Source organism: Dermacentor albipictus, chromosome 1, assembly GCF_038994185.2.
Source record: "Dermacentor albipictus isolate Rhodes 1998 colony chromosome 1, USDA_Dalb.pri_finalv2, whole genome shotgun sequence".
Taxonomy (NCBI): domain Eukaryota; kingdom Metazoa; phylum Arthropoda; class Arachnida; order Ixodida; family Ixodidae; genus Dermacentor; species Dermacentor albipictus.
Genome location: NC_091821.1, coordinates 27,650,953 through 27,795,131, shown reverse-complemented (window position 1 = coordinate 27,795,131; position 144,179 = coordinate 27,650,953). Strand labels below are relative to the sequence as shown.

Sequence of the window (144,179 nt, the reverse complement as noted above, 5' to 3'; positions counted from 1 at the left end):
TTATCCGGTAGAACGTTCCCTTCACCACACGTGAAACTAAACCGTGCAGGTGCAGCCACGCTTTTTGTACCCTACCCAGTATCCCGACAAATGACCTTTCTGTGGAGGACACCCAGACCTCTACCATTCTACGTGGCAATGCCCCGAACCACCCGGCCTTCCTACAATACCCAACGCCTCCCGATCTCTGTGGGAAGCCGCTCTTTCCAGCACAGCCTTGGACGACCAGGGATACCTGATTGACCGGGCCAGCCGGATAGCAGCAGCAAATGGGGCTCTGGATTGAAGGTCCCACCATCTGGGACTTCATTACCAAATAACAAATAAAGTTTTCTACTACTACTACTACGAGCTAGACTTTGAAACGCTTGCCTCACGTGTTGCCTCACGGCGGGGACACAGTTTTTCAATGCAGTCTCAAACTACGTGTCAACATAAACATTAAACCATGACAGTATCGCAGATGGAATATTGTTGTTGCCTTTGTTTTGTTAAAGGGCGTGGCAAAGGGCGCGTGTGGAGCGGTGTTGTTGAGAAAATGAGAAAACCAGCAGATTGCCCAAAGCAACGGCAATATACAAGCGACGAAGCTACGACTCAAAAAAGCCTGAAAAGAGCACTAAAACGTAAAAAACTCGTGGTTTCGCCCGAGAGGCGAAGCATCGATTGCGATAGCCAATTAGTATAGACATCTATACGAAGTAAGGATAGTAGTTTTATCGGCCGTGGAAACTGGTAAACATTCGCTTACTCACTGAATTAACAAGCATGGTGTCAGCGCGCACAAGCAAGCATGCATACACATCACACTCTACGAGCGCGGACGCTCGCTGTCAAATGCTGGTTCGAAAAGGAGAACAAAAGTCCTGCGCTGCGTCAAATGCTGCTTCCGGTCCCGTATCGCGTTCGGACGTAGCAGCCCCATTTTCGTTGAGGAATATTTTTCTTAAAACGGCACTTCCTATACAGGGTGTCCCAGCTAACTTTAACCAGAGTTTAAAAATATGCGAATGCAGCGTAGCTGGACAGAATCAGGGTAATGTTGTTTGCCGTCGTTTGGAAATACTTAAATATTTTTTTATATTCTGCCTAATTAGATCATTAGTGTTACTTAAATAAGCAACTTCTCAAAAAATCGTGAGCCATTCCACTCTCTGAAGGTGGTTGAACAGGGAAGCTGTTTAGCAAACGATACGGAGGTCACACATAATTTTGAACAAAGGTACGAACTAATTTATTGTCTTGATGGGTGGTCATTGTGACGAAAGGTACGCACACTGATTTATTGTCTCAGTGTCATCGCAGCTAATTCACGTAAAGTGAATAACCATTAATCTTACGGGAATATGAGCCATTGCATTTTTTTGCTTGCTTACGGAGCTATGAGCCATTCCTCACGGGGGTGTGAACCATTGCTCACGGGGGTATGAGCCATTGCTCACGGGAGTATGAGCCATTGATGATGACAGTTAACTATATGCTGTTCTGTATGTGGTATGCGGGGTTAGAAAGAATTTAAGCCCTGTTCGCTTCACTTTGCTGAGTGCTCGTAACCTAGCTCTGCCTTACGGGGCTATGAGCCATTGCATTTTCTTTTTGCTTGCTTACGGGGGCATGAATGCCTACGGGGGTATGAGCCATTGATGATAATAGTTTTTGTTCAGAGAGAGTTAAAATGCACGGAACCCTAGCCATATGCAGCTCATTTACTGTAATATTATAATTAGATTAAAAGTGGCAATGAGAAAATTGTAGTGTAACGTGAAAAACTGCCGATACAGCTTTCTGTTGCTGAATACGTGCTGCATAAAAGTGTTTTTCCGAGCGTTAAAAAATCCCGCGAATACACGCAAGGTGCCTCGAGCGGCCAGTCGCGCGGCAATTTTGCGTGTATTCGCGAGCTGCTCTCACGCTCGGAAAAACAATTTTATGTAGCAAGTATTGAGCAACAGAAAGCTGTATCGGCAGTTTTTCATGTTGCTTAACGATTTATTCATTGAAACTTCTCATCTAATTATATTATTTGGCAAGTAGCTTAATTAAGCCTAATTACCTGATTAGGCGTAATTAAAAAAATAATATGAGTATCACAAAGCGACGGCAAACAACATTATCTTGGTTCTGCCCAGCTACGTGCATTAGCATATTTTTAAACTCTGGCTAAAGTTAACTGGGACACACCGTATATCGGTTAAGACGCTAGTATTCCCGAAAATACTCAACATAAGTTCTTCATGTAAACAAGGTTCAAAATAACAAAAGACACCGGAGTGCACAAATTTTTTTAGCATCACAACCTACTGTCGCCGGGTGAGAACGGTGGATGACGGGGCGTAATTAGACAAAAAATAAAGAAAGGTTCGTGTACCGTGCTTTGGATGCCCATTAAAGAACCCTAGGCGCCCAGAGATCAATTCGTAGCCGCCCGTTATGCAATGTCTCTCATATATCCCGGTCGTTTGTTTCTCTGCGGCATTAAACCTCATAATATACACCAAAGTTAGGTAAATCTCTACTCGTGAACCTTTATTTTTTTTTTGTCTTGTCCAATTTAAAAACTGGTTAAGCGCTGTCTTGGTCTAAGTTGTGACTTTATGTCTTAGTAAAAAAAAAACGCGAAAAAAAGGAAAAAACATAAAAGAAACGTAATGAATTTATGTGCTGGATTGACTTGCTAGACCCTCGATGTGGCATGGCGCCTACAATGAGCGCCTGACGCCAGTATATAGCATATACAACACTCGCTCCAGCTGTACTACCATTGAGATGCACGCACAACAGCACTCGGCAACTGCCCCCGTTGCGCGTTGTGGCCGCCTGATAAGGCGGCACCGCGAGCTTCGATCGCAGGCCCATCGTGCAGCCAGTTGCTTGCAGGAGGGGGGGGGGGGGGGTTAGACGCCGGAGATGCGCAAATACGCTTATCGTGGCATGCTCGCCCCTTTCGCGTCCACGTTTACCGCGTCGGCGCGTTGAGGCTCGCGCGTCGTGACGCGTTAAATGGGAAGATCGCGGGCGCGGCCCAGAAGCAGTGCGCGCCGCGCGGGCTCGGTAATTTCGTCATGGACGCGTCACGCCACAATGCCTGGATGGGGCATCCCAGCAAACCTTTATCGTTTTTGCGCATATATATGGGCCCATTCAATCGCTTCTACTGGCGCACTGCGGCAACTCTTTTGCACGCAGACACGAAAGCGAGAACGTGGCGGCTAATTTTATTCGAAGCGCCACGAAACTTTTAACGAGGGCAAGACAGCGTCGAGGCGAGCGTTGCGGTCGGCCAGTTGATCCGCGATGCGTTTGTTTTTTAAAGACGCGCGCCCACGAAGCGTGCAGTAAGCTGCCGTTTGATTGATGACCACTTGACAGGCCTCCCGCGACACTTCTCGGGCTTTATCTTGGGCGCAAGCGCGCCGCTTTAATCGCTTTCGAAATAACAAACGGTCCATTTATAATACGTTTTCCTTTCTATTTCTAGTTCCATACTTAAGCACGCCTCTTTCTTTTTCGTTTTGTCACTGAGCGTTTTGCTGATTGGCAGGCTAGCCAAGATACGCTCAGAAAAGCGGCTGTCGTCTTGGGTCTCACGTGCGTTTTGTTCACATCGCCCCTCGCTCTTTCTTCGCTCTGCGACCACCTGCCCCGTAGAGCCCTGATGGACCTTCGGCGCCCCGACTCAACACTTCAGCGCGTTTTCATTGACTGGGATAATTTCGAACACTGCTTTTGATTCTCGCCTCCTCTGCGTCGCTTCCTTTTAACAGCGGCTCGTTGCACGCCGCAACATCCGCGTTCGAAGAACCGATTCATATCCCGTCGCGAACTTGAACGTCTCCCACCCGTGCGCGCTTTAATACTCCCTCGGGGGGTTTCGAAATCAACAGGCGGCGGCGCCAGGTGGGGGGAGAGGGGGGTGCGCTCCACACCGCCGAGAGACACAGCACGCGAACCGCGCCGAAGAAAGGGATGCCGAGGCGAGCCTGATGAAATAAAGACTCCACGCGTCCGTGCACTGTAAGCCCAGCCTCCCCCATGCGAAAGCCAATACAACAATAATAATGGTAGTAGTAGCAATAATGAAAGCGATAATAAAGAAGTGTGATAGAGGGGGGGAAGGAGGAGGAACAGGAGAGTTTGAAAGGCGCGGAGAAACCGACCTCGTCGTGGGTGACGTCAGCCACCAGCCAACCAGGAGGCCCGCCCCCGTTGCCTACGTCGCGCCGTCGGGCCGCGAGTGGCGGCGCTTTGGCGAGAGGGCGGCCCGCTCCGAGGACCGCCGCGGGACCATTGTTGGCGGGACTTTCCCACGCGCCAAAACACGTGCAGCGGCAGCAGCAGCAAGAGCAGAAGCCACGAGCGAGGGAGCAAACCTCCCCCTCCGCGCCGCGCTCCCCCTCTCAGGCTGCCCCGTCTGTCGCACCGCCGTCCTTCCTCGGTCGCCTGTTTTGACTAGGCTCGCGCGGTGCGGCGGTGGACCTTGGCGCGCGCGCGCTCGAGACTGACTGCGCGGGGCTGCGGTGCCTCTTCCCGCGAGCGGCCGCGCCAAATTCGCAGCAGGGTCGACGAGAAGCGCGGGGCCTCAGTGCGGTCATCCTCGACCCCCGGCCGGCCCCGCCGCCGACACCCGATGGCCTCGCGGGGGTGGAAAAAGCGGTCCCCGCGGTGGACGCGGATCTCGTTCACGCCGAGAGGCGCGAGGTGCCAGGAATGAAGCCTATCTAGGGCACTTCTTCGGGCAGCACCGAATGAGGAGGAAGAGAGTTGGCGCAGCCATATTTGGAACCGCGATTTGAAATTAATTTAGAAAAAAGAAAAAGAAGTATCGGCTAGGTCTTGAGTCCTGAAATAAAATACTTGGCGATGTACGGCAGCGGATGGGTGTTGGGTACATCGCAGTAACGTACAGTCAACAGCAAAAGTTTACGTGTTGCGGTTTCCCCTTCAAATGTGAATTCCTGCACTGTTAAGGCATGACACTTCGTGTTTAATGACTGACTGTGTAGTTGGCGAAGGCTATTACATGCTAGAACATTTAATTCGAGGCTGTGTGACCACGCTTCGCGAAATTAAGCTTCTCGGCAGATCCCGCGTCCCGTAAACTTTTGCGGTTGACTGTACATGTACGGGATTTTGTACAGTGGACACACTTATGAACCACGCTGTTTACCAATTCGTAAGATCACTAATCTCACTGCGGTTATCGTCATTATCTATTTCGTATACAATTCATGCAGTTTTTAGCGAACATCGCCACGACCAGCGGCGGGGACGTCATCCGTGGCATTTTAATTCAGACCGGGTACTATACAGAGCAAAAATGCTTGCAGAAATGCGTGACACGTGCGTTCGCTTGCCCACGCCACCGGAGCGCCTAAAACGTGGTAGATCGCCTGCGCTATCCAGGGGCGTCGCACTAAACTCACACAGCGGACCCACGCCGTCGTCTGTCTCTATCGCCGAGCGTTGCTTGTTGGTGAGATGAAGTCGGAAGGTTGAATGAAACGAATTGGTTTAGTTTTTATATTCACAACTCGCAAATGACTCCATGGATGTAGGAATTGAAACTCCGCGCCGGAGCACTTTACATGTCTGATTACACCGCATGTCTGAGAAAACACCACAGTACCAAAGATGTCCGCTTTTAGAGCAGTCGTTTTCCCCATGTAACTAGACAAGGGAATTTGATAATCCTGTCTCGGACAATCATAATGGTCGAACTGTTCGCAAAATCCCACCCACGAGGCCGCACCATTCCGCCGGACTCCGCATCCAATGTTGCGTGATGGATGGATGGATGGAAGGTAGGAGCGTCCTCTTTGAAATGGGGTGATGGCAGTTGCCACCATGCTCAGCTTCTTATTTTGCCTTTTATTTTTGGTTACCTGTGTTACGTGTTATTAAAATTCGCGATTTTCTTTAAATACGTCTTCCTACCCTTTTAACCTTATGTCACCTCTCTGCTTTTGAGCCACCAATCCTCCAATCGCCTTTTGCTAATTTCCACCGCATAATTATTTACATGACTATTGTTATCTCTGAATCTTAGGGCCTCAGCAAGCGTGACTGTGGCCGCATCGACATCCTGATTGATACCATCACATTTTAGTATGAGGTGTTCCATCGTTTCAACATATTTACCATACGCAGTACATGCGTCTTCTTCGTTAAATTTCTTTTTATAGCTCCGCGTTCTAAGACATCCTGACCTAACCTCAAAGAGTAGGGCACTGCCTTTTGAGTTATCATAAAACGCTTCGTTCCTGATCTGCTGTTTCCAGTGTCGATATAGTTCCACACTATGCTTCTTTTCCATTGAATTTATCCAATTTTTACCTTCCGCGTTTTTAACTTGTCGTTTAATGCTCTTTCTTCGGCCTCGTGTCTGGCATACTTACTGGTTAGCTTCCTAGTTCTTTTCCGCCATTGTGAGTCAACGCTTTTTCTGTATAGGTATTTAAATACCTTAGCTGCCCACCCGTTATCGTCCAGTTTCCTCAGTCGTTTTTCCCACTGGTTCGCACCTGAACTTATAACTGCCCATATAAAGCATGAGGATCTATCCATCTTTCCTCTTTTCCTGCTACTCCTCCTCTCCCCTATGACGCTGCGCCGTGCTCCCTGATGGGCTGCAGAAATCTAAGCGTCTCCTTCCTCCTTAATAATCACCATATATGAGGATCGCGCCCACCGAAAATCTAGATGTCCTGCGCCTAATGAGTGGTCTTACGTCTCAAGACGGCAATGGACATTCGTTGGGTACTTCCCACGAAGCGTATGGATGTTATGAGCGTCCCCTTTGGAACGGGGCGGTGGCTTGCGCCACCAAGCTCTTGCTACTATGCTGCCTAATATCCTACCTAGGTTAACCAACGAAAAAAAAAAAAAACGAAGCGCACACTTGACCAGCGCCCTCCTAGGCGACGATGGTGTCCGGCGCTGGCTATTGACGGGTCAACAAAGAAAATCTAGAAAATCCTACTAGAAACAGAAAGGTAAAGAAAAAAAAATCCTACGCGGGGGCGATCACCCCCGCGTAGGACGCCATCACGCGGCAATAGGAAATCTGAAGTTGAAGCTGTTTCCGCGGGAGTCGTCGACGCTGGCTCCTTGCATCAATGCACCAATAGTGGGCTCTGCGTGACAGTCAGATTGTAGCGATTTGAAAAGCCTGGCCCTGACGGTCGTTGCCGCTTCCCCAGAATGCGGCGGTCGCTGTCATCCCGAAGGGAGCTTCTTTGTTGGCCCGTCAATAGCCAGCGCGGGGCACCGTCGTCGCCTAGGCGGGCGCTGGTCAAGTGTGCGCTTCGTGGGAAGTACCCAAAGAGTGTCCATTGCCTCTTGAGACGTAAGACCACTCATTAGGCGCAGGACATCTAGATTTTCGGTGCGCGCGATCCTCATGCTTTAGGGCAGTTATAAATTCAGGCGAGAACCAGTGGGGATATTTAGAGCGTTTAGGTCTGTACTGGAGAATGTATTTGCGTGTATTGCTCGAAACAGGCCCTGTAAACTGATATACTCAGTCATAAACATTTGCTTTGTCTGTAACCAATGACCAATCGGTGGTGGACAAGAACTCATATAAATTAATATAATCATCACCTTTGAAAGCCAAGCAAGAGTGTTTATTTGTGGCACTGGAGGAGTTCTGCCTCAGGGCTGATACAGAGGCAGTTATATTTAGTGACGGATGAAACTGATCGCTACGCACAAGGGAAATGTCAGAATGAGAGACATCTACAACTTCAGCATTTCAGAGGCAAAGGTCTAAGATCACGTTATGCTGCTAAAGGGAACAGCTGGCCAGAAAGTCCAACAGGCTGCATTTGTTCTCTATCCAATGATTGCAACGAGGATATCTAAGCGAACTCCAATCAATTCCAGGTGTATTAAAATTATCAAGAATGATTACTGTGAGCTTTCTATGGGAATATATTACCCTTTCAAAAGAAGAGCTGACCTCATGAAACAAGATAGGGTAATATTCAAGGGTACATAGAAAGATCAATTTTTCACAACGTGCTAGAGTGACTTCTAGCCAAAGCGACTCCCGTATACTGTAATAAAGTGCTAACTTGGGCCAGATGGTACATGCCTAGATAAAAAAAAAGAAGAAAAACGAGTAACAGCGCAAAGAACGGGACGTGCAAACTGGGACAGACGAAGCGTTGACTATCAACCAATATTTTATTGCGCACACAGCAATATATACAGGAGCTTGAATAGGCAAGAGGTGGGAGACGGGAATACACCAAAGTAGGAATACGTCTTCGGGAACGTAGCCACAAAGGTGAACTCAACCAAATGGTGCCGTTGCCATCATCCACGTGCAAAATTCGTGAGTTACTTGGTGAGGAACGATATTGAAGGCACACTCAGGCACATATCGCCTTCCTTGTCGATGCGAAGTGCCTCGTATGTCTCATGTGCACGCTGGTCACTGTAGCACCTTAGTATTTTGCATTGATTAAATAATGCACGACAACCACAACGGGAGCTTTGCGCGGCTAGGTGGTGTTGTGCCTGGCGATCCCTTGGTGGAGGATTGGTGGAAGAAAAGTAGGGAAACGATAAAGAACGGAGACGTACAAAAGCACAGTTCGCAATAGGGGATCAGAAAATTTGGTTGTGGGAGTTCATCGTGTTTTCTTTTTCTCTTTTTCATTTTTTTCTTCTTTAACCTAGGTAGGACATTAGGCAGTATAATAGCAAGAGCTTGATGGCGCAACCCACCGCCCCGTTCCAAAGGGGACGCTCATAACATTCATCACCATCATTATCACCCTTGAACAAAGCATGTTTAACCGGCAGACGTGCAGCTGCAGGGGCGTAGCCAGGGGGGGGGGGGCTTATGGGGCTTCAGCCCCCCCCCCCCCCGAAATTTTTTCGTGCTGTCTATGCACCGCCGACCAAAGCAACCTACGGCGCTGAAAATCATTCTGGATTTTGTCTAGAATGTCTTTTTCACGCTCGAAAAGACATTTCACCGCGAACATTGCCAACTCAGGCTGGATTTCGCGCCAAGGCCCATGTACCGGAAGTCACATAATTAATGAACATCGCGGTTATCGGCTCTTGTGTGCGCAATGGATGCCCAAGATTTTGGACCGCCACCAGAAGGCGGAGGAGTTCGGCGCTGCCTTGACTCATCTGATCCCGTAACGCAATGAGGGTGACGACTTCTTGTCTGCAATTGTGATTGGGGACGAATCATGGTGCCACTACTACGAGCCTGAAACACGATGGCAAAACTTACAGTGGAAACATTCGGATTCACCGTGCCCATAGAAAGCAAAGGCCGTCATTTCCGCCGGGAAGGTGTTGTTGACTTTTTTTTCGATCGTCAGGGACCGCCATTACTGATAGAATTTGCTAAATCTTGAGAGGCTATCACTTGTTTCCGACATTGTGAAACGCCGGAACGGCTGCGTGTCGCAATCAAGAATAAACGACGTGGAAAATTGACGAAGGAGGTCATCTTGCTCCTCGACAATGGCCGTCCCCACGTCGCTGATAGGGTTAATACAAAACTGGCAAAGTTCAAGTGGGAAACGCTGCAGCATCCGCCATACAGCTCACACCTGTCACCTTGCGACTTCCACATAATGGCCCAACCGAAAAAACAGCTAAAGGGAACCAGATTCGTGTCGGACGATGACGCTGAACGAGTCGGTTGCAGACTTTTTGAAGCAGCAACCCAAGAGATTTTGTGAGACGGGAATCACGCGACTCGTTAGTCAATGGGACAATTGTCTAAATGCTCATGGAGACTACGTTTAAATGAAGTACCCCGCGTGTCATATATTCGCATTGGCTCACTTTCATTTGACTCGCCCTCGTTTATTTTGCAAAACTCCTGCTTTTTATACGTGCTCTCTGTTGCGACTATAATTTCGGTGCAATTACTCACGATACTCGACCGGTGACAGCTAATCCTACGTAATACATTGGAAAAATGACAACGTCATTGATATTTTTCACTGGTCGTTGCATATGTACAAGAATATAAACACGCGGTTCTTGCACGACAGTTTCGTTACCATTTTTGTCCTCAACTTGTTCACTTCATTGCCTTTTAACTTTTCATATCAGCTACATGCGCTCCCTTGCTGGTTTCTAACTGGTATAGTTCTAAAGTTCGTGTGATATTTTCTTTACTTATTAAATAGACAAAAAACATGAAAGCATTGATATAAGTTATCTTGGGCACAATTTTGGGCACATACGAGTATATTCTTTTATGAAAAAACAAATATTTTACTTTTTTTGACATTGCGTAGCGTTCAAGAATGCGTTTGCAGCATCTTTGGCAATGGCAGCGCAATTATTCGTGTATTTGATCCCTTGACAAATTGTTTAAGAGGAAGCTTTAGCTCGGGCCCAACTCCGACGCGGCCTATTCAAATAAATGAAAAACGCAGAAACGCTTGTCTTAGATAACCCCTGGATCGCTTTTAATTAAATTTGTTGCATTTGAGAAAGTTAAATTCTAGTGTCTCTTGGAAGCGGAATATCGATTTAGTGCCGGAATCTTGTTTAAAATATGTTGAAAAAATCGAAAGTTCGAAAAAAAATAGAAGCACGATGTTTACAAACTAACAGCTCTGCATCAAGAACAGATATCGCGGCTCTGTAAACGGCATATATTATAACTGTCAAAGCGGATAAACTCGGCGCGTAAATTTGTATCTTGCGCACCTCATTGCTTCCGCCGATGAAAAGACTCTTCAAGTCAGCAGACGCTCCGGAGGTATGAAGTACGACGCCCTTTTGAAAAGGCCGCATGACAACGATTTTGTTTGCTTCCGTGATTGGCTCGTGTAGTAACAACTCTGCGCGGTTCATGTGTCATTGTTGCCAACTGCTGTTCTTTTAAGTTCTGTTCTACTAGAGTAACTTTTATTTTACACTTTCGCTTCTTTACTTGTTCTTGGAAGTGTTCTTCCTGCGCGAGTCCATTTGACGTGGTTCTTTGTTTGCCAGGTAAAGGAGAGGTGTATCGCACAGGGCGTACCTATAAAATACACCTTATTTCATTTCTCTTTTGTGGGTTTACGCGTTTTTATGGTGAATAATGGGCGTCATTCAAATTTGTACTAGTAAATGTACCCCCCTAATTTGCATAGAAAAGTTACCTTGGGTTGCCCCCCCCCCGCCAAAAGAAAAAAAAATCCTGGGTACGTGCCTGAGTCACGGACAAAATGGCGCCACGCGTTTGCAACGCCAGCCTGTGCATTTGTCGTTTGAGTTTTGAAAGTGAGTGAAGACGTGGTAGGCGAAACGGAAATGAAGTATGCTCAGAACGCCACATGAAATATATAAGACCGGCGCGCGGTTAGGAAATCTGCTGTGACAAGTTTCCAAGCCGATCAAGGTTGAAAGTGCAGACTGCCGCACTCACGTCGAGAACGACTCGTTAGGGTTTGGGAACTCGGTGTTAAAACATCGGTAGCACCTCGCAAGCACCTGCCAAGCATCTCGCCGGCGCTGATTTGTTATCAGCGCACTAGTGAATGCACGCACGTATTCGCACGCACGTAATATCTCGCACGCACGTATTCGTTCCTCTCTCCACATTTCCAATCCTACCAAGAAAGAAAGAGAGAAAGAAATAAGAGGGTCGTTAAGGACGCCTGCCTAAAACGCTCTCATTCGCCTCATGCTGTTCCCCACCATTTTAATTAAAGAGGAAATGAACTAGCTTCTGAGCACAGTAAGAAAACGTTCCCGATCTGAAGACACTGCTGCCGTGAACATGAGAGCCAGATATTTAATTTTCCGCAAGCAGCAGAGAGCCTGCCATCTCGCACAACAGGGTTCCCTGCACCTTTCGAGGCTCTCTGATTTTCTGCCCTATATTACGTCAGCGGTTACGCCAGCCATTGGGCGATTGATCGTTCATGAGTCTCGCATATAGGCATGCCCACCCTTTTAGACATTTCTGGAATCGCGGAAGCGGCATTCGTTCACGCATCATGCCCGTCCTTTCCTTTGTCGCTCTTGGGCATCTTAGCCAGACACCAGCCTCGAAAGATGACCATTAACGCACGGAGGAGCGTCAAGTAATACCTTGCTGAAAGGAACCTATAGGTTGAATGGGAATGGCAAAAGCAAACATTCCGGTCCGTATATCGCATTTCATGTGAGCATCCTTTCAGAAATTTCTTCAGAAGCATATTCACTAAAAGCCATCGTCCTCGTTCCAGAGCTCTTTCTGGGGTTTCAAGAAAAGTGTTTCAGTGCACGTGTTGACTAGGAATGTGAGAACGCACGTGTCGACAACTACCCCCGCCCTGTCGTTCCCCGAAAGGCGCGCAGGCAAACTGGCAACAGACGCATTCCGGTCCGTATATCGCATTTCATCTTAGCTCCCTTTCAAAAATTTCTTCGAGAATTTATTCACTAAAAGCCATCGTCCTCATTCCAGAATTCTTTCTCGGGTTTCAAGAAAAGTGTTTCAGTGCACGTGTTGACTAGGAACGTGAGAACGCACGTCTCGACAACCACCCACTCCCTGTCGTGCCCCCCAAACGTCCACACGCAAACTGGCAACAGACGCTGGACAGTGTAGATTCCTGTATAAGCACAAGGGAGCATTCATGCAACGATTTTCACATGTTCATGTATAAATGCAACAGCAAGTCGTGCCCATAGTCAGACAATATAAATGCATTGGTGTACACATAAACGAAGGAAATACCTACTCAAGTATCTGCCAAGATTATGTAAGAATGAAGGGGAAGTGGAATGCGGCGACCTAATGAAACATAGGTTAATTTGTGTAGGTGTAAGGTGGCAAGCCACCCGTCTAATCTACTTTTGTGAGATGAATCTGAAAAGGAGTAATGGTGCCAGCGCTAATATTCGCAAATGACATTCTCTGCTTAAAATCCGGCATCTTGTCGGTGTTGGAATTTAACCAAATGTCGGAAGGCCGGTTGGCCATGGGGCTCACGGTAAAGTCCAAAAAGGAGCAGTGCAGGGAGACATGGGTGGAGGTTCTTTTGAAGTCAAAGGAGCGCTGAGAAAATTTAGTTTTGAAAAACTGAGGAATATGTTAGTTTAGGGCAACTTACGCAACTTACGCAGGGCGTGCAGAAGCAGAGCCGCATTAATTAAAGCGCACCACAGGGTCCAGGAGACCTTACGAAAGCGGTCGACCGTCAAATCAACAATTCTGCGCCCGCCGCCTTAGCTTTGGGCGATGGCATTGCTAGAGGTCGTGGATTTGATCCCATTCGCGGCAGCCGCATTTCAACTGGGGCGAAATAGAAAACGCACGTGCGCTTAGATTTTGGGACACCTTAAAGGACATCACGGTTTCAAAAATAATCCGGAGTCCACCACTACGGCGTGCCTCATAATCTGAGTGCTTTTGCCACGTACAGCCCCATAATCAAATTCAAGTTTAATATATCTCCCACAATGCGATGTGCCATGTGAGGCAATGACAACGCTCAACCCTCTCAGATGCTATAAGATATTGCGCACAACAACGCCTCAAGCAAACACCTCTCTCTTTGTGTTTCGTGTACTACGCAGACAAACAGCAGTGGTGCACGCGGAAGGTAACGTTTAGCATCAACTCACTACTCTCGTGTTGGACAAAACGTTGATGAAATTAAACATTCGCGGTCAACATCGCCGCTAATTAGCGTCAATCAATGCAAACAGCACAAAAAGCTTCGCTTACATCGATTCCCACAGTGCGTGGGATCGGCATAATTCTTTCCTCGTTCTTTTTTTCTTTTTTTCTGTGCTGCGCACCGCTGACGGTGTCGCGCGCGAGCTGTTGTGTTCGTCTCGTTTCGCGCAGCGAACGATTTTAAACGCTGTGCACGAGAACACCTGACTAGCGGTATAACTCAGTGCTACACGAACACTGAGGCAGACACAAGCGGACCGCAGATAATGATCGCGCGCTGGAACACGGTAGAAAATGGCATAGTTTCGGTGTCTGCGCGCGAGACTGCACGACGTGGGAAACAAGCAGACGAAACGAAAGTGCATCCCTCTTGCTGCGGTGTGACGTAAAACAAACACACGCAGACGTTCGGTTTGTGTGTTTTATTATTTCTCTAAATTTTATTTCGTCTCCTTAAGTACCAGATTGTACAAATAACAGATGCTGTTTTGAATAATTCTCGAAGTCACGCGTCCCTGCGCGGCTCGGTGCATGGCGCTCGAGAGGAGACGGGCCAACGGCGTCCGGCTTGAAATCTCGGCTCTTTCCGCGCCGCGCGGCAATGTTCGCGCGGATTGTACGCACGGCGCTTGTCAGCTACAAATGGCCAGACCTGGTGAGAGGCTCTTTGAAGCGGGCGTAAACATTAACGCGTCAGCAGTCGCGACAAGCAAGAGACGTTCGTGGTATTTCTGAAGAGTTGGAGAAAATTTCAGTGCTAAATTTGGCTGCAATGAAAGACGTCCTTCCTAAACAAAATACCCGGAGCATAAAATTGATGATGATATAACTCGAGCTGGCAAGCTTAATCGTACCGATGTACACTTAAAGCTAAATCACCTAATAGCGAACATCAAGCTAATTTAATATTTACCCACTCTGCGTCGGCACCAAAGGTTTCAGCTATTCTTAGGAAGCACCATAACATTATAACTCGAACTGATCGCCTTAAGCGCATATTCGTACAACAGCCCCGAGCAGTGCATAAGAAAGAAAAAAATGAAGATTGCGCGACATTTTGACCAAGTCAACCCTAAACTTGGAACGTGCAGGCCTTGCAATAAACCATGTTACTGGGTCTGCCCTCACATGAGAACTAGACAGAAAGCAAATTGAGCATCGCGTCCAACCTGTGACACCGCCAGTGGTGGTCTACCTTCTCGAATGTACTACCTGCAATCAAGTGTATATTGGTCAGACAGAGACAGCTCTTATGATGCGATTCAATAACCACAGCTAGTTCTTCCCCTATCTAAACATGTCAACCTTCCTCGTCACTCTTTCAGTCACTTAAAAGAGGAATATTAGAATCAGGCTTTCGCACACAACACAACCAGGAAATGGGAGAGTCTTATTCATAAGCTTACTGCGATCGCCTTGGGTACCAATGAAAGTGCAGGTAAACTAGCGTGCTTGCCTAATGATTAAAATATGTTCCAAAAAATCCTATTTACCCACTACAACATTCCACACCTCGTTTATGTCAGTTTTCCCGCCTTGCTTCGTGCTGACATGCTTCTCTCTTCTCCCCTCATTTCTTTTTTTTTTTCCTTTAAGCGCTTACATTCTATTTTGAGCTGCTATTATCTCGCATACCTTTCACATACCGTGACCTTTCGCATCTCGTGATAAAAGCAGCGCTGGCCACTTGCTCATATGAGGTTTGCAGTGGAGTCTAGTTATCTTGCACGCAACGACAATTGCTCGGGGATGGGTCAGCACTGGCTTAGTCATACTGTGGGCATCCTACAAAAGGAATTCGGTACGCGTGCTTCTATATAGTAAACGAACACGCGACGCAAGCCATCTTGTGGTGTTCTGAACAAAGGCTTTGTGAATTAGAAGAATAAGTGAAACGAAGAAAACAAAAAGGAATAATAATAATAATAATAATAATAATAATAATAATAATAATAATAATAATAATAATAATAATAATAATAATAATAATAATAATAATAATAATAATAAACCCTCTATATGAAGCAGCTATCGTTCTCGCTCGATTTTATTTTTTATTGTGCAACACTCAGGAACCTAGCAAAAATCTGATATGACACCAATGCTGCGTATTCAATAACTTCGTACAACACGTTTGTTCCTTATATGTTCTCATATGATCACACGGGATTATTGGATACGTGCATTGTAAAAATGCTTACACTCTTAAGGGTGTTTTTTTGTCTCACTGGTAACACCCTTACCGTTAGGTCCTTACAAAAATTTGTAGAGAGCGACAACGGAGGTCTAACCAGACGTGCGATGACAAAAGACGTAGTTAAAAACTATGTAATCATTCTGACAGCCTTGGGCGCACAGAGATATCCGACACGAGCATTTCACAGAGAGAGGTATGAAACTCTCCTGTCGGATATTTCTGTGCGCCCAAGGCGGTCAGAAGGATTAAACAGGTTGCAACTACGTATTTTGTCATCGCACGTCTGGTTAGACCTCCGTTGTCGCTCTCTACAAATTTTTGTAAGGACCTAACGGTAAGGGTGTTACCGGTGAGACAAGAAAACACCCTTAAGGGCGTAAACATTTGTACAGTGATGGAATACGTGACATATGAGATTTTTCGATATGGGTTTAACTCGCCGAACAGAGGTAGGCAGAGCGCAGTACGCACCACTGACGAAGCACGAAAACAAATGAATTGGAATGCAATGTCCCGGCCACGGATTAACAAAACGCGACCACGTTGGGCGACCGCAGCACCAGCTGGCACCCCGGGCGGCGCGCTTGCCGGTACGCTTAACACACTTTTTACGGAGATCGTATAAGATGTAACAATGCTCGAACAGCCCGCGAAATGTCTCCGCGCACTCGTATTTTTCCTGTCTCTCTTTTCTTTTTTTACGTAATGTTTAGTATTTTCCTGCTAACCAGTGAAGACAAGAGAGCTACAGTGTGACTGTCGTCTATTCGTTCTTCCCATCGTACCCGAGCACACTGCGGCGTACAGACATTAAATAATGGTAAACCGGTCGCAGTAATCGATCTCTCTGTCACTGACAGAAAGCTAGTATTTGTACAAAACAATTTCGCATAGTGCGCTTCACAATAATACGTGCTTATAACCATTCTTATTTTTTTTATTTTGAGGAGTCTAAGATAGTTTCAGCAGGAAACACATTAGCATGTTTATAGTGTGCTAATTTTTTATATCGGTGGGTTTCGTAACGAATGTTGACACCTTTGAAGTTCAATAACTCTCGTGCGCGTATTTGGCACCTGCCTGCGGGGCTTTTACCAATTGATCATAATATTTTCCCCCTTCCATGCACAGCCAAAGTCGTAAGGGATAGCGAGGCGAGCCGGGCAGCATCTATGAACGGAGGCATTTTTTTTTTTTCAGGTTTAACTTACATGACGTACAGGATTGTCCTTGCACAGTGCGGAATAAGCTTTCATTCGCCATCGATGTCGGTGTATATATATATATATATATATATATATATATATATATATATAGAGAGAGAGAGAGAGAGAGAGATAAAGAAGCTCGAAGCACAAACATTTATGCCATAAAGAACCTCTTCGAAAACATTCTGCACATCCCAGCGTACAAGAGCCGGGAGGTCCTGAGGACGAGAGAGGATTTTAGGGGTTTTAAAAAAAGAAGAAAGACACCACTAGATCAGTTTAAATTAATGAAGTATTCTGCCAAGACTATACACCGGACCACAAAATATTACGGACCATGAAATCTGAGAGAAAGCTGAATATCTCCGCAACCTCGCAACGCAGACTGGTATTTGCATTTCGGGCCTCGACTAGAATATGCTAACAACATTGTCGTATACAATTTTACTGGCTAATGCCACGGGCTGCTCAGGAAATGACCGTTTTCTGAGATGCCTTGATCCGTAAACTCTTGTGGGCGGGTGCACTTTCGCTAATTTCGGGGTACTATACATAGGTTGATTGTTAGAAGAGAATGCAAAAATCAAAGTTCCACTTTTCTTTTTTTTCTTCTTTTCTTTGTATTTAAGTAGCTGTGACTTAGTGGAAGTTCTTGAAGCTTGCTAAGTTCAGACTTGGGGCGCTATAACGTAAAACTATTTCAAACTTTTCTATTCCAATTCTGCAATCAGCCCTCCGCGATTGATCAAAAACATTTTTGGATCACCCCCACTTCACCTGTCTGTCACGCGACGTCACAAAAACCGCGATAGCTCCCCATCTGATATGACGTGTACACACTGATTGTGCATGATTTGACCTAACAAAAGAAAACTAGTTATTTCTGATTCGAAGCCTTTTCGCCATTATCCCTCGGCTATTGCTCAAGAGTTTTCGGGCTGCACCCACTTCACCTGCCTGTTACGCGACGTCACAAAACCGCAAAAACTCCCCGCGTCAAAGTGACGTGTACGCGATGAAGATGCATTAATATGCCGAACAAAACTGAATTTTCTTCTGAATAGCCGCAGGCTGCCCCATTCCGAAATGAATAAAAGATGACTGCCGTAGATCGCTCAGGCACTGTCTACTCGCACCTACCGGACAGCATGGGTTTATTTGCGTGTAATAAAACTTCTTGCGTGGCCGTGTAACGTTTTCGATCACTTTCGGCAGGTTTACGACCTCGTTCTGCCAACTCTTCTTTGCTGAGGATCCGTCTTAGCGTCATTCTTAAGCTTCCGGTACATGCCACCGTGATTTTCGACCAGCCACCGCAAGAAAAGTAAGGGAAAGCGGACCAATCGCAGACGCCGGCACCACCCTATTCACCCGGTTATCGATTTTCAGTGCAGTGGCTCGGCTCTATCGAATCCCTCTCCACTTGAGCGTGCTCCTCGGCTCCTTTCAGCCAATTAGATAAGACAAGCCGCTCAGTGTAGACAATGTTATTCCTTTTTCAAGCAAACTAAAGTGACCTTCTATGAACGAGGAGAGCGTTTGATTGGTCTGTTGAGACAACCCTGCGGGTGACCGCCCGATGCTTGCGTCGGCGGTTACGCAAATTTGACGTCAGGAGATTGGAATAAAAACATATTGGAATAGTTTTACGTTATAGGGCCTTTGGACTGCTTTAGGATGCACCGTAGCCCATATTTGCAGCGACAAAAAAACTTAATGAGGTCTGATCAGATGCCGTCAAGATTTATGGTGTCACCAGGAGCATGGTGCAAGGCGGCGTCGCTACCCACGTCTTTCGTTCTAGCGCCATTCCCTGTTTGCCAAGTCTCCTCTTACAGTGGCCTTTCTGGTATTGCAGAACAGTAATCCAATAATACAGCTCGAACTAATTTTCTCTTTAGCCTACCTTTAGCTTTGCTATACTATGAGACTCCCATGTCCGTAAATTTTCACAAGGTGTATAGGGCCGCGGCGCCCTTCCAACCAAGCATAACTCCCGTCGACAGTCGCAAGAAGGGTGATGGTTTGGGCTACTTGGTTTTCTTTTTTAGATTGTGTGGTACAGCGTCTCTTGTCCCTGCTTCGCGCTGTACCACAAGAAAGACGCAAGAAGCCAAACTATCATTTCCAGGTCACGATCTGGTTTGCTGGAATAACTTGGTAACCTTATATACAGCACACGCACGCCGGCAGATGTTGTACGCATGTTCTCAGCCGCCAGACGAGGTTGAAGCGTGCTACGAACAACGTCTGCGGCGCAGACGCTTCTCCCGGGACCGCAGGGCCGACAGCAGCAGCTTCTGCCCTTAGAGGAGACGCAGCTGGACGCGAGTACGGCTGTGTATGAAGCATGTGGGCAACGGTTTGGGTCGCACTGCGAAGCTGCTTTCTTCAATTTTTTTTTTTCGCCGTCCCGTCTCTGGGATTTTCCAGCTCCCTTTGTCTTCATGTTGTAACCTACCTAGCTCTGGGACGACGTTGACATGGGTTCTTGATTGACAAGAGGGAGACCAGCGAAAATAGCCCCAACCGTCTCACGTTCCACGCTTACGTATAAGTGCCGGTACTATACGCTTCTCTAAAGCGAGCTCCGCTCCAAGTACACATTATCCCGATCTTACACGGAGCAGAAGAAGAGAACTCGGCAGAGAACAGCAGTTTACCATAGGTAGCGAGGCACTGAAAGTGGTAAGGGAATACATCTGCATAGGACAGGAGGTAGTGACTGCGGATCTGGATCATGAGACTGAAATAATCAGAAGAATAAGAATGGGCTGGGGTGCGTTTGGCAGGCATTCTCCGATCATGAACAGCAGGTTGCCATTATCCCTCAAGAGAAAAGTTTATAGCAGCTGTGTCTTACCAGTACTCACGTACGGGGCAGAAACCTGGAGGCTTACGAAAAGGGTTCTACTTAAATAGAGGACGACGCAACGAGCTATGGAAAGAAGAATGATGGGTGTAACGTTAAGGGATAAGAAAAGAGCAGATTGAGTGAGGGAACAAACGCGAGTTGATGACATCTTAGTTGAAATCAAGAAAAAGAAATGGGCATGGGCAGGACATGTAATGAGGAGGGAAGATAACCGATGGTCATTAAGGCTTACAGACTGGATTCCAAGGAAAGGGAAGCGTAGAAGGGGGCGGCAGAAATTTAGGTGGGCGGATGAGATTAAGAAGTTTGCAGGGACAACATGGCTACAATTAGCACATGACCGGGGTAGTTGGAGAAATATGGGAGAGGCCTTTGCCCTGCAGTGGGCGTAACCAGGCTGATGATGATGATACGGAGCGATGGAAATTCGGCAGCCGATCTGAGCCTAATCTCATTGAGAGCCTCAAACGAATCTGCGAAGGCTTGATCAGCAGTGCTCGTGAGGCGATATTTACAAAGAACACGCGACGTCTTTTAGAACGCAGATCTATAGGCGCCCGTCTGGGTCGAGCGTAGGCGTTGGCGTAACCGCGCGAACGCCACTGCTCGCACGTTCGTCGTCGTCTTCTTTCACAACTGGCTCCGAGGACGCTCATCATGCCAGCGTTATCATACTGCCCCTCCATCTGCGAAATCGCTGAAGACACTGGCCAATTGCCAGTCGCGATTTCGGTCTCAAATCCGTTGCCTTAATATATCGCGAAATAAAAACGCATATAAAGCTGTGCTATAATTTCGCATTAGGGAGTATCGTAATCGTAAACTTTATATATATATATATATATATATATATATATATATATATATATATATATATATATATATATATATATATATATATATATATATATATATATATATATATATATATATATGACCCGATATAAGCGACCTATACGATCGGACAATTGATCGCGTCATGTTGAAGTGAGCGATCGAGCACCGTGAGTCATCAGTCGCCTTCACGCCGCGGGTTCGAATCTCGGAAACGGTGATCGCATTATTGAGGAGGAATGCAAAATATCCGTCTATATACTTTAATTAACTTATTCAGGTTCCCTGTACTACAACCATTCTCTCGCAAACCAGGTGCATATATCTCGATGACTTAAAACGTAATCAATTACACTTATTACGCAGGATTTGAAAGCGCTCGTTTGTTATCGTGTTACAGTGAAGCGTTGCTACACAAACCAGCGGGCCCCATCTGCAGTTTGCCAAGGTTAAGACCGAATAAAGCGACTTTCGGGCTTTCTTAAACAATTGCCTACGATGGTTCTCCCGCGAAGCGCGAATAATCGTAACTAGAAGGGATATGATGGAAGCCGTTACTTTAATATGGAAGCCTTAGAAGCCGTAACTCTGTAGAGCAATTGAGAATATAAACCAACACGTGAAATGCTCTTCCGGCATTATAAACGCAGTGACTTTGACCAGGCACTTATTATATTGCGCGTTTGCACCTATACGTGCATGTGCGGCTTCTCAACAATACATCGCTCCATTGCACTTCATTCCCGGTTGTGGCGCTCTGGCACGGAGTACCCAAAATGGTCTCAAGTTCTTAGTTTCGAAACGACATGCGCACACACCCGCGCATGCTCACAAATCATTTTGGTGCTTCTGCTTCCGAAACCGTAAACAAATGAGCCCCTGCAGCGGCCTACCTTTTCACAGAAAAAAAAAATCATAATAAGATAAAATGAAAAGGAAATGTCTTCAACTTTATGCAACATGGGGTAGCGACATTGATAACGCATGTGCGTGACGCACTACAAGATTGGGGCAGTGCGCACACAATCTCGAGCACCATTCATGGCGAGCGTAGATTCAGTTAACATACAATAGACTAAACAATCCGGCCGCTCTCATATATTGCCGAAAAGAAATGGGTGAGGCCGCCTATCGACGTCGCGTGAGTGACGCGAAGGTGAGAACTTGGTCTCGCTCACATGCTTGAAGGCTTCGTATACCGACGCGGCAGATTTTTGTGAACGATATATTGTTACATAAGCTGTATCTATTTCATAGGCGCCGACTACGGGGGAGGAGGGGGGGGGGGGGGGGGGGCTCCGGTGCCCCCTGCCCTACACACGCCTAAAGTGCCATTACAAGAGCTTTGTCCCCCACATCATTTGAGGTTTCTTTTAATAAAAGTTATGGGGTTTCACGTGCCAAACCCACTCTCTGATTACGAGGCACGCCACAGTGGAGGACTCCGGAAATTACGACCACCTGGGGTTCTTTAACGTGCACCTAAATCTAAGTACACGGGTATTTTCGCATTTCGCCCCCATCGAAATGTGGCCGTCATGGCCGGGCTTCGATCCCACGACCTCGCGCTGAGCATGAGGTCGCGGGATCGCGACCACTGAGCAACCAGGCACTAAGCAACCACGGCAGGTAAGGTATCTTATGAGATTCTTCGACCTTTTCACTTGAAATGTTATTGCATTTTATTACTGCAGCATTGCTGGCGCGGACGTGCACGGTTATTAATTCATAATTTCGTTTTATGTCTGCAAATCCTGACAATAGGAGAACAAGCGCATCAGAAGTACCAGAGGCGGCTGCCTCATCCGTATTCTCTCACTTCAACTGTAGCATAGCCATGGCGTGCTCGCAATAACGCCAGACCAGTGAAGCATCAGCGTAGTGAGTAGAACAAAATGAACGTTTATTCAAAGGTGTAGAGCGTATTTTTAAGTAGCCGAGTGGCAGGAAGATAGGAAGGAGCACGTGTTAGTAGTGATAGTCCGAAGGATCGCCAGATGAGGCGATAAAAGGTGCGCGCACTTCGAAAACACGTGAAGTTGTAACATCAACATTGTTTTAAATTTCCACTGCACACACCATGCACATACACAATATATTTAAATGTACACACAGGACAAAGTTTATTATAGTTTTGAAAGAGATGGAGGTAGCCAATTAAAAATTATTTCTACATGTGTGGATAGCCTATGCCTAGAGAATGAATATGTTGCTGTATGATCACCACGCTTCAAATTACTTTGCGTGCTTTTTTGACCATGAAAAAAACCTATAGACTTCAGTGACCCCTTTAGCAGTTTTTTTATCAACAGCGTGTGAAATGCACGTGAATGATGTGTGTGTCAGCATTACTCCTCGTTACTAGTAAGCAATGCTAACGACTCGCGAAAAAAAAAAAACATTCCTAATAACTTACAACATTTATTAGGGATGGAAACAGCGTAACTTGCACGCAAAGGTCATAAATATATACGCGATGTCCCAATTAACTATCATGCACCGATATTTAAAAAAGAAGATCAATGCGTTACTCGAAGAAAACCTAGTGCATATTGTTTCTAGTACAGTGGAGTAGCTGCCAGTAATTTTTTCGTTGCTGAGACTTAATTAGGTAATTGTAATTAATTATTTAACTCGAGACATACTATCCTAATTATCAAAGCGTCAATGAGGCATTTGAAGGCACAGCCAAGGGACATCTAACTGCAGTATTTTCAGCGGCGTACTAATTGCGCACTAATTTTTTTTCGACTTATGTATAATCCCCGCGATATATGGAGAATACCACGTGATTGCGCTCCCACCCGGATCATAATGTAGCGCCATCGAACAGGCTCCCTCCTAGCTATTCAGAACGAAATAAAGGAAATAAAGAAAAGCATCGTGGTCGAGCCTGATCGGCCGCGCCCCGGTCGAAGTAACACGTCGCGTTTGGTGTTAGTTGGAAACAACCAGTGATAGCTGTTGTCTTAGCGGAGATAAAGTGCATAGATGTTTGTTTGTTGTTTTTTCCACAAAACTTATCACCACAAAAACGAATTGACAACGTCAGTACAAAGGTTTAAAGCTTCGTTTTGTTCCGTCCCAGTCGCGATTTATTTCTCTAATGAGCACAAGGTAAACATGATCCTTAATATATATATATATATATATATATATATATATATATATATATATATATATATATATATATATATATATATATATATATATATATATATATATATATATATATATATATATAGCAGTCATTAAAATGTGGCGGTATACCAAACGCATCGACTGTCATCAGGAATTATGAAAACCTAAGACAACCCGGCAGCTTCCAGAAATAGCGGCGGAGGACTCCATCTTTGAGTCCTAGCCTACGCACGGATGTTCTAGCATTCATGGCCTCAAACCCTCATTCTAGCGTGTGGGACGTGGCCGCCCAGGTACCAATCTCCAAGTCATCAGTTTGGGGAATTCTAAATGACGGCCTTTCACGCGTACCACCCTAACTAGCCACAATGCTAATAAGATAGGGACCTGTAGAATCACCTAGATTTCTCGAATTGGGTCCTCACAAAAGCCGATGGTATGAAGAACTTTATTTAGGTCCTGAAGGATCAGTCTGGGACTGATGCGGGCCGCTCCCACGTCGGTGTACAGAGAGGCCGAGCCCCTCTGCCGTGAGTCACCGGACTTTTTGAACAACATCATGTGCACAGTTGAAGCCAATTTTCGAAGAAACGCCTCGATAAATTTGCATAATGCACACATCGGAGGGACTCCAACCCATAGTGGGTAAAGCGCATGAAATCGGCACCAGTACCTGTGGTCGCTCAATATGTAGTTGGGAATTTACGCCGGTGGTATGATCGGTCCCACCTTCTTCGATCACACACTGACTGGACAGCGTTACGTGAACGAAATCTTTGCAAGAGTGGTGGATGAGCTTCTCAGCAAAGTCCCGCTGTCATGTCTTCTACTTCTGTGGTATCAGCAAGATGAGGCACCCGCACACAGCAGCAGCCGAGCACGAAACTGGCTGGATGCGACTTTTCATGCGCAATAGATTGGAAGGAACGGGCCTGTAAATTGACCGGCCAGGTCACCTGACCTCTCTCCACTCGATTTCTTTCTTTGGGGATATGTGAAAGATCGTGCTTACATGATCGAGATGGACGTTAGATTAGTTCAAGGCAAGGATAACGGATGTCTTCCGTAGAATTCCGACGTCGGTCATCACGAAAGTCACTGAAGATGTGATAAAGCGGACTCAGTACTGCGTAGCTGCAGAAGGAGACCTGTTCGAACACGTCCTCTAGGCAGCTGGTGTTCAACGGAGCTTACGAATTCATAGATAATAAAGGTACACTGAAATCTGATGGCGTTTTTTTTTTTGTGCAGGGATCCTGATTGCCAATTCGGCTCATTTATAAAAAGAGTATATTAACTTTCTTCAATGCATCGGTTCTGCCTTTTCTCTACACGTTGGTCGCTTCCCGGTCTGTTTATTTTGCTTTTATTTTTTGACATGAACCTGTGTTTGCAGCACGTATACCCTTTCATGAAAAATAAGACGGTCACTTTAATTTGGCTTTGGTCCGAAGCAAGTTTCTGGCCCGAAATATAGCTTCGCGCGCACTCTTTCAATGCGGTGTGAGCAAAGCCAGGATTCTGAAACATTCTATGCCTATTACATTGCTTCTTGCATTTTGTGCGCGGTCAGAGTGGCGCTTCGGCCGCGTTATCAAGGATCTTTTGTTATCAATGTGATCAGTAAGCCTTGAAAGACGGATAAGTGTCACGTAGAAATGCGAGGAAGGAATAGCGGCGAAGCGGCATAATCTGCTGTTGGTGCTTCTTCCGTACCATTATCAAGGTGGTGCGCTGTCTCCTCGGGTTTACGACAGGCAATGCAGTTGCTTTCAATCAGCTTATTTGAGAACGCTGCTTTATGGATGCGGGTGGCCCAGCGCACTCACGTGGTATTTTTCATACTTCGTGAGGTTTCTTTGGCAGTCGAAAAAAATTGTACGCAATTAGTACGTCGCTGAAAACACCATAGTTAGATGTCCTTTTGAGGTGCCTACAAATGCCGCATTGACACTTTGAAATTTAGGACAGTACCTCTCGAGTTAGATAATTAATTGCAATTACCCAACTAAATCTCAGTAACGAAATAATTACTGGCGGCTACTCCACTGTACTGGAAACAATATGCACTAGGTTTTCTTCGAGTGACGCAACTGCTCTTTTTTTAAGCGTTGGTGCATGATAGTTGGGGAACACTGCATAATTCACTTATTAACCAAAATGAGGCCAAGCCCGGTTCACTCGAAATCAGACTCAACAGCAGTCATGCGTAGCAGCGCTTACTCGGACTCACAGAAAAAGAAAGAAAGAGACAGAGAGAGAGAGAGGCCGCAGTTTCGCCGGAAAGGCGAAGCAGTATTAGCGATAGCCAAGTATGCGACAATTACACGTAGGAAGATTACACCACTGAGAGGACTCAGACTGTGAAACTGAACTGTTTCCTACTATGAGGTCGTGTATATACTCATATAACGCCGTCACTTCCACGCTCAATTCTTCGAGGTCACACGATGTTTCTTCATGTGCAATATATTGGCGTTCGAAAAGCTGGTTGGGCCCCAGCCCCCCCTCTCCCCCCGGAAGAATGAAAACTCTCCGCCTGTGATCTATGTTATATAGTCGTTAATGTGGACTTGCATATATACTTGCAAATGAGCGACTTCATAGATGGTCACTGAGTTTGAAAGCCGTACACGGGATCAACCGTTCATTTCTCTCCCTCGCTCCCCTTTGTTGTCTCTACTTCCCAGCTGCATAGCTAACGCGGGCGCTGAAGAAATGCCGCTCGCTCCATTACACACGCACACACTGTGCTTATTTATTTATTTATTTATTTATTTATTTATTTATTTATTTATTTATTTATTTATTTATTTATTTATTTATTTATTTATTTGCATAAGAGTTTATGAATACGCACGCGAAGTCTTCCAAGCATATATAGTGGCAGGCGGGATAAAACCCGATTTGGAGGCCGCGGATTCCGCACGAAGAGCTTGCGTTTCGCAAGAATTGCTCATGTTCGGCGAGCGCCTTATTTGGCTACCACAAATGTGAAGCGCCCGTTTCTTACGAAGCCGCTTTGGCGTACGATAAGCTTTGTGAATCCGGGCACTATTTCGCGGCGGCTATGTACGCGTATAACGCCGGGAGATGGGCACACCGAAGTGTGATGACGCGTGTCTAAGCCGCGAATATACATATATCGTCAGCAGAAATTCCAGCCCCGTTCACGGTCCAGTTCCAACCAGCTACTATAGCCGCTTACGTCGTCTCAGTTCAGCTGTCCGGCGTTTTCATTTACTGAAACGCGATTGCGGCCATGCCTACTAGACATATTTAAATCTGTTTATATATATGAACGAGAAGTCAGAAAACCGCGGGGCCCGATCTTAATCATTCATATCGTAAGAAGCCAACCAAAAACAATATCATCATCATCATCATCATCATCATCATCATTATCATATTTTATGTCCACTGCAGGACGAAGGCCTTTCTTTCCCTGCGATCTCCAATTACCCCTGTCCTGCGCCAACCAATATATCAAATCGGGCCCCTCCGTTCCTTTCTTCTCGTTCACATAGATACATACATACATATATATATATATATATATATATATATATATATATATATATATATATATATATATATATATATATATATATATATATATTAGTCGCAGCAAGGCCCACCACCTAAATAAACCAAAACAACAATATCAAAACTGGTGAACCGTAGCTTCATTTCACAACAAAAAGAAAAATTCAAGGCTATTTTTTTTCGTTAAGCACAACAATGCTTTTTGTTGATGCTTTTGGCGATTAAGTTAGTTGTACACTATAGTAAATAGAGAAAGAATCGGAAGAGGACGATGATCAGGAAAGAAAAAAATCTGGCTGAGTGTGGATTATTATTATTATTATTATTATTATTATTATTATTATTATTATTATTATTATTATTATTATTATTACTATTATTATTATTATTATTATTATTATTATTATTATTATTATTATTATTATTATTATTATTATTATTATTATTATTATTATTATTATTATTAGTGTTGTTGTTGTTGTTGTTGTTGTTGTTGTTGTTGCGATTTTATTGGTCATTGATTATAATCTCTGGTTGTCCAAGTGCAACTTATAAAATATTCTGCGGTCAGATAAATAGTTTCGGAAAAACTTGTACCAAAGTTGTTATATGCAAGCGCAGAAATAACCACAACAACTGGTTAACCCCAAAGGTCCTCCAGGCAAGGGCTGTTTGAGCCATACTTTGGAAGCGGCTGAGGAGTGCTAAAAACAATTCTGCACTTCGAGCTGAATGCACAGTTGCCAGAAACAGGGTGGTCGCTATTAAGGGAAGAACACGGCGATACTTGCAACAGCAGTTCAAATGGTGTACTAAAAGCCCAGCTAAAATGTCGTCGCTGATTAATTCCTTTCGTGGAAAAAAAAAAGGTCCAGCCTCTTCCGTGGCCGATACTTTTCCGTCTGATTCGTCGCGTATGACAGATGCGTTTAATCAGTCCTTCGCCCATGTAGCTGCTGGACACTCGCCGATACCCGTAGGCCAATGTACACTGACCAAAGCGATAGCGGCGTCCGAGTTTCTGCCTCCGATGACGAGGTCTGAGCTTGCTAGAACACTGTTCAGTTTCAGACGGAACAAACCAGCTAGCATAGATGGAATTTCAGTTTAGTTTCTGCGACGCAATTTTAATTCAGTTTGCGCTATTCTCTTTATGCTTAATGGATTTCGAGAAACCGCCTATTTGCCACCTGAACTAAAAACTGCAATTGTCAGGCCACGGCATGAAGGCGCAAAGAGAGGTAACGTTGAAAACTATAGACCGATATCGATACTGCCAGCGCTATCACAAATATTACAGATGTTTGTGTTCAAGTGCATGACCTCATTTCTAGAGACGTTTTCAGTTGTCCCAGATTGCCGATTTGGCTTTATATCGGGACGAGGAACCATGGTCTGTTTGGAGGAATTTCGTGACGAGCTCTATTCTGCTTTCGAACAGCGCATGTTTGCGTGTGCTTTATTTCTGGATATATCGAAGGCTTTCGACACGGTCAGCCACACTATTCTTCTTGAGAAGTTACGCATGCTGGGGGGTTTCAGAGGACCGTTCTGTGATTTCCTTAAAAAATTACCTTGGTGATCGCTCACAAGTTGTTGCCTTGGACCCAATCAAACACCGGTAAGCCGCAAGCTTGAATCGAGAAATGGCGTTCCACAAGGGTCAACATTGTCACATTTGCTTTTCAATGTTTTTATGAATGATTTCACTTCATCTGTATCCACTTGTACAGTTTTTGGATACGCAGGTGAAACGGTGTTACTAACTAAACATATATCTCACGTGAAGGCCATTAGTTTGCTACACGAGAATGTGTGCCATGCAATGACATGGTTTGAAAATAACGGTCTTACAGTCAATTCAACGAAAACGAAAGTTTTGTGCGGGTTTCAGAAATCCGCTAAGGGCAGCATCCAATACGGTACCGCTTTTCTGCACTCCCACAACAACATTTCTGTAATTGCTTTCCAATAGAGTATGTGGATTCGATGAAATACCTGGGGTTATTTATTGATAATGACCTTTCCTGTCACAGCCATTTAACACACATCTGTGCTAGACTCGGGAGTGTTGCGTGTTTATTATTTAATATAAAATATTTTCTTCCGATGTCGGTTAGGACGGTCGTGCGCTCGCTCGCGTACAGTGCTTTGAGGTACGGTATAACCATGGCTTGCATTTTCTTCTGTCCGTTGGCAGTGCAAAATCGGCGCCATTTTAAAGAGTATTATAAGAAGCACCGCTTACGATTCTCCTGTGGCGAGCAGTGCAGACGTGTTTTCGTCTCTTTGCTCGCCTTCCTTTAATTCGCTGTTTGTGCTAACAGTTGACTCGCGCCGCTTTTGGAACTCCGATTTCAGGCATGCCTGCACTGCGCCTCGGCGGGTGCGGAAAGTCCCTCGTTTTATTGTGCCCCGTTGCGCTACAACATATGGCAAAGCTAGAAGGTGCGTTTCCGTGCGCCAAATTTTTAATCAACTCCCGGCCGATATACTCGCTGCGACCTCAAAGCGCACCCTGCGGAATATGTTAAACCATTTTTGACTCGTGTAATACTGACTTCTTATTTTCGACAGTTACGCTATTTCTCTGTTATGTTATCACGTAGTTTTCTGTTTAGACCTCGTTCACTAGGAAGTAACGAGCGATTTCAATCCTGTCCAATGTCTTTTGCAATTTGTCTGTTGCCGATGTTGCGGATCCTGTGACGCAAGCCTCTCTGTGGCTTTGACAGACCCGATGTATCAACGTACTCATTCAAGATGGCAATAAAAAAATATTAGTATTATAATAACTATTATTAGTTAAGGGCTAATCTGTATATAATCAGTATATGAAACATTCGCCGCTCCTCTTCTTTTACGAGCTAATGGGGCCTTGATCTATAGATTTACTAAATGGTAAACTACACATCATGTAACCACTTCGTTCCTTTATTTCGCTTCGGTGTTTTCCTTTTGTTAGCTGCTTAAATTAGGATTTCGTCAGTTATCAGCAACCCCGTTTCATAATTAATAATGCTCATCGCATGTTAGAATACTCACGTCGTAATTTCGGTAAGTCTTCAACGGAACTGAAACTACTTCTCTATAGAACTCTTGTGCGCCCCAAATAAGAATATGTCGCGGCTACATAAAAAAATTATGGGGTTTTACGTGCCAAAACCACTTTCTGATTATGAGGCACGCCGTAGTGGGGGGCTCCGGAAATTTCGTCCACCTGGGGTTCTTTAACGTGCACCTATATGTTTTCGCCCCCATCGAAATGCGGCCGCCGTGGCCGGGATTCGATCCCGCGACCTCGTGCTTAGCAGCCCGAAACCACAGCCACTAAGCAACCACGGCGGGTGTCGCGGCCATTTGCAATCCAGAGCGTGATAATCTTATTCATGCACGAGTAGTAGTTCAGAACAATGCCACTCGCTTCATACCATAGCCAATTATCTTCGTACATCCAGCGTAACAGCAATGAAAGCCACTTTATCATTGTCTCATTTATCGCTATAAACGCAGAAAACATTTGCGCTTATTATTATTTCACATAGTTTATTATGTCCTCATCATCTACCCGCTGAGCCCATCTCTGTACCTACGTATGCATACCTTTCATCGCGGGTTGACCACGTTAGTAAGGGTGGGTGTACGTCCTTTTGCACATCTACTCTCCCTCATCGTGTACACCTCACGTGACTGGAGCCATGCATGTGCACCTTCCCACCAGTCTTGTTTCTATCACGGATCACGCTTTGTTCAGACAATCGTTGTGTGAATTTTTTTTCATCGTAAGTATAACCATGCCATATAGCGAGTCATTTTGTTTGTATTGTTACGTGTAGAAAGACACAGACGAAACAGACTATTTACAGGATGTACGGTAGCTCTGTATTTACAGGCTCTGAAGGTGTCTGAACACGAGACGCAAGAGCCTTTCTCGCGGCAACCTTGCGCCCAATGGGGTCGCCGAACAGTTCCCGTAGTTTTTCTTTGAAACTGTCCCAACTGGTTATCTCGTCGTCATGCGTTTGGTGCCACACGCGTGGGGTGCCGCCGAGATAAAAGATGACATCGGCGAGCATAATGGTTGGGTCCCACCTGTTATTAGCGCTGGCATGCTCATAGAGCTTGATCCAATCATCAACATTCTGTCCCTCCAGGCCAGAGAACACACAAGGGTCGCGATGTTAGCAACCGTGACGATTGGAGCAGTCGGACAAGCCGAAGCCGTTGCAGAGGCGGGCTCGTCACCGGGAGGCATGGTGACAAGCTCGATGTACCGACCACTTTGGAGTTCCGTGGCGAGGACGGGGATCGCTCACCTCCACCAGAATGTTACGTCTAGAAAGACACAGACGAAAGAGACTATTTATACGCTATTTACACTGGAGCCAGAGCGCCAGGCCGACAATCGCTCGCGCTAAGGGCACAGACCCACTTCGTCGTTCTCGCGGCGGCTCGTCTCTTGAGCATCTCGCGATAATATCTTAAAAGTATCATGCGGTTTTTGTTTTACCGTTGTTATTTCTTCTTACATTCTGTCCTAACGGTTTATGCATTGCCGTTTCTTTTTTTGTGAAACTTCGTATAACTTACCGTTCCTTTGTAACCCACTTCCCTCTACAGTTCATTTGCGTTTGAGGGTATTTAAAATAAATAGACATACTAAATAAATATGTATTCGACTGCGTACGTCTCACATGGCTGAGTCATATACTGCATACGACACCGTCGTCGTCACACGACATGTGCCACACAAGCGTGCGAACACTTTGTACACTTATTTTGTTGTAGCGCAATCTGAACGACAAAGACAACAAAAAGGCCCATCTGACAAACACAGCGATGTGTGTGTCAGATGTGCCTTTCTGTTGTCCTTGCCGTTCAGCTTGCGCTACAACAAAATAAGATATGCCGTACCAACAAGCCCCTATAGCTATCCTCATCGGCTCTTTACACACCGCACGCGTTGTCTAGCCACCTTATATGTAAAAAAGCGTTTTTTTATTATTATTTGTGTCGCTAAACTGATTGTGTTTGACCGATGTTCTGTGCGCCGTAATCTGTCATTTACCCGCCGTGGTGGCTCGGCGTATGACGTGTCGTTCTGCTGCCGAGCACGAAATCGCGCGCGCCATTCCGGGCGGCCACATTTCGGTGAGGGTGGAAAGCAGAAACGTTTCTGTGCGTATTAGGTGCACGTTAAATGACCCGAGAAAGTTGAAGTTAGGAGGTAGCCCACACAACGAAGCGCTCGTCCTGCATTATTTCCTATAGTTCGTCCTCGTCCGTTTGCGTGCTGCTTACAATAGGTCGAAATTAATCTGCGTGCTCAATTAACATTAGCTGCAAATTTATGCAAATGCGCCCCTATGTGTCTTCTTCGATTTTGGAGTCCGTCTTGCCAAGCCAGCTAGTCAGTCTACTGAGAAGAGAGTGTTTTCAATGGTATCCCACATCTCCGTCGCGCGTATACCAGCTAAACTCTCCGTTATAATGCCTCTTCGAGATTTATATACATACCGACATACCGTATTGCCGACGCCGAAACGAGCACATGCACACCGGGAGCCGCGAGAGAGTTACGCCGAGCAGTTCCACTCCCAGCCCGTACCATTAACCTGCACTCACATCCTACAACACTATCGCCTTTCACGATGAACACTACCGCCGCCTCACGATGCTCTGACGCGAGAGGAAGCCGGAATATGACGGAAACTCCAAACAAACACATATCCACATTTGAGTCTCTACCACGCCATACACCCTGCGCTGTATCCCTATAAACGCGCACATTGCGATCAATGCGCAACGCTTTACCACATGGTATGGGCTTGCGCAAGCACACCACAGCTCGCACCCATAACGCATCTCGCCACACGGCAATGGAAGGCGGCGTTGTCCACCTGCGACTCGACGGAGCAGCTCAACCTGTGGACAACCACCCAATTCAGAGCGGGGCAGCTACCTACGCTCATGTGCTCTGTTGTATAAAGTGTATTCTCTCTCTCTCTCTCTCTCTCTCTCTCTCTCTCTCTCTCTCTCTCTCTCTCTCTCTCTCTCTCTCTACCCAGCATCCCATAACCAATAACCCAAGTTGGTCTGACAGTTGGTTTCAAACCCGGTTCCCTCCGCACAGTAGCCCGATTCTCTACCCATTATACCGTGGGCTACACAGTGCTGTACCTGGCATTCCTTCCGGACAAAAGGTGCTTCACCGGCAAGCGTGCAGCTATGGAATGCCATCGTTGGTTCACCGTCTGTTCGACGACCCGGAGCTGACAAACTAAATGAATTCTGGAACCCCAAGCTGCAGTCGGTCATTCGTCATGTTACCACTCTAACTTGCAAGCATATAAGCTCCCTTAAAGGTCACAGTAAAAGCCGCTTTTTTTTTTTAAGTGGTAGCGACTTTCAAGACGAAAGTCCTGAAATCACTACAAGCTAGCCATATTGAGAGCCCACTAATGGCTGTATAGAGCCTACGCCAACAACTTTCGTGGGAACAGCATCAACGCCTGTTTCACATGCAATTGCCTCTCCATTGCATGATGGAGTAAAACTGCAGGTTAATCGAGGAGCTTGAGTGTTGTGCAGTGTGCTCGAACATGTAGAGACTCTGACATGTACTATGGGCTCCGATAATCGTGGAGCCCTTCTTGTGAACCTAAAAAAGTAAATTTGTGCATAAAACATGATTTTCTAATCACTCGCGCCTCTCTCTGAACCGGAAAGTGGTTAAAGTATCCTCCTAACCATCATCATCATGATCGGCCTGTTTTATATCCACTGCAGGACGAAGGCCTCTCCCTGCGATATCCAATTACCCATGTCCTGGGCCAACCGATTCCAACTATAGTGCCCGCGAATTTCTTAATTTCATCGCTCCACCTAGTCTTTCATCGTCTTCGATTGCGTTTTCCTTCTCTTGGTACCCATTCTGAAACCCTAATAGTCCAACGGTTATCTAACCGGCGCATTAACTGACCTGTCCAGCTCCATTTTTTCCTCTTGGTGTCAATTAGGATATCGTATATAACCGTTTGGAAGCCCTGGGAATGTGGCTACAAGCAAGCAGGAAATGCAGCCACACACTCAGCCAGCTCAGCAAGTCGGCTGAACAGGTAGGCAGAATGATAACCAGAGTCTCCCACCGAAGGCATGGGATGAAAGAAGACGACACGCTAAAACTCGTCAGAAGCCTCATATAGTCAGCAGGGTAATCTACTCGCTGCCATACCACCCCATGATCGAGAGCGAAACGGAACAAGCAGAGACAATCCTGCGGAAGGCCTACAAGACGGCACTCCACCTACCAAGAAACACACCGAACGACAAGCTGCTACAGCTAGGAATTAGCAACACCTTCGCCGAACTGGCAGAAGCACAGCTTGGAGCACAGTTTCACCGACTCAGAAACACGGCTACGGGAAGAGCGCTCCTGACAAGGTTAGGTCGCGACCCAAGGAGGCATCTCGATCGATCCGCCGATATACTTGACGAGATCCGTAAGACCCTGCAGGTCAATCCCATTCCGAAAAACATGGATCCAAATCTCCACGCGGCCAGAAGGCAGGCGTGGGCAGATTATGTGGAAAGGCATGTAGACAAACTAGAAAACACGGTTTTCACGGATGCAACCCTGTATCCATGGAATAGACATACAAATTACATTAAGGCAGTTTCGGTAGTGGTTGACAACGCAGGCAAGCTAATCACCTGCGCAACTACACGTAGCGCCAGGATAGTGGAAGCGGAGGAGGTCGCTGTTGCGCAGGCGGCGGCTGAGGGCTATCGAAAAGAGAAATCAATGGTCATTTTAACGGATTGAAAAGAGACATGCAGGAACTACACAAAGGCTAGATTCTGCAGGGCTGCGTTAGCTATCCTCCGCAAGGCAGAACACCTCAGGCACACCGCAACCCACAAACTAATCTGGATTCCGGCACACACGGGGATAGAAGGAAATGATAGGGCAGACAGCTTGGCTCGCGAGATCACGTACCGAGTCGAGCGGCCACACGCCCTGGGACAGCACTTCACTGCGGAGATCGGCTATTCAGAGTTACTGAACTACCACAGAGGCAAGAGAATTAGATACTCCCCGCCACACAAAGCCTTAACACAGCAAGAAGCAGCTAGTTGGCGGAGGCTGCAAACTGGAACCTTCTCTAACATATGCTAAGCAAGATGTATCCTACACAATTTAGGAACACATGCCCGTGGTGCGGGGCAACCCCCACGCTTTACCATATAACCTGGGAGTGTAAACGTAACTACGCATTCCACCAAAACAAAACCCCGAGTGCGGAGCAGTGGGAGAGCCGGCTCACCAGCTGTGAGCTCGCCGCCCAAAGGGCAATGGTGCAGCACGCAAGCGAAGCAGCGCGGCTCAGTGGAGCCCTGGACTAGGGGTCCAACCCTGCTAAGAAGTTCAAGCGTCTGCAGCGATGAAGACGAAGACCGAACGCTAAACCCTTAATGGACCAAATAAAGTTTTCTCTCTCTCTCTCTCTCTGATCCAAACCGCTCTCTTTCTGTCTCTTGACGTTATGCCTAGCAATCTTCGTTCCATCGCTCTTTGCGCGGTCCTTAACTTGTTCTCAAGCTTCTTTGTCAGTCTACAAGTCTTTGCCCCATATGTCAGCACTGGTAAAATGCACTGATTGTACGCCTTCCTTTTCAATGACAATGGTAAGCTTCCAGTCAGGAGCTGGTAATGTCTGCCGTATGCGATCCAAGCCATTTTTATTCTTCTGTGAATTTTCTTCTCATCATCAGGGTTCCCTGTGATTAATTGGCCTAGGTAAACGTACTCCTTCACAGACTCTATAGAGGCCGACCGGCGATCTTGAACTCTTGTTCCTTTGCCCGGCTATTTATCATTATCTTTGTATTCTGCATATTAATCTTCAACACCACTCTTACACTTTCTCTGTTGAGGTCGTCATTCATTTGTTGTAACTCGTCTGCATTGTTGCTGAATAGAACTATGTCATCGGCAAACCGAAGGTTGCTGAGATATTCGCCATCGATCTTTACTCCTAAGCCTTCCCAGTTTAATAGCTTGAATACTTCTTCTAAGCACGCAGTGAATAGCATTGGAGAAATTGTTTCTCCCTGTCTGACCCCTTTCTTTATAGGTATCTTCCTGCTTTTCTTATGTAGAATTAAGGTAGCTGTAGAACCTCTGTAGATATTTTCCAAGGTATTTACGTAAGCGTTCTGTACTCCTTGAGTATGTAATGCCTCTATGACTGCTGGTATCTCTACTGAATCAAATGCTTTTTCGTAATCTATGAAAGCCATATAGAGAGGCTTATTGTACTCTGCGGATTTCTCGATAACCTGATTGATGACATGGATGTGATCCACTGTAGAGTATCCCTTCCTGAAGCCAGTCTGTTCCCTTGGTTGACTAAAGTACAGCGTTACCCTTATTCTATTGGAGATTATTTTGGTAAATATTTTATATAATACTGGGAATAAGCTAATGGGCCTATAATTTTTCAATTCTTTAACGTCTCCCTTCTTGTGGATTAGTATAATGTTTGCATTCTTCCAGTTTTCTGGGATCCTTGCAGTCGATAGACACTTCGTATTGAGAGCCACCAGTTTCCCAAGCAATATGTCTCCTCCATCTTTGATTAAATCGACTGTTATTCAAGCTTCTCCTGCCGCTCTTCCTCGTTTCATGTCTTGCAGGGCCCTTCTGAGCTCATCGCTGGTTATAGGAGGAGTTTCTGTATCCTGTTCATCACTGTTTGTAATTCAGGTATCCTGACTCCTCTGTGTACTGTACAGGTCAATATAGAATTCTTCCGCTGTTTTTACTATATCTTCGAGATTTCTGATGATATTACCCTGCTTATCTTTCAGTGCATACATCTTGGTTTGTTCTATGCCAAGTTTTTTTCTCACTGACTTCAGGCTGCGTCCATTTTTTACGGCTTCTTCAGTCTTTCTCACGTTATGGTTTCGAATGTCGCTTATTTTCGCCTTGTTGATCAGTTTTGACAGTTCCGCGAATTCTATCTTACACTTTCATGTTTTGTCGTTTCTTTATTAGGTCCTTTGTTACTTGGGAGAGTTTGCCTACTGGTTGCAATGGTACCGGGCCTCCCACTTCAATTGCTGCCTCTGAAGCCAGTATAGTTACGGTTTCATTCATTACCTCTAAGTCATCATCATCTCTCTGTTCTAAGGCTGCATATTTGTTTGCGAGTACGAGCCTGAATTTGTCTACTTTTACCTTTACTGCCTCAAGGTTGACCTGTTTCTTCTTGACCAATTTTGCTCTTTCTCTCTTCAAATTGAGGTGAATCCTATCCTTCACTAACCTATGATCACTGCACTTTACCCTACCTATCACTTCTACATCCTGCACTATGCTGGGATCAGCAGAAAGTATGAAATCAATTTCATTTCTTGTTTCACCATTAGGGCTTTTCCAGGTCCACTTTTTGATCGTACGCTTCTTGAAAAACGTGTTCATTATTCCAAGCTTATTCCTTTCTGCGAATTCTACGAGCATCTCTCTTCTAGCGGTCCTAGAATCGACGCCGTAGTTGCCAATTGCTTGTTCCCCAGCCTGCCTTTTCCTCACTTTTGCATTGAAGTCGCCCATTACTACAGTATACTGAGTTTGCACTTTTCTCATCGCTAATTCAACATCTTCATAAAACTTATCTATTTCCTCATCGTCGTGACTGGATATTGGAGCGTAGGCTTGTACTACCTATAATCTATACCTCTTATTATGCTTGATTACGACTACAGCTACCCCCTCATTAATGCTGTAGAATTCGTCAATGTTGCCCGCTATGTCCTTATGGATTAGAAATGCTACCCCGTGTTGCTTCTTATCTAGGAGACCTCTATAGCAGAAGATATGTCCGTTATTCAGCCATGTATAAGCCCCACCAGTTCTTCTAATCTCACTAAGGCCGATTATATCCCAAACAATGTCTGATAATTCCTCAAAGAGTCCTGCTAAGCTAGCATCACTCGAGAAGGTTCGGGTGTTAAGCGTTGCAAGGGTCAGTTTCCATTGGCGGCCTGTCCGGATCCAGAGATTCTTAGCACCCTTTGCTGCGTTACAGGTCTGACCGCCGTCTTGGTCAGGTGCTCCGCAGCTGCTGGGGACTGAGGGCCATTGGGTAATTGAGTGAGTCATGTGGGAGGGGGTGGCCGAATACTGCACCAGGGAGGCCAATTCCTCTTCCGGTGAGGGAGTGTCTTGTTGAAGCTTAGTCGGCCTTCCTAATTTGGTTGTAAGTGGATTAGTATAGCCCCACTCGCTCTCGGCATCTTTTGCCGGTGGCAGGCGTCACTCCAAACCTGCAGATGTTGTTGCACTGGAGGAGGTGAATTTCAAGCTCACCATCGCAAAAAAATAAAATAAAATAAAAAATCTAAAAAATAAAAACCTCTTATAGCGGGATTCAAACTTCCGACTATGGCAACCGAACATTCGACATAGCTCAGTCAGCGAATCGCACATGCGGCGAGGCTACCTTATCGCCGAAAAGTACAGCCCCGAGGGCCCTACGTGCCTAAAAATTTCCTTTATTTCTCCGCGATAGATGCCTTTAGCTGATCGCTATGGGTAACTCTATACAGAACAATTTCTAAACTGTTCTGGCCTCGTAGTTCCGGCATCGCACGTGCGTAGCAGGCCGAGAACCTGGCTTGGTATAAGGCGTCTGGGCCGCCTTTTCTGTAAGTAAACTATCCTGTAAGAATGTAAATCGCATTGAAAGATCGCGCTATGTTACTCTAGCTAGATTACAATAGTTTGAGTGGTGCATGAACACTTTTGCATCGTGTCGCAGTATCGTGTCGCAGAAGGGCAGAACGCAAGCGCGCCTATGTGCCGTTCTTTGGATGCACGTTAAAGCGACCATGGGTGGCCGAAATTAACCCGGAGTCCTCGACTATACGGCGTCTCTGACGGTCACTATACTGCTTAGCGACGTTAAGAGGGCACCAAGTTTAGTTGTAATGGTAAATCACGCTTCTGCAAATGCAAAGCGGTCAGTCTTGCCGCGAGACGAAGCTTGGCAAGTCAGAAAAAGAAGCAAGAAACGAAATAGGGCCGGAGACGTCGCTCTGATGTTCTCGCACCAGCTCCACGTTCGTCTAGATAATTGCTTATCGATAAAGAAGGACCACGTTGCATTTTAAAATAACGAAATTTACAACCTAGCATGGTTCAATCACTTTTTTTTTTTTCAGCGCGAGAATGACCAAAACACGAGAAAAGGTTTTTGAAGTTCGGGGACATCGCATAGACGCGCGGGCGCTCAGGTTTCGGTGCGACATTGAAAAATGAGTATTTTCGGCCTTCGTTTCCTGCAGCATTATTCGACCTTTTCGAGATGGATGCACTAAAACAGAGCTATGAAATGTTACCAGTCTAAGCTGATTTAGTTCTGCATCTCGTGCATCCCATTAAACGCCATGAATCAATCAGGGCGTCAACGCAAAAGTTTACTTCAGTCGATCACAGACGTCTGTGACATACATTCCAGAAAACATTGCAATCGACAGCGAATCAGACGCAGGTCGTGGTCGGAACACCGGCTTGTTTTGGCCTTCTATAAGCGATGCGCACAACGCACTACGTCTGACGTACGCGCGGATACCGAGACGATTATGAACGCAAATGTCGAAGCTCTACTCTCGCTTCATATTGACCTAAAATAGAGTGCGATATTCAGCTAACGGTTAGCCATTCTGTGCAGACCAAAATAGAACTGGTCACTGCGTACAAATAGTGTTTATACATATGCGAGGTGTGTCAAATTAGCTGCGCGAAGTTTCTGCCCATTCCATTTCTACCTTTCTATTAATACCTGTGGCAGGTAGCGCTATTCTATTCTTACAAACTTGATTTTGGGGGGGAATCTGGTTTTCACTTAATAGAGAAAACGCAATGCTCAATTAGCGCATTAAAATTTTCCGACTAGCCTTTACGCTACTTACGAGCGGCGCCAGATTACAAAATCAATCTTAAGCCAGTCAGTGCCCAAGGAATGTGAACTTCACTAGAATCCTGCCCCAGCAGTGCAGTAAAGACATTTCCGTCCTGAACAAATCTACTACTTTGAACGCCAAGCACGGATATCTCGAAACTGGCGCTATTCCAATGTGCCTTAAGCACGTGGCTGGCTTAAGTAGTCAACTAGAAATTTAACTAGTGAGACTTTGCTAATAACTCGTGTGCTATGTGCTCTAAAGTCGCCAATAAGAAATTTAATTAGTGAGACTTTGCTAATGAAGTATATGGACATTGTGAGCTTTCGCGAAAGCATAGTGCTGGCCTCACCAGATAATCTAACTGTAGAGGCGTAATAACGCTGTCTGTCATGGAAAGTATTGTTGTTTTATTGCTCAGCTCCTTTAAAACTCAGGCAGAATATTATTACACAAACACCTGCCATGCGAGTTCTTTCGTAAACGGTAATTGCCTTAACAGAAACAATGGCGACAAAGTAAACTGTCGGGGACTTACCGTCAGTCAATGTCATCGCCTGAATTCCACAGGAACCACAGCTCTATAGAAAATTAATGCAAAGTTTACATTGCGACCATGCGTAGGTTGTGGGATCCTTCCCCACCTGCGGCAAGTTGTTTTTTCATCCATTTTCATTTCCTTTAATTTATCGTTTATTTATTTCATTTATTAGGCCTAAGTAATTTCCCCTATGTTGTCCTTGGTGTCAGTGTTTGTTGGCTACTTGTGATATGAATAGGAGACTAGACTTCTTATTCTTCTTCATGATTTTGGAGAGGGAAAGTACGCTTAATTCTGCAAGGAAATCTGATCACTGATGACTGGCGGCCAACCACAATCGTCAAATCGGACGCAAAATCTCTGTAGTGATGTTGCACCTTCGCCCCCACATATGGCTCAAGCGTGTAGCAATCTGGGAATCCGAGGTCGACGCTGTTCCCACGGCAGCCTTCGACGTTGGCCCCTTTCATCAAAGGTCAGGTTCAGGTAGGGTGGATCTTCGCGGTAATCACCGATTCTACGAAGGGCGGCGGCTGTTGTCGCCTCGAAGTGAGCCCCTTTGTTAGCGCGTCACAGTCCATGTCGGCCCCGTCGTCGTCTGGTCACGTGTTGATGACTGGACGGCCTCGTGACAAACGTCTAAGGAATGCTCATCGCCATATTGAGACGCTACAGCATTCTTTTTTTTTTAAAGCGAAGCTTTCATTGCCTCTTCCTTCGACTTTACCACTGCTGTTGCTGCTTTGGGCTGCTGCTGTCGCACAAACCGCGTCGGGTGTGTGTGTGTGGGGGGGGGGGGGGGGGGTGACGTCGCGAGCCAGAGAAGAAAGGCGACCGGAGAAACTCGTTTACACCCCACCGAGTCGAATGTGCACAATGCCCTCTGAAGCTCCCTGGCCGTCGCCACATTAGCCGCTTGGCAGCTGTAACTATCCGTGACTCCCTCAGAAGCATTGTAGAAACTGCAGGGCTTGCCTTTCTACTAACGTGCTAGGCCAGAGGGGACGCAGATAGAACTGTAGAGAGTAGAAGGAGAGGGAGAAGAAGAGGCAGCTCACGTACAAGAGAGGGGAGGGAGGTGACTTGAGAAGGCAAGGAAACCCAGACCAGAACACGCTAGTCTCGCACCCAGACTAACCGAACGCATACTCTCGCACCCTGGTTGCCCGGTCGACCGGCGCTATTTTGTACTGGGCTGCCAAAGTGTGTTCGCCGGCGACCAGTAGACATGGCAAGTGCCAGCTCTAGGGCTCCAAAGTGCGGAAATGTGCCCGTTCACACGGATCCAAAGTAGAAGAAGTCATCTGGGCATCATTGCGTCGTGTTTGGATGTCAAAACAACCAGCGGAAAAGGAGCAGGTTGCTTAGCGCTGTTTGCGAAGAGCAAAACACACGTAGGGAATCGTGCCGGTGCGGTGTTTTCAGCCTGCGCCGATTTCCATCCGCAACGAAGAATGCCAAGCTGCGCCACCGGTGGATATGCTGCAGTGAATAGGAAGAACTACCAACCCAGTGAAAATGCACGAGTGAGTATTCGATTTGTGTATATTTTGGTGCCACGTTCAACTTTGCGCCCTACCAACGTAATACGCAGGTTTGCTCCGAGCACTTTCTGGGCAACAAGCCTACAGAGCAGAATCCCGCGCCGGTGCTTCGCCTTGGCTATAACAAAAAGGCAAGCCTTTTCGTGTTTTCATTCAGGCAGAGCTCCCGACGGTTAAGCGGAACAGTTGAGTTTGCGGTTAGCGATACTTGCAGCTGGTGCACGGAATGACCATTAAGCGTGAACGACAAGTTGCCTTGCTGGTGAGCGTTAATGCTAATGAAAGTAAACCGAAGTCTGCTCGTCACGTAGCATGCGTCCACAAAAACGTAAACGACGACTACTCGTCGCCGAAGGTGTTCTTGCAGCGCACTTACCTTTACGAGCTGGTGTTTCAGGTGTCATTCGTAACGAATTCATTTGAGCCTCCTGAGCTCTAAACTGCGTGCGGGCTGTTATGCGGGGCAAAGCGCAAAATATTTCCGTTCATATGGCGAGGAAAATAAGGTGCTTAATTATTCTTGTATTTTGTAACAAAATTTAGATCGTTCTCACTAGTTTTTTTTTTTTTTTTACTGTTTTCTTTTCTAAGGGAGCGCCAACAATCCGATGGCCTCGCACAAGTGAAACAGGTCTGGTACCAGGTAGCTGCAGTTGGTGGGGCTAATTTCTTGGAATGCAGGTGCGGTTGTTGTCTTGTACCAAAGGGGTCCTGATGATGCAGCTTTAAGTAGGGATGGTAATTTTACGTGCCCTGTCATGGTTTGTGCAACTGTAGAACACTTGCATCTGTCATGCTCGCCCTGTTATACGGGCTTTGACTGCACATGTAGTTGAACATTATAACTACTGTAGTACCTCATTTTCCAATGAGTGCAGGTTTAGCATCATATGCTACTTGTTCGAGTGCTGTAGGCTTTTGTTCTGAATGTTGTACTCTTAAGTGGTTGCACGATACAATTGGCCTGGTGTATTTTCTATTTCATTTTGAGAGGACTTTATATCTTCGCAAAAGTGATGGCATGGGAAAGAACTACAGCCCTTCTTACTATAACATCTATTTTGTTTTCAGTGTGCAGGTGGTGAAGGGCAAGCGTCTGCTAACCAGGCAGTCAAACGACCTCGCCAGTTGGTTGCCAAGCGCGGCCAACCCAGTAGAGACCATTACAAACAAGACCAAACTGAAAGTGCAGATGACAGTGTTCTGCGTGCTTTAATAATACATGGCACCAACACAGTGCTGTAAATTCCTTCACAGGTTACGTGCCAAAAAGCTCACAGGTGTTCTAGCATATAGCGCGCGGTTTGTACAAACGTAATAGCGTACCTACCCGATGTATTCGCTTCTGCAGTCTGCACAGCACTCAGTGTATCCATTGTGGACTTGCACGAGGTCTTGAAGTTTGATTGAATCCAGACAGCGAAAATGACAGGTTAGAAAAAACGTGAAACACGCCTTCCGCCCAGCTAAAAAGCCCAAGTTTCGCTTTCGCGCCGGGTCGCATCTCCCGGCGTGGCAGCCCAGGCCTGCTACTTCGCGGCGCTTGGGATAGATGGCGCGACCGGCGCTCATCAATATGGCGGCGCCCTTTGAATTCACGGTGTTCTGGTGTATACGACAGCGGGAACTTACTTCTGTTTTTTGTCCCTCTCTCCCCCCCTCTATGACGCTGCGCCGTGCTCCCTGATGGGCTGCAGAAACCTAAGCGTCTCCTTCCTCCTCAATAATCACCATATAAAACAGAATAAGCTTAAGTTCAAGGTATGGTGCAGTACGTTGCTGCTATTAATGAAAAAATAAACGCCATGCAAATATGTCAAGCGAGTAACTTGCGCAGGGCGTGCAGAAGCAGAGTCGCAATAAATAAAGCGCACCGCAGGGTCCAGGAGACACTACGGAAGCGGTCGACCGTCAAATCAACACATCTGTGCCTGCCGCGTTAGCTTTGCGGCTATGGCATCGCTAGAGGTCGTGGATTTGATCCCAATCGCGGCAGCCGCATTTCGACGCGGGCGAAATAGAAAACGCACGTGCGCTTATATTTTGGGACACGTTAAAAAATATCACGGGGTCGAAATTAATCCGAGGTCCGCCACAACGGCATGCCTCATAATCCGAGTGAGTTTTGGCACGTACAGCCCCATAATCCAAGTCAAGTTTAATACTTCTGCCACAATGCGGTGTGCCATGTGAGGAAATGACAACGCTCAACCCTCTCAGTTTTATAAAATATGGCGCACAACAACGCCTCAAGCAAACACCTCTCCCTGTGTGTTCTGTGTACTACGCAGACAAACAGCAGCGGTGCACGCAAGGTAACGTTTAACATCAACTCACTGCTCTCGTGTTGGCCTAAACGTTGAAGAAATTAAGCTTTAGCCGTCAACAACACCTCTAATTATCGTCAAACAAAGCATCCAGCATGGAAAGCTTCGCTTACATTGATTCCCACAGTGCGTGGGATCTGCATATTTTTTTCTTTCCCAGGATTTCCTGTAGCCAAAAATTTTGCGGTAGAGGAAGCGCATATAGTGTGCGACATTTTATCGCTGGCCTGCTTGAGTTGATCAATTAATTTCTTACATTCAGGTTCATATTCAGGCCGCTCCAATGTCACCAAGAGCTTGACAATGCACACGCGACGATGAAGGGCCAAATCCTGTCTTGCACTGCCAAGCTGGAGTTTGCACTGATTCTGTGCGGTTTGACAGAGCGGCATCACTTCTGTAATTTTTTGTTTTGTTTTATTCACACAATGTTGAAGCGGTGCCGCACTCAAATGCAAGTGATATTTTGTCCCCACGAGGACATTGGATATTTAGGAGGGAGGTGCTTGGGTTCCTTCTAAAGTTCCTCCGTGGTACAGGGATGGGAAGTGAATGTAGAGCCGTATGGGTCGTAGTTGTTTGGGCTCCGAGTCAACATGTTTTTGGAACCTGGTGTTGCTAGTTGTACTGCGAAGTATTTCAGACCGTATCGCGGTTGGTAAGTTGCGTTGAGCTGGTGCAATCGCCAGCAACTTGTGCAAGGCTAGATGCGCCTGCAGCAAGCAAAACCCCTCTTCCTCCTCCTCGTTTACGCGGTTAAATGATTTTCGAAAAAAAAAATTTAGGAGAAACCATCGGAGGATAATTGTGAAAGTCAAGAGATAGCTTCCCATTATAGATCGGCGACATGCTGCTGGGACACTTCTCGGTTAGTTTTGTTGGTTAAATGCCATGAGGAGTCTAAGTACTGTGACGTATATCGACATATTTCGAAGTGCACTCGGCGGGTAGTCTTCAGCTTCGCCATGCGACGAGACGAGATACGCGCTGATACAATCCAACGCTTTCTTTGTTTGTTTGTTTTCTTTATCATTTTTTTCTGGTTCTGGTCAAAGAAAGAAGCAGCCTCGAAAAGCTACTACGCTGAGTAGCTTCACGAGCTGGCTGTCCCCGCAAAATGACAGCAACGGACAGTTGACAGATCGAAAGTAGGGTAATGCACAGTAAAGGGGGAATTTTGCACAGACGACTTAAAATTTCTAGGACACAGAAATGGCTAGGCAACCATTGTGCCTAACAAGCGATTATTATCTAACTGGAACAGGTTTCTGCGCGAATAGTCAATAACGTGACAATGCAGTACGCTAACACACGAAAAAGAGGTCAACAATTAGAAAAGGAAGAAAAAATTATGCGGATCCAACGTACTGTGGGAATTGATGTAAGCGAAGCTTTCTCTCTTGTTTGCTTTCATTGACGATAATTAGCGGTGACATTGTGGGCGAATGTTTAATTTCTTCAACGCTTAGGCCAGCACGAGAGTGGTGAGTTGATATTACACATTACCTTGCCTGCACCACTGCTGTTTGTCTGCGTATATAGTACACAGAACACACAGAAAAAGATGTTTGCTTGAAGCGTTGGTGTGCGCCTTACTTCATACCCTCTGAGACGGTTAGGCATATTCGTTGCCTTGCGTGGCACAGCTCAGAAGTATTAAAGTTTATTTGAATTATGGCTGTAAGTGCCAAAACCACAATCGGATTATGAGGCACGCCATGGTGGCGGACTCCGGATTAATTTTGACACCGAGTTGTTGCTGAACGTGCACCTAAATCTAAGCACACTAGCCTTGTTCATTTATTTCGCCCTCGTCGAAATGCGGCTGCCGTGGTCGGGATCAAACCCGCGATCTCGAGCAATGCCATAGCCGCGAAGCTACGGCGGCGGGCACAGAAGTGTTGATGGGACGTGTGACCGCTTCCGTAGTGTCGCCTAGACCCTACGGTGCGCTTTAATTCGGCTGTGCTTCTGCCCACCCTGGATAAGTTGTCCGCTTGACAAGTTTGATGGTGTTTATTTTTGAGAAATAGCAGAGACGCACGGTACCGTACCTTGAACTTAAATTTATCCTGCTTGCCCACAACCGCTGTCATGTCCTCCCGTCACCTTATCCCTATCCCCCTCCTTGTACTCTATCTATTGTATACCATACTTTCTAACTTTCCTCTGGACTTGCGCGTTAGTAGAAACGTAAGCGGCTGCACTTTCTGCAATGCTTTTGAAGGGGGGGGGGGGGGGGGGGATAATTACAGCTGTCAAGAGGCTACTGTGGCGATACCCAGGGAGCTCCAGAGAGCATTGCGCACATTCGACGCGGTGCATAGTTCCAAACAAGTTTCTCGTGGCGCTCCTGCATGTATGCCCAAGCTCTGAAACACCTTTCGACGCGCTCTGCCAGACAGCTACAGCAGCAGCACCAGCAGCAGTGGGAAAGTCGAAGGAAGAGGCAAAGAAAGCTTCACTTTAAAACTATGATATCACGGCTCTACTAAACACGAAAAAAAAATATTTGTCGCAAGAACATGTCACACATTTCTTGCAGTAATATGATTTCCAAGCCGATCATGTTGTTTTGATTCAAATTCTTTAGCAACGAAGACAGACGAAATTCAATCATTTGCTTCCCACAGTTTATGCAAAAGAGTGGTCTCATGCGATTGTATTTCTTATACGATTGACAAAGTTTTCAAATTCGGTTTCTGTCTTTTTAAGAACAATTTACAGCAGCGACAAAGCCTGAATTCATAATGATACTTCATGAGTAATTGCTCGAATAATTCGGCTGCGTGTTGCACACAAGGCACTTCGCCGACCAATCGAATAAATTCGCTTTTGTGATAACAATACCCACTTAATATTGTCCTTCGTAGTTGTCCGTCATACAAGAGCACCATAATTTATAATAGAAGAAAACAACGAGTTATATGACAAAACATTAACAGATACCGCGAGTAATGATTCTTTCCGCGTAGTCGTAGAACTGTGAGGTTCCGGGCTACGTGTGACTAGTAGCGTCCTGGGCTCTCACTTTCGTCAAGGTGTAGAACAGTGAGGAGCTGCTCAAGTTTGCGCAGTGCATGTAAATAGTTGGTACCCGCTGTAGAGGCTATGGTGTTGGGCTGCTAAGCACGAGGTCGCGGGATCAAATCTCGGCCGCGGCGGCCGCATTTCGATGGGGGCGAAATGCAATAACGCCCATTTTCCCGTGGTTTGGGGGCACGTTAAAGATTTCCTGATGGCAAAAATTAACGCGGAGACCCCCCCACGGCATGCCTCATAATCAAACCGTGGTTCTGGCGCGTGAAACGACATAATTCAATTCGAATAGTTCGCCTGTAAGTAGAGTTCACTGAAGTTGTTGAATGCCTCCTGTCTTCTACTTCGCTCCTGCCGAGCTACATTACAGGGAATTCGTCCCTGAGCACACGCACAAAAAAAGTAGCATACGGCATGCGCCTGGGGAAGCGTTGCCCCTGCCACGAATTTCTTTTTTAAACATGCTGCGCTCACACGCGCGCGCGCGCGCGCGCGTGCGTATGTGCGTGCGTGTGTGCGATCTCAGAATGCGGCCTCATGCGGGGTATAACATATAGATGCAAGACCTATAGAAACTGGAGCAGCTTTAGGGGGTGAGTCACTCCTTGTCAAAGATAAAGGCCAGATAGAAATAGAACAAATCATACACACGAGAGGGTAAGGTGGAAGCTTGGGCGAGTTGGTGATTCAATATCGACATGTGTGCACAGCGAAAAAGACAAGGACTGAAGGAAGAACACAACACAGGCGCTGACTTCAACTGATCTTTATTTGCGAAATCACCAGAATCGCCACGAGAGGGAAAGGAAAAACAAATATGAACAAAAAATAAACAGAAAGAGAGAATGCTCCGGGGCCATGTCTTCGGGATCCTCATCTTCGTTCTTGCGATGCATCTTGGCGAGTTTGTGCGGACGCTAGCTTCCTTTTTTTCCGTGCATGATAAGCGTTTTGTGTACGATCTGCATAATCGCACGCACTTGTTTGCAGATCGCATGCGACGACGACTCATACAAAGTTTTCCGCAAGCTCCGGTCAGAGCTCGCGCTGCAATTAGCGCGAGAAACGCCAGGATCTCGTCAATCGAGAAAGAATTTGCAGTCTGTCGTCGAGAAGGAATACATCCACATCTTTATCACTTTCTTTTTTTAATGGAGTCGGCCACAAAAACTACTACTATTTGAAACTTTGAATCCTTGGCTATATAGCCCAGGCTTTGCGGGGATTCACCAGTATTTTTTTTTTCTTGCTTTCAAATCCTTTGTCCCCTACGTATTTGCTACCGACTGTATACGTACGAAGCACCGGGCGCGATACAAGCATTCTGCAAAGTCGTAAATGGCAATATGTGTTCTCCCTATAAAGTGATTAGTTTAACAGACAAGCAGATAATTATTCGCTCACGCATCTCTATTTCTCGTGTAAGTAAATGTCCCATAAACGCGTTGGAAAATGTTAGGCGTGCTCACACGGTCGCAACGAGGGAAGCGGACAAGACAAACGCCGCTAGCTCACCTCGTGGGCGTGTCCGCACGCCTGATCTTTTCTAGCCTGACTGCCTGCCAACTAGCTCAACCTTCTGGTGTTCTACTATTCAGTACGTGGTGGGGAAAAAAGTCATGACAATAGAATTTACTCGACATTCACGTCTGCCATAATTCGCGGCACGTCGGAACTACTGATAAGAAAATTTACTAATCTTTCTGCGTGATTTACTAATGTTTCTGAGTGTTCTCACTAGGGAAGTGTTACGTAAGCGCATACAGTCGAAAAAGAAAACGTTAAGAAGAAGTTAAGTCATGAGAAAAGCAAACGACGTCGGCTTGCTACCCTATAATACGCACATACAATCGTCGTCAGTATCTAAGGACATCATAATTGCATTCTGCTTGCAGCTGCGTATCTTGCAGCGCAAGAGCGCGAAGTTTAGATAACGAGATAACCTTCACAAAGCTTTTCGTTCTTAATATCTCCTCTTCGCTAGCCCACGCCTTGTATATATATCATAAATATTTTGCGAATATCATGACTGGATTGCACCCGCATGTGCTTGCGAAGGAACTACTTCGTCAATCCCCTCCGCCCTTATTTTCATTTCTTTAAAGATATGTTTAGTCTTTATTAACACTTATCAGCTACTGTGTGTATACACATAGATGGCTCTATTTCTCAACTCGATCCCGATTAATTCTACCAATGAAAACTTGGGTCAAACAGTCGCGTACTGGCATTTCATTAGTGTCATAACGTAACGCGCCTTTCTCTCACTCAAACCAGCGAGGAAAAAAAAAAGATCTCACGAAATTAGCACGTACTTGCAACTCCTGAAAGACTGAAAGGTTTAGTACAGGTATTGTTTAACCAATAACTGGTACGAAGTACTTCGAGCTAACTTCTCGCAGTAACGATTGCACAAGTACCGTACAGTGACCCTTGCCGGGCTTAAAAGCAAGCAATATCAATGAAAAAGTTATCTTTTGTTGCCAAAGCATTCAAAATCAACTGGTATTTCCCTATTGTTCGGCATTGGTGCGAAAATGTGTTGAGTTGCTCTCTTTCCCCTCTTTTTGAACTTGAATGTACGCAGCACGATGCCCCAGTAAAAGGTCACTTTGTCCAAAAAATCAACGCGTAGCAGGGATGTAACTATATATCCCCCAACAACAACAACAACAATAATAACTCAAACAGTTTCAGATGCATTGTAATTGCCTCGAACGAATAGTCAGAGAAAATTAACACTAGAACAAGACAAATAGAAAATGAGTCCTTTTTTGTTTTTCTTTTTTCGCAACATACCATGAGAAGTATGGCAGAGGATACGTTTTATTTTTCTTCAGGGGAGAATGAGGCCACAACAGCCAATTCAGCCGGACCACTCATCTCTAATAAAGTTTATTTTCTTCTTCGTCTTCAGGGGATTGTCCGGAACACGAAGAGAGAGAAAAATCGAAGTTGCCCCTCGTCACATTCGTCGATCGAGTCGAAGAAAAAGCAAACACGATGGAACCGACCATTACCAAGACAGACTCTGCAAGCCTCTGCGAGCGGGCGCACAGATTGCTGGCACGCAATCGTTCATCGGACAGATAACTTTCACGGTGCGCGCACGGTACCACAACCCACGCTTTCCGAGGCCCCTAGGGAAGGACGGCTTTGAGACGCTCCGTCGATTATACAAAGACTGCTCGCGCTAATGACAACGAGGAGACGCGAGTCGTTCGCCTCGTCACGGGCTTTGAAAACAAGACACACACAGGCATAGAAAGTCAATCCCACACTGGACAAGCGCGTCAAAAGCATAATCAGAGAGCCGGAGGAGACTCCGCGGAGGTCGAGCGGGAGGGGGGAGCGACTAAAAGCAAAGCCCCGAAGGCAAGAAGCAAAAGCGCCCACAGTGGGAAGAAGTGGTGGAGTCGCTCTCCCTGTCACAGCAGCGAGCAGCAGCGCCGAGCCGGACGCGGGACGGTGGAGAGGAGAACAGAGGCAAAGGGAACCACCTGGCAGACAACATTCCTCCGCGAAGTCACGTGACAACCACTCGACGCCCAGGCGCAGTTTGCGCGCGAGGAAGTAGTGCGCGCGAATCGCACTTTCAAAAGTTGTTTTTCGACCGAGAAACGAGCTGAACGAACGTATGAGTTTTCCAAAACCAAAGTTACTAACATTTTGTGCGCGTTGGGGTAAATGTAATCCAGCGGGTAAAGTTTTAGACACAAAGGGAGGAGTTCAAAAACCTTCTTGCGGAGGTGGTTCCCAGCATGGGACGCTTGCTCGGGCGCGGACGGGGCGCGGATTAGAGAGGTAGGAGAGGGGGAAGGCTCTGCAGTCGAGGGGGTCTTCTTCGAACAGGTCTGCACTCCGCGTCCCCTCTCAGTGCTGTGTCGATGGTGCTGCGGAGCGGCATGAAAGTGTTCGCATCCGAGTGCTCGCGGACGATGTTGGTTTGAGTGAACGGAAGGTGTCAGCCAGTGGACCGCTGAGACTGTGCGCGTGTGAGGAGAAGAGTATCGCGTTGATGCGTGCCGGCGCGCTCTGGATTACGTGCTGCTGGATTACTGTGGCAGCGAACACTCGGCAGACAATGACAGGCCGCTGGCGGTGACAGCGAACAGCGCAGCAGAGAGAACCTTGCGATCGGATTAACTGGCGGACGGTACCGACCATGAAGCCTCGGAAAACCGGGGTGGCCCTTGGCCTGTGGCTCGCACTGGTTGCAGCTACGATACCAGCCGCAGTGCAAGGTGAGCAACTGTTCGTTTTTTGGCAGTCTGTTGTGATGGTGACCACCTAAGTGTATGTGCAGCAGTATCACAACGGTGTTGCTTAGCATTTCCGAGACTCACTCAGCCCGTAACTGACGCTGGTTTTGCGGAAGGCACTGAGTGGATCTCATCTATAATGATCACTCAGTTGGAAAACCCGATATTTCCAGCTTTGACCCATGCTTTATATTTTCTGGCAGTATTGTAGTCATTTCTCACTACCTGTCAGTGGGAAATGGCCGCAACTGCTGCCTATGTGCACGCTAGAAGTGTTGCTATACTCCTAAAAATTTTACGAGTCAGTCTGCCGTGTTGGGGGCCTCTCCCCACAGTTGCTCGGCATGCCATGGTTCTTGCGATTAGTCGCATAAGATTTCGAAGGCCTGTTGAGCGCATGGTTTTCACCACTCTTCGATGATCGACTGCCTCGCTTCCAACCACCTACGTTATCGAGCAATTGCCAATAAATAATACCACCACTAGAAAAAGGTCAGGTTCAGCCCGCCGGCGAAACAGCTACGGTTTTCGAGAGGCGAAGGATAAAGGAACGATTATATTCCGCGGGCTACGCGCGGCATTGCTAAAGATTGGCGCAGCTTTCTTGCTCCTGCTTCTACCTCACGGCGCTCCCCCCTCCTTAAACCGCTAGATAAGGCTCACTACTTGAAAGATTGCGCCTATCGTCAAGAGTACGCGCAACATGCGAGCATTTGACAAGAGCGTGCAGCTCTCCGGCGGGCTCTATATTCCTACAAGTGTGCTCCACCATCTGGCGAACCTTGCGGTGGAGCTCGTGCCGTTCCGCGCCCGCGTTTACGAGCGAGTTCATCGAAAGGGAAAAGGAACAAAGTAGTCGCACAGCGCTAACTGCTGCCGACGACGCTCTCTGCCCCTTCCTCTTGGACGCGTGTTTATTTTTGTCCGCGCTTTCCGAATCGCCAGTGGCGACCCACGAGGGTCGCCACTGGTGTGATTAGGCCTAGTCGTCGTCTGCTCCGCTGACTGCAGCGAGCTGAGCAGGGGGGCATTGTTCGGGCGCGCGCTGCAAATGAGCCCTCGGAGTTACTTCGCTACAGGCTAACTGCCTCCGCAAAATGGGTGATGGGCATGATGGCGTATCATTGCTCTGCGGAGGAAACTGTTTACCTGACTAGCGTCGCGCTCTCGCCGAGACGCTCATGCAGGGAGGCTTCCCCGCGATGGCTAAGCCTAACTCCGCTGAGAAGCCAGTGGTTCGTTGACAGAAGACGGGCGTTTCGCGGTCGGAAACTTTCGCAGCGCGTGTGAGCTGTCGCTTCTGTAGTCGGCATTAATTTTCTTTGTTTACATTGTTCCTTGTTTAGAAGCAACTAAGTAATTTATGTTTCATACAATGAAGAGGATAAGTGCAGTGGTCGACGAGGTGCGTTCGTTTATTGCTTACTTTAGTACTCAAACTTTCGGAGCATTTCGTTCATTTATGAATCATTTCGTGAAGTCGATTGCTTTCAGGTATTTTGCACTGCTGAATGGGATTGATAATTTCCGACACTTACCGAAATAAACAAGCGCTCGGGTAAAGGAAAGAAAGGGCGCGTGTATGACAGAAGAGGTTGTTTATTGCACAGTTCTGTAGATAACGCTGCCGCGTTCACGAAACTCTTCCGCGTTGGATAAAGTAACTGTTAACGGCCCATCTATGTCATGTTGTTTGCACCCTCAGCCGCTCGAAATGCTATTAACTGTTCGGGTTGAGGACTGACCAAAAAGTGTGTTTTCTCCGCTGTCAACTGTATACCCAAATGGTTCCCAATTCGGTGCATTCAGAAGCCGTGCAACTCCTCCTTTCTCTCCCATGCTGCACGACAAACTGAAGCAAAAAAAAAATATTAATTGCATTGTTTCAGGCCCTACGCATTCCTACCTGTCGCGCGTTCAATGGCTGGCGCATGTGCCGACTTTGCATGAACGTGGTCGTTCTTCGAACGCTCAAGCGACAATGTACATTTGGTAACAAAGTCTCACACTGCCTTGAAATGGCAGAGGGCGACAAGTCGTGGCAAACTGCGCCCGTTAAGACAATAAACACCCCACTTGTACCTCAATTGGACTGGTTCTCTGACTTGTAGTTTTAGAACTTCGTACTTGTGAAGAGAAAGGTAATTGTTTTTCTTTCTGCGCAATGAGTTAAGCCAGTGAGTGTCGCCAACATCCTTTAGATTGAAGACCATCATCGGCTTTCTGCCTATTGCGCTGAGAAACATCTGTCAGCGGAGCGCCATTTATTTGATTCAGTCCTTATTCGCTGCTTGCCGCCCAGAACCAGTCGTGCCCTCAGCGCCAGCAGCATGCATGCGAAAAACCCCTGGCGCATGTTTTTCTCAGAGGCTGACCACTACGGACGAACATTTACGCAGGTCTCGCAATATTTAGAAGCCCTCTCGCTACCCGCGGCCTATCACGGCGCGTTGCGCCGACTCTTGCTTAAAATTCGGTTTCTTTCATCGCTAAGCGTCGATTGCCATCGCTCGGGCACCTAGCGTTACCTCTGAGTTGTTTAGTTTTGTCTTAGCATATCTCCTGCTTCGAGTGTTCAAACTATTGACACGGTTTGGGAGTGACTATGGCTCAGTTTCGACTGGGAAGGCCTCGGTAATAATTTGTTAAGCTGCAGCATATCATGATATCCATATCATGATATGGATCTACCTAACGCGCCTCACAGTAAGCACGTTTCTCTCGCGCTAAATTGATACGTTCAGGTTACGTTGATTTGAATGTTTATGAGGCGTTTTTTTTTTTTTTTCAAAAGTCGACTGCATTGTACGTCAGCGACCAGATCCCTAAATGTGTCCCAGTTATGCGGGCAAAAAGGGAGGAGGGTGCGACTGGTGTCGAGAGAGGGACGACGGCTCCCCGTCCCGGAGGAGGAAGTGGCCGGGTTCGGGCCTCGGGACCAGGCTGGCCGAGATGGCGCGCAGGTGCGCTCCGCCACTTCCCGCACAGACGCACGAGCGGCGGAAGGGCGAGGGGGGTTCACCCCCCGAGCAGCTGCTCCGGCCGGGGAGGAGGACGGGGGGGCCCGCGCGCGGCAGATGGCCGAGACCGTGTGAACTATGCGCGAGCCGGCCCGAGTTGCCCCTCCCTCCCTCACCTTCCTCCTCTCCTCCTTGCACCACACCCTGTCTCTCGCGACCAAGGCGGAGTCGCCTGGGCCCTCGCATGCTACCTCAAGACAAAACCTGACGTCACAGGCTCTGCGAGGGCCTGACGTAACGTGAAAAGGCTTATTTTTTCCCCTAGCCGCGTATGTGGCTGCTCAGTTGAGCGACTCCGTTCCCCACCCATTTTTTTTTTCCTGGTCTTGTAGTAACGGTTATCTTCGCGGCCGCCTGGGTCGAAATAAAACAACGACGGCAGTTTATCATTTTCTTTTTTCGACAATGGTTGCGCCAAAGCGGCAGGAAGAGACGCATGTCACGAGCGCCTATGTTACACACTCCTGTGTTATTATTTTTTTTCTTGTGTTTCTTCATTGTGCGCTCATGCCAATAGCCGTGTTCCTTGTTTCACATCTTTCTTCTTCTTTGCTGTCACTCATAGGTGGAGCAAATATTAGGGACCGTACATCCTAACAGTACATTTCATTTTGCTTACTTTTTTGGGGGGTAGGGGAAGAAGGGTCCCTTATATTGGGCTCGCCAGCCGACGTTGTCGTCTGGATTGGCCACTCGTCGCTACGGATAAGAAAAAAAGGTTAATGGAAAATGAAACGAATCCTTACAAAATATGACGCGAGGCTGCATTGTTAGGGAACTTTGGAAATGGCGGGTTAAAACTTGCGACAACGTCATCGGCCATGCGTGCTAAAGTGTCCGAAGTCGTTAAGCGCATGCGCAGTACTGGCAACGCTGCTTTTTGGGTGCGCTAAGATCCATTTAGCGCGCGCTAGCCGCCTGTGTTTGCTATTTCAAAAACTTCGTTCCCTTGTTGTCCCGGCGCGTGAGCACAGCTGTCACTCTGGCGTTTCGTATTCAGCTGCTCCACAAAACCATGTTCTTAAACTTACGCCCCAACACTAAAACTGACTGTTGGCGTATCGCTGGCTCGTGTTCATTCTGACCTAAACACGAAGCAGCGGGCACTGTGTAGACTGATTTTTCGAACGTGCAGCGAGAGAGCAACATGCAACAATGGAAAACAAGTAGCCGTTCGAAAATAGATGTTTTCTCTCTCTTCCAAACGCAAGAAGCCAGTCACTTTGAGATATGACGGAGTGTAAAGAAAACAGGTATTATTAAAAAAAGAAAAGGGAGAAACACTGGGTTCAAAGAGGAGTAAGAATGAGTCGTGAAAAAACAAAGAGCACAAACCTTAATTTTTTTAGTATTTTATTTGCAGTAAGCAATATACAAAGCTCACTGCAGGGGCAGGGGCTAAAGGCTATCAAGCCTGCCAATTCAAAGCAACAGCCACACACTTCGCGCGGAATACACTGCTAATAAAACAGCGCAGCGCCTATTTCCGCCATCAAAAGACCGCTAGCACGGTGTTTGCTCTATGCATACGCTGCGTGTGCATGCCCGGGAAGTGTCGCCAGTGAAGCTGCATTATGTCACTGTGTAAGCCAGTGAGAGTCGGCCGTCGCCGCACGCTCGACTTTTCGATCCCCCCACTCCTGGTCATTCACACCCAGGCTCGTATTGATCCCGTCCTGAGAGTTACGTTCAAGATATGCGCCAACCGTAGGCAGCGTCCAAGTATAGCGTCGCCCAAACCGGGCATCATCGCACGCAGAGGCGCCGACACGCGCTCGGCGACGCGCGGAGTGGTGGTGGTGGTTGGCACAGTGGCGCAGCGGAGCGCGGCCAGAGCACACAAGCGGCGGCCACAAAGCCGCGCGCGGATTCTCCTTTTGTCTCGGCGCCGGCTCTCTCATTAGACGCGCACGCCTCGCGAGAGTCCCGCTAATGCGCTTCTCAGCACAAGCTGCCGGCTTTCTCCGAGCGCGCGCTTTTTCTGCCGCGACTCTCGTCCCGACGCGGGCTTTGTTCTCTGCGAGCATCGCCGGCGCTTGGAGGCGCCCGCGGTGCAGCGCGAAGCGCCTTATATACGGACGTGCTATCCGAGCCGCCGCGACTAGAGGCGCGTACGTCTGCACGCGCCTCTAGACGCTCGATCGACGTAGGTGGCAGCTACAAAGCTGCAGGAGCGCGAGCTCCTCCGTGTACTCTCTCGGCCCTCAGCAGATGCGCTTTTCTCCCCCGACAACGAACATATATCGATACGTTCGGGTCTCCTATTGTGTGCAGACCAGTGGCGTAGCAACAGGGGGGGCCGGGGGGCCGTGGGCCCCGGGTGCACGGGGCCAGTAGAGGGGGAGGGGGGGGGTGTCATATACGTCTGAAGACGCCCGAAAATTGTCGATATCCTCGCCTTCATCGACTACACCCGGGGGAGGGGGGGGGGGGGTGACAGAAGAGCTAAGGGCCCCGGGTGCCAGACGACCTAGCTACGCCACTGGTGCAGACCGACCGTTTTTCGCCTGATTACACGTGTTTTCTCGTGCACACAAAACGTAACTTGCAATGACGTCATCGTGGCCGCGAAATTTGGGTACTAACACGTAGAGAAGCTGCGTTAAGCATGAAACGTGTCAGCGCGCCTCTTGCGCCGAGCGACAAATCGATCCGGTGAAAAAACGGTCACCGTCGAAAAAGCAAAGCAACGTACGCGTAATAATATGTTACACTGACGTCATCGGGGCCAACATGTCCGGCTATTAGCACGGCGAGAAGTGCTTTCGTGACGTCACGTGAAAACTATCCGTAGCGCTAAAGAGACGTGGGACTAGGATGTGTTGCGTCCCGATGTCCTGTAAGCTTCTCGTTCTCGTCCCACGTATTTTAACGCTAATTAAATCTGCCTCAATTCTCGTAACTACAAAGTTTGTGTAGGTTTGCGACAAACTTATGTATGCAGTCGCGTAAGCATTATCGAATAACCGCATTAGCCTCTCCGAGCTGAGGTACAGTGTGTTACGATCAGCTAATGTGCGTGACACACAAGTCATGCTATCGTGGCAATGGTTTTTGTTTTATTTAATGGCAGTGTCAAATATAGCCATGTTAATGCAGGGCAACCAGAACAGGGTGAGGGTGAACGGAGCGTTCAGGGCAGTACAGTAGAAATTATTTGGGCTCGCCTGTGCAAAGCGATGGGGCTATTAGGGCGCTTGAGTTCCCAAATAAGGGCACTTCTCTGGCGTCACACACCGACGTGCCAGCGAGCTTGCTATATTAAGCATTCTGGCTGGCTCTTGCGTCCACCGAGAGCGCAAAACAGCCGGAACCGGATACCACAGGTTCACCACAGCTCCTGCTTCCGCTCACTTCCGCAGAAACGCCCGTATGGTGCACGGCATATTGCATGTTTTCCTGCCCAGGCGTTCCGCTATATATCGAGAGTCGTCAACGGCGCCATCTTATCCCGTGCGCCTCGCCTCTTTTCGGACCTCTGTTCCTCTTTTATACAGGAGTTCGACTGACAGGAGACATGATCACAGCAACTTTTGTTTTCCTTTCTCTTACGTCGCGCAATCGCCTTACTGCGGACGCGCGAAACGGTGCCGGCTGCCAGAAGCCAATAAAAAAAAAAAGCATTCTCAGTGTTTCTTCGGAATAAAGTCGCGTGTCTAAATTCGTGACGTCACTAGGGGCCCGGCCGCCGTCGTTCAGCGACAGTCCGTGGGAAACGGCCGCACGGTTCGCGAGCGTGACGGTGGGAAATTGGGGTTTCAGCGCCGCGGTGCAAACACGTACTAGGGAACCGGGAGCGAGCTGAGCGCGAGGTGTGCGTGCCAGCCCGGCACTTGGCCGCTGGACACGGCCAAACCCAGGGCGACGGCTTTTTTGTTTGGGCCAATCGCCTGCGTCGCCTTACTTTCTTCTCAGTGTAAAACTTGTTTTTTATAGTGAAATCGAGCCTGAGCAGTGCGCGATCACCGTAATGACGCCGCCGTTATTTACTTTACAGAGTGGGTAACTTCGCGCGGGGGCGTCCTTTTTTTTTTTTTTTAGCAAATGACAAGGTGCGAATGATCTGAGGAAACGGTAGTAAGCGTTTCCTATATTTAATTTGCCACAACCGCAGCGCCAGCACGTCATTATGACGTCACGAATACAGACTGCTATTGGGCCATTTCTATGAAGAAATAGTTGCGAAATTTTCAAGGATGTCTTTGATACCTTCAGTGTGCAAGTAAATGGCTCACTTTTTTTTTTTTTTTGCTAAACAATTAAATTTCCGCGCTGTCGATACCTATGACGTGACGAGCATTGCAAAGGCAGGGACGCTTGTACCGTTCCGCGCATTATCTACTGTGTACCAGTTGCAGATAACGCGCGAAGTGTTGCGCCAGCAATCTGCTTTGAAGAACCGCAGCTTTTGTCTTTTACTTTCTCGCATTTTCTTCTCTCTGTCGGCGTCGCTTAACTTCCACCTCGGTTCTGAATTGGTATCGCCTAATGCTGCGTAGCGTGCGCCAGAGCTACTGCTTCGTGGCGCAGTTGGCCGCCTCCTTTCCCTCGAAGTTTTTTTTTTTTTACCTTATCGTTGGAATTAGTTCGTGATGGTGACCGTTACAACAGGAGCAGCATATTACAACGGCATACGCCGCGAACGCCGCTGGAATATCCCTTATAACGGCCGTCGCTGCAAATGAGTTCAGCACAGGGTGCCTCAAAGACCGCATCGAGGATAACCACGTGGATGTCTTGCCTAGATTCTGCGACTCCTACAGAGCGCGCACTATGGCGACGTACTGGACGTAGCGACTTCGTGTGGTAGCATATCTATCGCCTAAAAAGAACATATTACTGGCGGTCGCTTTAAAAGCTGTTTAGGGCACTAAAATACGCTCACGCCGAATTGTTCCGAAAGAGCCCGCTCAAAAGCCTGTTTTGAGAGCGATAAAACCACTAAGCATTCTCAGTAAATATCACGTGCAGTTGAGTGCGTTGTGTGATGAAAAAAAAAAAGAAAACGCTAAAAGCGGCCCCGTGGAGGCGAACCCACGACAGCGGATTGAGGAGGGAGGCCTCGTCAAAAAGCAGTGCCGGACAGGAAGCCCCTTCTCTGTCCGCGTGGCCCGTGGAACCGGGGCGCGTACACCCCCTTGTGTTCGGCTTCCCGGAAACCGCGTTTGGCTGCTTTGTCTGCGCACGGGTAGGCGGACAGCTAGTTACGAAAAGGTGCCGAGAACACTCATACACGAGAGCGTGCCGGTTGCTCCAGGCGGTATAATATAAGGGGACCCGTGAACGCTGCACGTGTGGCGCTCGTGCTGATGCCCGAGATCGGCATTCGACTGCATTGCCCTAGAGAGACCAAATGCCAGCCTCTAGAAGTTTACGTTGACTTGGTTACAGGTCAACCTCGATTCACAAGCTGTGTACAAACCTCACAAGTGGGTTGTTGGCAGCTGTTAGTAGAAGTTAGATGCAGTTCAGAGAAAAAAAATAAACATCTGGGTAAGGCGCGCGCGATCGCCCGGACCCACGGTGCCCCGGCTCTCGCAGCGCCGCCGCGTAACCTGCCGATGGAACGCACGGTGATCGGCAGGCGACGCCGCAAACTTCGAAAGCCACTTGCCCAGCCCTGCTGCAGGCAGCCGGTAGCTAAGCATTTTGGCGAGTGTGCACTGCGTCGGTCCAGCCAACAGTGACGAGCCTTCGAGGCGTGCAGTGTCCTCCCCCACCGCACACACCTGTGCGGCCCGAATCGCGGTCGCGCATCGACGGGCGCCGTGCGGAGCGCCCTCGTCAGCTTTCTTGAATGAAAGCGAACTCGGTGCCGGCAGAGCTCGGCGTTCGCTTTCAGCGGGCTGTCCCGGAGCCACGCTCCACGTCTCACCCACCGTCTACGCACGCGCTTCCGTTGTTTCACGGCCATGCTTCGGATAATTTCGGCGCGGCGCACCACAGCACTTGTTGCGCGCACCTGTCGACCGCCGTCGTCATTGGCGCATATCACACCTCCGCGGCGGCGTGTTCTGACGGCTTGCCGTTACGTCGGATGGGGCGCGAGCGAGGGTCTCTTACAGGCATTAGGTTTGCCTGCCTCTGGATCCTATAGTTGCATGCCCTTAGCGCCTACGAAATTCCACTGAATTGGCCTGCGCTTAAGAAGTGCACCGCAAGTTGACATAAGACCGTTAGTGTACAGTGGATTTAGAAGTGCTTATTGGGGCTGGTTGGTACATACTGGAACGTGAGGAACAACTCGGGGATAGGACGAAGAAATGAGACGATCATCGCTTTTTCGTTCGTCCTTCGTCCCGTCCCTGCGCTCGGGTTTAGGGAGAGTGCTTTTCCGCGTATATTATTCGTTTCGCCGTGCTATTCGGGGCCAGAAACGCATTCGATGAGCTACGTTTTCGTGAACTTGACAAAGTCTGGGCGAGTCGGCTTGTCGGACCCAAATCCGGTTGTCGGTTTCATGGAAACACAGCTCGCTTGGCGAAATGTATGCAAACGAGAACGGGTCGGATGCGGCCTGCGCGACTTATGATTCGACCCGTTCACGTTGACTTAATGTAAACTAAGCTAAGCACAAGGTGCACTTAGGGTGGGTGGCCACTCTGACGTCTGGCCAGAATGGAAGGTCAATCCACCTGGCCCAAATAGGCACTGAGCTATGGTCTTGATAATTCAAATCCGCGCGCATCGTCTCACGTTAGTATACACCATAGCAAATCAGATCTGTGGAAGCGCGAGGTAGAGGAAGGTTCAAGAAAGGGAGGAGTCCTCCGCCCGACTGTAGCAGGAAGCTACAACGGAAACCGAAACGGGTTTCTCTGAAACACTTCCTCTGTTGCTTCGTGCTACAGTCAGGTGGATGATATTTTTTTCCCCTTTCCAGTATACGACATGTACTTGAACGAGTTGATAGTACAAACCACTATTGTACTGGCACAAAGCCAGTACAATAGTGGTACAATAGGTACGGGGCTGGGATTACGAGAAGCAAGGTCGAGTGCATGAATCATTGCATCCCAGTTCCAGATTACTCTGTTCCAACGAAGATTTGACGACGGTAAAAATTGGAGGACTGAGTGAAGGCTGGTGCACGTAATTCGGGCCTCGAGCGTCGGTTCACATTATACTCTATCTGAACTGCCTTTACGCTCTCCCAGCACACGAAATGTGGGTCACACAAAACTGTGACTTGGTTAGTCCTAACCTCGCATCGTCTCTAAGCTGTTATCAGCTTCGGTATACAAGCGACACGAGGAAGAAGCACGCTACGCAGATCGTACGTCGTCGCAAGAATCTTCGCGCGCCCGATGGCCGCGTTGACAACAACGTGAGCTTTGACAGACCTCACGCAGTGCGACGTGGACTCGCACTACCATTCACAAAGTCAGTTGGAGAGCAGAGAGTGCAAGCGATTCGAGAGAGCGTGGTGTCCCGTGTCAGTTGCGCTCGACTGTTATCGCTGCGCCACTGGAACCGCGGAGCTCAGTTGGCTCGGCGCAGCGCCACACGGCTGCGGTTGCCGAGTGTGTTGCTGGCGAAAAAGTGAGGGACGCCGAGACGCGCTGCACTCGGCAAAGAAAGGCTTGATGCGCCCGCGAGTAGCGTTACTCGGGCCTCTTTCAGATTATCGTTTCTCTAGATACGTGCGGAGCGAGCAGCACGTGCCGAGGCGGCTTTGTGGCCAGCAGTATTTGATCTGCATATCCGTATTCATTCTGCGTTCACATCGAGCTTGCACAAGCCCCCATCAAGTGAGCGACAGGCTCACTTCCACTCGTGGGTTAGTCCGTTCTTATAATTACCGTCATAATAATCAGTTATTACTGTGAGTAAAAATAATAAAGGTAAGCGCGCGGCTCTGATCGTGAGGTCACACAGGCGTTGAAACGCCATTCGCAACAGCTTCGACGATGCCCATTTTTAAAAAAATGTTGACTCCAACTTTCCCTTGTTCGCCTATACTGTTAATCACGTCGCAGTTAGCGCCATCCTTATCGCGGTCTGGAGCAAGCCGGTGTAAATGTCATTGATTGGCTAAAGTGGTAGCCGACCTTCGTAATAAACAAGTTCACTGCCAGATCAAACATAAAACATAGCGAATATTTTTACTCGCGGGCACTTTCGGTACTGCAGTGATGTCGTGATACTCGCCGCAAGGTTCCCACTTCATTCAGCAGAATATTGCGAAAACCTTTGTCAGTGTGCGCTGAGAAAAGTTCGAAAGTATTTGGTTCGTTCCAACCCGTTAGCCTTACATGACGCTCGACACACCTGTAGTTATAAGTAGTTGGTGTGCCGGTTGCTTCATCGCACCAGCTAATCAGCGTGCGCAGACCCGTGCTAGAAATTTCCCCGCACGGTAGCATCTGTTGAGCATCACCGGAGAAAAGCGCAACGTTCTCTTTTTTTTTTCCCCGTTCGGCAGTGGCGTCGAGCAGAACAGGCGCCCTGCGTCATCGTCGATTCCCAAGCCCACCGGGAGTGCCTCGAAAAGCCTCTGCGGAGCGCCCGGATTTCCCCCGACACTGCCGTGACGCGCGCGCGCGCAGTTCCGTCGGCGGGCGCGCATCTTGCGTTCCGCGGCCGTCGTCGCCAGATGCGCCACTCGGGGGCCAATTTTCCCACGTTGCCCTCAGTGGCGTCTTCGCGTGCAGCCTCCGAGGCGCTCTTGGTTGGCGCGGGAACCTCGCGTGCGCGCCTCCGCTCTTCTCGACCCATTTGTTCATTACAATTTTTTTTTGCCCCCAGAAACTCCACTCATCCCCAAGATGTTGCTCTGCTCTCCTGTTATATGTGTTTTTAAGTTTTCATCTGCCCAGAAACCGTCAGCAAACACCATACGTCCGTGCGTTCGTCTGTGTTGTGTATATACGTTTTTTTTTTTTTTCTTTACTAAATTACGCGGTCGTGATTCAGGTTTCTCGCTCCGCGAATACGGAAGCGCAAGTCAGACAGATCCCCCCCGACTTTCTTGTCTCCACCGCCGAAGGAAGTAGGCAGAGTAGTAAAACCCCGGCCGGGGGGGGTGGGGGTGGGGGGGGGGGGGGCATGCCAGCAGTTGATGAGGGAGCTGCGGGCGGGTGGCGAGCCGCGGCTGGTGTTCCAAGCGCGACACACGACGCGCGCACATGTGGTCGCCAGTCGACGAATAAGAGCTTGCGCACTCGTCTCATTCGGCAGCAGCAGAGGCTGCCGGCAGTCCTGAAACATGACACCGCATCGCTCGGAAACATCTTGCGTCGCGCCTCTCGGGGCCCTCCCGTCGCTGCTGCCAGTGGTCCTAGCCTCCACCGTCCGTGGCAGTGGCATTAGACGAGAGAGAACTCGCGGGAGTGACACAGGCGAAAACAAGAATACAGAGTCGTTGTAGGAGCTACTGCAGAGCGCACACGGTGTAGACTCCCCCTCCAAGCTACCGCCCCCCCCCCCGCACCCGCAAATTCTTTTTGTTTTTGTTTTTTGTTTTTCTGTCGCAGTGGTGTTAGTCACAGCAGCTCAATAACGACGGGACATGGAAGAGCTCGGTTTCGTTTTCTTCGAGCCCTTTAGAGCGCGGTCCCCCAGCCAAACGCGCGTGCGCTCCTGAGAAGCAGTAATTAGGGCCTCTGGAGCAGCTTCTCTGCTGGCGGCGTGAGAAGGAAACGGTTGACGCACGGTGGCAAACATTTATATACACAGACCGCGTACAGCCAGCCGGCTTTAAGTGCGTGCGTGTGGTGGTGCGCGCGCATTGGCAGATGCCAAGGACGCTGAAATCCAACCCTGGGAAATTAAAGAAGGGGGAGGGGGGGTCTCCGTGGTGCGTTTTCGTCGTTCGAACGAGAAGAGAGCGCCCGATCGAGGAGGCCGAACGCGCTGCCAAGAAAACCCGCGTGCGCTTCCCACGGGGCTTCGATTGGGCATGCGCGTCTGATCACTAGAATCGCTTGCGCGCTTCCTCGCATGGCAGCGGCACTTCTTGCTTCCAGCGACACTGCGTGCACTCACGTCAGCCGATTGGCACACTATTTCTTCGTCTTTGTTCGTAGCGAAAGAGGAGAGAAATTTAATGGCCGGGGGGGGGGGGGGGTCATTCTCATCGTTCTCAGCAGCGAGACCAACTGATGAAATGTTTGTGATGCGGCCGCACGTTCTGGAGGAAAACCTGTTGCTCGGTTAGCGTGGGAAGATTCGTTAACCAGAAGGGCGGCCGTTGCGCAAGCTTCGTTCTTGAAGAACGCGACGCCAGCAAATCCGCCTCATGGGAATGTTTCGGCCACATAGCGGCACGTTTACAAGTGGACACGCTACCAAGAAGCCTGAATCTACGCAGGTGTGTTCGGTGCACAGCAGTTGCAATAGTTAAACAATACGCGAGGAGAAGAAAAACGAAACAAGCACGCAAAGCGAAGGAGAGCCGTCAAGGTTGACAACGACTACGCCGTTTCGCTACACCCTTCCGAAATCTGGAATAAAAAACTGAGCCCAAAAATCGTCGAAACAAAGGACTGACCGCCGCGCTTTAGGTTGACCAACGATGCGTATCAGAACCTAAGCGCACTGCAAGACCCGACTTTGACTTGTACTCGACATTACTGAATTTGTCTTTCGTTTCTGTTAATTGTTTGTCGTTTAAGGTAACAAACACACATCAGAGCATGCTTGCGTGTCGAATGTGCGACGTGTTTGCATTTGACCGAATTTCCGCAACCGCCGTTCTTATTTCCTTCTTTTTTTTTTTCTTTCCTAAATCTTCGAAGAAATAGACTTGGTAGAATTCGAACTTCCACGAAACGTACCGAACCAAGACAGCGAAGAAGAAGCATTAAAAATAAAATTAAGGGGGGTGGGAGGCAGGCTGGCGGCGAACAAGCAACGCAGTTTCGGTCTCTCATTTGTCGCGTGGGAACAGCTTCGCGTCGCCTCTGCAGAAGAACGGTCTTCCTTTGTCTTAGCAGTAGTCGATGCGGCGCTCTTTTGTCTCCAAGACGCGCACTGCGCCGACAGGGTGGGAAGAGGACCCCGGGCGTACAACTCGTCCGCTGTCGCCGCCGCACGTCATATCACCGGAACACAATGCTGGAACCATTTGCATGCGCCCGGGCGCCGAGCTTTCTCGCAGTTATTTAACGCCGCCGCGTTCGCCAGTTGAGGCCCGCCGCGCGGGCTCAGCCGAAGAACGGGTTTTGCGAACACGCCTCCTTTGTGGATCGCGTGCAAGCTTTGACCGTCTGCTCTGGCGCCGCGGAGCTTTTCTTCTTCACCTTTTACTCGCGAGGAACTACACACAGCTCAGTCGTTGCCTCCTTTTTTATCTTTTCTGTTTTTCTTTTTCGCGGCGCTCTTAACGCGAGCTTTGAGTGAACGTACTACCGGCACTCACTGCCGATGTTTGACCACTATACGTCTTTGTGTTCGTAAAAAAAAAGGAGCCTTTCACTTCTGCCCCGATTTGTTTCACCACGTCGCACGCAGCCGCTTAGTGAAGAAGGGTTTGTTGGAAGGAGGTTGTAAACTAATGACGGCGACACAACGGGTGGAAAGCGCCGTCTCTCAACGCGCTGCGTGCGCAAATTGAGGAGGAAATAAAGAAAGAAGGCAGAGATGTTAACCAGAAGTGCGCCTGGTTCGCTACCCTACTCTGGGAGACGGGAAAGAGGGAATAGAAAGATAAGAGAGGGAGGGGGAGGAAAGCCGAGAGTTGAAAATCTTGGCCGAGACCAACCACGCAAATAAATTCCGTCCGCAAGCTTCTTTCGCAATGTGCAGTACAAATTGCCGAGTAGGAAATGGGCTTTGTGTTTGACAGTTCCTTTACCGTTACCGCTTCGAAGCCCTCGGATTGTGCCGTGTGCGGCTATTACCGAGCATGCGCAGTCGATAATGCTTTGTTGCGTTGGCCACTCCGAGACGTTGGGACAGCTGTTAAGTTCCAAAGCGGAGCAGTCACACAGTTAGGCAAACTGATCGGTTCACACGGTCCGTGCACGCTTTTCACAAAGCATGTGTGAAAAGCATGCACGGTATATACTATGCGTGCCGTATGCATATGCAGTCGCCTGACGTTTGCACGGGAGAAGCGAATTCGCTCGATTGTGCGCAGGCGGCGAAGGGAAAAAAGGGTCGCTTCGATGCGCCCCGCATCTAAGCGGCCGTTTCGTCGCTGGCGGGTCACGGAACGCGTTGCGACCTGGAAGGTGGACGACGTTCGTTAGGCTGCTGCGAGCGCTACTTACGGGGCTTTCGCTACACGGCTTTGGTATGCATGGGTATTGGCCCCCGGAGGTTTCGCAGCCTCACTTTCCTCGATTTCTCGCAGCCCTATGATCCGCCGATGAGCAGGCGTGGCGTATGAAGCGCTGTAGCCACTGCGCAAAGGCGCGGCCGACCGGTGGTCGCGGAGCACGGGTGATAAGATGGGGAAAAAAAAAAGCAAGATAAACCACTGCGGAGCACTCATGGGAACCATGTCACGCGCAGAAGGACACACAGGATGAGCTCGTCCCCTGCACCGCGTGAGAAATTAGCCGGCGGGGAAGGAAGCGAGACGCGGCTGCCTCCTCTCCCAGCACTGGCGGCCCTCATTATGGCGGACGAAATGGCCGCCTGCGATGCCCTGAAGCCAGCCGGTCGGTACCTGCAGCAGTAGCGCGCCGTTGCCCTCATTGCCCGCCGCGGCCTCTTCGCTGACTGGGGCTCGGCTTGACCGAACTGCTGGGCTCGGCTAGAAAGCGGGCTTGCTGTGGGGCGGAGACACCAAGCTCTTCCGTACGTGCACACGAGGTGCAAGCGTGGCGGCGACTGTATTTCTGTGTTGGCGGTTAGCTATAATGCGGTCACCTGCTTCCACAAATGCATATGACCATCAGCGAGTCAATATATAGGGTCCTTAAAAAAGTCGTAGTCCCGTCCGAAATGACAAGAGTTAATAGCGATCGGATACCACTTGAATGTCATAACGCTGCCGTGATAAAGAGCGCCGGCAAGGGCGAGCGATCGCTTCGTGCTGCCTCTCGCTTCACCGCGTCTCCGAAATTTGACATTACTCAACAACAGACGCGCGAGAAGGCAGCGTGCATGAAGTCATCTCGGCTCGCCCGCAGACTTTGCACCCGCCGCAGAATACCTCCAACATACGGCACGCGGGACGCGTATGCGCTCAGCCCGCGCGACAGCCATGGGAGCTACGGCCGTGCTAGAGAAGGAGACGCGCTCTCTCCAAACGTAGTGCGTCCTTGATCAAGCGACGTCCTACATTGCGCACGCAGGAATACGGCGTGCATCAAGCCACCATCCTTCTCAGCTCACACTCGCTTGCTTTTCCTTGCACCCACAGTATACTCCGCACGGGGCGCAGTCTTATCGCACTTGGAGTTTATACGGAACATCACGGCAACGGCCCAAATGACAACGACCATTCGCCTGGAGTGTCCATATTAAAGCTGTCGCAATAAAATTCTAAATGCTTTGGGTCGTCTATACACTGAGCACCCGCAGCGTACAGTATACCAAACCAGGCGCTTGTCTTGTTGACCTCCCTAACTTTCCTCTGCTGGCTTTCCCTCTATATAAATGCGTCGAGCAAAGCGGCAGAAACATGGCTGCCACTTGTGCTGGGGAGCCGCAGCATACTTTATAACTTACCTCTCGACTTACTTCGACCGAGGTTTGTAGTCAAGCTGACTGAATCAGCTTAGTACGCAATGCCGACGGCCTGACCCAGCGTAGCAGTTTTACCTAGGCAAGCTTATATATATATATAATCTACGACACCGGCTCCCATCTCAGGTCAGATTCTCTCAAGTGAACTCGCTCGCAGCACTTTTAGCAAAGGCGCCGCGTCGACTGACCCGACCGCGGCGCTGGCGTGGCGAAATCCAGCACCCGAAGGGTCGCACAGCTCACGCATAGTGCGCGTGACACAGCGTGGCAGCACCTTGTTGCAGGTCGGCCCAAATTGCCGCTTCGTCATCGAACCAGCAGCGTCGCGCCCCAGTGCACCTCGTGCAAGCGGCAGCGCCCGGATTAGAGGCACAGAAGAATGCAAGACCCGAGGACTAAGGACGGGACTCTCCCGTTGACGCCTGCGCGCGCAGGGGCACACGCATGAGCGCGCGGAAAATTCGGGCACTCCACAATTCTGGGGCTACTTTGCCGAGAGGACTAAACCTGCTGGTAGCCGCGTTTGGTTCCCGATCGAGGTCAGCGCCGGTCGCATCGGTGATTGCGCCAAAATGCGCTCGGAAGCGTCGCGCCCTGCTCCCACGGTCTTCGCGGCATGCGTGCAGCTGCTGCGACTCCGATGTTTCGCGGTGGTCGGCGACGCACAGTATAGGCGACGCGGCCGTCTCTGTGCTCTGGCGCTTGTTCGCCTTCACTTCTGAAGCCTCGGGAGTTGCGGCTTGGCGAAGCTGTCTGTGATCCGAAAGTCCGTTGGTTACTTGTTTACTGAGTAAGCTCTATACGAGAAAGGATTGACTACCGAAATGTCTGCCGATCAGGCGGTACAGGTGTAAGCTAGTGAGCCTGAGAGGTGACAATACATGCGTATGCAAGGCGCTGAGAAATAGGCGCCGCGATAGTCTTTTCTTGAGCGAGATGGAACGCTTAACTCTTTCCGTACCGCGTCCATTGGGCATCGTTAGCCCGCCAACGATGGTTTGAAACGCCGCTTTCGAGACCTTCCGCGCCGCTCATGTACACGCTGCGCTATCCGACGTGAAGGAGAATAATATTTTAGTTTTCTAAGCAGTTCGCTTTTTTCCCCCAGACGGTGATTTTTGAACGCGCTTCGAAGTTTTCGCGATCATCAAAGTATAAAGCAAAAATGGCCGCCTCTGCGAGCGGCGCGCGCGCGCTTCGAAAGATGCGCTGCGTCTGCGGCTTATTTTATCGATGGATCGAGCAGCAGCGAGTCTGACGATGCTGCCTTTTTCGTCGGACTGACACTGAACGCGACGACGACGCAAGCCAGCCCGCCACGCCAAACTGTAGTGCTTGCATTAAAATTTTTGTAGTGGAATATCTGTTCAAATAAAAGTTTTGATTTTTTTCTTTGTATATACAAGCGTGTCCTTACAAACATTGTTCAATTTTATCCCACGGTCTTGCTTCTGTAATTTTTTTTATTACATAGATCTCGTTAATTAAACTTTAAAATATATATATATATTCACCGTTACCAATACTGGAGCTCGCAGGAGGCTTGAGCTGCAGAGAAAGATTCAAGCCAACTTTGGGTTCATAGGCACGCAAGCCGCTTGCATCCCCTAATCTCAATATCTCTGTTGTCGTAGAAGTAGCGAACGCAATCTCTTGGGGAACCCCCTGAAGGGTCCCCAGCGGCCAGCCACAGACAAAGTGACACAGACAGACAAGCCCCCAAGTAATAGCGATGGGGGCACTGCACATGCGCGCAACCAAAACTATATTGGGCGCAGGGCTACAGCGTTCGGCTACTGTGGGTCCGGTCTTTTTAAAACTCCCCGTTGAAACAATCTTCGCAGCATCTTTGTGCGCCTAACAAACCGCGTTACACCCGGACGCCATCGCACTTCTCGGTCGGTGCGTCGAACGTAATTAGAACCAATGGGCAAAGCGACGCCTACACAGCGGTGTACGTCCGATGCGGGTGAGAAGTAGTATGGTAAAATTATGGCGACGGGCCGCAGATATTCTGTCGCTGTAGCAGTTCTGAGACGTCTGCATGCGTGCACGCGTCTGTCGCGTCATCCCTAATCGATCTTCTGCTTCTGCCGCGTACCTCGCTCGGGCGTCATCGCCCAGTGTACTTGTTCACCGAGGGTCCGGTGCCCTTGCGGTGACACTAACAACCCCCGTATGCAGAAATGCAACTTAAGTTGAAGCCCATGCTTGACTTGATCCGAGTGACGCCTATCGGGAACGCGCCGAAGGAAACGCAGTGAGCGTCTTTGGGCACGTTAACGTCAGGCGTCATCTAAATCAAGTCAAGCATGTGCTTCGACTTAAGTTGCATTTCTGCATACGGTGGTAAGCTTCGTGCGTTGGTCTGCCCCTTGAATAGCGGTCCAGTGGCCCTTTCATCTTCCCCCTTCCAGCACGGCTTCCCCCTCTCTCTCTATTCGCTGCCCAGGACACGTCGCCGAGACGCATTCGTCCTTCTCGCCTGGATAAAGCGCAGTGAGAAGAGAATTTCTCAATACGCGCACCATTTGGCCAGGCGTGCTCTGGGAGCCTCATTTCGTGGGAGCGATGCAAGAGAAATCACTCACCCCGAGTAAGAAAAAAAAAAGTCCTGTTTCGTGGGAAAAGTGCAACCGCAAACTACGAGCTCCGATCAAACTCATCAAGTTGTTGACCTTGTGCAAAGACGGCTCCCTGCTGCGGAATCGACAACGACTTTCGCGCCAGTTTGAAAAAAAAAATGATAAGGAGAGAGAGAGAGTGAGACAGAAATTAAAACGTGTCCCTCGTTAAGATTAGACATTTTGCATCCGCCGCCGTCCTTTCTGGCCAGATTACGCTGTCAGCACGCGGTACTTGGCTTTGAACAGCGAGAGCAACCAGTAACATATTCTGCTGCTTCGGATGTCGGAACGCCGCGTTCTACCGTTACCGAATTTGAATTTGTCTGAGTGTACGAAGAAGGGCAATGGCTCAACGATGCACTGTGTAAGGGGCTAGAAGTTTAGTGAGTGAAGGCACCTAGGAGGTCTAGTATTCGCTGCTTGCACCCGCTGCTTGCGCCCGCTGCTTTCTGGGAGAGCAGACCCAGAAACCAGAGCGCGCTGTTACCTTGCGCTACTGTTCGTAACAAACTTCCTCGGGTGCATTTTGGCCGTTTGAAGGTGACGCGTGCATTGATGGGCCTGCCGCACAGTCACGCGAGTATGAAGAGTCGGCATTGCAGTTAACGGCTGGTAAAGCATAGCGAACCGAAATGTGGTTCGGTATCCCAGCGGCCGGCCACGCACACAGAGACATGCGACAGGGGGAGCCGTCAGTAGCCGCCGGGAGAGTGGGGCCCAGGAACCGGAATCGAGGGAGAGAGCCTGGCGGCGACAGCCCGCGCGGTGCGCACCCCGCCACCGAGACGAGCCCCGCTGGCTCCCCGATGGCGAGCGGAAAGCCGAACAAAGAAGCTACGCGCTCGGGGACTTTTGCCTCATTCGCGAGCGAAAAACGCCGCTACGGGACGGTAAAGGTGGCATCTGATGCCACAAATGGTCCCTCGATTTTAATTAGGCGTGTTCGCAGGAACGCGCACCAAGCGGATCCAGTAAGAATTATGTCGCTCGTCCGGATTTTAGCGTTGCCACCTACCACCAACTTTTTTTCCCCGAAGTAGTGTCATCTGCGACGCACCTAAATAAAAGCAATGTGAAAGAAAACTTGACAGCTGGCCAGTTCGTTACACATACATTCGTGCGTAAGAATAGGCGTTATTTGTCTGTGTGCTTTAGCGTGGTTCTCTCGTAATTTTTCTTTCTTTCTTTTTTTCGCGCATTTGTTCAGAAATGTCAGGTGAAACGATTGCACACCACCCTCGTCAGTTTCGGTTAACTTTGTACGGAACCGCCCGGAGAAGGATCTAGACTACTCACCGACGCGAAAGTGCGAGTGAAGCCAGCGGAAGCCTCTGGAGAAGCGAAACGGCCCCGGTGGGTGTCGTGTGGGGCATCACGCCGAACACCGCGCCCCTCTGTGTCGCCTGGCAAGGGGATGACGCGCTTGCCGGGGCCCTTGCTCCCTCCCACCGATCGCGCCCGATCCCGTCGCTCCACCGGCACTGCTGCTCTCTGTGGCGGCGCTCTTTTTCGTCTACGGCGCGGCCTGCTTTCTGTCAGCCGGACGTCTTCGCTTTTTTCCACGTCGGGAGCTCGCAGGCCTCCGTGAGTGTGTGCGTGCCCCGCTGGTGACTGGCACTTTGTTTCGAGCTCCCCGAGCTGCTGCTTCGTGGAAACAAGAAGCAGGGAAACGAGCTTGACTGGGAGGCAGTGCGAAGAACAAAAAAGCAAAAAAATAAACACGAGCCGCGCTTCGTAGGAGAGTGACTCGCATACAGACGCGGCGAGCAGCAGATATGCAACGACATATTTTTATTTATTTATTTATTGTACCCTCAAGGCTTTACAGCATTTAAAGCGCGGTGCAAGCTCGCGCGGCGAGTGTGGCGCGCAAGCTGTCGGGAGGGGAGCTGGAGGCCGTACTCATAAAGTACCGAGTTTTAGTGCCGCGAAGTCGCCATACATGGGCGGCAATGCATCTGTGCGGAGATAGAGGCGAAAACAGGCAATGAGATACTTTTCCGGCCTACTCGGCTTTGGACGGACTTTCTGTCCGTTTCTCGAGGCATTATCAACAGGCACAACAATGTTGCAAAGAGAGCTGCGGATAATTAATCTGACTCAGTTTTACGCAATCCCGAACTGTGGACTGCCGTAAAGCTACGTAATTCAAGCAAATGAAACCCAACTTCATTTTGGCCGTGAGACACGTTTGTCGACACCGTTACTTGCGTTCGAGTGAGCAAAACTCCGCTCTGCGTGAGGCCATGTTTAGTGTACGCCGTTGTCACTTGTTGCTCGCTCAGTTCGTGACACATTTCTTCCTTTATTTTTTCGTCCCTTCTCTGTCGCAGCTTTCGTGTCCTGCTCACCAAATCCGTGCAAGAATGGAGCCTCCTGCGTGTCGTCCAACCCAAGCGGCGAGTCGCATTGCAAGTGAGTATGCACGCAAATCGTCTTCAGGGTGCGCACATGAAGTATGTATGATGGCATGCCCAGGCAGGAGATCTGGTCAGATGTTACGCTACTGTATTGGAACTGTAACTCGCAAATGCTAGCCTCAAACTGTAATAGTTGGGCTCGAGACACGTCCTATAGATGCAATGTTGTGGCGGTTCCCAGTAAGGGGGGGGGGGGGGAGTAGTAGAGCTGAAAACATATATGACAGCTAGCTTTGGGATCGGTGGTAAGACCGATGCCGGCACGAGCCGTGACGTAGTAACTTTTAGAAAAGCGTTGCGGGCTCCAGCTCGCACATTGGAAACGCACCATAAATATGGTACATCAAGGGTTGAGATGGAGCCCATGGCTAGAAAAGGTGGTGTCAGCATTGTTGAACAGGTGAAGTCTACTCAAAAACCAAATCGGCCGAGCACTGTTAGCGAAAAGGTGACAAAAAAAAACGGAAGGAGGGGGAAGAGAAGGTAGGCTATACTTTTGTTCTCGATAGGTTGTCGCCGAGTGTCGTGTCAAGCTGTAACGAAGTCTGAACGCGCTGAGAAAGAGCGTTGAGATTTGGTTGTCGCTTTCTCTTTTATCGTCGCGCGCAAGCTCCGAGCACGCGCTCGCGAAGGCAGTGCACGTATACATGCTTGCAACGATTTGCTTTTCATTGTCCGTTGATATGAAAGCTTATTTCAAGATATTGGCGCGATTCCGCAGCATCCAGACGTGTCAGAACGTTTCAGAGGATAGAGAGAACCGTGTCTCGTCAATGCTTCTTATTGTGTGAATCCGCCAGGGCGTCGGCAACACACGGGACAGCTGAACCAAAGCGCAGCAGTGGAAGCCAAATGCTGGAACAAACACAATGGACAAAGGACAAAGGAGAACGGCAATAATACGATGGTGTTTGTTTCGCTCCCGGTTTTCTCGGTCCCGTCGACTGCGTTGATGGTTTAGCCAATCTTACGTGATGCTTGGTAGTAGGTGCTGTAGCTCCCATCACTCTCGCGAGTGAGCAATCTCGGCTGAATCGACGCCCGCTGCATTTCCTCCATGTGCATGTCTGTTGCAACTGCAGGTGTTTTTTTTTTTTTCGTTCATGTTACGCACGCTTTACGTCGTTTATGAACTGCGAGGCGAAAGTGAACGCAGACCGCAAGCGCACACCTCGTACTCCGGGTACGAGGTGTGCGCGTGCCGCGCCGTATTGCGACCCGGCAGCGCCGCGCAGGTGAGGCGGCCGACGCTGCGGTTGCGCCACTTCCCGCTTCGTGGTTCCGCGCGCTCCACTGCCGCGGCTGTCTTGACTTCCTGAGCGCGCCCGCGACCTCGACGAAAGGGTGTCGCCGTCATGTGCGTCAGAGGGCACGGCAACTGCGGCCGTTCTCGGGATCAGTATCGCTGCGGGTACGGGAAATCCACGCTGCGATTCGGTATTGCCTGCCCGCGAACGTACTCGCTCGTTTGCTGCTTTGGCTGTGTAAGTTGCGTCAAATGCGACCACGGAATAGGTTCACGTGGAGATAATGTAACAAGGAAAAGAAGGTTCCGCTTGGTTATGATCACTACTTGGGAGTACGCAAGGAAAAGAGTAATCGAGGTTAAAATAATAAATTGATGCCGGACATAAAACAGATTAAATTCAACGAGGAACTGCTATGGGAGCACGCGAAACAAAAAAAAAAAGATATCATAGGTGATGAGCTTCTTGCGTAATGAAGGCGTTGCCATCCTTGTCTCCGCACGATAAGGAGTGTTACGAAGACGGGCTGATAGTGGGAAGAGAAGACAAAGACAATGCGGCCGGAAGGACTTTTCCTCGTTTCCTCTTACAAATAAACAACCATCTACTACCACTGCTTTAGGGCGCTCGCAAATGGTTTAAACTAAAGAATATTTAGTTTAGACATATTCTTGCCGTCAGCTTTCGTGATAATTAGCGCTAATTTGATCTGTAGGCTGCTGTGTTGTCACAGCTAACGAAAAGCACCTGTTAACTGCGTTTAGAATACTGCGATTTCGCATTAAATCCTGGAAGTAGCATCAACATACTAACTTACCCACGCGATGTTGCACCTTCATCTCTGTGTTTAGCCAAAGAATAGCGTTTTTTTTTTACGGAAGAAACATGAAGACATTACTTTCTCCACGTACGTATATAGATTTTGCATTCAGCATCTAACCAGATTATTAAAGAAGAAAGGAGGGGGAGGGCGGGGTCATGTTGGTAATATACCGGTCAGTAATTACAGACCTGAAGAGCGATTAAATCCCTTAGCTATCATGTTCGTGTCTGAGGAGATGAAAGGAACTCGGCAAAGCACTGTTAAGTTGGGTCGTCAGGTACGCAGATCTGCGCGGGTGAAACTCGGCTCGCGTTTATGAGTCGTGAGCACGGATACATTGATGTCGTTAGGTTTCAGCAGATTACGGTGCCTGGTATGAACAGTAGGCGAGTCGCTGTAACATAATGATAATGAGCATAACTGCACCAATTAAACAATAAAAAGCACCATTCAGTCGGAGTGCTAAAAGGAACTCGAATTCGCTGAGCTCGGCTTGCACTACTCTCGCCTTGACCGACGAGCGCCGTCCCAGAACGGCAGTTTAAATGACTGCAGCAGTTACGTGCGGTGCGGCACCCTCCAGGACGAACGCCTGGCTGCACAGGCAGACGACGCGAGGTGGCGCCTCCCGAAGCCGCACCGAATTATACGATCGAGCGCCGTCGCGCGACAACAGCACCGAACTGGCACCTGGTGCGATACAACCGCCGCCGGGCGCCCGCGGCTCGTGGAGACGACGGAGCGAGCGAGTGGGACATTTAATGGTTAAAGACGCGCTGCCGCCGCATCGCGCTCGTTGAACATCTGTCGCTGGCTCGGGGCGCGATGCCGTTAGCGGTCACGTGACAGGGCAGGTGCGCTGCGCGGCGGTTGGCGTTTGCCGGCTGCCGACCGAGCGCGGACGTGGCGGCTCCAGCCGAGCCCTCCTCCTCCTTTCATGGCCGACCGGGGCACCGACCGTTGGCGGTGGGGAGCGACCACCCTCCCTTTACTGAAGTCCCCATTTTCCCTCGCGCTGCTCCCCACCTTGATTTGGCTGGCAGGCAGGGAATGTCGGTTGCGCGGTGTCCGCCATAGACGTTGCACAACGCTCCCGACGTATCCCCATGGCGTTAACAACGAGCGTCTGGGCCGCTGGCCCTTTCGCAGAGGCCCTACCGGCTCCGAGAGGCTCGATGCGCCGGACCGGCTAGCATTTGGGCAGCCCACAAACAAAGTGACCGGCCATTGAGCTAGGCTTATGACCTAGGCATTATGACTGCTGACGTCACCGCTGGCGCCGCCCGCCGTTCCGCGAGCCAGAGTGAAAACATAAGTATTTCCAGCACTTTTGAGAAGGAAAACAGATGGAACGGGAGAGAAGGAAAGCTCTACTATTGACCAGCGTTCATTCCTTCATGTTCCCTTACTTTTCTTAAAAGAGTGCCAAGAACAGTCAATAATGTCAAGTTCCCAATCATCCGATTATACTGCGTTAACGACACTGCTTAGACAGGCTTGACTGAGCGTCATCTGTCGGAGCTGTAATTTCAAGCAATGCTGCGTCGACTACAGTCATAGTTCCTCAAATGGGAACTGCGCACGGTTTCGTGAGGCTCAACGTTATAGTTCCGTGAACGCCTCACACATGGAGGAGACACGTTAATCGCCTTCTGGTCGAATGAATGCACGGTGGGCCACCAGACAGTCCGCACGACGATTGCGGTCTTTAGTGCGCCGCCGTCGCTCTAACGACTTGCGAGGAGAGCGGACGGGATAGAAGGCCGCGGGCGACGGCGCTGAAACAGGACCGCGACGAGCTATTTTCCCACTATCTGTGCGGTGGCGTCGCGGAAGACGTAAATGCCGCCTTGCGGCGGTCAAATTACTGTCGACGTCTGCGTGCATTAGGACGAGCAAAATTTCTCCACGCAGTCGATTAGAAAATTGAGTCCAACCAAAGTTCGGCAAAGCCACGCTGTAGAAATAGTGCCGGACCCAGGCAAGACGCCCTTCCACACACATTATATATATATATATATATATGACGAGAAGAAAGGGGGTTAACCGAGGGACCCGATATTTATTAGTCATATAATGAGAAGCCAACAAACACTGACACCAAGTACAACATAGGGGAAATTGCATGTGCTTAATAAATGAAATAAAGTAATGATTAATTAATGGAAATTAAAGTGGATGAAAAAACAACTTGCCGCAGGTGGGAACCGAACCCACAACCTTCGCATATCCCTCTCTCTCTCTCTCTCTCTCTCTCTCTCTCTCTCTCTCTCTCTATATATATATATATATATATATATATATATATATATATATATATATATATATATATATATATATATATATATATATATATATAGAGAGAGAGAGAGAGAGAGAGAGAGAGAGAGAGAGAGAGACTATATATATATATATATATTAACCGAGTCGAGTGGCTTTGCGGCAACACCACTTCGAACAAAGCTTTCCTGCTTCACGCGATCATATTGTTGAGTGTGATACCAAGAGCTATTTATTTATTTTTTTTGTCTATGTATAGCACCATGTGCCGAAAATACAGGTGACAAATTTTGACACTCAATTATTTCATACTAGCCAATGGGCAGTAACGCGCGACTCTCGACACTGACTAAGCGTACATCTTACATCAGAATCATAACGCAACACTGGCGTACCAACTAGTTTTCCAGTGGGGGCATGTAAGCAGCAAGCACTCTAGCCCTCTCTCTCTCTCTCTCTCTCTCTCTCTCTCTCTCTCTCTCTCTCTCTCTCTCTCTCTCTCTCTCTCTCTCCAAATAACCCCACCCCACCCCCATATATATATATATATATATATATATATATATATATATATATATATATATATATATATATATATATTTATATATATGGTCTACTCGTAGAAGCGGACATCACTTGCAAAAAAAAATTGAAATACACTATCGACTAACTAATAAAAATTCACTAATTCAATGTTTAGCTAATTTCCTTATGGCACATATTGCAATTTACAAATTCTAGCGGGTGAGTCTGCAAGGTATATCCATTTCCAAAGGATTCTGTGGACGACACCATTTACGAGATATGCGCCGTGAAACTTGCGGCAAAATATACACTGTCGTTTCACTTACTGTCTCAGGAAAACGTCGTTTTATGCATTGGAGCACAAGAGTAACTAGAACGCCAATATATTTATATCGGGAATTAATATATATGGAAACTGGTGTCATCCCGAGAATTCGTTCCAAGTGGATTCGCCTTGCGTACACCCAGTCTAGATTTTTGTAAAATGGAATACGTGCCATAAGGCGATTAGTTAAGAACTTAATTGGTGAATGTTTGTTCATTAGGCAATTATGCATTTCAATGTTTTGTGTAAATTATCTCCGCCTCTTCGAGCAGACCAGCTCAGGGACTAGAATTGTGCTATCTGCGACTGGCAATTCTTTTTTTTCTTTTTTTTTTAATTTGAAGGTTTTCGCTGAAACACCCGGTATATTCTTTTGGCGGAAACTGTTCAGCGGCAGCCTCCTCGGCAATCCAGGCGTACCTTCATTACCCAGAAAATATATAGGTAATAAGAAAATATTAGTTATGTGGGCTGCTATTCCGAAAGAAAACTTGGCATTAACTGCTCTGTTAAAGTCGCCGGTGTGTCGATGAGGATAGCAATAAGGGCTTGTTGGTACGGCATATCTTAGCGCTTTGTGTGTCAGATGTGCCTTCTGTTGTCAGCTTGCGCTATAACAAAATAAGATATGCCGGTGTGTGACTCACACTACCCGCTTTCAAAAGTGAAGGAGGCGGGGGACAAATCGCATACTTTGCCTCCCCCCCTCTCGTTACTGACAGTTGAGGGAAGGGAGGCAAGTACCCTCTTTGCCCCTCTGGTAAATATGCCTTTGTAACGCAACTAGGCGTAACTGAGCATGCTTTGCAGCGAGGTTTAAGGGCAGACAAAGGAAAATATTAAGTCGAGCTAGATTGAAAGATCAGGCTCATGTAATAATGTATTCTTCTTTCTATCTAATAAGTATTAGTGTTTTTCAGGTTACTGGGATGCCCGCGAAATACAAAAGAAAAAAACACACCCCGCGGCATGCCCGCTTGCGCATCGTGATAGTACTGAACATTGCATGTAGCCGGGTTTTCTGCCACTGAGTCTGCTTATCGCTACCGTGAACCACCGCGAGGGAAGCACATCGCTGGCGTAAATCGCGCAGTCAACGCCTTCGTCGCTGCCTTGTCGCCTTTTAAGCGGCAGCACGCCCTGCTAGATGCTATGTTCGTTTGTACGCGGACAGTTTTGGGAGCGCTGCAATCACAGCGCGCAAGCGGGTATGTCACGTGGTATTTTTTTTGGTACTTCGTGGGCATCCGCAGTAAGCTGAAAAACACTAATACTTGATAGAAAGTTAGAAGCTGTTTATTCAGACGTTTTGCAAAGCGCTCTACAACTTTCTCATTTGAATTTTTTTTCCTAGCGTCGTTGCTTTAGAGGTTGGTTTAATTAATATGGACTAATTGTCTAATTGAAATCGGTTGGCGCAGCACAGGGATAATTGGAGATCGGCGGGAGAGAGAGGCCTTCGTCCTGCAGTGGACTTAAAATATGTTGATGATGATGAATTATCTAATTAAGCAAAATACAAAAATAACGTGACGCTACATACAAAAGTGAGCAACATCATTTGGTCTCGCACCCGCCGTGGTTGCTCAGTACACGATATATCTCACGTATGAAAATACGTGATATATATATATATATATATATATATATATATATATATACGTGTACAGGCAGATCCGCCTGACTGGTTGGGTATTCTTGATGAATTAGTGCATTTCAAGAAATTTTAGCTTGTCACGTTGGTCCAAGTAGGCCAACGTGTTTCTATGTATGTATGTCATTTTGTGAATAAAGAAAAAAAAAAAGCCGTGGTTGCTCAGTGGCTATGTTGTTGGACTGCTGAGCACGAGGTCGCGGGATCGAATCCCGGCCATGGCGACCGCATTTCGATGGGGGCGAAATGCGAAAACACCCGTGTACTTAGCTTTAGGTGCACGTTAATAAACCCCAGGTGATCGAAATTTTGCATGCCTCATAATCAGAAAGTGGTTTCGGCACGTAAGGCCCCCATAGCTTATTTTTAAATTTGGTCGCGTCGTCTTAAGTGCATCGGCATATTTTTTAAACTCTGGCTAGAGTTAGCTGAAACACCCTGTATAGCGCTACGTTGCAACCGCTCACTGAGTGCCGATATTTGTTTCTCTTCACGTGTGGTAGTACGAACATTTGCACCACAGCACGGAGGAAACAAGGAACGGCGTTGGGCGGAAGCGCGAGCCGTTCAGGCTTGCGTCACTGATCTGCGCGAGCGATCTCCCACCGTTTATACGCTGCGGGCGCTCCGCAATGCCCCGTGCGTGACCCCATCGCGGCGTGGAGCAGACGGCCGACCCACGCAGAGCGCGCGCGCGTAACATTTCGGCTGGCTCTCATCGCGGCCGATGCATCGGTAGGCGGTCCGCCGTCGAGCATCGCGAGAAGGTGCCGCGATGTTCCGGTCTTCGGCGGCGTTCCTGCAGCCAGCTTCGCAAGGACACACCGGCACAGGCTGACCCAATTAGTGCCGCGAACCGGCCGCGCGCTGCGGAGAGTAAATGTGCTGCGAGAGTCGACCGAGGTCAGGCCGCGAGCCAACGGCGCCCAGGCAGCAACGCGGATCGCCGTCCCTTCGATGGGCGCTCGCACTCGCTGCAGGGATGGCAACGCAAACCGAGAGGACTGTGATGTCGTTGGACTGGGCTCTTGCAGTTCTTCGAGTGTGGTGATCTTGCACAACCCATGTTATCTTGCGCCGTCGTTCTTTTCTGTTTCCGTTCGGGGTAGGAGGTTATATAGAACTTGCGTGCTCAACTGCCACAGAAGCTTCGTTTTCATAACGCGAACTGGAATTTTACATCAGCGTTGCGTGACGCTTCGCGACGGGCCTTTCTTGTGTACGGCCAGAAAGTGCTGTTAGCACTCCATTGTGGTGTTGTGCACAGAGCGTGGTGCTCGCAGAGGCGAAACCCTGGGAACCCCGGTGTCGGCTCCGCCCGACTGCCTTTCCTTTTTCATTTTCTTCCTTTCTCGGGGGACATACTCCCGAGGAAAACTCGCGGGGCGCCGCTGCAGGCACAGCTCCGGGCTGAAATCGACAGTTTTTCCAATTCCTGCTCTGACCCCTATACCACCACAGTCATCGTCGGCAAACGGAACGGCGTTTTCGGAAACGAATCCCGCCGTTGTACACGTTTTGAAAGGCAACGCGCGCGCGCTTGGGTCCCGAGCCAAAACTCCCCACTTCCCTCGGTCGCATCTTGGAGTCGTGGCCTTGGCAACCGAGTGGGCATAGTGCGTTTGTGAGCGGCCGTGCCCATGCGAGGCGACGCGAGGGGAACGGACAGTGCGCACTCGCGCCCGATCTGCTTGGCTGACTTTGCCGTTTGGCCTTGGGGGGCTCGGCTCCACTCGCATTCATTTGTCCGGCTTTGATCCGCACGCTGTGCGACAGCGTCCTTTCTCCCCTCCATTCTTCCCATGTCCCTGCATCGGAGAAGTAGGGACCACCAGGCGAAAAGAGAAAGCGGTGCATCACTCCCTGCTTGCGAATATATATATATATATATATATATATATATATATATATATATATATATATATATATATATATATATATATATATATATATATATATATATATATATATATATATATTGTAAAGGTATCGTTATAGTGCGCGAATTCAAAACATAGTCAAGCCAACACGATTCTAACAGATCCAGTAGCTCTGCAAAACGCCTATAATTTGTGTCGTCGCGACTGTCACAGCTCGGTCGTTATCGAACTGCTCCCGGCAGGTACCTTTCACTTCAGGTCATGTGGTAGAATTTGTGACGACATTTCGAGCAACTGTCTCGGCTACTAGACGTGTTGCCGCATCAAACCTTAAATCCTCCCTTTCCTTATTAATTTTACTTTTAGTTTGCTTATTTTTTTCCACCTCACTTTTACGAGTCGGCGGGCGCCGCGTGCCGTGGACGATGGACATTGCCGCGACGCGACGGCAAATGTAAAGCGTGCTGCCCCCTGCCGCACTTCGGACTCGCTTTTCCGATCTCCCAGGACTGGCGCGTGAGCGGCCCCGCCCGGTCGGCGAGGAGGAGCAAGCCTGACCGCGGTCGGCCCCTTTCGGCGCGGTCTTCGTTTCGGCCTCCATTGTTCGAGAGCGCCGCACATCTCCAGGAAGCTCGGCGCTGAAGCGCGCGCCTCGAAAGTTGGCCTCTGCCGCACGCGCTGTGCAGCCGAGTCTAGCAATGAGCGACTCCGGGGTCTAAGGCCACCCGCGATGCCTCGCGATTAGGAAAGTGCCGCGGCTGTGAGGAGACTCCGCTGTCCCGTCCTGATCTCTATGACGCCCCTGCTTGTGTGCGGTCTTTGGGGCGTCGCTGGTTGTGGAATGGAGCTACAGCCGTCGCCTATAGACTCGATGAATCGATTGTGCATGTCATCTAGGAGATGCGCGGGAGCGTTCGCTATACTTTCTCTCGTTCGTTATACTTTCTCTTTACCCTCGGTGTGAAATTTCTGCGCATAACCCTTTCAAAGCAGCGGCGTCGTAAGCTTCCCTGCATCTCTAACGATAGGCAGGCAAATTGTCGCCTCAATGGGCGTTGGTATCTTACACGTTTATTCGTTTAACGCATTTTTTTTAACCCCGCCTCAAACCGCTCCGCGAAATTTTTTGCAATACCAGCACCTCGGATCCCGCGCACTCGCTAGTGGGCCGGGCGTCAAGTCGGCGCTTTATTAGCACGCGCTGTCACTCCGGCAGATATCACACCCGTCATCCTCATTGAGACAAACAGTGTCTCTCGGTGCCCTACGACTTTCGTGCCCCTTGACGAGGATCTTATTTTTGTTCGCCTTAAGGGCCTGTGTGACGGAAATGAAGCGCCCCCGCCAGGCCCTGCGGAAGCCGAGGGACTGCAGCCACAGAGAAGTGCAGCGTTGATTAGGGCGGCAGAGTTAAGGGGGGCCACGGCAGCAGACGGAAGACCGAAAACAAGGTCTAGAGGACGAGGGGAACGCTGGCGGATGAGCGAAACGAACAAACTGGACCGGCATGGCCCACCCGAGCGTCGACGGCGCGGACAGGATGGAAAGAGGGGTCCCTGCGTGACACGGCTACGCCAATGAAAGAGAGGAAGAGCGGCCGTCGGTCATGTTCCGGGGCGACGCAGGAAGGCGCCAATTAGGCGCAAACAAGGACGGACGGCCATTCGGCGCGCCTCCAGCCGACCTTTATTTTCTTATTCCTGTGCCTCGCCACGCTGCCTGTCCCTCATGCACGACTCGACATCATGAACTCGAGCGGATCTTTTTGTTCATTTTATTTTAGTTATCACTTATTCTGCTATCGTTTGCATGCAACGCGAATCTTTTTCGCCACCGGCGAAACGAAGTGCGATGTCGACAGGTACAGTACTCATACGCAGACCGTTGTGTATGCGCTAAGCGTCCCCCTCCCGCTTACTTCCTCCCCTCTCCCTGCAGACCTATCGTCTTTTTTACTTTTTTTCACTGGAAACGTATAGCGTGTTGCGCAGTGCGTGCAAATGCAAGGACGGTGCAGGCGGAGTCTCGACTTGGCTCGCACCGACCTGCGCCAATAAACAAAGACAGATTGGCGTCGGCGTCGTCCTCTGGGACACGGGAGACAACGCAGTGATACGGGAAAGCGGAAATGGAGCGCCCTGCCGCCGGTCAATCGCTGTTTGTGCAAACGGAAGAAGCGAAAGAAAAGGCTGCGCTAGCGCCCAGCCGTTGCACCGTGAGAAAACCGGAGAATGCGACTCGGGACACACCATTGGTCAGCTTGCGTTGCTCGTTGTCGGAGAAGCCAACCGGATCCGCTCCCGAGCGCGCGCGAGAGCGCGCTCCGTAGCCGGAAGAATACGTGATCGAGCTGCTAATTTGCCTCGCAGCGACGCATTCGGCGATCCGCGACCGGCGAGCGTCGCGTCTTGAGAACAGCCCTTGTGAGTGTGCGGAGCGGTCTATCGGCCGCCCCATCGTGTCGCGTAGCAGCGGTGGAGTCCCCGCGGTGCATCGCGATTCACTAGGAAAATTAAAATGAGTCCGCGACACGGCTAGCCCGCGGAGCGGTTTGTTGCCGTCGACATTCAGCAAGGATGGCGCTCACGTATACACGGCGCCCCTGAAAGCAACGAGAAAAACACCGAATCCTCGAGGCGCGGGAAAGACACTTAGTTTGCGAGAGAGACAGGGAGTCTATGGCGCGCATCTAAGAGAACCATCTCGACATCTGCCGAACGCCGATCGAAACCAGCTGCGGTCTCAGAGCGAGAGGGAAAAAAAAAAAAAAGACTCCGGATCTGTGCTTTAACCGCGACGATAAGAGTCCACCTCCTGTTCTTACTCGTACTGTTGCGCAACCTGTCGAAGGTCACAAGGCGAGCACCCGGGTCCCGCACTTCCAGTAGGGAACTCGAATTGCATTGTGAGGCTTTAATGCATTAAGAAGCATGACAACCAGGAAATGAATAACAGCAGACTAGAATGAATCGGAAGTCGCCGGAAAGCACTGCATGTGTTTTGTGCACTGCACAATACGGTTCGCTCACAAAAGGAAAAAAAAAGAAAAAAAAAACACATGATATGCCTCAAGGGTTCTTGATATGCCTCAAGGGTTCTTGAGTCCAGTGTCGTTGCACCATCGGAGACATATGCTGGGCGTGACGACTCCCCTGTATGCCAGGGCCCTTTCGAGAGATTTCCGTGGCAAGGACTCATGCAAAAACTCAAGGACATCGGGTGAGGCAGCCAACGGAACGACAGCCAGAAGTACTTTCCGCGGGGCACGGAAACAACATGCCTTCTGTTTGGCGGGAGGTAAAATGGGTGGCCGGTGCCCTTTAATGTGCTCCGCGTCTGGTTATTACAGACGGGCGGTATGGATAACTGGCATTGTCTCGTCACCTAATGAGCGAAGAAGACACTTGCGAAAAATAACCACAACATTAACAGCCACCGTCTCGGGCCAACACGTGCAAGAGCAATGTAGCCCTGCTCTGGGAATAGTCTGGGTCGAAGCATGGTCTTGCGTCCGTTCAATGAGGCGTGCATCGCGAACACGATGCACGGATGATCCAATCGGAGCATGCCGCTGTGCAAAATCCCGCTGCGTTACGTGTTGCAGATGCCACGTAACAAGGAAGAAGCGGGCCCATGCTCGGAAAGTGGAGCAAAGATGGTTCTGCTTCTCATGAGCAGCTCACCCCCTTCGCATCTTGGGTTGCCCGGTGCGCGTCTCATTAGCAGCGGCGGGAAGCAGCTATCGGCGCCGATCGTCGCCACTGGTGGGAACGGCCGCCGATGCGCTCCTCGGCGCCGTCCATTTGCATGCGGTCCGCGAGGTCGTTCCGCTCGCCGGCTACCGCGGGCGCGCGAAGCGCCCCGGCGCGCTTCGAGATGATGGCGAAACCACGCTCGGCGGACGGACGGCCTCGCTGCGGCTGTGGCGAGCGCCCGCCGACCTTACCGGCCCTGAGCCACAGCCGCTCCCGCTGTTCCTGACCTGTTCTTTTGGTAAAGGTCTTGGATGCGTCCTAAGCGATGGTTTCTCAGAGGCGCGCCGAGGCTTCTGCTGCTTGATGCTGCTGCGTCCGTGTGAAGCGCGGACGAAAGTTCCCGTTTGTTGTTTCATTCGACCGTGCTCTGAGCAAGACTGTAAAGGCGATGGAACCTCTTTTCCACGAGAAGATACAGTGCACGAAGTCATGGGCGGCAGGCTCTTCGCGAGGCTGAACGAGTGACGTCCCTGTCTGACCCGAGCCTTGAGAGACACTCGTACAGCTGCCGGAGCTTGTGCCGTGGCGCCATCCTGAGCTCCTTTACCACGGCTTTAACATGCAGCATGCTCATCTTTAATCAACCGGACAAGGAAGAAGGAGAACAGAGAGAGAGAGGGAGAAAACAAAAATAAAGGCGAATAAGATCTGAGTCGATAGGTTCGTAACGTGACTGGCGTCTGTTGGAAACTCGTTATGGCGTCGTGACTCGTGAAAACACGTCGCGTGCAATAAGGCACGGCTTTAAAAGCTCGCACTTCCGGGCTCGCGGGTTACTTTCTTCCGGTCACGTGAGGACTCGTCCGAAGGCGCCACCGTGCCGACCGCACGCGCGTCGTGTAGTAATCGGCCACAACGCGCGCGCGCTCGTGAGCGGCGTCTGACGACGCACACAGTCCTTCGCGGTTCACCGGGGTGGGTCACGAACCGGATTCGGTGCGGCCCCCGCTGCCGCAGCCAGCAGCGGGAACAGCCGAGCGAGAGCCTTCCGAGGAGGGGCCACGCACTGCACGCGGGGAACGAAATTATACGGGGCCAGCGACGGGAGTGTGGCAACGGCGGGGTCACGTGGCCTGGCTGATGGACAGCATTCCGGGGAAGGAGGCTGCTCTTGCTGCTATTGCATTGTCTCGCTGCACACGTCCGGCGGCGACGAAGACCTCTGCCGGCCATCCGATACGCAACAAGAGGAGGGAAAGTGAACGCGTTCTGCAATAATTTAAGGTGGGAGGGAAAGGAAGGAGGACAGGCTGCCATTGTAACGGACAAAAATATTCATTTTCTTGGGAGGGCGGCGTTTTTTGAACGCAGATCTTGGAAGTCACTGCTGGCCCGTTGCGAGGCAGAAACTGATGTCGGGAGAAATATCGCGTACGAAGTCTACAGATTTTCTCTCTCACACACATACACACACGCGCGCGCGCAAGCACAAACATGCGCAATCCCTAGCTGTCCGCTGACTCACTCGCCAAACGCCTAGTTGCTGCTGCTTTTTCTTTTTTTCGTGCCACAACAGAGCGCGGTAAATCCAAGACAAGCTGGACGACACTGTTTTTGCTCGCCTGAAGTACACGTGATTGGCGTCGGCTAGCTGCCTGCAGGCATATACTGGCACGGGAACGCCGTTCACCTCGACTGGCGTCGACGAACGGCAGTGAGAAAGACAGACCGGCGCTGAGCCGGAGCGAGGTTCTCAACGGGAGGCGCTCATCGTCCTTTGTTGTTCGTTCGATGATGCCACGGGCCAGCATCGCGCCTTCTAAGGAACTGCAGCCTTGCATCGTATAGTCCTATGCTCTGCCAGGTGACTTGGGGTAGCCAAATGCATATACAACACCGCGAGCTATCTTAATTGATCTTGATTACAACCAGCTGAGTGTAATCAAGAGACTCTAATGGATAAATCAAACAAATCTTTAACTGCTCGGTACTTGTATGGCCGCGAATTTTGCGCCTATATCGAAGTGACGACTATAACGAAATCGTGGCATTTGGTCTTCCGCGCCCGTCAAGTAGGGTCGACGTAGCGTTTATAATTCATAGTGCAAAAAAGAGTAAGGCGTGCAAACACGGACACAAGAGAAGTGGACCACACGAACGCCGACTATCAACTGAAGGAAGCACTGAGGCGAAAAAAAAAAGAAAGAAGACACAAAAACTCATGTGCACATGCTCTGGAATGGTAGCACCACGTGTCAATCGGGTACACGTGGTACATCGGGTACACGGCTCGCCCAGTCGGCGTTCGTGTTGTCCACTTCTCTTGTGTCCGTGTCTGAACGCCTTACCCTTTTTTGCATTATGAATCCTTACCAACTAGCTCAGCTTTCTGTCGTCCTAAGCGTTTATAATGTTTGCTTATCACAAAACTCCCCTCCATTTCCCTCCAATTTTGTTATAACGAAGTTTGGCAAGTGTACGCTGTAGTTCTTTTATCGCGCCGTTGCCTGTTGAGGCCGAACATTCACGAAACCACGGACGCGCAGAGCGAAAAGCAGCGCACTTCTGTAGTCGTTCTCGAAGACGAGCGCGGACGCTCGCAGTCATGTGCCAGCGGCCTCTCTGCGCGACGATCGGCGAGCCGAGCCGCGGGATGTGCCGGCGACCTCTCTAGCTGCGTTGCCGCCAAAGACAGATGCACCGCGGCATTCCAGCGGCGTGGAGACCGGTTGGCGAGGTGCGCTCCCGCTGACCGGCATCGCCGTCTCTGCATGGCGATCACGCGCGCCCTGGGCCGGGATGGACGCCGCGGTCGTCTCCCCCGGCGGGTTTCTTCCTCGCCAGAGGAGCCGCCAGCCAGCCTGTTTGCTTCTTCGGCGGCCTGGGAGAGCGCGCGGGCCTTCGCTTATCTCCGCCGCCGTTCGGTCGGTTCGTGGTGGCTGCATGCAGTCGCGCCCTTCGGCGGCCGGGGGTGCCGCCGACGTGCGCCGCATCCCAATCGAGGCGACGCCTATTTGGGACGCGCGCGGATTTCGCACACGCAGCGGCGGCGACGGGATCGGTGTCCTCGCGGCGGGCCACCGGTTCCCTATCTTCCGCCGTCGTGGTAGCGACTGTCCTCCGGCTAGATTGCCTGTGCGCGCCGCGTGCATGTGCTGGTGTTTCCCAGCCTCCGCGATTGCCTCGTCGCTCACGGTTCTTCAGCGCGTTTCCGCTAGGTTAGCCGAGCGAAGTGCGGACAAACCTGCTACGAACAGGGCTACCCGATCGGCTGGGGGCGCGTGTTTATCTAAGCGTTGTCAATAGTTGATCGCTGCGAAGACTGTTTTTATGCGCTCCTCTGCGGAGAACAAAGCAAGTCTAGCAAACAGGTCGCGCCTCCTCGGCCTCGCGGAGAATTTTGGTAGTCGCGTGCGAAGCGGCACTTGTGCTTTCCGTCGTTGCTTCCGAGCCTTGCGCGGACGTGCAGCACGGCGGGGGTCATCCCTGCGAGCAGCTCCTGGGAAACAATGAGCGGCCGCCTCGGTTGGAATCGGGTCGTTATACATCGGAGGCCGGCCAAATGGTCCCCGCCGCTCGGCATGATTCAAGCGGGCGCTGTCTCGGCCGCTCCGGTCGATCGTCGTGTTAGGCGCGGTCTCAGGTGGGCCTAATGCGTCCCTGTGACTGCCCACGGGAGGATTCCAGGACAATGGGGCTAAAAGAAACCGCGCTCCGGCTGCTCAGCGGTGCGCCGCCCCTGCGGCGTCCCTGGGAAGTCGCTTTGTTTGCGGAACCACTGAGGCGGCAGCGCAAGCACCGCGGTCATTTCGCGGAGAGGATCGGCTCGCCCAGAAACGACCGCCGCTTGCATTAAGTCGTCCGTCCATCCAGTAGCTTGACGGGACATGCGGATGCAGATTGTGGGTTCGACGTCTGCGGCGAAGCATCTCGGCATCGGCGTCTATCACCGGCGCTTGAATTCCGCCCACTCCATTAGACTTTATATACCATCCCTGTCCGAGCGCTCCAGCAAGATCCGCGCCAGAAACCAGTCTGACAGCGCTCGCACAACGCCGGAGGTGCGCATTCGGCCCTGCATAACTATATGCTTAACTCTTACTCAAGATATCACGCGAGGCTCGCAAATGCTTCGCCGTTACATACATGCAGTAAGTAACATCGACTGCTTAGAACGACAGAAAGCTGAGCTAGTTGGTAAGGATTCATTATGCAAACTAGAAGTGAGGCGTGCAGACAGGACACAAGAGTAGAGAAGTGGACAACACGAACGCCGGCGTTCGTGTTGTCCACTTCTCTACTCTTGTGTCCTGTCTGCACGCCTCACTTCTAGTTAACATCGACTGCGACTCTCGACAGCATTGCAGAATTGGCACGCCCGGCCTGCGAGAGCGGAAACACCGCCCCTTATTTCGCACAGCGCAGCGTGCCAGCGCGCACGTGTTTGGCGGCACTAGCTGGCTCGCAATGCGAGGTCGTCCGGCCCACTCTCGTGGCACGCCTATACGGCGCCCGCGTCGTGCAGCTCTTGACCGGTGGCTGCCCATGAGCAGCGCTTTGGCGTCGCGCTGCCGTGGGCACACGTCTCCCGTCTTCAATCCGCGGGGCGTACTTCAGGGGCCAGCTCGCGCACGGGCACTTCTAGCGTGCCAATGCCGGAGAGATGGAGAACACTCATTACTCGCATTGATGTCGCATAAATTCTCAGGCGCGTGCGAGAACTTAAGCACCGTAAAAGTGAAACATCGATGCCCCGAAGAGTAAAGAAAAAAATCAAACTCTTCGATCGAAAGTTCCCAGATTCTCGAAGGCCCGTATTCGCTGTTACGCTTGGATTGTTCGTAAGAGAGGTCTTGAACTAATCCTGATGCCTTACATATGAGCGAATGTGGCCAACCAATGTCAGTCAAATAGCACTTAGGGATTAAAAAGCTTGTGAATTCGCGTTCTTAGCCCAGGCCCCATATTAATGAACGATGTTTGACAATTGGCTGCACAATGTTCGGAGAGGCAGTGTGCTCGTGGGGAAGAAGCAGTAACAAGAGAGCCGTGGGAGATGTCAGCCTCCCCTCAGCCGAGCATAACTCGGAGAAAGCAAAACTAGCCCGTTCCACGAGGAGAATGCCCTAGGGGCGGCTCATGTGTTGCCGATTTTCGAGCCGTCCCGCACGGCCGCGACGTACTGCATCTTGCGTGCGCCCCCGGAGATAGCGATCGGAAAGTGATCGCCGAGCGCTCTTCCGTGCACGACTTAAGCGAAGCACACCTGGGGATGCGCCCCAGGGATGGCGAAGCACGAAACGCCCGACCGGGCCCTCCTTAACTCGGTGGGCATGTTTTGGAGCCCGGCATCATCTCGAGCCATGACGTGGGCAGCAGCGCGCGGAACGCGAGCCAGAGCCGCGCCAAGGCCGCCGCTTGCCAGCTATGCATGCGTTTCCCCTCTCCCTCTGCCGAGCCGCCCGGTGGCCAGGAGAAGGCAGCGCCCGCCCGAGGCCTGTCATTAGGTTCGCCCGCAGCGGCCTCCCGGTCTTGTTCATTTGCCGCGAGGATGCTGGCATCTTTACGGCTCCCGGTTAGTTAGCCGACGGCATGCGAGTGCTGCTGGAATGCGCCTCCCCTGGGCCCTGCCCCTGCGGCCGAGCACGCATGCCGCCGTTCCCTTTTCCCCTCAGAGTGGCTGTTCTTCGCGGTACCATTCTTCGTTCAGTGGAGGCGTGCTCAGTGGAGCGCGGCAGCGAGCGCCAAGATGGCGCTCGACGGGATTCGGCGTTGCATGCCGCCGCAAAATTGCAGTGCCTGATCGGAGCTACATGACGTGGCGCACGGGCCGATTCAGCGCACTCCGTGTATATAGCGGACGAAGCCCCTTGCGGTGTTTAAGCTCTCCCATACCAGTGGCCGATAGGAGTTTAATAAGCTGATGCGGTAAGATAAGGTGGCACACGCACGGCTGTGTGAGCGGCAACTCTGCCCACCAGAACGTGTGCCGTTTGAGGAACACCAACTTTTGGCGCCTACCTCCGTTTAGGTTGCTTTTGAAGGTGCTAGCCTCGCACGCGCTTCGCGTCTTCCGAACAGCAAATAGGGAGGGGGGCCGCCGCGTGCATTTCTTACCCTGTAATAATGCCGAAGGATTGCGCTTGGCAGTGCATAAGTATACATCCCATGTGATGTTAGAACATGAGGTCATTGCTCCCTGCAAAATACAGTTCAAAAAAAGTTTACAACGGAGAACGGCACGACTTAGCCAACAGTATACGTACACCTTCCATTGCTCCGTTCCATATATTCGTGTTTCAATGAAGCCGCGGAACGCTACTTTCGTGGACGGCTAGAAAGCCGCCGCGCGGCTAGCACTCGTTTGAATCCGAACGTTGTTCTTCGACCGTTGCACGCAAGGCATACGTCAAAAGTAAAGGGCAGTGCGTCACTTGGGGCGCTGCCGGTGCCCCGGGGCACGCTTGCATTTCAGCCGAGACGGCCGGTTCCCAGCGCTTTGTGCGCTACCAGTGGGAGCGGGAGCGTTCGGCGCGCGGGGCTCCCAAATGGCCCATCGACTGCCGTCCCACGCGTTCCCGTCCGAATACTGTTCACTTTCCGCCCGCTCCGGAAAAAAAAGAAAGAAAAAGGGCTCCCAGCACAAAGAAAGCCGCTCGCTTCCCGCCTTCCTGATTGCCTTTCGTCGCCTCCCACCTTATGGCTCGTTTCTCGCTAAAATTGTCTCTCGCTTTGAAATTTATCGGTGGCAGCGCTGCTGAAAGTTCAGGGGCGCTCTTTGTTTTGACTGCGGGCCGTGTGGGGGCACTGAGCAGGTGTTTTTGTTTGTCGTTAAGCGACCTCCGTCGTCCGTGTCGCGGCTCGGAACGGCGTCTTCAAAGCAACTTACCACTACAGCGATGCTCCTCTCGGACACTATCCCCCCCTCCCCCTTTTTTTTTCACCTACCTCGTCCTTTGTGAGCAGCCAACGTGGCTGCAACATGCAAAGACAAGGGCCGCAAATGCGCGATTTGACCGTCAGGGCGTAAAATTTCTCACGATTCTCTTGCCGCTTCGGCTTCTGCCGAGACGCTCGGTGCGCAGTTTTCTGGTTGTGCACTGCGGTTCTCACAGTTCCCATGCCTCTACTTTTGTTTAGGGCCGCTTGTTTTGTCCGTTGTAGCCTTGCGCTCTGGCGCCTGATTGTCTCCTGCGAAAGGGAGTACACGTGGTGCGAAAAGCGTTGAACGCAGCTGTCCCGCACAGAAGGTCGCCTGTGAAATGTCAGCTTCAGTATATATATATATTTTTTATTCTGCTCATCGGTTGCTGTTGTCGTGATGCGAACAAAAGTAAGTGTCCGTGCCAGAGTCGAAGCAGGCATCCACCGACGCGGTCACAAAGAGGTCAAGCACGAGTAACAAACGCCCGCGGCCGGTGTACTGACGTGTACAGTTTGAGTGACGTCGATGTCGAGCGGCGGCTCCAACTGTCTTCTTTTGTCTCCGCAACCCGTCTTTGCGTTCTCGTTGTTGTCATCGCCGCTTGGTTGGGCCAGTTCCAGCTGCGACTAGAAATCGAAGTGTGGCTCTACGGTCACGCTGAGCACGGCGCTTCGCTGTGCGATATAAAAAGACGCTCCGCGGTGCAGGAAGCGTGCTGCCTCGCGGCGAAAGAAGGGGGGTGACGGCGAGGAGAAAAGCTGCAGCGCAAGGCGCGCGTGCGCGCACCTAAATCGGCGCTGAAAAATTGCGGCCACAGCGGTGTGTCCGCCTGCGAAATTGCAACGGCGCGACGCACGCAACATCGCCGCGCCGGCAATAATGGGGATCCGGACTGCAGCGGAGAGCGCGGGGCACACACACACACACAGAGTCGACAACCTAACGGAACAAACAAAAGCGCGCTCGAAGAGCGCCGGGAGGAAGCAGGCATTCCTTCCGTCAGGACTGACAGATGGCGCAAAAGAAAGGGCGGCCAGAGACGACAAGGCGTCTTTTTGCGGACGATGACGGAGGGAGCTTCGCCCGAGCGCACGTTTTATTATGCGCGCACCCCTCGAGATGAGGCGGCCAGGAGCAGAGAGAGAGAGAGATGAAAAAGGAGCGCTCTGGACGACGGGCGAAAGGGGGATGAGCAAAATGAACAGGGACGCGGCCATCGCTGGGCGCGCCTCGGCGGCAGCGCGCAACCCGGGCCGGAATAAACGGTGCCGCCGCCGTGGAAGCAATCGAACGAGCAAGCTGGCCGCGTGGATTCGTCGACCTCGGCGGGCAGGGCAGCGGCGGCAAACATGCCTGGATGGGCGTCGCTCCTCTTCTGCGGCGAAGAACCCGTCCGACCGGTAGACCACACTCGCCTTCTCTTGTGCACGCCCTGGGACGGGCCTCGGCAGCCATAACTCGGGTCTGTCCTGCGCGAGGCCGCCGAGAGCATCGCGCTTGAAAATCTCTGTTCGCTCGCTATCCGAGCTGGCCTGCGCTTGAGCACACGCTACTCGTGGCGAACGGCTCAGAAATAAACCGGTCCCCGCGGTTTCTCTGATTTGCGTGCGCGGGAACACACCGAGCGTACGTGTCGTCGTGGTTGCTGTCTCACACAGAGCTAGGCGGAGTAGCACTCGAATAAGCCATCAGCGTGCTTCTCGAGTGGCGCAGAAGCAGAGAGAGGTATGCCACTCGGTGGATTCGTGTACCCATCCCCTGACCCCCGCCGGCCGGGTAGCGCACGGCCGCGCCCTGGCCGGTCCAGCGACTGCACGGGTGGGGCTCGCGTATATACAAGGTGCAGCAGCATGCACGCCCAGCGGGCGCGGCGACCGGGCCCGGGCTGGCGATGCTTTAACGACCGACAGCCGTCGCCGCGAGAGCTGGCCGCGTGGATCGCCCGTCGTTGTGCATGTCAGAGAGCCCTCTTCTCGGTCCCAAGCGCCTTTCGCGCAAGAAGCCACGGGTTCGCATGTGCCACGACGAGATTTGACCACAGGACCTACTCAATTATCAACTACACGTAGCACGCCACACCTCTGCCGACCTCCGCAAAACCAGCTGCCGCCTGGCAGGTTACTGAAAAGATTGGCGACCTCTCTCGAAAGCAGTCTCTCCATTGTGGCGCCGTCGATACCGTCGGGGTCAAGAACGGAGCAGGTCGTGGACACTGTTGCATGAGCGCGCTCCTGGACAGCGGTGCCGGCAAGGACGACTGGTCGCTTCTTCGGCGGCTTCAAGGCTGGGAGCCTGGCTGCATGGCTCGGGCGCCTGGTCGCACATCTCGGCCGAGGACGCGCTGCGCGTGAGAGAATCGGCACACGCTCAAGGAGGGTCACGAGGGCACATTGCGACCAGGTGTCCATACGTCACGCGAACTGAAGCGGGCGCTTACTGCCGGGCTGCATGCGGTGGAAAATTATTCATAATGCGTGGGAACAGCATTGGCTTGACAGGTAGATGAGAGGGTAGCAAAGGTCGCGCGGTCGATGCAGATGACCGTAAATGAGAATGGAGCGATGCAGAACACACATACTTTGTGATGACGCAACAGGAGGGAGCACTGAAGAAAACTGCCGGCATGCAGCGGCTGCCTTAAGCTAATCACCGCACAGAATTACAGTTTGGCGCACATGTGCATTGTTTAATCACCGTTATACCTTAAGTAGTCTTCTTTAAGAGGGTTTGCGCTGATATAGTTCTGTCCTAATCATTGAATTTGGACTTTTCGTTAAGGAGCTTTTATGTAGCAGTACACGTGCACCCACCGGGCGTGTGGATGATCGGGTGTGCGGAGAGGGCTCAAAACGCGACTCGAAAGGAAATAGAGTTGGCGCCAGCGGATCCCGCTTTTGGCATGCTTGCTTTTACATTATTAAATGAAAAATCTAGAAGTATGTTCATTTTCTATTGTGCACCAGGCCGTCGTCATCCCTGCGTTTTTGTTTCGGTCTAATAAAGCGACACGAGGTGTGCGCTTTTCCTATTTAGCCGCCTTGAAGGCAAAGAACGAATTTAGAAAAAGTGGGCAGACTAGATATCGCCAAGACGTCTTAGTGACGGTTGTAATGAGGACATCCAAACATCAGAAGACACCGCCCGCAGGTAACCAGGCTTTGTTAGAACTTAGATAATTGACAGCTAGCTCAGCTAATGCGCCAGGCTAGCTTTTGCGCTCCCATGTGTCGTACCATCGTCTGGGTCGGGAGAGCGCTCTTGTAAACGCGAAAGCAGCTCGTTTCCCCCTCATCTTCGAAGAAGGGCCACTGCTCTTGGCGGCTCTTGATGCTCAACGTCTTCCCCCTAACCACCGGGCGCTTTCCTGGCTGAAGGAAACGGAGCTGCCCGCGTCGTTCAGTCGTGCCCGGGAAAGAAAGGCGACCAGCTTCCCCCTGCGTTCCTCCGGCGAGCGCTCACTTCCCGGACGCGGGTGCTCCCCTCGGCCCCCACTGCTGCCGCCCGCGGCCATGCAGTGAGATAAGAGCGGCGTGGAACCGAGCATCCGCACTGTTCCCAAATTGTTTTCCTAACCCCCCCCCCCTTCCCCCCACTACCACCACTGCTCAACGGCGGGGGTGCGATTCAGCGGACCTCCTCGTTCCCCTGTGTGTGCGTAGTCTCTGCGGGACGCCGTTTCTTATTTTATTCATTTATTTTTTTGCCCGCACACCGAATAGGCCGCACTCTAGGACCCCATTCATGGTACCCCAGCGCCCACAAATTGTACACACCATTGGCAGGCGGCTGCCCTGATTGGAGCCGCTGCTTTCTGCATGAGACAAGAACGTTGAGGCGCTACTGCAAGACATACGCGTCCGTACCGTTGTTGTAAGCACGTATCGTTAACCCTACAAAAGAAGAGACTTCATGCCTTTATTGCTCCCAGCACACAACGTAGCTCATTCACCTAATCTGGGACTGTTCGCAACTGCGGCGCTAGTGGTACAGAGTCATGTACAGCTTGCCTGCCCACCACCTTCGAGGAATGGTCTAGACCGATAGGCGGGCACCAGCGCCAAATGCAACCCTTGACTGTCTTCTCGACTACATCCAGGAGTTAAGACACACCGCTCCCTACCAGTGTAGTGACAAGACGCTTGTCGTTTTCAGAATACCGAAAGGTACGCGTGCTTGCCCACAGCTGCACATCTCTGCTGAAGCGTCTGCAACGTGCCCCGTAATGGCATGGACGCGCTGGCGGCACAGCGTCTATCTAGGCCGTCCGCCGTTGCCGGATGCTGACAAACCACGGTCTTTGTGCAAAACGGCAAAATCTTTCTCTAGGCGAGCGAGTTGGTCTGAAAAAAAGAAGTCGGAACTTGCACCTTTCGAACGAACTAGTTCAACATGGGAACCAGTGCCCGACCACCTGTGCACTCAGAACTGGCCAGTGCTGTAGGCAACGAAATACGTTACTCTTTACGTTAAAATAAAAGGAACGCGTTACTGCCATAATTTACCTATAAATTAAGGAAAACCATTACCGTTACCAAATTAAAGCAACGCACTTACTTGGTCGTTACTCCATGCTAAGAAATTTTTTAGAATGCGTCATCCTTCCTGGAATCCGGAAGAAAAATTTTATAAAGGTCATATTTTACATTCAGCAAGCTTTGACCCTCATCACTGATTTAGCGAGAGAACATTGAACAAACCATTAGTATTTCAGTACAATTATTAGTCAAACGTTGCTGCGTGTAGTTACACCCGATGACTTCCCCCTCTGTGTCACGCGGTGGAGCCATTTCTTCAACGTGAAATTAAACACAAAGCAACGCTTCATCCTCAATGATTACACTGAAAAAAAAAAAACGACTTTGCAGATCACTTGAAAAATTTACAGTAGATGGGTAAAATGGCACGTTCAAAAATGTTGGACATGCTTCTTTCTACTCAAGAAATAAAAGCACAAATGATGTAGCATTAACGACAAGCATGAGTCGCGCGTGGCAGTCGCACCGAATGGTTCCCAAGGCTAGACCTTTTTAGTTTGCCGTTAAGCTTGACCTCCAGGGCCGCTAGTAAGATGGGGTTATTTCGCCAATTAAATGCAGGTTGCCATGTCAGTGTGGCAGGTAAGTCTTTTTAGCGAATGAATACATGTAAGACGCATTCGCACCGATGTCGTGACTGTGACAGCTCGCCGCAGGCGGGAGAAACGTTCCTGCAGGAGGTTACAACCACGTCCTGACCGACAATGACGGAACATGATTTCATGATCGCGGCGACCGATTACAACAAAGCCAACGAATCGATGGCTTTGTTGGCCTTTCGGTCGTTTCTGCGTTGAAGTTTTTCGACGTTTTCCTCGGCGCGCTCCCAGTTCTAAAACTGAGAGCGCGGGTCAATAACGGAAACAACCTGCACGCGCAAGGCATTTCATAATTGATTAAGGATTGTCCATTTCCTGCCAATAAGGAGAACTGGCTATCTTATAATCGCCCTGCTCGATTTGGCGATAAACAGTGGTTGAACATCAACGTTTACTGCGACAGCAGTTGAAATATCGAAAATGAGTTTGCGGTGTCAGTCTGTCTTGTCTTTTCCGTTACGCCGTCGTCATCGAGCCACCTCCTCAGCTCTATCTTCATCACAATATGAAGAAATGGTTGCAGAAACCACCGAAGATGGTTGCCAAAGTAAGCGAATAGCTTATGCGGACCGCAGAAATCGATTGGGCACACTAGCAATACCTCGGAAGTATACTGCTGACGTTGATAAAGGTGTTTGATGATGGCGGCACAAATTGTTGTCGACATGTTCTGGTAGATCGCGACAGCTTGACGGCGACGGAGGAGTGATGACAACGCAATGAAGACAGCAAGACGAAGATGGCGTGACAACGGCTGCGCACCTGAGCTTTCTTCTCCGCTTGTTCGCTCTAGGGAAGCCGGACACTCCTCCTTCGTCCATTCGCTTTGAAATCATGGAGGTCCCACGCACTGAGGGAGTCGGGTCTGAAGCGAAGCTGTGGTGAGCCGGCAGGACGAAACGGCGTATCTCGACAAGCGAGGCGCAGCTGACTTCGGCGGCGAACGCGCCTTCATGCTGCGGAGAAACGCGCCACGGCGCCACCACCACCTACCACAGCATTAAAACCTTTCAGAAATATCTCGTGCGACATCACGTGCGCCTCAAAGATCGAGTTGGCGTCCGGCGACGAACGCGCCTCCAACAGGTGCTCTCAGCATCGGCAGAGAACGTCCGACCACGAAAACAGGAGGATGACAATGGCGCCTGACACCATCCTATCTGAATTAAACGGGATTGGCAGTGGCGTGAAAATCTATCAAGTCCTTTGTAATCGCGCAGCCACCATCGGCCTTGGTCAGACAAAATCTAACACAGTCGATATATGCCAAACGAAGGCACACCGCAAGACGCAATACTATCATCCCTCCCATTGAATATAGGTATGAGGAGCCCGCAAATATACGTAAAACTGCCGCGCGACTGGCCGCTCGAGGCACTTCGCGTGTATTCGCGGGCTTCTTTCACGCTCGGGAAAACGCTTTTATGTAGCACGTATCCAGCAACATAAAGTTGTATCGGGAGTTTTTCACGTTGATCGACAATCTTTTCATTGACATTTTTTATCTAATTATAATATTTGAGGAGTTGATCAATTAATTAAGACTAATTATCTAATTATGCGGTGTGCAAAAAGACGAGTATCTCCAAGCGACGGCAAACATTACCTTAATTCTGTCCAGCTACGTGGGACACCCTGTATATAACTCCAATCCGGTGCAACTGGGAGCCAGACGCGCCAGCCACTGGGCTATCGCGCAACATTCGCGCATGACAATTAGTGCGAGGTTTTGTACGCCGCGCGTATTCTAAATGTGGTGGTGACTGTGCATGTATCTTGTGGAGGTCACAGCGGGCGATAATGCAGGGATGAAGACGACGTTGTGCGCGTCACAATATTGACAGCCTGCTGTCTGCTGCAATGTTGTCCCTTAAGACAGCCTGCTGGTGTTAAAGCAAATGAGTTCATAGCCTAGAGGAATCGCTGAAGTCTGCTAAATTTCCGTCTTCCCGGCAGCATGGCCCAATGATTTGTTCGCCCAGTTCGAAACAAAACAACGTTAGCATCTAAGGTCCACGGGACAAAAAAGAAACAGCACTCTTTGGGAAGTATCTCGCGGTGCACAGAAAAAAAGGGAGATTTGAGCATGTCCACTGTATACTGCAAGGGCATCGCATGGTCGTCACACCATAGAGAAAGAAATGAATTTTTTTCTCTATGGTCACACTCTGAAAACAGTTGCACCCTTTGGGGTGTATCTCTGCCACACAACGACAATCGTCACCTGTCTTGCTTGCGTTTCCTTTCTTGAAAACGCTGCGCGCGTTACTTTCCTGTAGAGAATGCTCTGTCATGGTGATAACGCGCATGCCGTTCGTGACTTGGAAGTGTGAGGCTCGCAGCGTTAAAGAAAGAACATGCGGGCAAGACAGATGACGATTATCGTTCTGTGGCAAATATACACACCAAAAGGTGCTACTGCTTCTACACTCTTAAGCAAAATTACACCCCTTTGCCACACAACGATAATCGTCATCTGTCTTGTCCGCATTTACTTTCTTTAACGTGGCGAGCCCGGTACTTTCCAGTAACGAATGGCATGCGCGTTATCAGCATGACATAGCATTCCCGCCACGAAAGCAGCGAGCGCGGCGTTTTCAAGAAAGGAAACGCAGGCAAGGCAGATGACGACTATCGTTGTGTGGCAGAGATACACCCCAAATGGGTGTAAATTTGCCTATGAGTGTAGAGTGCTTCAAGCAAAGCTTAAAGCAACCTTGCCACTTTCGGTCTTGAGCTCGCCCGCAATTGCACCGTTATGTAGAATTTAGCAGACAGCAGTCCTTTCCTCTCGCCACGCATGACGTAGTTGGTTTAGCGTTGCCTCGGCTCGAGCAAGACTTGATCTTCAGAAGTTGCGAAACGGCTGTAGTTGAAACACGCTTACACGTGAACCAACCGAATTTCCAAAAGAATGCTATTAACAGCATCTAACAGCGACACGCATAAATAAAAAACGGTCCCGCGTCGGATGGGACGCGGATGATCCACGGCGCACACCTGCTCCGCACATACTGAAGGCGAACCTTAGGCGAAGGAAACAAACGTAAATTAAAGGCGCTGTCTGGCGCACGAAGCAAATCTTATGGGAAAGCTAATCACCTGCTGGCGTCTCTGGTAATGACAGGAGATCGATGTGGATATGACGTTGTCCTGCGGGCGCCATATATCTCGCCCTAACTTCAGCTCTTTCGCGTCTGCTTGGCGGAAAGACCCCATGGACACAATCAGTGGCTGTGGGCTCGTGAAAGACGCTGCGCGACGGGACAACGAGACTTACAAGAGATATGAACAGCTTTCCAAAGTATCTCTGCGCTTTTGCTTTCGGCTCTATAAACGGTTCAGAATAATAATGTGACCAGCTTTTGGGCACAAACGCAACGCAGGATCACAGTCAATAACGAGAAATTTTTCCGTCATACCAAAATTAGTTGTCCTTCAACATGGGATCTCCGGATGAAAATTTCCACTTCAGCACTAGCGGTTCATTGAACGATAATCAAAATTATTTTACATTAACAATTCTAGTATAAGAGCTTTTGTTGTGAATACAGGTCCTCGTTGTTCGGACTGCTTAGCTGCTGGACACGAAGTTGACGGAAAAGCTGGGCTAGTTGGTCAACCATTTTTCTATGCCTTACTCCCTTCCTCCAGTACTGCCAACCACGGAAACTTCTTTGGTTAGCGCCTCACCACTCGTAACTTGCTTTAGCTTCCATCATGTCTTGGGTTGCCGTTTTATTTAACGAAGGTGAGAGGCTGTACCTGTAGCACCAATAACTGCAACGGTGAGTAAAGGGGCAACAGGCAAGACGCAAAGGCTATAATATGGTCAATGTGGCGGCTGAACGGCAGCTGCGGAGACGAGCGAGAACAACACCGCCGATTGGCCGCGCCCCGCGACGGCTCTGGCGAACTGATCTAATCCCCTGGAGGATATCCATTTATTTCGCGGCCAACCGTTATGTAGAATTTAGCAGACAGCAGTCCTTTCCTCTCGCCACGCATGACGTAGTTGGTTTAGCGTTGCCTCGGCTCGAGCAAGACTTGATCTTCAGAAGTTGCGAAACGGCTGTAGTTGAAACACGCTTACACGTGAACCAACCGAATTTCCAAAAGAATGCTATTAACAGCATCTAACAGCGACACGCATAAATAAAAAACGGTCCCGCGTCGGATGGGACGCGGATGATCCACGGCGCACACCTGCTCCGCACATACTGAAGGCGAACCTTAGGCGAAGGAAACAAACGTAAATTAAAGGCGCTGTCTGGCGCACGAAGCAAATCTTATGGGAAAGCTAATCACCTGCTGGCGTCTCTGGTAATGACAGGAGATCGATGTGGATATGACGTTGTCCTGCGGGCGCCATATATCTCGCCCTAACTTCAGCTCTTTCGCGTCTGCTTGGCGGAAAGACCCCATGGACACAATCAGTGGCTGTGGGCTCGTGAAAGACGCTGCGCGACGGGACAACGAGACTTACAAGAGATATGAACAGCTTTCCAAAGTATCTCTGCGCTTTTGCTTTCGGCTCTATAAACGGTTCAGAATAATAATGTGACCAGCTTTTGGGCACAAACGCAACGCAGGATCACAGTCAATAACGAGAAATTTTTCCGTCATACCAAAATTAGTTGTCCTTCAACATGGGATCTCCGGATGAAAATTTCCACTTCAGCACTAGCGGTTCATTGAACGATAATCAAAATTATTTTACATTAACAATTCTAGTATAAGAGCTTTTGTTGTGAATACAGGTCCTCGTTGTTCGGACTGCTTAGCTGCTGGACACGAAGTTGACGGAAAAGCTGGGCTAGTTGGTCAACCATTTTTCTATGCCTTACTCCCTTCCTCCAGTACTGCCAACCACGGAAACTTCTTTGGTTAGCGCCTCACCACTCGTAACTTGCTTTAGCTTCCATCATGTCTTGGGTTGCCGTTTTATTTAACGAAGGTGAGAGGCTGTACCTGTAGCACCAATAACTGCAACGGTGAGTAAAGGGGCAACAGGCAAGACGCAAAGGCTATAATATGGTCAATGTGGCGGCTGAACGGCAGCTGCGGAGACGAGCGAGAACAACACCGCCGATTGGCCGCGCCCCGCGACGGCTCTGGCGAACTGATCTAATCCCCTGGAGGATATCCATTTATTTCGCGGCCAGTCGAGGATTCCTGGCCGGATTAAGCAAGCAGCGGGGGACCCCCGCGGTGAGCTGCCACGCCCGACGGCGACGAGAAATCCGTCCTGCTACATCCCCCCCATCCCGCGTCGCGACTCGGCAGACGCGCCGCGTTATTATTATTCCTGAGGGGGGGGGGGGGGGGGGGTGCGGCCGAGGGCCGCCCTGTCCGAGGCGATTTAACGCTCGCTCGATCAGCGAAACGAATGCCTTTTGCTGCCTCCTCAGACGACACGCAGTGGGGTCTCCAGGCGCCACGAGACTCCTTAACCGCCAGCCAGACGCTGATTAGTCAATCGTTGCGCGACGTCTACGCAGTGAGTCAAAACCATCGGTGGCGCAGCACACGAGCATCCGGTTTCGTCGTGTTGCAGTACCGAATCACGCGGCGTGTGCAAGCTTAACTATAGCACGAATAGCATTGCCATCTATTTTGCTACCGTTGTCACTGCATAACACCAGGAACGCCTTTCTGCGTGACAGTGCCCACAGAGACAGTTCGTGTGTACGTGTGTATTTTTTTTTCATTATTTTTTTTCTTCATTTTTTTATCCTTTTATCTCTCGCCTATCGCATCCCTTTGCCCCTGCCCCACCACAGGGCAGCAATCTCTGGTTAACCTACCTGTCTTTCTTTTGCCCCCCCCCCCCCTCTCTCTACCGTTGTATTCACGAAACAATGAACCATGCCATTGAATACATTTTGTTACCTTCATATATATCGTTTTGTGTCGTAAGTGCCCTTATAGGGCTGCTAACTTTCGTTCACTTCCGTCGCGCGCGATATGCGCCGGTGGAACGCTTGCTGCAAGCGAACGAAGGGCGAAAAGGCGGAGCGTCGGCGCGGGGTCCAATCCCAGAGCGAACGACCCCGCCTCGAGTCTTTTTCAACAAGTTGGCGGGACCATTCCCCCGCACATTCTCCCCCACTGGGCCGATTCCTTACCTATTGTGATCTTGCAAGCTCGGTCCTTCGCCAAGGTCTATCTAGCAGCCGACTCGCCGAGTAAAACGGGCGGCGCCAACATGAAAGTTCACGTGGCGGTTTGTGGCATCGCATGCTGGCTACTCTCGCATGGTTCGACCCTCGTGAACGCCCGCCGCATGCCCGCAGTTCGCGAATCGACAAGGCAGGCCGCGGACACTTCAAGGCGTCGGAGAGCTTTTCATAGTGTCTAAGTTTAGGGGGCGGGGGGGGAGGTATTGGTCCCGGTATGCGCGTTAAACACCTTGGTCGGAAAACCCCCGCGACAACACTAATACTCTATCCTTAGCTAAGACGTCGGCAGGTATATGTATAGCTGAGAACAACAGTCTGCACACGACCTCACTACTGGCCCAACGGTCAAGTGTGGATTGTATCTTTTATTCGGGGCATCTGGAGACCGGTCGGGAAAGAGGCAGCTTGTGGTTAGGGAATTTTCTGACCACCACTTCTGAAATGGAAAAGACAGATCCCATTTTTTCTTAGCACAGGGAGGAAATGGCCAGGGCGTGCGCACTCGTCACGTTTGTTGCTGTATGCAGCGCCGTGTTCAATAGTTGCCTGGCTGCGCATTGTTCCTTGTAAGCACAGAAAGCGTCCGACATGATGATCGCATAGGAGATTCAACGGCGCACACCTTTCTTGCAGCTGTCCTCCGCTCTACGTTGGCGAGTACTGCCAGCACGCGAACCCGTGCCACACCGGAGGCCCGGGTTTCCGCTGCCAGAACGGCGGCACGTGCAACGTGGAGATGAGCGTCACAAACGGACCCAAGTTCTCGTGCACCTGTCCCGTGGGCTACACGGCCACCATGTGCGAGATCAAGGTGCCCAACGCCTGCGACACGAATCCCTGCCATAACGGGGCCACGTGCCAGCTGCTCACGCTGCAAAACTACACATGCTTGTGCGCCAACGGCTTTCGAGGTGAGTGTCGCCAAGTAGAAGACATGTAAAATAGTGTACATTTCGTGATTGTAGGGGCGCCACCTTCGCCTGCCACACAGTGACCGACTAATCCAATCATTGTGCATAGCTCATAAGCGCGTTCGTGCACTGTAAAAAAAATGCGCCGTTGTTTTTACTGGACGCTTCCCGGCAGCATCGGCTGTCAACTCTTTCCCGTAAAATGTACAGGCGTCTTCCACAGCACTGAAATTACGCGCCGTCATATTTACAGTAATTTCCCGTGAAAAATACAGACGGCTATGTGTTTTCATTCCACGGCACCATAAAAATACGCAGTCACATTTACAGGAATTTCCCGTTAACAGTGCTTAAGAGGAAGCTTTAGCTCGGGCCCAACTCCGACTCAAACACATGTAAAACGCAAAAACGTTTTTCTGAGGTAACCTGTAGACCGATTTTAATTAAATTTGTTGCATGTGAGAGAGAAAGTGAAATTCTAGTGACTGTAGGAAGCGGAATTTCGATTTATGTCCTGAAGTTTGTTAAAATAATTTTCAAATATTCGAAAGTTTGAAAAAAATATAAGCACGAAGCTTACAAATTCATAGCTCTGCATCAAGAACAGATATCGCGGTTCTGTAAACGGCATCTATGAGACCATTGAAAGCGGACAAATTTGATTTACATCATTTACGTCATTTTACAGCGTACGTAAATTTGTTCCGTTGTGTACGAAGGTTCTGCAAAATCTGTATTTCCATATTACTAATTTTTGTGAGATTCACGCGTAACATATCAATTTTGTCCGCTTTAGATGTACTATTAGATGTAATTCACAGAATTGTATTATCATTTTTCGTTGCTGAGTTAGAGTTGTAAACTTGATAGTCTCATCTTTCTATTTCTGATTTTTGCCCATTTATAATAAAAAAATTAGGACCTAAATAAAAATTCGAAACAGCAATGACTAGATTCTAAGTTTTTCTTTTAAATGGAACAAACCTTGTCAAATTTGGCGCAGTGGTTGTCGAGAAAAACGAATAATTCTCCCTAGTGCGGCAGACACGCCCTAGTGCAGCAGACACGAAAAATAACTTTCCTAATGTTTCGGCAGGTGGTCCTGCCTTCATCGGAGTAATCACTGTGACGAAGAACCACCACCACGCGCGCGCGCGTGTGTGTGTGTGTGTGTGTGTGTGTGTGTGTGTGTGTGTGTGTGTGTGTGTGTGTGTGTGTGTGTGTGTGTGTGTGTGTGTGTGTGTGTGTGTGTGTGTGTGTGTGTGTGTGCGCTATACTAGTCGCCGCTCTATGAGAGCCTCCCCCCCCCCCTTCCACTGAAGGGAGACTTTGAGCCCTGTCCGTAAGAAATACAGACGTCTATGATTTCATTTTACGACACCGTAAAAACACGCCGTCACATCTACAGGAATGTACCGTAAAAAATACAGAATGCTGTAATTTCATGCTATGAGACCGCAATGCAGTACATGCCATAACTTTACGTAAGCTACCGCACGGTAACTGATTTGGGCACACCTATCGATCGATGCAGGCAAGTACTGCGACAAGGTGGACCACTGCGCCTCCCAGCCGTGTCTAAATTACGGCAGTTGTCAATCCAAGGAAGAGTCGTATTCGTGCATCTGTGCGCCGGGATACAGCGGAGCCTCGTGCGCGGTCGACGTGGACGAGTGCCAAACAAGACCCTGCATTCATGGAAAATGCCACAACAACCAGGGTTCCTTCAGGTAAGCCTCGGATTACGCAAAATACGGCACGTGAATTATTCTAATTTTGATGTTGAGGCAAACTTTCACGGGGCATGAACAATAATGCTTGCCTCCTTGCAGTTGCACCTGTGAACCCGGCTACACGGGCCATCTGTGCGAATCCCAGTACATTCCGTGTGAGCCCAGCCCCTGCATGAATGGCGGAACCTGTCGACCCATCGACTCCCTCAACTACCAGTGTTCGTGTCCTCCTGGTAAGGCTCGCTCGACGAGCTCGCGATTCTCCGCCGTGACATGGACGGCACTGACAGCTGTTTATTGCGCAGGCTTCACGGGGACCAACTGCGAGACGAACGTGGATGACTGTCCAGGCAACCTGTGCCAGAACGGCGCCACCTGTCTCGACGGCGTCAACTCGTACACGTGTCACTGTCCGCCCACGTACACGGGGCCGTACTGCACCAAGGACGTGGATGAGTGCGCCATGCGGCCCAGCGTGTGCAAGAATGGCGCCACGTGCACCAACACGGTAGGCGGCTACTCGTGCATCTGCGTCAATGGCTGGACGGGCGCCGACTGCTCGGAGAACATCGACGACTGCGCCGTGGCCGCGTGCTTCAACGGTGCCACGTGCCACGACCGAGTCGGCTCCTTCTACTGCCAGTGTGCGCCCGGCAAGACGGGCCTGCTGTGCCACTTGGACGACGCGTGTGCCAGCAATCCGTGCCACGCGGGTGCCATCTGCGACACAAGTCCCATCGACGGCACATACCTCTGCTCGTGCCCCAATGGGTTCCAGGGCGTCGACTGCACCGAGGACGTGGACGAGTGCGCTCAGGGCTTCCCTTGCGAACACCAGGGCCTCTGCGTCAACACGCCTGGCTCGTTCCGTTGCAACTGCACTCGTGGTTTCGCCGGGCCCCGATGCGAGGTGAACATCAACGAATGCGACTCCAACCCCTGCCAGAACGAGGGCACCTGCCTGGACGAGCGTGGCGGCTTCCGCTGCGTCTGCATGCCCGGTAAGTGTGCCCCTGTCCACCGTTGAGTTGCTGCCAGTATTTACGGTGCCTGAGAGCGGTCTGAGCAGGAGCATTAAGTACTGACTTTGCTCCTGCTCGGATGCTGAGGACTGACCCAATCAAAACAAAGCTTACGCTATGTATCTCAACCGTAACAGCCGTCATTCGCATACATACGCAAATATATTGAACATTCGACGCTGAGCTGCTCACTGCCTTTCTGCTCTTCTGGAGTTACACCGAAAGCATGTTTGCTACAGCTGTGCTAAAATATGTATGAACAAGGTCATCTTTAAAGACATGGAAAGCATGAGGTTGATATTCTTGCTTAAAAAGAGCTTCGTAGTAGCGTGTTAGTTTACATACTAGCAAAGAGAATATGTCAGCTTCATAATACTAATCATGATGATGATACTAAGGGCAGTTGGAACATCAAAGACGGAATCGCATCAAATTGTCTCCAGGCTTTTTTTTTTTTTTTTCCTTTGCAGCTGTAGGTAAGTTCATGTGCTCCTAGGTAATTTACAGACACACTGAAGGCAAAACTCTACGTTATGTACGTTATTCCCCTTTGCTCTCTCTCCCAACGTCTTCGCACGCGCGCTGAAGGGCATGTCGCGAGAGGTATACACACACGGGCCCCATTTTCGATGGCTGTTGCTTTGCGGCGACCAATTTTCCTGCTTCAGTGTGGCGTACGAATCTTTCTTTCCCCCTCCTCCTCCAAACGTCGATCTAACAAAGCTTCAGTGTGTAGTGCCACACCAGCGTCGTCGGCCGGCGTTATAAAAGTCGGTCACAGCGCCCGCACTGCCCAGTAGTTAACCACGCGGCGAGCGCAAGTTCAAAGCGAAATGAGCAAGCCCACGATAGGGTCTGGGTTTTGCATAAATGCGCGGTCCAGGAAGTTGCGAGTGCCGTTCTTCGGCGAGGCTGTCGGGCTGCTGCACATGGTCCGCTGCAGAGGAGGAGGTCGCGCCCCGGCGTCCAGTCAATCGGACCTCTGACATCGGCGGCACGCCGTCAGGGCGGGCATGGTGTCGTTACCGTAAAGCACAAGAAAAAGGCGCAAGATGACGCTGTACGTGTATGGCTTTAGGACAACTATCCACAGCGTGTCACCAAAGGCAGATCGTCCTTCCCGAGTATGAGTTGGCCAGCAGTTGGCAAGCGCGTCACGTGCCTTTGTCTTTTGAAACACCAGAAGATGAGGAGCCTGACTGGTACTTTCGTTCGCCGGGAGACTTTATTGTTGTTTAGTACAATGAGATTACATAAAAAAATACGAACAGGAGTGTGGTGCGTTGTGTGATCAGATTGCTCAAGTGCATAAATATATAGTACCTGAAAACAGTGTGCAATAATGCGCGAATAAGTAACATGAAGACTCGGTATGAACTTTGCCGCACAACAACATAGAATAAAGATTTTCCTAATCGCGATCTCTCGCTCTCACCAAGAAATATTCGCACTAATCAGGAAATGCGTCATCAAGAGATCGTCGGCACAGAATGCAGAAGGAAAGTAAACGCATGCGCGCACACGTGCAAGCGTTACCCCCCTTCTGCGTTCACACACACATAACGCACGCATGCAGTGAGCTCGAATGCTGGACGCGACTCGCAGCCAGGTACGACTAAGCCTTACGCTAAACAAACGTGCACGTGCGCGTCGCAGTTCCAGTAAAAAATTTTAGGAGAAAAACAGCGCCGAAAACCCAGCAGCAGCGAGCGCTCTCGAGTTGTTCCCAGAGCAATCTTCCCACGTCGGGACCACGCGAAGAAATAATCGTTCGTTTCTTCGCCACTTCGCGTCACTCTGGCTGGAGTCGCGGCGCAAATGCGATTACGGTGGCGCCGACGCATGTACACACACACTGGGGAGAGAAACAAAGTTACTAAAAAAAAAAAGAGAGAGAACACAAACAAAACCCTGACTGCAAGCAGTTCTTTCAAGTCGAGTGCACACGGTGTGAGAAAACTCGGAGCATCGGGTAAACGAGAAGAGTTGCGAAGGGAGGACGTGAGAAAGGTACGACCACTGTTCTCGCTGGTACTCTAAGTAACGCGGGCCATAGAGCTCACGCCCAGTCGCGAACGTGCATATAAGCACCTCGCAATACCAGCGGTGCCGTTGTTAGGGTTGTTTCGCTAGTGCACGATTCCACCTGCCGAAGGAAACTCATTCTTCGGCCGACTGTGAATTCTGGCACGAGTCGTCCTTGCGCACGAACAGCTTTGTGAAGATGCGTCCTGGCCCGGACTTCACAGAGCTGTTCTTACGCAAGAACACTTGGAAGAAACGAACGCCGTCATTCTGTCGGCTGCTTTCTTTTGTGATCCCTGCCTCTGGGGAGCTGTAATCAGCAGCTCTAAGAAAGCAAAGAGCTTACAAGCACTAACCACAAATTTACACGCTCGTAATTTCCTGCTTTCTTTTTTTTTTTTGCCACCACTTTCTAGTGCTGCACAAAGGCGCATATCTACAGGAGCTGAGTATTGAAAATGCGTGCCATTCAGCTCTCGCGCGTTGCGATTGTAGCGCAGGTTGTCACGCTGCGTTCGTGCAAGCTACTATAGTGGCTGCTTTGCCTCAAATGCGTACGGCTTGATATCGGCGTTTTCAAGTATTTGTTTCTCGCTATTGTGCGGGTACCTATTAGCATTCATTCTTAACCACTTTTGCATTTCTCAACAGCTTTCGTTTTTCTTTCTTGCTAATCTACATTCCCCACCCCTGCGCCCACGCTATTTTTTTCTTCTCCGTGAATAACGCGTTAGCTGCACACAAGCAGAGTGGTAGCCCTTGCCAGCATGCTGCTCTTCCCATTCTGGATGAAGTCTGGTTTACACGTATTCACAATGCGAAGCAAAAAAAAACCATTATTTTCACAAAGACAGTGGCGTACACGCAGTTTGAACTTGTGGGAGGCGGCGCGAAGAGGTAGCCGCCGTAGTCACGGTTTATTTAGGCCGGTCAGCCATGGTGCCGCGGGATTTCGGGAGCGGCCGACACAGCGGCCGCTCAGGTCAGTTTTAGTTTATTCTCCCTTCAATACGAATGATTAAGTAACAGATAGTATGCAGGCGAGGGTCCCAAAGTCATGAGGAGTCTACATAAAGGATGGGCATTTAAAGGGAGCCAAGACTGAACTAAAAGTTTTCGATAACTTTTACTTGGCCACAACGACTCGAATACGAGAAAGTACATTGAAATTCGAGATGTCACACTGACGTGTGCCGGGGCTGAGGTTTCGGCGCGAAATTCAACGGAGCTTCGACCTTCATTTTCGTTTCTAAACTCTTACTTCGAAGCGAAAATATATATTTTAAAGAATACTTTATCAGACTACACTAAGCTTGTTGATCGACGGTTGTGTCAAATGCACCACCCAGCCTTCCATAGTTGTGACTAGCATATCCCGTGCGCACTTTTCGGCGTATACCAAATTCCTAATGCAATGTAATCGACAATTTTTCCTCGGCATTTATGATCGGCAAATACCGGAAACTGCAAACCCCTGCGGATAGCATATACGTAGGCGGTGACTAACATAAGAATCTGCTAAGGTGGTGATAGGCGGGGAGCGGGGGGGGGAGCAATTCTGTCTCCCGAAGACGGAGGAGGAAGCGGGCGGCGCAATCGTGAGTCGACAGAAAGCGAGCCGCTCGCGGCGTCTCTCTTTGAAAAAGGCTCCGTGCACCTGGTCGAGGAGGAGACCCGGCGGCTCCCGTGGGCATGGGAAAACGACGAGGGATCCGCGCCTCCTCTCCGGGCGGCCTTTCATTCCCGCCAGATCCGACCGGAAGTGCCGGCACACCACTGCGGCAGCCTCCTCCTTCGGGCGCAGATGTCTCTCGCAAGAGGCCCCTGCCACGGACGCAGTGCAGATGTTTTCGCGCTCCATCGTAATTCATGACCTCAGACCTGCTTCGTGTTAGTCGCACCAACGTGGCCGACACCGCACACGTGGCGACGACATAGCGCGCGCCGGTCGAGGTGAACGGGCCACAGGCGTGAACTTCAAGCAGTTGTATTTTTTTTTTCTACGTAGAGGCGTTTTGAAAATGCTGTCAGACGTCTAACAGCAGGACTAATAGATTCTGCGGCAGCCAGGCGTTCAAACCACCAGCGCTAGCTGAACAGAAGAATGCATTCACCGCTGCGCACACGGCCAGCTGGTGAATGTCGCCACGTAACACCACTGATGGCGCGTGTGTCGCAGCATCGCAGTGTCAGTCATAAACATTTAGGAAGTTGCGTGAACATGCCGACAGCAGAAAAAAGAAATTAGTCATAACAATCACGGCGCATAAGTTATGAACGCGGACGGAGGCCTGGGCTTCCACAAACCGGATATATTGTTGAGTACCTGAGCAGCTAACGTGCTGATTTAAACGCGCGCATATAACGCCGGTGATCAAAGCATTCCCCTCATTGTTCTTGAAGCTTATTTAATTTCTCTTGCGCTGTAACGATCGACTTGACAGAAAGCCTTTGAAAGAAATTCACTACAGGAGGCTTCAGTTGAATTTAGTGGTTTGTTCAGCGCGTGCCGCAAGGGCGCTTGGCCTAGTTTAGTCGCCGAGAAAAGTGAACGTTAGAGCGGCAGTCGGTACGAAATGTTGCGTGCCAAGAGAAGCCACTCAATACCACGGCAGTAGGTTCGAAGAAAAATCGCACGCGCGCGAGATGCTCAAGAAAGAGAGGCACGGAACTGGTTTTTCGTTTTTGGACGGGGCCGCGGTGCGGTGGTCGCTTGGCGCCGTCCTACCTGAGGCCGCCTTCTCCTTTTTCTGCAGCGTCGCCCTTTCCATTGCTTCCTCGGTCATGTTACGCGGCGGCTGTGTGAAAAAGAAGAGGGTAAGGGTCTGCGGGCTGATCACGTGGGTGAGCAAGGGCAAAAGGTGTGGAGGAAGAGAGTGGGGCGCAAGGCTGAAGATGGATGCGGCGGCGGCAGTGTGCCTCCGAGCAGCGGCAGCAACTGGGCTGCGGCGTTCCCAGCCCCCAAGTGGGGCTGAGCGAGCAAGGCCCGCGAGAGAGGGGGAGTGGGGGGGAGACCACTCCCATGACCCTTGGCGGCGGCTGCCGTGTCTTTCGAATGGAGAGAAGGGACAGAGTCTGAGGGAAGCGCATGACAAACAAGTCCAGCTCGATAATTTCCCGATTGAGGTGGATTAGAGCGCGCCGGCCAACGTGTGTACACCGACTGCGGCGAGAGAGTACTGCTCAGAGTCAGCGCAACAGGCCAGCGTGTATGAAAACGCAATCGGACGCAATGGTATCGGAAAAGGCCCGCGATGGGGCCTTTCTCTCCCACAAAAGCGAGTGAGAAAGTCTCGTGCAAAGACAAGGAGGAAAGAGCCGCAGCGGCGGCAACCATTTTCGTGAGAATGGAGATGATGCTGATGCGGCCACTTGCGTACGCGACCCGGCGTGAGACAGGCAGTCCAGCTACGTACGACCACTGAAAAAACACGCAGCCGGGGAACACTGGCTGAACGGCGTTTTAATACATGTAGGCGTCTATTTCCTGTTTTCCCATGGTGGCCATTTCATTCATAACACGATCGCTGGGGCGCCTGCAGTGTTACGTCCAGTACACACGCACACGACTGGTTCATAATTAGAGAAGTTGCATGAATATACTAATCAGGGTATTCAAATGTAATGCAAATGATACGCGCTTATTTTTTTACCCAACATGAAATGTGTGACTGGATATCTCTCTTTTTGTTTTCTTTTTCTGTCGATACGCAACTGTCAATGTCGCCATAAGTGCATATAGACAACGAAGCAATGCAGTTATATGATCATTAATATTAACTGCATTGCTGGATTGCCCATTGCATTGCTTCACTGTCTATATGCACTTATGGCAACATTGACAGTTGTGTATTGACAGAAAACAAAGAGAGACATCCAGTCACACATTTCATTGCAAGAAATAGCACTGCTAGGTTACAAGCTGTCAAGGAAGAAAAAAAAAGGGGGGTAGTAATCATCCACTTTGTCTCTAAAATTAGTCTGTCAGATTGACCATGACTGAAAATTATTAAAATGATGGGTGGCCATTTGCATAAACCTAAGTGAGTTGGCAGGTGAATTTATACACGTAACGGAAGCCCATCATATTGCATTAAGCATAATTTTCTTAAAAAAAGAAAAAGAAACTACAAAAATAACCCTTTGTTTACTTGTTGATCACTCCATGAGCTTAAAGAAATACATTTAATATCTGCACCCTGGAACTTCACGTTCTGCATAGAACTATCAGAGTTTCACCATAAAGGCAAAGCAATGAATGCGATAGCAAGATGTTAGAATATTACACAAAGTGTAAGACTCGTAGCTGTAGTGGCAGTATGAATTGAAGTAAGCTGACTAAGTAAACACAAGCTGTTGTGCTAGGGGTCCTCTGTTTGAATCCTGCCATCAGACAATTTCATTTATGTTTATTAAAGTCAACGTCTTTCTTAGTGACTTTCCATATTGGGCATGTTTCAAACCTCCTTCTTAGGCTGATCCCTGAGGTAGTGCACAGCTGCGCCAATAAAATTACATCATGTTATGGTTTGAGCTCTGTTATTGTTTTGCACTTTTAGCATTTAAGTCTTGACAAGATTTAATATGAAAGGCATACACTGTTGGTGTGTTGTTTTATGACAGTTGTTTGTGGGCTGCCATTCTCAAAATTCTGGGCAATAATTTTGCCAAGAATGTAAGACCTGGTAGAAGCAACTTTAGTGATGGAATGTGTGGCAATATAACCTGCATATAGCGCATGCAATATAGCGTGGTGTGGCACATAGCATATGTATACTTCAATATATTTGAAACCTCACAGTGATGACAACGGCAAAAATTTGCTTGGAGCGCCCATATAATTGCTATTGCAACAATACTCTGCCTTTTTTCAGCCTTCAACAAATAGTGACAGCATATTTTAATTGTTTTGGTGCTTAATTATGAGGAGGAACACATTAGAAAATATAGCTACATGCAACATTCCTAGTTCATTGCTATGAGAGCTGACATATTAATATACACCAAGTACGTGTTGCTTATAGACAGACAAGCATACTTGTGTTGAAAAAGCCCTAGCTGCATGCCCATCAGGAATGCCTTGCAGAAGTTGATCACATTATTCACTTATATTAAAAAAAAGAACTTGCAAATATCAAAAAGTACTTTTTCATAAGAGGTAAACGAAGTTATTTCACTATAAACTAAAACTCCAGAAATATAAGCACCACAAATAAGACCATTACCCTATGCTGAGACCATGCAATGAACCATCAAAGAAGGTATGCTTATTTCTAACCATTTTCGTCTACACTTCTTGTCTGAATGCAGGCTACCGGGGAGTGCACTGTGAAGTGGACATTGATGAGTGCCTGCCCAACCCATGCCTAAATGGAGGAATATGCAGCGATCGCATCAATGGCTTTCAGTGCCTCTGCCCAGTAGGATTCTCGGGCAAAAAATGCGAGACCAATGAAGATGACTGTTCCTCATTTCCATGCCGTAATGGAGGATCTTGCCACGATGGAATCGCCAGCTACACCTGCCACTGCCCACCAGGTTTGTTCCCCATTCTAGGCCAGCTTTTAAATTTCAGCTACAATCTGCTGTTTTCTTTTCCGCACATCTTAACTTGGAAGGTGAAACAGCCAGTGGTTAGTTGCTCAATGAAATTCATGCAGTGCTTAAAGGGTGCATGCTTACTGATATGAATAGCCATGGCCAGATTTTATTATAGTAGTGCCTGCTATACACAATGAGCTCACATTTGCCTATGACTCATCTTTAAAATGAACTTGCAAATCTCATAAAGATTAAAAACCAGTTTAGGTATAGTGGCTGTACAGCAATACTTGAAGCCTAAATCGCTTTTGGTACCTTATGTTGGTATGCACGGCTAAAAACAAACAAAACAATACAGAAACCAACCACCCGTTGTGTATTTGGGGTTGTATCAGACAGTTGGTAGCCAATTATTGTGTGCACAATGCAGCAGACTGTGTCATAGATAAGCTGCTTTGAGCCAACACTCATGTATTCAAACACTTTTTGGTTTGAGCATAGCATAAAAATCTGTGTCGGGCGTTTCTTGCACAAACTTTTGTTGAGATGACAGCAATGTTCCTAGTTGGTCAGACCAAATTAGTGTAAATAAATTCATGGCAGACTCCAAATGCTTTACAGGTTGTTGATTACTGTGAAATTCGAGCAGACAAGCGTTTAATACACTGTCTTTCACATGACCCATATAGTGATTGTGACCATGAAGCAAGTGGTCTGCTTTATAATCTGATGTGGGGTTGACTAAGGGCACTGACATTGGTGACAACTGATTGAGTGTGCACTTAAGTCGAGATACTCAGTCAAGTTTATTCGACTGCACAATTACTGAGACCATCCACACAACCACATAATTGTGTTGGTCATGTCACAAACATGCATAGGTCCTTGCACTGACACATGCCTCACTGCACACAGACACATCCACAAAAGAATAAATATCATGATAAGTTCAGATGCAAGATATTGTGCTCCACGTTGGGCAAAGAACTTGGAAAAACACACAACCTTAAAGCACACAATATTTTAAAGAAAAGTGCACATTGGCAAGAGTCCAATGGTTACAGCCTAGGAAGCACTATCAGACAGATTTCTTGTTTTTTGCAGGTTTTACTGGAAGCAATTGCGAAACTAATATGGATGACTGCCAGTCCTCTCCGTGCCACCATGGAGATTGCATAGATGGCACAAATGCCTTCACGTGTAACTGTCACCCTGGATACACAGGCCTTCTCTGTCAAAACCAGATCAATGAATGCTTAAGCAGCCCATGTCAGCATGGTGGAACATGTGAAGACCTTGTAAATGGCTACCAGTGCCGTTGTCGCCGTGGTACATCTGGTCCAGACTGCCAGTTCAATGTGAATGAATGTTTTTCAAACCCATGCCGAAACGGTGCAACATGTGTGGATGGGATTGACTCTTACACTTGCGAGTGCCTTCCAGGATATGCAGGTATGTAAAATATAAACATGAATTGTCTTTCCATTTACTTGTTTTTCATGTTTTACTCTATGTTGGGCTCCTCCTTGCACAATGCGCATCAACTGCCACAGCAGCACTTCTTTTTATAGCATGCCTTCTGATGTTTTCTTATGAAAATATGCAGCTGAGCACCCCAATTTTCAAAATACTAGTTGTTCATAATAAATCTGCCAATGTTTTTATGATCCCCACAAGAGAGTTTAACACAGTGAAAACACTTCAACCATAGCACATCCGAATCATGTAACAATGTCCACGCATCATTTTGGATACAAAAAGGACACCTACTGGATGTCCAGTTTCATATATCCTGTTACGAATGTCCCAAGGATATCGCACATGAACTTGTTTTGGATATCCTACCATGAATGTCCCAAGGTTATCCCACACGGACCTTTTTTGACATACCCAATACATGAATACTTCTCCTCCACTTGAGGCTTTGTCTTGAGTTTCCTCATAACAGAATCACATTTTCTTGTATGTTTGAATTAAAATCTGAAGCTATGATGTCTGCAGGTCATGTGTATGTTGTGCGTAAAAATTTTCTGATGCAATTTGCTTTGAAAAGTTCAACTAGTTCAATAAGCCACTTGCATTTAGCAAAAGGCCTAGAAGAATTAGGGACATGCTGCACTTCCACACATGTACGTGCATGCATGATGTGCGCATGCAATCTATCTGTTCTTGACGTGTGGGCGCTCTGCCTGTTGTATCTGTTGCACAGTGTCTGCTGCAACTGTAATAGACAAAATTATGGCAAGCACTGTGCAAAAGGACCTAGCATATGTCCGTGAAATGTACACCGCATGTCCCCATGATGTCCCTTGCATACATGCATGGGATGTCCCCAGGGCACAGAAAGTGCGGTCAAGCGTTCATGTGAGGGATGACCACAGGACATATTTAACACATCCATAGGATATCTATGTTCTGAGAGTGCATGTTATCTATAGGGCATGATTGTTGTCACTGGGGAGTGACTCATGATATGCTGTCTATTTTCAGGTATTCATTGTGAAACAGACATCAATGAATGTGCCAGCAACCCTTGTGCAAATGGAGGTGCTTGCATTGATCTCATCAATGGCTTCAAGTGCAACTGCCCTCGCGGCTACTTCGATGCTCGTTGCCTGTCCAATGTGAATGAATGTGCCAGCAACCCATGTCAGCATGGTGGTACCTGTGAAGATGAAGTGAATCATTTTGTCTGTCACTGCCCTCCTGGCTATGGTGGCCATCGCTGTGAACAAGACATCGATGAATGTCAATCTAACCCGTGCCAGCATGGAGGCAGCTGCCACGATGCCTTGAATAACTACTCATGTGCCTGCATAGAAGGCTACTCTGGGCGCAACTGTGAAACCAACCTGGATGACTGCAGTCCGAACCCTTGTCGCAATGGTGGAAGTTGCATTGATTTAGTGGGCACATTCCGCTGTGTGTGCGAAGTGCCTTTCACAGGACCGACATGTGAGGTTGAACTGAATCCTTGCTCACCAAATAAGTGCCGAAATGGTGCACAGTGCTCACCATCTTCAAATTATCTAGATTTTGCCTGCTCTTGCAAACTTGGCTTCACAGGCAGGCTCTGTGATGAGGACATTGATGAGTGTGCTGTATCATCACCGTGCCGCAATGAAGCCACATGCATCAACACCAATGGTTCCTATGAATGTGCCTGCACGAAAGGCTATGAAGGCAGGGATTGCCTTATCAACACTGATGACTGTGCATCCTGTGAGTTCTCTTCTAATGCATTTGTCATTGTAGGTTGCACTTAAGCATACATGCACTGATCAGCTGTGAAACCATTAGTATTTTTAGCATGGTGACATGTGTTTGAGTGTTTCTAACAGCTTTTCAAACATTTACTACTTGTACTTTAAACAGATCCATGCCAGAATGGAGGTACGTGCCTCGATGGGATAGGCCAATACAGCTGCCTTTGTGTGGATGGCTTTGGTGGCAAGCACTGTTCTGTAGACATCGATGAGTGTGCCAGCAATCCTTGCCTCAATGGTGCGACTTGCAATGACTATGTCAACAGCTATGCCTGTGCATGTCTTCCTGGCTTCAGTGGCACAAATTGTCAAACAAATGATCAAGACTGCACTTCAAGGTAAGCCTCCTAAATTCATATACTCACCAGAGAATATAAATGCACTGTGAATTCTTAAACACTACTCATAACAAATCTGCTTTATGCCTCAGTGGGAACATGTTTAGGTCTTAGCCCAGTAAGCCCCACTTAAATGTGCTGCTATCAAATCACAATCACATCACATCACATTACTCTAAAAAAATAATTAAAGAACACCACGTCCGGCTGCGGTTTGGAGGCCACGCTTAGTGAAACTTTCTTTCTTTCAAATTCAACAGCTGCATATTGCTCCCATTGTGACTTCAATCATCACTGCCTTCAATCATGACTGCCTCAATCATTGTGACTTCAATCATGACTGCCTAAGAGGGCCTTATCAGCTGCCAAGCTAGAACAGGCTCCTCATATGTGTAAATTGGTAACAAACCCAAAGGAATAGAAATCTGAGAATGAACACTACAGATTCTAAATAAAGGTGTCTTTACCAATACCTTGTGTTGCTACATTACTTGAAGGCTAATTGCATTAACATTGACAGTCTTTGCAAAATTAGTTTACCAGTAGCTTTAATTTAAAATAATGTAATCTCAGAGATACTGGTTTTCATAGAGGGAGTTCACGGTAAAGTGAACTAGGATGTGCTTTATTTCAAAAGGCACATATTTATCTTTAGCACTCTCAACATATATTGAGTTACGCTAACTATAGAATGGCTTTTTAGATTGCATAATTTTGTGCACAAAACTAAGAAAAGGCCAGATTGTTTTTGTGCATTCTTTTTCTGTTACTTTCTTTTTATAGAAACAAATTAACCAACATTCCAACTATTACGAACAACATTTGTTCACCATAAAGTTGAAGAAATTATTGAAGACGCGCCCTGGGCAGCCAGTCGGATAGCTCGCTCTACTAGTGTCATTAGGGCAATTCACGTCATATTGTTAGAAGCGGCTGAAAATTCAGCCGAGTGGTGTGCTGCAATCGGCACCGATGTACATTTTTAAAACCTTATAATAAATTACTTGCTTTATGCGGAGCACTTAGGTGCGCCAATTAATGATCACAAATACCTACTCTAACGACTCGGTACATTTGTACAAAATTGTCAAAATCATTTCAGGGTCCCTTTAATGCTCACTTTTAAGCATACTATTGATTATAAATTGCTGATTGAATAGGCATACAGCATGAAAAAATTAGCTTGAAAATCTAAATTGCATGTGTACAATTTTAGATTTCTGATTGAACAAGTAACATAACCTATTCAGCTATGATGTGCGTATGTTATACATAGTACATTGAGGTTTCCACAACTGTAGGTTGTATAGATGCAGCCAGCAGTCATGAAGTGGCTCAAAAAATATTAGAGCAAAACGCAAGTTCTAGCTTAAAGAAGTACTGACAAAATTTTAGAGATGCTTGTTCATTCTCTATGCATGGATACCTATAACCAAATAATGACAAAGAAACAAGCATACATCTTAATTGGATGGTAAAGACAGCTGCAGCTCCTCATGATGCAGCATGATGCAGATGACAGTCCAATGTGAAGGGAGGTATGTGATGCAAGACGTGGCATTCAGAATGGAACTCGTAATGTGTGTTGTAGTGCCTGAACCATGCCATTGTTTCTAGACGATCTCCTCTTACAGACTAATTTACTTTGGTTATAGAAAGAGTTATTTCTTAATAGGAAAAAAAAATACCTTTAGGATTATTTTTGGCATTACTGCTTATGCAAAGAAATTTCAACCCCTACAGAATCAAGAGGAACTTAGAAGCTGTGGTTCTGAAGCTGCAGCTCAATATTTTGTTTGTGTAGCTGCAAAGTTTGGGAAAACTGGCTTATGTGAAGGAGGGCATGAAGGATGTGTTTCATACAACCAGCTATATATTTATGCATGTTTATTTAATTTGGCATACTGTTTATAAGACTGTCCAGTTGTACATTCCCTTTTTATATAATTTACTCAAAAATTTAATCTGTAAAGGTGCTTTCATTGAAATAAGGAGACACATTCTTAGACGATCACTTTCAGCGATACTACTGTTTCGTGTGATGTAGTGCTCAGCCAGCCAATCAGCTCATCCATTTTCGCTCAACAATCCAACAAGCGCACACTGAAAGTGATATCGTCGAAATTGACTGCCTGAGAATACGTCCCAAGCTCACTGTAGCTTGGGAATGGTACTGTAAGGATATTTATGTGCCTTTGCTTTCTCCTGTGCAGCTCATGTATGAATGGTGGAACCTGTGTCGATGGTGTAAACAACTATACCTGCCAGTGCAGTCCAGGCTACACAGGCTCAAACTGCCAGTACCACATCAATGAATGTGACTCCCAGCCCTGTGCTCATGGAGCCACTTGTGTCAATCACATTGGATACCACACCTGTCACTGTCCTTTTGGCTACACAGGACCTCGTTGTGAGGTGGGCTGTGACATCACTATTTTCCTGAATTTCATGCTAAATATATTTTCTTGAGCTACTGCATATTAAGCCTGCATCTGTTAATAGCTTAAACTTTTTTTCATTGTGTAAAATACACGTTGAAGCAAATGCTTGTGGGATGTGCTGCGGGACTTTGAATTTGTAAATGGAAGGTAAAGTCTTGAGTGACTGATTCACACCACTACGGTTCAAGGCCTGGCCTGCGTCTGACGAAAAGGGGAGCTTTATGGGGCTAGCCTCTCAGCCTCTTCGTTCCCCTTTCGAACCCAGCAGGGACTTTTCAATAAAGATATTGTATCTCTCTCTCTCCCTGCACTATATAGTTTGGCACTCGTAATGGGAGTTGTTTTCATGGTGTGTGCTTAAAAGGAAAACTTCGACAACTCATTTAGAATTTCTTATACAAGAATAAATGCAGTATATCATATATGTCATTATTCATAGTCTGGATATGCCATAGGAGCGCACTATGTGTGGACCTACTACAGCAACGTAAAAAAAATAAAATCTTGTATTGTTGATGTCACTGTAGGGTACTGAAGAGCTTCCTTTCACTTGTAATTGCCTTTTCAGAAAATGAAAGCTATAGGTGAGGTGATTCTAAACTTTTTTTTCTTTTATAGACACTAGTGGACTGGTGCGCCACAACACCATGTCTCAATGGAGCTACTTGTAAGCAGTCCAATAACACATACCGGTGCATCTGCAAACCTGGTTGGACTGGTCTACTTTGTGATGTATCCATGGTATCATGTGAAGACGCTGCATTGCAGAAAGGTCAGTCTACATTTATGGAACCGCAGTGCCTAAGAACAAAACACTTTGATGAACTCCATATTATACTGTTGTTATAACTGTTTCATAACTTTGCTTTGTTATGAATATGTGAAATCCCTCAAAAATTCCCATGTTTGTGTGCAGGTATCAAGGTATCAGACCTGTGTGAGCATGGCGGCATGTGTGAAAACATCGGGAATAGCCATCGCTGCCTCTGTCCTGAAAGCTACGAAGGCAGCTACTGCCAACGCGAAGTTAATGAATGCCTTAGCAACCCTTGTCAAAATGGAGCAACCTGCCAAAACCTAATAGGCCAGTACAAATGTGATTGCCCAGAAGGATTCCAGGGGCTCAACTGTGAATACAATATCAATGACTGTGACCCCAATCCATGTCACAATGGAGGTACCTGCCATGATCTTGTTAACAAGTTTGCCTGCTCTTGCCGTCATGGGACAGTAGGAATCTTGTGTGAACACAATGTCAACGAATGCTTTGAAGGTGCCTGCCATCATGGTGGAACATGCCTTGATAGAGTTAATGGCTACGAATGTGAATGCAGGCCAGGATACGTGGGACCACGGTGTGAAGGAGATGTCAATGAGTGTCTCTCCAAGCCCTGCGATCCAGTGGGCACACTTGACTGTGTCCAGCTAATTGATGATTACCGTTGTGACTGTCGCCCAGGACATGCTGGTAGGCACTGTGAGCTTAAAGTGGACCCATGTTCATCAAACCCTTGTTTGAATGGTGGTATCTGCCATCCTGGACCTCGTGGACCAATGTGCATCTGCCAAGAGGGTTTCCGTGGTGAGACTTGTGCCAACCAGAGCTGTAGTGAGAAGTGGCCATGCCGCAATGGAGGTCAGTGTCGGGGCCACTCTTGTGTCTGCCCCCATAGGACATCCGGTAGTCTGTGTGAAATAATTGAAGAAGAACTCAGTAAAAGTGCCTGCACATTAGGGGCTTGCCGAAATGGAGGAGTTTGCAGAGAAGTCACAGGTGGCAGGATAGAGTGTGACTGCCCTGCCAGGTGGAAAGGACTGCGCTGCGAAGAGTACGATGGTGGCTACAGAGGAAGTCTGGCACCACCTGTGGAAGGCATCTATGACTTATTTTTGAAATCCCTCGAAGAGGAAAAGAAGCAGTGCACCATGCGCCGGTGTGAAAAGAAGGCAGGCAACCGCCATTGTGATGAAGAGTGCAACACGTATGCCTGTGACTTTGACGGTGGTGACTGTTCATTAGGTAATTTCAGGCTGCATGACAGCATTCCTTGCATCAAGCAGTCACCAAAGAATATTTTTCTGTGTGCTTTGACACTTCTGCACTGACAGTGAAATTTTTATGCCCTGACTAGGTATCAACCCATGGATGAACTGTACTGCTGCGATCAAATGTTGGGATGTGTTCAGAGATGGCAAATGCAACATGGAATGCAACAATATTGACTGCCTTTTTGATGGTTTCGACTGTCAGAAGGACCTTCAACCTTGCAAGTAAGCATGGTTTGTTTACTATAACAGAAATACCAAGAAAATCAAAGTGAAGTTTTTGAATGCTTATAGTTTATTGTAGTCTTAGCAAACTCCACTTGTCTTAATATAAATGTAACTGACATACTTGTTTTGTTTCTTTTTACAGTGAACACTATGACACTTACTGCATGAGGAACTATGGTAACGGATTCTGTGACCAAGGCTGCAACAATGAAGAATGCAACTGGGATGGCTTGGACTGTGAAAAAGGACCACCATACCTTGCTGAGGGTTCCATTGTCATCATGCTTTCCATTGAGCCAGAGGTTTGCTCCTCTTTGTTACTACCCAATAATTATTGGTATACTAAAAATACTAAAAATAGATTAAATGTGTTGGAGCAAAATGCAACACCAAAAAGTCCCTACAGGCCTGTATCAAACTACAATGCACTTGCAGCAGCATCTGAAGTGCCAAGTTCTATTTTGACTTTTGTGTAGTGTTGTACTACTACATTTTGTAGTGAACCGGAGGTGATGTTATGATCATGTGATTAAGCAGTGTAACACCTTGTATATTGCCATGACATCTGTGCATCAACCTGGGCGGTGTATCTATGGTACTCGCCCACTTTGTGCAAAGACAGGTTCTTTTTCAAGGCGTCCTCAAGTGGCTAAGAGCTCATAACGGCTATTGCTGTAAGAAAGCTCATAAAAAAATGGAGCAGGCCTAAAATTAAAACTCTTATGTTAAGCACACAGGCATCAGCACCCATACAGTTTCACTGAGCTCATGACTAAACAGTTGTGTCTTCATATTGCAGGTTTTCAAGAACAACACTGTAGCCTTCCTTCGTGACATAGGACATGCACTACGCACCAATGTGCTGTTCAAAAAGGACCCTAATGGTCAGGCCATGATTTACCCTTGGAAAGCAACAGAAGGTCAACTGCCCAACCACTCTGTCCTTCCTGTGCCGCGCACAGGGTAAGTATTGATGACCTGTGGTGCTTCTGCTCATGCTACCACTGGAGTAGAGTGGCACAAATTCTGAACCAAGTTCTGTCTGCTTTTTCAGAACACTTGTGCATCTTGAAATTGACAATCGTCGCTGCCTCAAGTCCCAGGGAAGTGAATGCTTTCAATCTGCAGCCAAGGCAGCTGAATTCTTGGCAGCAGCACAGGCCAGACATGCCTTGGAGACACCTTTTCATATCCAAGAAGTACTAGGCTCCGGTAACGAGCAGGATGGCGCTGGAGGCGAAGGCAGCCGTACCAGTGCACTGCACATTGTCATCGGCCTCATTGGTGTACTGCTAGCTGGGCTTCTTATTGGCGTCCTCTTCACCACCCAGAAGAAACGTGCCCGGGGTATTACATGGTTTCCTGAGGGATTTCTGAGCACCAGCAGTGGCCAGAGACGCCGCTCAAGGCGCAAGGGTCCTGATGGGCAAGAGATGAGGCAAGTAACAAGCTTGGGATCTCAAGCGTGCAAATAAATGGGTGGTTGTGTATGTATGCCATGCCTGCCTGTATAACTATCTGTCTGCTCACATGTATGCATGTAGTTGGAGTGGTTCATTTGTTAAGTGGGGCACTTATTGAAGCATTGGTATTATACCTGTTGTGCCACATTTTCTGTGTGCTTTCATCGGTGATGTTCATTTATGACTCCTTATGATTTAATACTTTATAACTAAATCTTTGAAGTCTTCATATCTTCTACTAACATTATTGTCCTCTAGCTTTGATGCGGACCAAATCTGGCTAATTAAACAGGTATTTTATAAACGGATATGAATGGAAGGAATGGCTAGTTGGCGACTTCTCATTGGTGAGCTGCACAAGTGCTGCTGTTTTTACATTCACAACTCATTTTAAATTGCACTGCAGAGTTGCTCAAGCAAATGGTGATGGACCCCCAGAGGCATGGAGCGACGATGAGGGGGAGCGACCTCCTGCAAAGCGTGCACGAGGCTCGCCAGACTCAGGATGCGGGGATACAGTTGTCTCGGACTACGAGGATGAACGAGACCCTCGACCATGGACCCAGCAACATTTGGATGCTGCAGACGTGCGTCTGCCTGAAGTGTTGCAAGCACTCACCCCACCACAAGGCAGTGATCTCGACCACAATGTTGACGTCAGAGGACCTGGTACGTATGATAATTATCAGTCTTCAAAAGTTTCTTTGCATTGAGATAGTACCAAATTCAAATCCTAGGAATATTAGAGGAAGAAAAGTGCCTTGAAACACTTAAACTAGAAAAGCATTACTGAGTTGTTTGTAATCAACAGGCTGAGCACCTGTGTTCATGGGCAACAACAGGTGGCATACAGGAAGGCACCTATATATTACATATATGGATCGAAGTGGATATGCTCAAAGATGGGCATTATGGAGTGGATTACCATAAAAGCCTGCACATAATTAGAGGATTTGTTTTTCTTTTCTTCACATCATTGCATGCAAATTTATTTTGTTTTGTGCTGGATCCTACACATTTTCTTTCTTTATTTTTTATTTACCGTACTTACTCGTGAATAACCAGCCCCTGCGTATAACCCCCACCTCTAATATTGAACTCCATGAAAGAAAAAGAAACCTCGCGTTTAACCTGCACGTTTACCTCGTGCGGGTTATATCGTGCGTTATATCATTTTCAGAACATTCATTCGAACGACCGTCACCACGTTACTGGTTATCCGATTCTCAATCGTCACCGCTCTCACTGCTGCCATCCGAGGCTTCGTCGCCACTCAATGACGTAGTCGATCTCGGAACCATCCAAGCTGTTGCTGATGGCACATTTTTTAAAGCTTTTACACACCAAGTCGGTCGGTATCGCTTTCCACGCATGCACAATCCACTGGCACAGCAATGGAATATCGGGTCTTCGCATGCGTCCCGTCAGTGTGAGGGCGTAAGGGGCCGTCGGCCATCCACTGGGCATACAGCCACTTCATGTGTGCCTTGAACGGCTTGTTCAGGCACACGTCGAGTGGCTGCAGCACGGACGTCATGCTGCCAGGTATTATAACGAGGTCGGTGGCGTCTCGGTGCAGCAAGCCTTCACCGCATCAGTTCAGTGGTCTCGGAAAGAATCCAGTATGAGCATCAACCGGCGTGCCAGCAAGGCACCTGGTCTTCGTTCCCAGATTACTCGAAGCCAGTCACCGACTAGGCCACTGTTCATCCAGAAATTTTCTTCCGCACGCACAACGATTCCTGGGGGCAGTGGGGTGCTAGGTAGCGTATCGCATTTGAAAATGACATATGGGTGCAGTTTCGTGCCGCCAGCCAAAGCACATAACATGACTGTGCAGCGCAGCTTAGCATTTTTGCTGGTCAGCACGCTGACTGATTCGGAACCCTTTTTTTCCATGGTCATGTACATTGGCATCTCAATGTACACAGATGTCTGATCAGCATTTCCTACCCGAGACAGCAAATAGCTGTGCTCCTTCCGAAGTGCGATGACATATCGCTGAAAGTTCAAAAATTTTTCTTCGTAGGCATCAGGAAGCCACTGGCACATGGTTGTTCGCCACTACCGCATAGAAAATCCACAGCTTCGCGTGAAGCACTGAAGCCATCCACGGCTTGCATGAAACTCGCGTGGAATGTTCGTTTCATCCAAGTTTCATCCCATCATCCAGTTTGCCCCTCTCGAAGGCCCTTCACGATCAGGTTGTTTTGCCTAGATCTGCTCTCTAGGTCATCCAAAGTGCCCGATAGGTGGTCTATTTTTATTTGCAATGAATTAATCATTGAAAATGTTACTTATTTCCAACCTGTCCACGTCAGTTTCAAGAGTGGACATGCGTTTGGTCTGGTCATAAATTTTTTCTGCAATGCCATTCAGCTGATGCTTGGTATCCTTTTGGAAGTCGATATTTCTTGCGTCAGAAGCTTCTAGTTTGGCGAGAATAGCGTCAAGGATTTTGCTATCACCAGGACTGGGGTTGGGCTCAACGTCACTAGAACACCACAACAAACTTGTGACAAGGCAAGGTGGACAACGTGCATAATGCACGCTGTAGGAACAGGGCAGAACAAAAGATAAGTGGTGCAAACATTTGACCAGTGTAAGACGTTTCTACAGTGAAAACTGGTGAATGTGCCTATATGAGAGTGGTAACTAGCAAGATCGTTACCCATGATTAGCAATCCGCGTTTACTAGATGCAGCAAGCAGGTGGGATTTTCGACCAAGCAGTACAAAATCAAGGTGGATGAAAAAAACAATCGTTCCCCACCTGCAGCAAGTTGTTTTTTCATCCACTTTCATTTCCATTAACTTATTGCTTCTTTATTTCATTTATTAAGCACGAGTAACTTCCCCTATGTTGTCCTTGGTGTCAGTGTTTGCTGGCTTATATGACTAATAAAATCGTGTCCCTTGGTTATTCCCCTTTCTTCTCGTTATGGGGTTTTACTGTGTTGTAAATGTAGCATGGCAAACTGAATTTATGATGTAGGCTGGGTAGCCAGGAAACTCCATTCAAGCAAGGTGATAAAATATATCTAGTATTACAATCTCACTATAGACAGTTATTCGATCAGAAATGCTAATTGTGTGTAGGGGTTGGTGGGCACTGGACATTGTGGGTTCTTGGGAACTGCACATAAATGCTAGCTGTGCTATGACAAAAGGTCTCTTTTAAACAAGTGTGCTTAGAACCCACTATTCTCAGTGTCAACCTAAGGTATGCCTTTGACTCTTCCACTTGGTCTCATTACAAACCTGCTGCCACTGGTTTTTTGCGCTCTCTAGCCCTTGTGGTTTTGCACCACTAATGACAAACTTTATCACTCATTTATTAACCATTAAAACTTCATTAAAACTTCTTTCTGGGCGAGTTGGTGCATACTTGACATAAAAATTGTAACAGCGCAAACACATGCAACCACAAAAAAACAAGGACGAGACACAAGCGCTGTGTCTCATCCTTGTTTCTTTGTGGTTGCATGTGTTTGCGCTGTTACAATTTCTATGTCAATTATTAACCATCCCTCTCATAAAACCACTCAGTGAAACTATTCACAGGACAAAACAAGAAAGGCTGCCACAATTTCTGGGTTTATATGCAAGCACTAAATGTCAGTGTTTCATGACACACATGAATGCAAAGGATGCTTGCCATCTGCTGTGACTGTGTCCAGGAACAAACGCCACATGAGAGAGTGCTTTGATGTGCCGGGCTGCAGATAGACTAGCCTACAGACTATGAAAAGTTAATTGAGGCCACTTGTGCAGCTTCTTTATAAAGAAGGCCTGCACACATATTTAAAGGGCCCCTGAAACGGTTCGGACAAATTTTGTAGGTGCGTAGGGTACAGCTTAAGTAGAACATTCGCACCACAATTTAAGTGAAGCGTTACGTATTAATGGAGCTGCAAGCGATTAGAAGTTACCCTCCTCCCTAGCTATGCTTTTCCTCCTCAACTCGCTCGCCGAGCGAGCGGCGCTAAGCTCCGCCTTCACTGGTTCAGCGTCACGATGCGACGTCACATCGCTCACTTCCGGTTGTTTAGGAGCACGCCCCCTCCCGCGCGAGACCTCTCCGCTAGCCGCTTGGCCGTCGACCGAGAGCTATCGAAGCAGCGTGCGTTGCGAGCATTCTGTCGTAGCGCCGAACGTGTCCGGTACTCCGCTAAAAACAGGCAAGCTGGTCATTTCGGCAAATGACTGGAGGCATAAACTCAAGCTGATGAAGGAACTTTAGCGTAGACGTACGTGAGCAGCCTGATCGGTCTGCACGGTCCAGACACTTGCTGGCGCAGCGCTTAACCAGTCAAACAAAGCGCTAATATTGCTCTAACCAAGTGTAAAGCATTTTAAACATTTATAAATCAACGTGTTGATGATTACACTCCTGCGAAAAATACACACCAGCAGCAAAGAATACACTTCGTTGCTGCTACTGTGTATGGTTGAGCTCTGTGCCACCAGGTGGCTGCACCGTGCAGACCGTTCACATTTGCCCTTCTGCTCATCTCGTGGCTCATCCCGGCACAGTCAAGCGGCCAGACCCTGTCCCCTTGCGCCTGCGTTTGCCCTAATACTGGACTCGCGGTTTGCAGGTCGCTAGGTTTGCAGTCCACAAGGCAACAAAGTCGAATCATAGTGCTCGCGAAAAGACTGAGACCGACTCTGACCGCGGAGCTCTCGTCAAAATGGAGTACGTTGTAACACAAGCAGACGACACTTGCTGTGTGCCGGAAGTGCTGAAGTGTACTAAAAAAGTATTGTGTATTCTCTTTAAGTTATTTTCTTTTTACAAAAACAAAGTAACTAACATTACAACTATTACGAGCATCATTTGTTCACCATAAAGTTGGAAAAATTATCGACCACGCGCCCTGGTCAGCCAATCAGATAGCTCGCCCATGTGACGTAATATGGGTTATTTGCATCATATGGGTAGGGGCGGCCTAAAATTCCGCCGAGCAGTGCGCTGCGATCGGCAGCGATGGGTATTTTTAAAACCTTATAATAAATTACACGCTTTACGCAGAGCACTTAGATGCATCAATTAATGATCAGAAGGACCTACTCTAACGACTCAGTACGTTTGTAGAAAATCGCCAAAATCGTTTCAGGGTCCCTTTAAGTATATATAATATGCCACGTGAAATGTGCAGGGGGAAGAAAAAACAAGCACGCTTGATGACAGTGAGGGGAAAGCGTTTTGGTGAAAGTGAAGCAATAATACAAGTGTGCCTATGCAATGCTTCAACATGAATTGGATTTCCACATCGTCACTTGCACCAAAGTGAATATAAAGAGATTCAGTGACTGCCGTGATTTCTAGATGAATATGTACGCAGTAGCCTATAAGGAAGGCTGTAGGGGTTGAGGGACGGACTCCGGGATGAAAACCAAAAACTTGGGAGTTATTTATTCTACATTATGTACAGGGACGTGAGCATCAATTAACAGACGTACAGTCATTACGGGCCGGCAGCAACTCGGACGCTGCGGCCCGCGGCAAGAAGTTCGAGAGAGGTGAATCAGGGAATCAGGGACTTGTCCCAGAATGCTCAGGTCTCTCTGGAAGGCTTCTTATAAACCCTTCGAGCACTGCAAGTCACGTCATGTTTGACCAATGGGAGAGTCCGCTCCGATGATGCCACTTTCAGCCAATGGTAGGCGCCCGTGTCGCGGTGTCACACCTGGCGGCTCTCTGCGGTCTTGCCTCGCAGACTGGCAATGCACTTCTAACGAGGAGAAGGGGAAGGCTGCTCATGCTCCATTGTCGGAGGCCCACCTGCTAATCCCGGCGGCGCACGAACTTGTTGGCACGTGAACTTGTTGCCTTAAACTTGTTGGCTCGGCCGCTCCTCTGGAATGTGCTTTCCTGCTTCGGCATTCCTCAATTAGCTGTGCTGCGATTCGAAGTGGTTTGGGGAACTCGAAGTAATCGCAGGTAACAGCTCCATATCTAACAGCTCGTCCTCGCCCCGGTTGTTCTGAATGGCCGGTGAACTCAATTCGCTGGCCATGAGGAACGCTGAAAGAAGCTGCAGGGTACTGGGGTCGAGCCTCGTTTGACAACCCTCGGGATCCTGGGCCCTGGAGAACATACGTCAAACAAACCAAACAACACAGCGCTGCACCACGCGTAAGCGCAGGCTCTTCACCCCTGACTCGCCAGGCTATTACTGAGTCAAAATCAACCCTGATCTTTTAGTTCCCCAATTTTGACAAAGCAGTTCCAACCACCCTTCCAAACAGCTATCCATTTCTCCTCGAATGCCGACAAGACCAGAGTACTATTGTTGCTGCAAAACAAAATGTCGTTGACGATGCAAACAACAAATGAAAACAGCCGAACATAACTTAAGTGGCCTAACTACACGAACAGCATGTTTTCAATCTATCGCAGTGGCGTACCTATCGCACGTAATGGTGCCACTGAACAATCTGGTCAACCTCACAAGTACGTAATCACAAGCGCACTAGCCTTGTGGTCACTAAACAAATCGCGTACTTGCGTTGTAGGCAAACTTTTCATTTACGCTTACTCACGTTTCTTCCCTGAAAGTCCTACAGGACACGTGACATAAACGAACAATTAAACTTGCGGGACTTACACACTCTGCAGAACCCTTAAAATAATGCGTCTTTTAATAACTCGTTCCACGCGTACTTATCAGAGAAGTCAGAATACGGCTGCCCTCCCAACACACTAGCAACCCAGTCATAAAGTCTGCTTCCTTCCGTCCACACAGGACACGCGCTAATGGAACTAAGAACGCTTCTCAGTGCAAATCATGCACTCACTGAAAATCTACGCGCTTAACCTTAGAAAATTCAACACTTAAAAAGAAAGAAGGTTAAATAACACACGCGCTTTACCATAGGCCTCTGAACGATAACCTTGACCTTCAGGTTACTCACACACACAAAAAAAAGCCTATCTACTTATTAATGAGCATCTCGCGAGACTACATGTTTACTTAAAACGCATCTTTCAAGTCTCGAGCTTCTCGAACGAAAACACAAAGCTCAAACCTTACATATTGAAAGAAATCCTAGTCTCAAATCGCGAAAACTTTCCGATGCTCAAAAATAAAAAAACAACACGTTTCACTTCTACGGAAGCTCTCCTGGCCTCCCTTTCCAAACGCTTATGTCTGACTCATACTCTGAGCCGTCCCCGAGCTGGTCGCGGCTTGAAAACTACTCTGGCTGCCGAGGAAACACAAAAGGGCTGATTCACTATCAGCTCCCCCAAGACGTTACGGTCTCCTGCCAATTTGCGTCCTGGCGCCCCGCTTTCTTCACAAACTCGATTGACCGCGTCGCTACTCCCCACCTGGTCTCGTCCTACCACCTTGCATTTCTTCGAACTGCACGCTGAGCTGTGAAAAGAACTACGGAACGACGAGGAGCTTAACTGCCTCGTGCCCTTTGTCCGCGTCCGTGCAGAACATTCTTCGCGGTCCCCCTTTGACCGGTGGCTTGAACGTTTTCGATGCGTCAACATCGTCCGAGACGACCGCATCTTTTTCCTCGCGCCCTGCCCATTTGGGTTTCTCGCCATCTTTGGAGGCGCTACATTAATTACCGACTTTCGGTCTCTACCGCGCTTCTTTTTACGGCGCTTTCTCTTTGCACTCGCTTTCATGTCGCCTTCTCGTGCTTCGTGCTGGCCGGTACACATTTCATCGGCCCGGATCGGCCTCTTACCCGCACAGTCTGAGTGATTCTCACTAAAATCAACACTCGCTCTGCCTCGACTGGCGGACAGCTCAACCGACTCTGGAACAATGCAGCAGGCTCTACTCGAGTTAGACAACTCGCACTCTTGCGAACTGCCCTCTGCTACATTGCCCAGCGCACGCTGTGCATCGGCACACAGCCCGTCGGTATCGATCGCTGTCTCACGCGCACAGTCCGAATGATTATTAACTGAACCATCCCTCTCTAGGCTATCTAGACTGGCGGAGAGCCGCACCGATCCCTGAACAATGCAGTTGTTCTCTCGTGAGCTACGGAGCTCGCCACCCCGAGAACTACTCTCAACTGCATCACCCAGTTCGCACTTCACTTCTGCACGCACCTCTGGCCTGACATGGGTGCTCGCTTCTGTCGGGTCAGAAGTACCCTTTTCTTCGCTAGCAACCTCGCTAACCTTACCTGCGACGCACACACGCGGTAACTGTGCCAATTTGTTCGCAGCTGGCCTAGCTGTCTCCACAGTCATCTGTTGGCACAGCACCTCGTCGCTCTCACTACGGCCTTTAACGGCCTCTGTTGCCACTAAGGCATCGTTAGCAGCTAGCCTTTTCCCTTTTCCTATGAATCTGCAGCCAATCTCACAGGCACTACTCTTTTCGTCGGCTTCTGGCGAAAATCTAGACAATTCCTCATTCTTTCGCTCTGTACTACCTACAGAATTCTCAGACAGCCGTTGTCTCTGTGCCAATAACTGATCACAATACTGTATCTCTTTGATCAGTGCTGCCTTCTCCCTCTCATACTTTTCCTCTCGCTCACGTTCGCGTTCATTCTCACGTCCGTGACGCTCACACCTAAGAGTAAGTTCTTGAAGCTCATGCTTCCGTTCATTCTCGCGTTCTTCACGCTGACGCTCACTCCTAAGTTCACGACGCTCTCGCAAACGTACACGACGCACACGCTCCCGTGGCTCCTGTATCACCTCCCAAGCAAGCTCAATGCTTTTGTCATCGTTGCCACTATCGTTAATCGCTTTTATGATAGCTGGCGTTTTCATCCGTTCGTCCGCCTCAACTCCCAAATCGTCGCACACCAACAACAAGTCTAACCTCGTCAACCTTCTAAGATCCATGGCAGCTGCCCCGACAGGTGGTTAAAACTGTTTTCCTTAATTAATTTGTGCAAACACACAATGCATCAAACTCCCGATTCCCAGAACTTATTCAAAATGAACACACAGCATTTGAGTCTGGCGAATCATAAGGAAAAAAACCACGCGCTCACTTACGGTTGCAGCACCCTGCCATCCGGTTCATTCGTCCGCTGTTCCCGGTTCCTCCGGACTCCCTGGGTCGAAGGCTCGCTCCTTCTTCGCTACTCCCAGTTTCTTCGGACCTCTTTCGACGAAGGCTCACTCTTCTTCGCTCTTCCCGGTTCCTTAGGATCTCTCTCGACGAAGGTTGATCCGTAGCGCTGCCACCAGCTGATGCATTCGGAGGCGATCCCACCGCTGCCACCAGATGTAGGGGTTGAGGGACGGACTCCGGGATGAAAACCAAAAACTTGGGAGTTATTTATTCTACATTATGTACAGGGACGTGAGCGTCAATTAACAGACGTACAGTCATTACGGGCCGGCAGCAACTCGGACGCTGCGGCCCGCGGCAAGAAGTTCGAGAGAGGTGAATCAGGGAATCAGGGACTTGTCCCAGAATGCTCAGGTCTCTCTGGAAGGCTTCTTATAAACCCTTCGAGCACTGCAAGTCACGTCATGTTTGACCAATGGGAGAGTCCGCTCCGATGACGCCACTTTCAGCCAATGGTAGGCGCCCGTGTCGCGGTGTCACACCTGGCGGCTCTCTGCGGTCTTGCCTCGCAGACTGGCAATGCACTTCTAACGAGGAGAAGGGGAAGGCTGCTCATGCTCCATTGTCGGAGGCCCACCTGCTAATCCCGGCGGCGCACGAACTTGTTGGCACGTGAACTTGTTGCCTTAAACTTGTTGGCTCGGCCGCTCCTCTGGAATGTGCTTTCCTGCTTCGGCATTCCTCAATTAGCTGTGCTGCGATTCGAAGTGGTTTGGGGAACTCGAAGTAATCGCAGGAAACAGCTCCATATCTAACAAGGCACATTACATTTTGCAACTTCTTTGCAATGGTGAAACACTTTCTGGGATATGGGTACATCCAGAACAACATACATAATCACAAAATTTTCACTACATCAAAAGGTATATTTTGGGAGTTAAAACTGAGATATTGGAAAACTGTGGCATGTAATCATGGGTAATTACGAGGCTCTTGGTGGCTCTTAATATATTTTAGCATTGCTGATAAACTTGTTCACGAGGGCATGATGGCATACTGAATAAGTTTGCCTGCACGGTGACATCATGGAAATTAGCTAACATAACTGACTGGTGCATTTATATAAATTCTTTTTGAGTTGAACTGTGGCGCATTTACTGCTTCATTCTTGGATTGCTTCCAACTATGTAATTTCATTTGGTGAAGTTTTCTATACTGCATAGGCAACTTAGCGGGTTTCATTTTGATGAGTGGAATATTGTCCTCTGTAATTCTTTATTTGAAAGGGACACTAAAGCGAAACAATAAATCAGTTTAGACTAATGAATCATTGTTTGAGAACCCTGCAGGGAGTCATTTAAAAAAAATAGTTTGGTTATTAGATGAGAAAATGAAGGTCCAAGTATCAGTATTTGAATTTCATGCCGAAACCCCAGCGCTGGTACGTCAGCGCGACGTCACGGATTCCAAGTATGTTTTCCCATTTGGGCCGCATTGGCTGAATAAAGGTTTCCGAAACTTGCCATTTTTCATATTTGGTTCTTTCAGAACACAATGTAGTCAATCTGTACTGCTATATATAATTAGTAGGCCCTAGAAGATGCCATCAAAATCCAAGACGTCACAGCCCCCAGATGCGGGAACATAAGTAGGCGTCGCCACCCGTATTTCGTTCTTGCGCTTTTTCTGTCTTACCAAACGTCTTATCGTTGTAAGAGTGGTGTTTTTGGTGTTGTAGAATGGTAATTTACTAATGCAGAAGAAATCAATTTTCACTTTAGTGTCCCTTTAAGTTTTCCCACTTAACCATTCATAATTATTTGTGCATTTCTCATCAAAATTAATGGCATTGCAGACCAGTGCAATTTCACTAATACCTGAAGCAGTAGTAGCTGTTACCTGCCCCAGGGTAGGGGACAATCACAGGCTCTAAAAATTTGCAAACCTTTGCCATCTGTGTGTAAGAATTCACATCTCAAGCAAGCTTACAATATCTTTTGAAGTCTCTTGAGAATCTGTAAAATGCTTCAAACATCCATTCACTGCATCACCTTTGGTATCAATGTAGATTTGGGGCAGAATGAAACTGATCATAATTGAATTCAGTGGTCAGTAGCTCGACAATCATAGATTTGATCTATATGGCAGTTCTATCACGGGATAAACTGACAAGAGCATCAGAGATTTCTGAATAGTTACTGCAACAGTATTACTCTAGTAATAATATTGCAATGTTTGTACTTTTTGTGATTTAGAACTCTGTTTAAAATTGGTTGATGCGAATGATGCTTTCTGCAGGTGGCCTGACACCTTTGATGCTTGCTTCATTTCGTGGTGGTGGTGTGGATACTGGGGAAGAGCCAGGAGAAGAGGACACTGGATCTGCCAGTATGATTCAGGACCTTTTAATGCAAGGTGCCCAGCTTGGCAGTACTACTGAAAAGACTGGCGAGACATCATTGCACCTTGCTGCTCGCTACGCCCGAGCAGACGCTGCCAAACGACTTCTTGATGCTGGAGCTGATGCCAATGCACAGGACAGTTCTGGCAGGACACCGCTTCATGCAGCTATTGCAGCTGATGCTGTAGGAGTGTTTCAGGTAACTATTTTTCAACATGAAATAGCCCTGTTCTTTTGCTCTTATTTTTAATGTAGGGTAAGCTTTCAGATTGTTATTACAGATGTAATTTACGTGCTGCCATATTATTTACTGTGTGAACAAGATGTAGTAGTTATCACCTGACAACAGACAATTGGTACTCTGAGGCATACTCAAAAATGGCAGCCACCATATAGACCGTGAAACCTGACCTAAATGTTCTTGTGTGTTGTTTTGTTTTCCCCAGCAGATCCTGCTGCGAAATCGTGCCACAAATCTAAATGCCAAGATGAACAATGGGATGACTCCACTTATTCTTTCCATTCGCCTTGCTATGGAGGGCATGGCAGAAGACCTAATCAATGCAGAAGCAGACGTCAATGCAGCAGATTCTGACTCGCGTACACCACTTCACTGGGCGGCCGCTGTCAATGATGTTGCTTCAGTCCGTATGCTTTTGGCTCATGGTGCCAACCGTGATGCTCAAGATGTGCATGAAGAGACTCCTCTGTTCCTTGCGGCACGTGAAGGAAGCTTGCAAGCTGTGCAGGCATTGCTTGACCATGGAGCCAATCGAGACATCACCAACCACATGGACAGGCGGCCGCGTGATGTTGCTCGTGATCGCATGCACCTCGATATTGTCGACCTGCTGGACAAGTATGTGCCAAGCCCCCATATTTCAGGGCTCTCCAGCCCACCAATCCTACTGTCTAGCCCAACAGTCATTGGGTCCACTAAATCTGCCAAGGGCAAGCGACGGCAGCCACAGGCCAAGAATGGTGCCAGTGCCCTGCAGCAACTTGACATGTCCGCCACATCCCCCAAAACTGACACTGCTGCGGTTACTGTTCCAAAGAGGAGGACACCATCTATTAAGAAGTGTAGGGATCCGCCTCCATTGCCAGACATTGCACACTCGCTTGACTCGCCTCACGAGTCACCAGGAGGCCCCTTGTTCTTGCCTCAAGAGGCTGTGGCCACCTTTACCAAACAACCACCATGCTACGAGGATTGTGTGGGGCCTGTCTATGCTGGAGTGTATGATCTACAAGCCTATGCTAACACAGGTCCTGCTGCCATGTCACAGCAACAACAACAGCAGCAGCAGCAGCAGCAGCAACAGCAGCATCAACGCCAGACCTCTGTGCCCTCCAGCATGAGCAGCTATAGCATGGCATCTTCACCTGCCAAGCAAAGACCCTCACTTCCAACATCACCAACTCACATGGCTGCCATGCGAGCTGCGCACCAGCACAAGTTGCAGCAAGGGGGACCAACATACGACTACCCGGTACAGCCAGCCTACTACCACTACCCTACGCCACCATCTCAGCACAGCCATGGCAGTGGGGCTGAGGTCACACCTCAGCACTATCTCCACCCTGGTGAGACCTACCTGACGCCATCACCCGAGTCACCAGGCCAGTGGTCGAGTTCTTCACCCCATTCAGCACAGTCTGACTGGTCAGAAGGCATTTCCAGTCCCTTGGGACAGGCACTGGGTGGATCAGCTGACTCCAAGCAGCAAACTATGCAGCAGCCTGGATTGACTCACACTGACTCTGTATTTATCTAAGCCACTGTGCAGTGCAGACTGAAAAAATATATATATATTCAGGGAGGTGGACTTCTCAACTTAGCTTCCCAAGGACACCATGTGTGTTGTGCTCTTCAGTGAAAAACTGACCTGCTGAACATTTTTGTGGTGGACTACTTGCAGATGCTCACAAAGATGCCATGTACACAGGTTTTATTTTTTTAATTTGTAGGTTTATAGATTTGCTATCAATAGAAATGCCCAGTCGTGTCACACCACATACATGTTGGAGAAATGCTCTTGCTTGCTGATTAATTTGATGAAAGTCAGAAGCACACTTCAGGCAGCGAGTGCCATGGGCATGAGGTAGCTCTGTCCCAGTACATTTTAACATAGTCAGCCTCCAACATGTGTGTTGCAATCATGTACTGAAGTTCTGTGTGTATGGCACAGCTGAATTTGAGATCAGAGGGCTATTTTTATACTTGTCGCTCACAACGTGTTTAAAAGGAAAGCTGGTGGGTATGTCTTTATCTAGCAGCACAGAACATTATTTATAATAAACCTGTTTTGCAGCTTTGCCTATCTCTCATCCTCAAAAGGGCTGATCAACTTACATGCCCAGCATCATCACTTTCTTATAACTATGACCTATTTTCTTATGGGGTCTGTGTTTCTAAGGAGTTTTGTTCACTTTGCCCTATCAGTCATCTGTTCATCTCTCAGCGTCTTGATGTTTCAGTCCTCCTCAATATTGTCTGGCCACCAGAGTTTCATGGCATTCTTGTCGATATCCTCTACTCATTAAATGGCCAAACCATCTCAATCTTTCCTTTTACATTTTTGCTGCAACTTTGATCATTCCTCTGCACCTCTTGCTGCTACTTTGACAATACTCAGATATAGTCACTTAAAGCTCTCCTTTCTTGTCACTGCACAGGTATATCTCGGCATCCTCATTTCAGTCACCTTTATTTTCCGCATTTTTAAGCCTTCATCATGATTATTTTCAGCTGTATAAAACAATGCTGGTCATATTACTGTCTTGTAAACTAAGCCTGCCAACATTTTTTGGTATATTCTCATACAGAAACCCTGAAACATCCTCTCAGTTCTCCAATTCTGCCTAAATTCTCCCAATGCCTTTTGCCCTTGTTGCCTTCTTCTTTGACCACTCAACAAAAATACCTAAAATGAGTTGCCTGCTTGGTAGTGGTGCTGACCAATTTTAAGTCTTTGCTGAAGTGATTGCAGGCCATGCGGTCCATTTTGCTCCTGCTTATCCATAAACTGCTTCTCTCGCTTAGATTTCCTCCAGCACTTAAACATCACTTTAGTACTGTGTTTTGATGCTGCACACAAGACTTGAGTTATCTGTACAAAGAATGTTCAAAAGTGCTTCTTCTGTACAATACTTAATCAAGCAAGGGCTTTATGGCAAACCTTGGTGGAGTGCCTATGGTCACTTCATTGCTTTCGCTCTAACGAAGGCAGCTGGGAACCTTGGCATCTTTGCTTTCCCTTGACAAGCAGACATACTTCTCTGATGACTGCCAAATTTACCGGTACCTCTTCTTTGTTATTTGCAGTCAGCAGTGAAGTGTGTGGTACATTAGTCTTTATTCTTGAAGGCTGTATTAGTAGATACCAGTCCATCCACCATTTGCAAAGCAGCAAGTGATTGTATATCTAATGACAGTGCATTAGAAAATACAATGTAGGTTCAAATGAGTTTATTTTGCTTTTTCTTAAGCTCGTTATTGAGCTACCTATGTACAGTTTCTTGATAAGAACTATGGTTCTAATAATCTAAGTCTACTGTTATGTCATTACACTCTAGAAAACCTAAATGTGGGAAAAAAATCTGGATCTTGCAAAGTGAGTCAAGATGTTCAAATAAAACCCACACCTGATAAATTAAAGATTTAGATTGCACGCAAAAATATTTGGCACATTTTGAATCAAACACCGATTTCACAGTCACTCAAGTTGAATTTGTTTTAGCAAACACATACGAAGTTGCTCACAGTTACTCAAGATTGCAAGAGTGTGTTGTGTTGACAGAAGTTTAGCTTAAGACAGACCACTATAAGTTTTTCTTTTCTCTTTTTTGTATTACTATCATTTGTAAATAAGAATGTGATAATAACTGACAGCAGCAAATCAGATGCTCCTTGTTACTAACAATAAGCAGTAAATCAGTATTCAAATTTTTCAACAGCTCACCATGGTCAGTGTGGAAGGCTTGTGAATGTGCCGAGAATCATGAAAAAAGTATAACTATTCCTTCCAAGTAAGTATCTTCTGTGTGTGCTGAATCTTGCTCAATCCTCGAGAACTGCCAGTAAGCTATGGATTTGTCAGATTTAGTACTCCAATTTTGTTTTGTCATTGCAGCATATTTATTTCACATGATGGGGCCAAAACAATGTTTGTGCACTCTTGCAGCAACAACCCTCGCTACTAACTGGCAATGCTGATTGCCCTGTAGGCTCGTGAAATGCTACATTGATTTAGAATGCAGAAGGACACTCGGCAAATAATGTTGTGTTCTGTGTTGTAAATAGCTTTTTTTGCTGTGCCTCTGCCTTATTGTACGCATTTGACTTCATCTTAAGGCTCATTTTGACTGTCCTGCCTAGAGAGTTTGTTGCTACTCATTGGAAAGGCTGAAAATGTTTTTTCACAGTGTGAAAAGCAGGCTGGGCATGAGGAATGCACTGTACAATATGTGATGTGGGACTATGCAAATATATATATATATATTATATATATAAGATGTATACATATGTACAAAGTCCAAGAATGCGACAGCATTCAGAACGAGGTGGAAACTTAGCAGTGCATGTACATGCAATCCTGCCAAATAATGCATATGCATGATTCCTTTCATTGCCAATACCAGAAGAAAAATCGTGTTCATAGCCTGGTTGGTCATTTTCATACTGTTCAGCAGAAACATGCACAATAAAGACAGTTCTTTGAATATATTGTGTTATGATTGCTGAATTGTGTAATTACCTGCGGAGACAGACCAGCACAACATGAATCAGTTCCTTTGATCTGGTGGCTGAAACATTAGCATAAAATATGCTGAAGCCTTTATAATTTTTGTGATTATTTTGCAATTATAAATACCAGTCAAGTGATAGTCGGCCTTAGTGAGCCTAAAGAAAGCTAAAGCTCTTTCCGAATAAAGTTACTGTATTCTTCTTGCAAATACAGCAAATTCTTTTTCATATACATTTTATGACAGTTTTCTGATGAATATTCAAAATTAATCAAGTCGAATACAAACATTCAGAAAGAACTTCTATAGTTGGCTTCAAATATGGCATCTATTACTGAGTAAATTTTGTAATGGGCAATTGGAGGAAGAAAGGTCAAAAGAGAAAAAAAAAAGCTGCCCATTAAGGGGCCATGAAACACTTAACGCGACAGCGTTAAGGGCCCCATGTAGCAGAAAATCAAGCACCCAGCATCAACCGTCCTTTTGCGATAAATCATTCGGACCCACGCATACCCAACCACGCAGGCCCCCCGTGAAGACAGATACATTCCTGAAGTAAATGAATTTCTGCAACCTGCAGATATGATAGTGTTGGTTTGTAATTTGAATATACCAGAAAACAATTCTATTATGCGGAAACTCAAACATAAACCCCTTTTGCAGCCTGGGATACATAGCGCAAGAATGGCACAAGGACGAAGCAGGAACACGGGACGAGCGCTAACTTTCAACAATTGATTTATTGCAGCTCGCGAGCATATATATACTCCCTGGGATGCCACTGCAACAGACACACTGAAGGGAAGGAGGAAAAGCAGTCATGTGACTACTACGCCCAAAAAATCGAGCTCTTGATAAAAGAACAGACGGCGTGCTAACACAATCATCACCTGCTCCAGCTATCTCGGCTGCTTCGACAATTTCCCTCGTTATGTTATTCCTGTGGCGTTAGACAACAACAGTTTGTTTTAAGAGAGGGAAGCATGGTGCCTTCGCGTCACATTTTCTACAATGGGCAGCCAGATGCCCATCTATAGCGATGCTCTCCACTTTATTACTATGCTCCGCCAGACGCACGTTTAAATATCTGCCCGTCTGGCCCACGTAGTACTTCCCACACGAAAGCGGAATCTTATACACCATGTTGCGAGTGCATGAAACAAAAGGATCCTTGTGCGCGGTAGTGCAACCTGGCTTTCGTTTCCTCATGGTACAGCTCAACACACTCAATCTCAACGAGTTTTTTAGGTGCTGTAAAAACAATGTTTACATCAGACCATTGCCCAACCTTCTTTAGGTTGTGGGAGGCCTTATGAAAGTAGGAAATTACAGCCACCTTTCGTTTGTCCCTTTGTTCTTTCCTCTCTCTTTTCTCATCCGCTCTCTGCTCATCGCTCATACGTGAAATTAGCTTCCTTCGAGGATGCAGGCTTTCGGCAACCGAGATAATGATATGTCTTGGATAGTTCACTGCTTCCAAACGAGCCACCTGCTTACAAAGGCCTTCATCCAGCAAGTGAGCACATGACTAAGAAAGAGCGCATGACAAGAAAGAACTTAGGATACTTCTTTTTACGAGTTTTGAGTGTGCAGAACTGTACCTCAAGGGCGGCTTATTAGCTCTGAGCTCATACACCCAACACACGTGTTCAGCTTTGAAATGCAACCACAAGTATAAAAACCTGATAGTGCGCTGCGCAGGAAATTCAGTGGTGAACGTAAGTGGCCTATAATACTCATTGAATGAGGCAAGAATACTGTCAACAGCAGGGTTTGAACAGTCAAAACAGCAATCTGCATGAGAACTAGTGGCCGGAACAAGTAGTGATCTATTTAAAAATACCAAAAAATCATCTACATATCTAAAAATCTTTACAACGCCCAAGTCGCACAACCGCGCAGAAAGAGCTTTGTCACACCGAATTAAAAACAAGGTCACTTAATATGGGCGCTATGCATGAGCCTATGCAAACACCCTGCTTTTGCAGGTAAATGTTATTGTCAAATTCAACAAAAGTAGACATCCAATAAAATGATAAAAGCTCTAAAAACCTTGCCCCACTAACACCACAAGAGTTAGAAAAAAGCACAGCGCCGTGCTCATCTATTGCCGCCTCAACGCTGGGCAGCAAACCCTCATGTGGCAAGGAATAATACAAATCTTTTATGTCGACAGAGAATGCAGTTAAACATTCGCCGTCAGCTACATTTAAAAAGTTGATCACGGCTGAAGAATTTTAGGTTAGGAACAGATCCGCCACGTTCAGGAGTCTCAGGTTATTTTGTAGGAATTCTGCGACGTACTTCTGCCACGTACCGGATTCAGAGACAATGACACGAAAAGGACAATCATCCTTATCGGTCTAGGCGGTGAAAAACATCTCTAGGCAGTCACCGTCAGTGCCATTGATTTTCTTAACAACGCTTGCCCAATTAAGATCTTTACACATCTGCTTAGCTCGTAACCTTACTTTGTTCAGCAAAACGCGTCGAATA

At 48.6% G+C, this 144,179-nt stretch overlaps 1 protein-coding gene across 2 annotated transcripts; it reads left to right on the top strand.

Moving 5' to 3' along the window:
• The first annotated feature begins 51,697 nt into the window (after window positions 1-51,697).
• N (neurogenic locus Notch protein) lies at window positions 51,698-141,661 on the top strand. Of its 2 annotated transcripts, none has more exons than XM_065437200.1 (20): window positions 51,698-52,113; window positions 73,753-73,834; window positions 105,143-105,420; window positions 106,955-107,150; window positions 107,253-107,386; window positions 107,459-108,154; window positions 115,511-115,738; window positions 116,846-117,193; window positions 118,232-118,963; window positions 119,117-119,345; window positions 121,559-121,760; window positions 122,405-122,558; window positions 122,703-123,806; window positions 123,919-124,057; window positions 124,203-124,362; window positions 124,860-125,023; window positions 125,115-125,498; window positions 125,930-126,192; window positions 136,832-137,133; window positions 137,384-141,661. In XM_065437200.1, the coding sequence occupies exons 1-20, from the start codon at window positions 52,035-52,037 to the stop codon at window positions 138,710-138,712; spliced, it is 7,203 nt and encodes a 2,400-aa protein (XP_065293272.1). In that variant the 5' UTR covers window positions 51,698-52,034; the 3' UTR covers window positions 138,713-141,661. The 2 variants fall into 2 exon arrangements, with proteins under 2 accessions (XP_065293272.1, XP_065293271.1); XM_065437199.1 differs by having other exon boundaries at window positions 137,381-141,661.
• Window positions 141,662-144,179: the final 2,518 nt, after the last annotated feature.

Coding starts and splice junctions, on each gene's coding strand:
- N (XM_065437199.1), top strand. CDS start 52,035: ATGAAGCCTCGGAAAACCGGGGTGGCCCTTGGCCTGTGGCTCGCACTG. Junction 107,151..107,252: donor AACAACCAGGGTTCCTTCAG/GTAAGCCTCGGA, acceptor GCCTCCTTGCAG/TTGCACCTGTGAACCCGGCT. Junction 121,761..122,404: donor ACACAGGACCTCGTTGTGAG/GTGGGCTGTGAC, acceptor TTTCTTTTATAG/ACACTAGTGGACTGGTGCGC.